At 43.3% G+C, this 137,500-nt stretch overlaps 7 protein-coding genes across 21 annotated transcripts in view; 1 reads left to right on the top strand and 6 right to left on the bottom strand.

Moving 5' to 3' along the window:
• The window catches only part of camk2b2 (calcium/calmodulin-dependent protein kinase (CaM kinase) II beta 2), a gene marked incomplete at both ends in the record, with an annotated part of 59,485 nt that extends 44,752 nt beyond the window's left edge, over nt 1-14,733 (bottom strand). For all 15 annotated transcript variants that reach the window (XM_083983652.1, XM_083983656.1, XM_083983648.1 and 12 more), the window contains one exon: nt 14,672-14,733. In XM_083983652.1, coding sequence (XP_083839778.1) covers nt 14,672-14,733 — 62 coding nt within the window. The remainder of the gene's footprint in view (nt 1-14,671) is intronic.
• Nucleotides 5,077-6,489, bottom strand: LOC310994821 (E3 ubiquitin-protein ligase TRIM39-like; the record flags this gene model as incomplete). The annotated part of the gene is made up of 1 exon (XM_083983678.1): nt 5,077-6,489. The coding sequence occupies exon 1, from the start codon at nt 6,472-6,474 to the stop codon at nt 5,077-5,079; it is 1,398 nt and encodes a 465-aa protein (XP_083839804.1). The 5' UTR covers nt 6,475-6,489.
• An 11,028-nt stretch (nt 14,734-25,761) lies between the features above and the next one.
• LOC310994972 (protein NLRC3-like) lies at nt 25,762-38,349 on the bottom strand (the record flags this gene model as incomplete). Its single annotated transcript, XM_083983903.1, has 7 exons — nt 25,762-25,774; nt 31,328-31,422; nt 33,612-33,692; nt 33,927-33,986; nt 34,029-35,240; nt 35,472-35,583; nt 38,282-38,349. 7 exons carry the CDS (start codon nt 38,347-38,349, stop codon nt 25,762-25,764), a joined length of 1,641 nt encoding a protein of 546 aa, XP_083840029.1.
• A 2,553-nt stretch (nt 38,350-40,902) lies between these two features.
• Nucleotides 40,903-102,220, bottom strand: LOC310994971 (NACHT, LRR and PYD domains-containing protein 12-like). Its single transcript, XM_083983902.1, has 17 exons — nt 102,116-102,220; nt 98,032-98,099; nt 97,539-97,789; nt 95,887-97,418; nt 94,331-94,504; nt 93,471-93,644; nt 92,810-92,983; nt 92,020-92,196; nt 87,505-87,678; nt 86,686-86,872; nt 75,311-75,411; nt 73,785-73,958; nt 72,069-72,245; nt 64,732-64,908; nt 47,110-47,286; nt 42,720-42,893; nt 40,903-42,091 (listed from the first exon to the last, which is right to left on the bottom strand). The coding sequence occupies exons 1-17, from the start codon at nt 102,181-102,183 to the stop codon at nt 41,845-41,847; spliced, it is 4,206 nt and encodes a 1,401-aa protein (XP_083840028.1). The 5' UTR covers nt 102,184-102,220; the 3' UTR covers nt 40,903-41,844.
• A 14,096-nt stretch (nt 102,221-116,316) lies between these two features.
• On the bottom strand, nt 116,317-124,293 carry nudcd3 (NudC domain containing 3). Its single transcript, XM_083983346.1, has 6 exons — nt 123,934-124,293; nt 122,788-123,116; nt 121,487-121,619; nt 120,354-120,500; nt 118,603-118,791; nt 116,317-116,537 (listed from the first exon to the last, which is right to left on the bottom strand). The coding sequence occupies exons 1-6, from the start codon at nt 124,129-124,131 to the stop codon at nt 116,427-116,429; spliced, it is 1,107 nt and encodes a 368-aa protein (XP_083839472.1). The 5' UTR covers nt 124,132-124,293; the 3' UTR covers nt 116,317-116,426.
• Nucleotides 124,294-124,541: 248 nt separating this feature from the next.
• On the top strand, nt 124,542-128,925 carry mrps24 (mitochondrial ribosomal protein S24). The gene is made up of 4 exons (XM_083983154.1): nt 124,542-124,808; nt 126,020-126,085; nt 126,191-126,302; nt 128,580-128,925. The coding sequence occupies exons 1-4, from the start codon at nt 124,767-124,769 to the stop codon at nt 128,861-128,863; spliced, it is 504 nt and encodes a 167-aa protein (XP_083839280.1). The 5' UTR covers nt 124,542-124,766; the 3' UTR covers nt 128,864-128,925.
• Nucleotides 128,926-132,571: 3,646 nt separating this feature from the next.
• Nucleotides 132,572-137,500, bottom strand: part of gnsb (glucosamine (N-acetyl)-6-sulfatase (Sanfilippo disease IIID), b) — a 19,231-nt gene continuing 14,302 nt past the window's right edge. Inside the window, exons 9-13 of the mRNA XM_083983635.1 lie at nt 136,257-136,360; nt 135,618-135,719; nt 135,355-135,465; nt 134,504-134,614; nt 132,572-132,864 (exon numbers count right to left, since the gene is read on the bottom strand). Of these exons, the coding sequence (XP_083839761.1) occupies nt 132,715-132,864; nt 134,504-134,614; nt 135,355-135,465; nt 135,618-135,719; nt 136,257-136,360 (578 nt within the window). The 3' untranslated portion in view covers nt 132,572-132,714. The remainder of the gene's footprint in view (nt 132,865-134,503; nt 134,615-135,354; nt 135,466-135,617; nt 135,720-136,256; nt 136,361-137,500) is intronic.

Raw genomic sequence — 137,500 nt, 5'->3', positions numbered from 1 at the left:
ATTTAATATTAGAAAGTTAAAGCAGAAGTAAGCGATCCGGTGGTTTTGGCTAATGCTGCGTTCCAGGCAGGCTTTTTAAAACCGTAAATTACAGCTTCAAGTCACAACTTACGACTTTGTAGCGTTCCAGGCAACCCACTCGTGTTTTTCCGACCTGTTTTACCGGTGAAAGTCACTATAACGGCCACTCGTAACTTCTGACCCGTGAACTCGTACCAGATCGAACTGGTACGACTTCACAGGTCGGAAAAACACGAGTTTCCTTGAACGCACCATAACAGTCCTCGTCGCTACGTCACCACATTCACGGCGTTCCTTGGCTGCACACACAGCCCTGCATGCCGTTCTCTCTCCTCATTGGATAAAGGTTGTAGGATACAAGGAAAGTTTTCTCCTGGGCTCAGAGCAGAGCAGAGTGACTGACAGACCCGTGTTTCAGACCAAACACTCTATAGAAGTGATTGCTGTCGGAAGATACAACTATTTAAGACTTAGATTAACACAAATATATCACTCACTTCTGCTTTAATTATTCAGCAGCTGCTCGGTGCATTTAATATCAGAAAGTTAACTTCTTTATTTCTTATTTTGCAGTTGCACTATTCACACATCTCCATTCCACTATTTAAGGCTATACACTTTACACAGTTTACAGTTTTTATTTATGTCCAACACTTCCATTTTTGTGCACACCTCACTCCTGTATACACCCCCTCCATCTGTGCAATAGTTTATTTTCTGCCTTACAACTACCAATATATATATATGTATTCTTGTAAATAACTGTATATATTCTTGAAATAATTTGGCACATACTTACTACTGTTATTTAAACTGTTTTCTTTTTTAAATTGGTGCTAAACATGGACAGAAGCTCTGTATTCTCATTAATGTTTTTAGGGCCAATGTTTTACAGCACATTGTATTTCTTTTTAGATGTTTGCAGGTCGATATCTGGGGGCAGTGTCCTGTTTTTTTTAAATATTTATTTCTCTATATTTGTTCTATAACTCTATATTTGCATTTTTTCCTACTATTTAACAGATAAAAACCACAGTAGAGTTTTTTAACACATAAAAATCCAATATTCACCTTTTTAAAAGCTGCTACCAGTAAATTTTTTGGCCATTTCTGCTTTAAATATTTATTAAATGATGATTCAATTATCAAAAAGGCCAGTAATCTTCCTGTCCGTGGCCCTAACATATATTTATTTCTCTGTATCTGTTTTATATTTCTATATTTGCATTTTTTCCTATTTTTTTTTCTACCTTGTATGCTACAATGCTTTTATAACAACCAAATTCCCTATGTGTGGGATAAATAAACAGTCTTATGTCTGACTAACAGATAAAAACCACAGATGTCGAGTTCTTTAACACATAAAAATCCATTATTCACCTTTTTAAAAGCTGCGACCAGTAGATTTTTTGGGCCATTTCTGCTTTAAACATTTGTTAAATGATGATTCACTTGTCAAAAAGGCCAGTAATCTTCCTGTCCGTGGCCGTAACGTCAGATCTTTGACCCAACGCGGTGCCTTTACTCTCCACCCACATTAACCTGCTGCAGCTGTTTCCTGCTGAGCCGTCTAACCTGAGCTCTACCTCGACTTGACTTCCACCTACACAGTCAGTCGTCTCTCTGCTGCAGAGGAGGAGGAGGAGGAGGAGGAGGAGAGGGAACATTACATTATAACCTAAACCCTGCGTGACTCTCAGAGGTTCAAACGGGTTTTGCCAAGAACCGACCGACCGACTGACAGACAGAGAGAGTATCAGAGTGAGTGGCATTCAAAGCCTGTTTCATAATCACACTGTCAAAGTCCTGGAGGAGCCGACAGAAAGCAGCAAAGAATAATTTACCGTCTTCAATGTGAAATAGATGTTAATTTATGAACATATTTCACATTTAGTTTCATTATTTCCTGGCCTATTACTAATAATACAATAAATGCATCATCTACACTGCAAAAACTCAAATATTTTACCAAGAATATTTGTCTTATTTCTAGTCAAAATGTAATTTCTAGTCAAAATAAGAAACATCACATAAAAAGCAACTTGTTTCTAGACAGTTTTTACTTCTTTCAAGCAGATTTTCACTTGAAATAAGTAAAGAAAATCTGATAGTGGGGCAAGTTTTTCTTCCTTATTACAAACACTTCTTTCACTGGCAGATTTTTCTACTTATTTCAATTGAAAATGTGTTTGAAGTGAAAATGATCTAAAAACAAGTTAATTTTTAGGTGATGAGTCTTATTTTAAGTGGAAAGAGATTAGTTTTGACAAGAAGTGAGACATTTTGACAAGAAATAAGACAAATATTCTGGAAAGATTTTGAGTTTTTGCAGTGTATCACAACCTGAAGCACAATAATCAGTAGAATAGGATGGATTCATGGATTGATTGATTGATTGATTGATTGATTGATTGATTGATTGATTGATTGATTGATTGATTGATTGATTGATTGATTGATTGATTGATTGATTGATTGATTGATTGATTGATTTACAGTAACACCGGCTAATTTAATCTACTTTAAGGACAGAGCTCCAGAACTATATAAGCATGAGGAGGTTTTTCCAGCCAGGATCTGCTGCAGTCGGCTGCAAAAATATTTAACGTTATTGCCAAAGGCAGAGTAGAGAAGATATTTATGACCTGTGTTAATCCAATTTAGGACTTTCTAATACCTTTTAAGGCTTTTCTCAGGAAACAAATCAAGACCATGTGAATTATTCAGTTTGTTTCATTCATTAATCCATTCATCCATTTTCAGTTTCTCATCCAGGTCACATTAATCAATCAATCAGTTATATTAATAGGAATTAAACAACAGAAATGTCACAAACTGATATAAACCATCAGCTTCATTTCATAGAAGCTTTAAAAAACACTGCAAAACAAACTGGTTGAGTCTAATTCAGGAGACCAACCACCACGTTTTCCCTCCTCCCACGTTCCTGCCCCCCGTGGTCACACTTTTGTTTCAGTCGCAGTCAAACAGAAACCACTCCACGGGAATCCTTTCATGTGAGCGGCTTCAGAGGGAAGGATTAGGGGAAGAAACGCTGCATTTCAGGGATTAGACCTGCAGCATGGAGGCTTCTAGGGCCACGTTAGCTCATCAAACTCAACAGAGACAAACAGAAATAACCACCTCTGTCATTTCTCACAGCTAATTTTATCTCACCTCAGCATTGTTATGCAATGAAACACTCACACTCACACACACACAGACACACACTTCCCTCAGAGCCCCCGACTCTCAGGAGCTCTCCAACACGCGCTCCTGACGAGGAGACGAGGTGAGTAAGCCTGACACTCAGGTTGTGTGCAGGGCAGGAGGGAGTTGGGAGGAGAGCTGGATAATCTGTCAGAGCTGCACTCTGAGCTCTGAGCAAAACGCCTCCAATAAAACATCCAGGTATAAACCTGTTAGACACAAAACATGTTTTATATATATATACAGTTGTGCTTGAAAGTTGACATATCCTGGCAGAATTTGAGAAATACTGGCTACCTTTCAGAAAATATAATTGATAATGCAATAAAACTTTTTTTATTCAGAGTTAGTGGCTTTGCGAAGCCATTTATTATTATCACACAACTGTGTTTGATCTTTTTTAATCCTAATTAAAAATGCAAACACCAAAATGGCCCTGATCAACAGTTTATACCCTCAAATTTTTATACCCTGATAATAAACACACAGATTGACACAGACTGGTTTAAATGGCGACTCAGGGTAACTGTCCACGCCTGTAACTTGTAATTAGTGTCTGTGTATAAAAAGTCAATGTTCAACTTTATAAAACATAAAAAGGAGATAAAAAGATATTCAAAGACTTGAGAAAGTATTGAGTTTACATAGATGGACAGACTTCTCAGAATGTCAACATTTCTATATTAAAAAAAAGTTTTTTTTTGTAATATTAAAAAATTCTAAAATACTTAGTTAAAGGGATAGTTCAACATTTTGTCAAACTGGCCCATTGCCATAATCCCTATAGTCATAGCAGTAGGTTCGTTAACCTTTAATTGTCGGTGCAAGCTATTTTTAGAACGGCGGAGCAGAGCCGTGAGCTGCTCAGAGCTACACTACGGAGGCTCATTATGGGATTTCTTGGTTTTCCCTCATCAAACTCATCAAATACACAATCCAACAACTCCACAACGCTCTGGTGGACAAGTTGTGACCTGCACATTCACCACGCTATGAGATAATAACACAACGTTACCACACAGAGTTGTTTTAGCGGAAATACAGAGACTGATGATGAAAAACTGTCCCTGAAGGCAACGTGCATCAGTGATTTTGCATGAATTTCCCTCTAAACCAACTCTTATATCTATGGTCAGAGAGTTAGCATTAGCATTAGCCGCTAACACAAGCTTACAAATGTAGAGCTAACTAACTCACCACTCTGGTCGGCACAGATTTAAAAACTCATGACTAACTAATTCCCCAAAAGTTCACGAATCTGAGTCTGACTGAGGTTTAGCAACAGCAACATAGCAACAGTAACCACAGGGGGCGGGGCTTAGCGAAGGGTCTTGCCCCGCCCCCCGTGGTTACTGTTGCTATGTCTGTCAAGCTTTCACTCCCAGCAGCAGCCATGCTCCTAGCATAAGAAATACAGAGTTTTCAGCGATATTGACATCGGTTTCAAAGGAAATATCAGCAAATTTCAGGATAAACGACACGACCTGACTGTACAGAGCAACAACTTTAGATCATTTCAAATGAACAGATACAAACTTTTCACATACGTAATTAAACAAGAATCACTTTTCAACTTTTCATGTTTGACATTTTATCATCTGGATAAGAACTAAAAATACAGATTGATCAATTGATCAAATTTTCAGTTTTTTTTTATTTGCTCACAAAAAACTCCACACAAAGTCATAATAACCAAAGTAGCCTAATATGAAATGACTCATAACGATTCAAAAAAGATTTGAAATATTTTACACATGAGAAGTAGTAAAGTAGAAAAATTACGAGATTTATCGCGCTTAAAAATTTTAATCGCTTGACAGCACTATATGATCGTCCTCTTTATCTCTAACTGCTCTGCTCCACTGTCACTGACACCTTCACTGGTAACAGCTTCACTGAGAGGTTGTCACTAGTGTAAATGAGTGGAAACATCTTCTCAGTGAAAGTGTGTGTGAAGGTGTGTATGTGTGTGTTAGTATCAGGATCAGAGAACGACAGTTTTCCTCTTTTCAAGTCCAGATTCACTCTGATCCTCTGGTGCTTCTTCTGCTCTGGGAGATCAGTGAATGAAGGTGATGGTGACTGTGCTGAGTATTTACCTCCACCGAACCATAATGTCCATGATCCAGACCACATGTTGAATCCCTTCCTCTGCACAGACTCTGTTAACACACCCAGTACCCAGTGTTTACTGTCTCCAACCTGGACATCCCAGCTGTGAGTCCCTGAGTTAAAACCCTCAGAGCTCAGGACAGAGCGGTAAGAATCAAACCTCTCTGGATTGTCAGGAAGCTGCTGTTCGTCTCCTCCTCTCACACTGGTCAGATCTTCAGACAGGATGAGTCTTGGATCAGCAGTGTTTGGGTCCAGAACCACAGGACTGTAGGAGACCATGTCCTTCATCTTGGTCCAGATGTTGAAGGTCAGGTTGCCCAGGTGTTTGGCCTGGTCTATCAGAGCTCCTGAGTCCAGCTGTGGATCCTCCAGCAGGGGGCGCTGCTGGACTCTTTCCACTGCAGCCTTGTAGTTGAGCAGGAATGAGACGTCTTCAGCTCTCAGCTCGTCCTCTGTGGCTCCGACTGTGTGTGAAAGAGCTGCTATCTCTCTGCTCAGAGCCTCCATCTTCTCCTTCATCCTCTGACTCTTCTGCTCCTCTTCCTCCCTCAGTGCAGCCATCCTGGCCTCCTCTTCCTCTTCTAGAAACTGGTGAAGCTTCTTAAACTGCTCCTTAATCTGCCTCTCTGTGTGTCGGGCCTGGACCTTGATGTGTTCTGCTGTTTGATCAAACTTCACTTGAACTTCTTCAAAACCCTTTAACTTCTTCTTTAAGGGCTCCAGAGTTTCCTCAAGTTCCTTCTTGAGTTGTGAAGCAGCTTCATCGATGGATCTTATTCTGTGGTCGGTGTGTTTTTCTGAATCTCTGCAGATGAGACACACTGGCTGCTGATGGTCCAGACAGAAGAGTCTGAGTTTCTCAGAGTGCAGACTACAGAGAGCCTCTGAAGATCTCTGCTCTCTCTGCTGTAAGAAGCTCTCACACAGGTTCTTCAACACCAGGTTACAAGGTGGTTCTAACCTTGAAGATCTTCTCTTACAAACTGGACACAGTGGATCTTGTTTCTCTCTCCACCAGCTCTTCAGACAGTCTTTACAGAAGCTGTGGCTGCAGGACAGAACAACAGGATCTCTGAAGACCGCCATACAGACCGGACAGCAGAGATCCTCCTCTAGTCTGGAAGCCATTTAGTCTGTGGGTGAAGCTGAAAACACAGCAGACAGGAAGTAGAGTCAGTCATGGCTCCCCTCCCTCCTCTACTGACTTGACTGAAGTTTACTGTGACTCTGAGTCCAGGTTTTAGTCAAACTCACCTTCAGTGTGTGGAGTGTCAGCAGGTTGAAGCAGCAGTGTTGTAGCTGGACTCACTCACAGGAAGTTGTTGGTTTGGTCTGAAGCTGAATCTGATCGTCTCTTCTTCAGTCTGCACCTCTGTAACTGAAGAGGAACAAACTTTTTCCTGGTTTATCTCAGGTGAGTCAGGTGAGGGGGCGGAGCTTTGCCAAACATGTAAAACAGGTTGATTTTCATTCCAGGCTTTTTGATGGTGTGGTAAACACAGCAGCTCTGCTCTGATTCCTAATGTAGACAGAATATTGTTTAGTCAGAAACATATCAGAGATGTTGGGTAGAAAATTATAGAGGTGAGAGGGGAAATATTCAAGGAAAGTAAAAAGACATAACATTTTCAGGACTTGGGCTTAACTCTCACCGTGGTTACTTTCCACACTGGTGAAACATTTGTTTCTCTTGTGTTGACATTTGTCTTTTATTTCCTGTTGCAGTTTTTTCAGAATTTAATTGATTTCTTTTTTTTGAACGAAGGTCAATGGTGTCAGTGTCTACAGGTTGAATCAGCTACAGAGGCTGTTAGCTACACAGAGCTGATCTGACCAGAGAGATCTAGAAATCTGGGTTCAGAATCAGACTTTGATTTAAATTTAGATCTTAAAAATCAGTTACATTGTTAAGGTTTCAAGGTTTCAAGGTTTTATTTTACAAATCATTTTAAAATACAAAATACAAATTCAATTCACAATATACCAATAGTTACATGTCTCTTAATACATTTTGAATGAACATAATATAACTGTTGTTACTGTTTGTTGACTACTTAGTGGCTACAGGACTTGACTGAAGTTTACTGTGACTCTGAGTCCAGGTTTTAGTCAAACTCACCTTCAGTGTGTGGAGTGTCAGCAGGTTGAAGCAGCAGTGTTGTAGCTGGACTCACTCACAGGAAGTTGTTGGTTTGGTCTGAAGCTGAATCTGATTGTCTCTTTTTCAGTCTGCGGCTCTGGGACTGACAAAGTCCAATAAAGTTGTTCCTGGGACTTTGTCCTCTGTGCTAATAACTAACCTGGTTTATGAGTCATGTGAGGGGGCGGAGCTTTGTCACACTGAAAGTTGAGCAGGATGATGCAGCAGCTCTGTTTAGTTTCTGTTTGTGGATCATTTAACGTCTAAAGAGTCTTAATTCATTTTTTTAAGTATATATTTTTCGGGGCTTTTTGGCCTCTAATGTACAGGACAGTTGAGAGAGAGACAGGAAATGGGAGGCAGAGAGGGGGGGGCGCGGGATTTGAACCAGGGCTGGACTAGGAATATAGCCTCAACACATGGGGCGGGTGCTCTACCAACTGAGCTAAACACCGGCCCTAAAGCGTCTTAATTCATTAGTGGAGAACTTCAAACACTGGCCTGCAGTGAAGAATGAGTTCAAGTTATGAGTTATCAAACTTTTGCAGGATGTGCTTCAGTTACAACTTTAAGGAACTAAATTTATACTAAATACGAACTTTCATTCCAGCTCAGTTTGGAGGAACTTGTACTGTGATGAACTGACACTGTTAATTTATCTTTTAATATCAACCCACGAAGACATAGGTCATCTCACTGATCATGAAATAAGACACTCTGACAAAGTGCAAGTTCTGGGCGATTGTGATCCGTATACAGCTCTCGCCACTTTTTGTTTTTGTTGTTGTTTTTCTCGCCGCTGAACTGCCACCTTATCGTGGTGGAGGGATTTGAGCACCCGAATGATCCTAAGAGGTATGTTGTCAGGGGCTTAATGCCCCTGGTAGGGTCTCCCAAGGTAAACAGGTCCTAGGTGACGGGTCAGACGAAGGGCCGGATTTACTAAGATCACAGATAACGGGCGCTATATTGTTTGCGCCCGCTAAAATATTGCGTGTTTGGTTAGTGCACGCAAAACAGGTGATCTGCTAAGTAGGTAAGTAAGTAAGTAACCCGCTAAATGAAAACACGTGCAAACCGCAATATGTAAATGAGGGTTTTGCGCGTGGTAATCGTTTCCGCCATGGAGAGAGTGGACAGAGATCTGGATGGACGAAGGGACAGAATGACATTTGATCCGATGCATACAATGACAGCACGTGTGTTCATCTCTATCGCGCTCTGTTTAGATAAATAAACACAAATCGCTAGTCTGGGACCGGGACTGAGAGACGGAGCTGAGCAGCCAGGTGAGAGGAGAGGAGAGGAGAGGAGAGGAGAGGAGAGCACTGCAGGACAGACGTGCCCCGTGCGTAAAGGCACGTAAATGACTTTTAACACGGCTGAAAAACTGTTACAGAATTACCCAGATGTGAGGAAATGCAGAGATGTAAGATCACGGGGCTCTGACAGGTATCAAATCAATAAACGCATACGTTTTCACAAAGTTGTATCAGTTAGTACATGGTTTTCAGACGTGGTAAATAAAGACGCAAAAACAGCCACCGCAATCTCTTCCTGGTTTGGTAAATCACATTGCGCGCGCTAAATAAATCGATTTGCATCTACTCCTCCCAGTATTCTGCACGTTCTGGCATAAACGCCCATATTTACATATTCATCAAGGCAAACACGCTAAATAGATTGCACGTGCTATTTTGCCCGTTTCAGAGACGCAATCCTCGGTGCGTCCGGTTAGTAGATCAGGTTCCACGTGTGTTTGTGCGTGCAATCACGTTTGCACACGTTTTAATACACGCAAACCTTTAGTAAATCAGGCCCTAAGAGCGGTTCCAAAGCCCCTATGAAGAAAGCAATACCAAGGAAGTTCACGTCGCCCGGATCGGCGTCACCGCGGCCCCACCCTGGAGCCAGGCCTGGGGTTGGGTCTGGTGGCCGGGTCTCTGCCCACGGGACCCGGCCGGGCCTTCCAGTCGGCCCACCACCCGCAGGAAGGATCATGAGGGGGCGGTGCGTTGTGTTCTGGGTGGCAGCCGTGGGCGGGGGCCCCGGCGACCCAATCCCCGGACAACGACTCTGGCTTTAGGGACGTGGAATGTCACCTCGCTGGGGGGGAAAGAGCCTGAGCTCGTGCAGGAGGTTGAGAGGTACCGGCTAGAGATAGTCGGGCTCACCTCCACGCACAGCCTGGGCTCTGGAACCAACTCCTTGAGAGAGGCTGGACTCTCTTCCACTCTGGAGTCGCCCGCGGTGAGAGGCGGTGAGCGGTCCAATATGTCTTGGACACTCGGGTGAAGAGAGGGGCTGAGTTGTCAACTGATCACCACCTGGTGGTGAGTTGGATCTGCTGGCAGGGGAGGAAGCTGGTCAGACTTGGCAGACCCAAGCGTATTGTGAGGGTCTGCTGGGAACGTCTGGCAGAATCCCCTGTCAGGGAGGTCTTCAACTCACACCTCTGGGAGAGCTTTGACCGGATTCCGAGGGAGGCCGGAGACATTGAGTCCAAGTCGATCACGTTCCCTTCTTCCATTGTTGACGCAGCTGTCCGGAGCTGTGGCTGTAAGGTCTCCAGTGCCTTTTGCGGCAGCAATCCCTGAACCCGGCGTTGGACACCAGAAGTAAGGTCGAGGGACTCCTGAGACAGCTGACGGGTACCGGCAGGCCAAGCAGACGGCAGCTCGAGCGGTCGCAGAAGCAAAAAGGAGGAGGACTACTGGTCGGCCTCGATTAAATTCTGGCAAACCATCCGGCGCCTCCGGAGGGGGAAGCAGTGCTCCGCCAACACTGTTTACAGTGGAGGAGGGGAGCTGTTGACCTCGACTGGGGACATTGTCGGGCGGTGGAAGGAATACTTCGAGGATCTCCTCAATCCCACTGACACACCTTCCGCAACATACAGTTCATAGTGAATCTATCTACATTAGGACAATAAACAAATATAAAATAAAACACCCCCCACCACCTAAGCCTTACAGTGTTTCAATTCAATTCAATTCAAAAAACGTTATTGTCTGTCACAGGGACAGAAAATTGTCATCAGTTTGGGCTCAGTTAAACATAAACATACAGACACCAGCCCCTACCCCTACCCTACCGTTCTGCTGGCGGGGCGGCCCGCTAATGCTAGCTCCCTACCTAACGCTAATAGTTAACCTGGGTTTCTATCGAGACGGAGGGAGGGATTGGTGCAGTTTGACCACTGCATTAAGAAATGTCTAATGACATCAAACTTCAAGTTGGGCTTAGTGAAGGAGAACATCACCCTCAAAACTTTTGGGATATCGGGAGTCAGACTTGCATGTCTGTACTCAAATGAGTGGGAAAACTATGGCAAACAAAATATTAGTCACAATAGAGCATTTTATTTTATTATAAAGCGTATCTGAAAGGGAACTTTTTCAAATATTGTTATCAATATGATTTTGAATATGCGGTAATATGGCAATAAAGACATACACAAGCAGGTCTTTTCACAATAAGGGTAGGCCTATAAACTCAATTTAATTAGTAAACCAGGTGAGTTTTCCACTGAACAGCCACAAAGGGCAACAATGAGTCCACTCCACACTCAAAAACACATGTTTTCAACCTGAATTTTTGTTCCACAACTGAAAAAACACTAAAAGGTGTTAAACTAAGTGGTTCAGCTGGTGGAGACCAAACACAGAGCAAAAAGAGAACAACAACACAACATGATTCAGGTGCACAAACAACGCTCCACACAACAGACAGCCTAGTTATCTTTCTACCGACCCCGCTCCCGAGTGGCCAAAAGAAAATCTGTTATCAACCACTATGAATTCAGCAATATAAGATTTTTTAATTTTTTTAAATTTTAGGTCAAAAACCCTAAATTTGACCTCAGTCTCTGATGAAAGTATAGGTACAACCACTGGAAAGAAACACAGCAAATCTCTGGAATTGGAAAACAAGTGGCTAAGTGATGCCCTGAACTTTACTTCATTATACAGAGTGGTGCCTTTTAGCATAATGTTATAGTGCTCAAACTTCAATAAAAAAAACTTACTTTAAAGGTAGAGTCTGGAGTTTTGTTCGTTGCAGTTTGTAAACAAAACATTGAAACTGGGTCCTTCCTCTGGGGCTAAGCTGTGTAGCGATAGCCAGCAGCAGTTGTCATGACAACAAAGGAAAGGAAACACAGTCCGAACGAAGCGTTGGAGTCGTGGGCCGATAGCCGACCGTCACCGACACCGGGAGCCTTAATGTAGGTTGTTATGTTGTTATGTTGTTGTAGTGAGCTGGGAAGACGGTGTTAGCGGCGGATGCTAACCGCTACCGCTAGCCGAAGTTAGCATCGAGCTAGCTCACCACAACGGTCCTAATACTTGTTACCAGTGTCTGTGACGGTGGGGAATCGGTCCGTGGCTCCAGTGCTTCACTCAGACTGTATTTCTTTTTCTTTGCGGTCCTGACTGCTGCTGCTGAGAGAGAGAGAGAGACGTGCTAGCACTCGTTAGCATCAGAGACTGAGCCTCCTACTCTGCTGCACCTAGCTTCAACTGAGCTCTGTCATTGGCTGGAGAGAAAACACCTGAGCTCCGTCATTGGCTGGAGAGAAAACACAGACTCTCTCGCTCTCCACCCAGAAACGTCCACGTGCACAACAAAACGGAGCAAAAGACCAAAATACAGGCAGGGGGAGGGGGCGCTGCAGACACAGCCCCCACCACACAGGATTAGAAGCCCATAGGTGACGATTAAGACGGATTTCATTTGTGTAAGTCGAGCCTAACGTTTATTTTTTGGGCAAAAAACTGCAGACCCAACCTTTAAGGTCAAAAACCCTAAGTTTGACCTCAATATGTGACGAAAGTGCAACCACTGGAAAGAAACACAGCAAATCTCTGGAACTGGAAAACATCTGGCGAAGTGATGCCCTGAACTTTACTTCACTGTAGCCTACAGAGTGGTGCCTTTTAGCATAATGTTAATAATAATAAAATAAATGTTATAATATTATATCACTGAACTGCATTAATGTAAATGGTGAAGCTTGAAAATGATATGCTATTGTCCTATAGCTGTTCGTTTCTATAGAACAACTTCAATAAAAACTTACTTTAACATGTGTAAATGAGTTACTTCAATATTTGTATTATACCAATTAAAGCAGAAGTGAGTGATCCGGTCGTTTTCGCTAATGCTGCGTTCCAGGCAGGCTTTTGAAATCGTAAATTACAGCTTCAAGTCACAACTTACGACTTTGTAGCGTTCCAGGCAACCCACTCGTGTTTTTCCGACCTGTTTTACCGGTGAAAGTCACTATAACGGCCACTCGTAACTTCCGACCGGTGAACTCGTACCAGATTGAACTGGTACCACTTCACGGTCGGAAAAATACAAGTTTCCTTGAACGCACCTTAACAGTCCTCGTCGCTACGTCACCACATTCACGGCGTTCCTTGGCTGCACACACAGCCCTGCATGCCGTTCTCTCTCCTCATTGGATAAAAACTGTAGGATACGATAAATGTTTTCTCTTCGGCTCAGAGCAGAGCAGAGTGACTGACAGACCCGTGTTTCAGTCCAAACACTCTATGTAAGTGATTGCTGTCGGAAGATATAACTATTTAAGACTTATATTAACACAAATATATCACTCACTTCTGCTTTAACTTTGTACAGTAATTTTGCTAGAGTTAAAGTATTGATAAGTACAAGTATCCAAGTGTTTTATTCTCAAATCTTACATACGTTCTTTGATGAAGATGATAATCCAATTGTGCAGATTTAATGTAAGTTTTTGTTGACTTGTCTTGTCTTTTTCGTGTTGTGACTGTAGATGTATGTTTTAAATGTATATGGTTCTAAATGTGGACCTCAGGAAGACTTGCTGTGGTGCTCTGGAGCGCAGCTAACGGGGATCCGAGCAAATAATAATCAAAATGTTTGCTGATTACTTTTCTGTCAATCACGAATCATTTAATCACACCCACACACTGACAGTCTGAAGTATTTACACTTGACCTGCTCAGTGCAACATCCTCCAGTCTTCACATCACACACACACCAGAAACTGACAACACAAGCAAAACAGTAATAGTGCTGTGTTATCAGCGAGGGCAGCTGCTGCTACACTTCAGCATGTCTATTGTCTGTAACTTATCACACACTCCCACACACACACAGAGGGCTGTGGAGGATGAGTGTCATCACTAAAGAGCTGGTACTGCAGCAGCCTGTCAGATAAAAAGCCCAACATTACAACGTTACAGCAGTGAACTTGTGTTTTTATTCCCCCGGCGCCGGCGGTGGAATAAACGCTCGGTGTTCCTGTGAGGGAGAGAGAAGCGCTGCAGAGATTCAGTCTCTTCCCACGCACAACCTGACAGAGACATGCAGTCCACTCTGCATCTATCTATCTACACACTGTGGCACCCGGAGTCTCACTCCATTTGTCTGCAACCCATTAGTGTGTCTGTGTGTGTGTGTTTCTCCTTCTTCTCCTGTTGTTTCCATCCCAGCAGCAGCCTCATTAGATTACAGCAGCAGCCTTATTCTCTCACTTCTCTCCAAAGCTGTGATTACTAAAGCCAGAGGAGGAGGATGATGATGATGATGATGAGGGAGCTTAATTCCGACACATCAGCTTTTCCCTGATATTAGGGGCCTGTTTGTCCCTAATTAGCCTCGGGGCAAAGAAGAGGAGGAGGAGGAGGAGGAGGAGAGAGGGGGAGAGGGAGAGAAGGAGAGATGGAGGGATGAAGAGGGGGTGAGCCCAGGGTGATGCTGCGCTCCTTGGGCTCATGCCACCTCGGCAAATCCCCGTGCAAAACCACAAAAACTATGTGACGGCTTGTCAGAGCCCGGCTCTCTGGTTTAGAGAAGTCTGCTGGCACGAAAAGAAAAAGAAAGAAGGAAAGAAGAGGAAGAAGAGGAAAGAGAGGAAAGAGAGGTCTTGCACTGAGCTGAGAGCTGATGAGGGTTTTTTTTACTGTAGAGGCTAATTATAGATGCAGGAGATTCTCCAAAGCAGCGTGCGTTTTGTTTTGGAGGGATCATGGAGCTGCAGATGTGCACAGCTCCATCCCTCCTTCTCTTCATCCCTCCATCCATCCCATCATCCCATCATCCATCCCTCCTGCAGGACGGGGTCAGGCTGCATGCAGGAGCCTCATCACATCTACACCACATCGTTATAGAAGGAGACAGACAGCAGCTTACTTGCCGAGCTCCTCGTACAGCTGGTATTCATCTGTAAAACGTGTGCAAGTAGTCGTTGCCATGATGCCGCTGCCGCCGCTCCTGCCGCTGCTCTTGCCGCTGCTCTTGCCGCTCCTGCCGCTCCTGCTGCCGCCTCCTCCTCTGAGTCCGGACTGCTCGGTTTGTCGCTGTGGACCGGGAGAAGCTCGGTGCTCAGTCAGTCTCCGCCCACCTCAGAAACTCCGGACGGCTGAGTGCTTCAGCTGCAAACCCCCGGCGCACACACACACTCAAACTGACACACACACACACATGCTACACACTTTACGCACACACGCACGCAAGCGCTCCATCCATCCATCCATCCATCCATCCAGGCTCTCCCCACTCCGGCAGCCGAGGAGGACGGACTCTTTAAATACCACACAAAATGGTAACGTGAACTCACCACATGACGTGATAGGCTACTATAAAAAAAAAAATAATAATAATAATAATATTTTTTTAAAAAGTAAAGAAATAAAGCACAAGTGCAGTCAGAGGCTGAAGAGGAGCAGCGGCATCATTATTATAAACCAGTGGGAAGGATTAGACAAGTTTATACTTCCTACTCCTTTTCGCTCATGTAAGCTGAGTTTCTTATGGGATGTTATACTGTTTTGTTTTGTTTATTAATTTTTGCTGTTCACGTATTTCTTTCATTATTGTTATCATTATTATTAGGCCTATTTATATACTGTATATAGGATAGGCTATACAGTATATAAATAGGCCTAATAATAATAATGAAAGAAATACGTGAACAGCAACAAGTTTTTTTTTTTTAGTTTTGTAGTCCTGTGGCTATTATTTTCATTCATATACAGTAGGGGTGTAACGATACACAAAAATCACGGTTCGGTACGTACCTCGGTTTTGAGGTCTCGGTTCAGTTCATTTTCGGTACAGTAAAAGAACCAAATGCAAAACATAAATTTGCTTGTTGTTTATTAGGAATTTTTCTAAACCAAATTTATATGTTTTAGTCAAATGTAATTATTTTACACACCTACTAATGTTATGTTATAGGTACATTCTGTCCCTGATACAAATAAACTTATTAAGCTAAACTAAACCATTATACAAAATATGAAAAAAATATAATAGGCTACTGTATAAAGTGCTGCCTAATAAGTTCAATAAATTACTCTCAAATTAACAAAACATATAAAATAAGCCTTACAATGAATAAAATATTCACAAATAAACAAAACATAAAATATGATTGTAAAAAAACTTCTCAACACAACTTTTTTTTTTTACATGTTAAGTGCAGCACTAACAGTTCAAGCCAGTGACGGACTGACCATAGGGCAATGTGGGCAAATGCCACAACGGCTGCCTGACGATGCAACCGTTCGGCCGCAAATAAATAAATGAATGAATAACGCGGATCATCACGACACGACGGCACAGTGCGTAGTGTCAACACAGCAGCGACGTGCGCCTGCTCTTGGCACATCTGCAGCAGATCCACAGGTGCTGGAGGAGCCCGTGCGCAACACACACAGAGAGAGAAGAGAGAGATAGACGGACGGAGGGACGGACGGACAGAGGGGCAGGCAGACAGACAGGCAGACAAACAGAGAGGAGATAGGAGCCACAGCCCCCACCTCCACTCCTCCTACAAGCAGGAGTCTTCAAGCCTCTGTTTTCTCGCTAGCGGTAGCATTAGCGATAGCATTAGCGATAGCCACGACGTAAACGGGCTGCACGTAGCTGCAGGCGGACTGTAAACACACACAACTTCTGTACCGAAACTCACTCGTTCTCAGCGCTGTGCCGAACCGAACGCCCCGTACCGAATCGGTTCAATACAAATACATGTACCGTTACACCCCTAATATACAGATATTAAAATGTTTGTGTTGGTAGTAAATAATAGGCCTAGTTCATTAAGTGTAATTATGTTTAAAAAATGTTTGATTCTAACATGTTAAAAAAAACAAACAGTCGTTTCATATGGGCTACAGTTAAAAGTCAGAGATAAAAGGGTGGTGTTAGTTTTAAAATCCATTCATATTTGGTTGTTGGCATAAAAGACAGGAGACCACGTTTGTTTGTGGGGTAGTGAAGCATCTTTTTATTCTCTCATCTTTGTATGTATGTAGCATGGATGTATTATATTATGGTATGTAGCCTATGTAGCCTCAGCCAATCCTGTCCTCAGCTGGTTCAGGTGGGCGGGGCTTAGCGTCACCAACGTAGCAACAGCACGTTAGCAACCAGTGTTGCCAACTTGGCGACTTTGTCGCTAAATCTGGCGACTTTCCAACCCCTCTTGGTGACTTTTTTTGTCAAAAGCGACTAGCGACAAATCTAGCGACTTTTTCCCGTGATATTACAAACGTTTCTGGACCTGAAATCACGTTATCACAGCTGTTTTCAACGAGCAGCGGCGCTGCCGCGGGCACTCACAGGTATTCAGCCTACACACAGTAGTGTCACGGAGCTGCCTCCGCTGCATTCAGAGACGCACTGCTCCACGCCACAGACATAAAGAGCGCCGCTGGCCGCTGCCGCCAACAACCGGCAACCCCCCGCTGAGATAATGACGTCATTTAGCGACTTTTAGCGACTTTTACAACAGCCAATAGCGACTTTGCTTACTGAGGAGTTGGCAACACTGTTAGCAACAGCAGAGGCTTGAGCTGGATAGCTGTTAGCTGTAAAAGTAAAACGTGAAAACACTCCTAACTTCCAAGACGGACGGAGAGTCGTCCTGTGGTCGATGTGTGTGAACTCTGAGAAGCTGCCAGAGGTAAAGTCATGTGTTTTGATGTGCTGCTCGGTGCTGTTGTTTATTTATAACGTGTGTAAAACGAGCTGAATCGCTAATCACTGCTAGCCTTTAGCTTAGCCTTCACACTGTTTATTTTGCATTGCCGTTAGCAATAGCTAAGTTGTCTATGGATATTCATTCATTCATTCATCCAGGTCATCGTTCTTTTCTGGGCAAATGGAGTCGTAGGCAACTGGACTTGTGTTTGTCTGGGAAGACGTTTTGCCTCTCCTAGTGCGGACTAGTGAGACTTGTTGCATCCTCCGCACTAGCTAGCCAGAAAAAAAATAAAAAATAAAAAATTGCTAATTTGTGTAGGGGAAAGTGGGGTAAAGTGAGACATTTTTTACATTTGTCCCTCTCTAAGCAAGCTAAAATGATGTATCAGTCAAATTTACACATTTCCCAGGATGTTTCCTAGCAATGGAAATTATCAGAATGTATTTAGAACAAAGGACAGTGGAAATATGATTGTTTAAAAAAAAAAAAAGTGGTCATGTGTCTCACTTTTCACCAGCTCAGGGGTAAACTGAGACAGACTAGAGAAATCAAGGGGGTAAACTGATCCACTTTTTCCACTCTGAAACTACCATAACAACACATGTTGTAACAGTTAGAGTCCTGACAGCTAGCTGGACAACCACACATCCCAAAACTAATGTTGGACTAGTATCAGAATCATGGGGATTGGTCAATTAAAGCAGAAGTAAGTGATATATTTGTGTTAATATGAATCTTAAATAGTTATATCTTCCGACAGCAATCACTTCTATAGAGTGTTTGGACCGAAACACGGGTCTGTCAGTCACTCTGCTCTGCTCTGAGCCGAAGAGAAAACATTTATCGTATCCTACAGTTTTTATCCAATGAGGAGAGAGAACGGCATGAAGGGCTGTGTGTGCAGCCAAGGGACGCCGTGAATGTGGTGACGTAGGGACGAGGACTGTTATGGTGCGTTCAAGGAAACTCGTAACTCGTGTTTTTCCGACCTGTGAAGTCGTACCAGTTTGATCTGGTACGAGTTCACCGGTCGGAAGTTACGAGTGGCCTTTATAGTGACTTTCACAGGTAAAACAGGTCGGAGAAACACGAGTGGGTTGCCTGGAACGCTACAAAGTCGTAAGTCGTGACTTGAAGCTGTAATTTACGGTTTCAAAAGCCTGCCTGGAACGCAGCATTAGCCAAAACGACCGGATCGCTTACTTCTGCTTTAAGCACTTTTTTTTTTCTCAACACAAAGTAACTCAAGACCAAAATCAAATACAAATGTTTTAATTAATATTCAAATGACAGATAGAACCAGTTAGATTAGAACACAGTCTGGGGGTCAGATTGTAGGCCCCGACAATCGTGACCATTTTAATCAAAAGTCCTCTTGTATGTGGGGGGAGCCGACAAAGTGGAATGTGACTAAATTGAGTTAATTAACCAATAAATAAGCGAGCTGACTGAGAGCACATATCATAACAAAGCAGTGTGGCTACAGATCATGTTTGATCACGCGAGATTTCTGGCTTGGGGGACGAGATTCTAGTGTAAATCTTTGTGTGTGGTGTGCTCACAGTCTCACTCATGGATTTATTATAATAAAGCAGCATTTGTCTCACTTTACCCCAACACCCCCATTTTAGAAAAAACAACCTCTCTTAGAAATTCAGGCTCATTTTCAGCCAGCATCATCACATGGTTTTATGTGTTGGTAGTTCATCATCATGTATCATATAAGTTTTTCTACCTGAATCAATTTGCTTTGGCACAACAGTTGATTAAGTTGACAGCAAGAAAATTTACTTTTACATGCAAAAATAATATTTTTGTGAAAAAACACAGCATCATGAGGTCCTCTCCTTCATGACCATGGGAAAATGGAAGGGGCTTGAAAACATGAGGGTCACATGACCAAAAATGTGTTCCGTTTTCTAGATACTCTCACATTGCCCGGTGTCTCACATTACCCGATGTCTCACATTACCCGATGTCTCACATTACCCCACTCTCCCCTACTTTGTGTGATTCAGGACCGGACATTTACCATAAGAGGGAGAGAGTGAGGACCGGGAGAGCCCTGGACCGTGAAAGACAGACTGCAGCTGCTGTACTTGAGCTGGTTCTCTGCAACGTGTTGCCCCACGCTCCATCCCCTTGCCGCTGAAACTACACCTCGCCGTTTGCCCCTTTCCCCCCCATCTTCATCTCTGACTGTGCGGATTTGTGAGTACACTAACACTTTGCACGTGCTTTTTTGTTTGTGCTGGTTAAAGCCAGTGAAGCGGCCATTTGTTTCTGGCCTCCCCGCTCAGTGGCGCCGCCATATTGTGCAATGTGCATTTGTTCGCCTTTTCTTTTTTACATACAGAGGAGTCCAGGTTTTGAAAAAGGGTTTAAGTTCACTTTATAATGTAGTGTGTTAATTTATAGGCTCCTACAGTATTTGTGTACAGATAAATGTTTAAATGTAGCAGTTTATCAGTTTATCTCAGTCTATATCTCATTTTGTCAGAAAGGTTTCAGAAACCTGACTAAAAATCAAGAAAATCTGCAATATTGTCGCAATTCATCACGAGTTCATTGATTATTAAAGGGACAACGAGGAGATTTCTCCGTCGGCAGAATGAAAAAATTCTGCGACAATAAAAATGATATTAATGTGGATGAATCTCCGTTACCACTTGTTAATGGTCCATTTTAGATAAATCTATGGTTTTGTCTCTATGGTTATTTTGTTATTATTAGTGGTGGTGGAAATGCTGGGCGAGCCGACCAGCGTTTCTTTACTTTCGGTTTCGTGGCGAGTCATGAGAATAACGCCGCCGAATCTCCGTTTATGGTGGGAACTACGACGGTATGTGATCGTCTTCCAACCTCTGACTTTAATTCTTGATGAATGAAAACATGAGTTTGTCTTGCACCGGTCAAAGAATTTCACGGTGCGGAGGCTCATAAATGTAGTGAGAAAACACTTTGCTTTTCCAAAACTCCTTGTTGTCCCTTTAAAGCAATCACTGGAAGCCTAACGTAAAATCCAGTGATTGTCGTAACTTACGTCATGTCATCTGTCACTTTTTGATTTCTGTGCTATGTGATGATTGCGCCCGGTCCAGTATAGAAATGTCAAAAAGACAGTTGAGCCTTTTCCAGGCATTTGGAAAAAAAATAGATCCGAACCCACGATCACAAACAAACACGTAGCAGAGCAACGATAATGACGGTGCTACCAGCAGTCAGGTAGGTCGTGAAGACTCTCTCCTCTCGTTAGCTCCATTTCGCATTTCTCCGTGCCGGTCGGCAAGCGCCTCGGCCCAGCAGCAGAGGTGGGTAAGTAACACGCTACATTTACTCCTTACTCTGTCAATGCAGCCTACTTGTTACTTTTACTTGAGTGTATTCCTTCAGAAGAAGCGGTACTTTTACTCCGTTACATTGAGCTTCATTCTGGTCGCTACTCGCTACTTTTTCTTATCGATCCAATGTGCAAATTGTTTGTTTTAAATGTTTTAATGGAGATACTTCCGAGCCTCTGTCACATGACTGCGTTTCACCTATCAGATGTAGCCACTCGCGACGTTTGCCTTCTTTTAACCAATCAGACAGAGCCAGGCAGTCACATGACCGCACACAAAATCTCCGCGGTAAACAGGACGGCCACTCCGCCTCAAATTTAACACACACGGGGTCACAGATATTATGACATTATGGACAGTTCATAGATCTTTCATAGATAGGCCTATGTAAGTTATTGTGGCTGAATTTGTCTTAAGTTTTGTTTCTTTGTAAAAAATGTTATTTAGGCTTTTGTCTTAGTTGTTAAATGTTGTTCTTTGGCAATATTTGAATTTTTTCATTGCTATTATATTTTTGTGTATTTGATTAGGCCAACATTTACGCGCTGATCATTAAACAAGCAAATCAGAGGTTACTCAGCAGTTACTCAGTACTTGAGTAGCTTTTTCACCAAGTACTTTCTACTCTTACTGAAGTAAATATTTGAAAGGCTACTTTTTACTTTTACTTGAGTAACATTATTCTAAAGTCTTCTAGGCTTCGTTCCCTCCTTGCACTGTTTTAAAATTGTGCTAAATAAATAAATCAAATCAAATCAAAGTAACTATACTCTTACTTGAATACAATTTTTGGCTACTCTACCGACCTCTGCCCATCAGCTGTGTGTCTGTGGGTATGTGTATGTGTAGCCCATGTGTGTGTAGCCTGTGTGAATGTGTCTGTTAATCTCTCATGCGCTCTGTTAAGATGAATAAACATAAATCGCTGCAGAGCGCGAGCCTGGCACAGAGGTGCGCGCTCTGGCTCATCGGACGCAATCGGTTAGCGGCGCCGAAGGGAAACTGGCTCTGCTTCACGGCTATTTCACGTCCGACGTCTATGTTAAGCACACGATTTTATTGATATTGTAGCGTCCGAGCGGGATTCTTCTTTTCCCTCACTCAGGACATGTTGAGGATACAAAATCAGTTGAGTTTGCTTCTGTTGCAATTTGTTCAACCTTTTTTCATAAAATGACTGGACTATTTGTTGTATTTGCCGTTTGTGTGTACTTGGAAATTGAATCCTGGCAGCGCCACTGTCCCCGCTTGACTGGGCCTGCAAAGTTTTTATTTACATTTAACACATTACATCTTTGGTGTGAATGAGAATGGGCTATGAATACTTGAGGAGTTTCCCTGGTCATTTCGATTTACTTTACATTTTCTATTAAGGTTCATCAGGGATCATTTGTGTATCAAACCTTCCAGAGCATCATAACCTTGTAATAAATAAAACAGGTTAAAGTGAACTTTTTTTTTAAAGGGGAAGTACCAAAATTTGTGTTTACTTCTTAGAACTTATTGGAGGCACCACCAAGTTATATTATATTGTTATCACAGGTAGCGCCAGACAAACTCAGTCCCCGTCCCACTGTACTACAACACCCCCATTATTTCTGTCAGTATTCACTAGCTACATGGGACTGGTGTAACCCGGGTGAAAAGACCCTTATTAATTTATTCCCTTGTCCTTTTAAAACATAAAATATGACGTGAGGCCGTACGTCATCACGTCACGCCGCTATGCCGTCACGTGACAGAGCGCATCCATCACGTGACAGAGCACATCCGGTAACACCGGTAACACAGTGTGGCTTGTAACGAGAGGCGCACGCTGGGGAAATGTTTGCCGCAGGTACGTCGTATTAAGGCTCGATTAATGTAACATTAAACACGCCGAAACTTACGCAATCACTGTCGAAATATAGGAGCCGACTACCGGAGCCACTGAGCGTCTGAATGCCGAGCCGTGTGCCGATTTAAATCTCGGAATTGGTGAGTAGAGCTAATGCTATCCATGTAGCTTATCCTTGACGCTACCTGTCGAGGTAATGCTATTCATGTAGCTTAGCCTAGCTGCTACCTTGGTGAGTTGAGCTAATGCTATCCATGTAGCTTAGCCTCTGCTACCTTGGTGAGTTGAGCTAATGCTATCCATGTATCTTATCCTTGACGCTACCTGTTGAGGTAATGCTATTCATGTAGCTTAGCCTAGCTGCTACCTTGGTGAGTTGAGCTAATGCTATCCATGTAGCTTATCCTAGCCGCTACCTGTCGAGGTAATGCTAATTATGTAGCTTAGCCTAGCTGCTACCTGTGCATTGTTTGGTGCGGCTTAATAGTGTTTCATATGCCATGTCCTTTGTCCTGCCACAGCTTGTGGTTTGTGATACTGAGATTACTGTGGTGAATATTTTAATATAACAAATATTGTGTTATTTATTCACATTGAATTATGTGTTAAGATTTTGATTATACTGTATAGTATTGGGATATATACATATATTGCTATGTATTTAATACAGTCTGTATTATTTGAGATGTGATGATTGTGTGCACACTAGATGTCTAATTGGTCCTCTTTCTATAGGCCAGGTTTGATGGCGAGCTAGAGCCTAGCCCGAGAACCTACTGAACCTACTGAACCTCCACTGCTCACTGTCGGGCTGGTAGGAGGCTCCATTGTGCAGCCGCTCCTCTTTCTAACTCTTGCCCCTTGCCACACACGCACGGCCCACACACACATCACACACACTCACCCCCCGACACGGACTTTCCCCCCCTTCCCACTGGACATTCAAACATTGGGCCGTTGCACTGAGCGTGTGCCTCGCCAGTACCTACAGGTGAAGTTGAACTCTCCCTTTTTGGGCAATTGTGGAACTGTGCGCTGCAACATCATTCAAATGAGAAATGATGAAATTAACTGTATGGCCATTTGTATTTCTATTTTATTTATCACTGCTAATATTTAATGTCTATGGTTCACAATTACTAACCCTTAGCCCAAATGATAATTGTGTTGTGTTGCTAACTTTAACCTAAACTTAAACAGGGTAGCACGCTTGTTACACTGGGGTTAAAGTTTTTTCCATGATCGAAATCAATCAATCAATCAATCAATCAATCAATCAATCAATCAATCAATCAATCAATCAATCAATCAATCAATCAATCAATCATTTAATCAATCAATCTGGACCAACTCAACGTTCACAGTCAGTAAAAGCTTCAAATCAAAGTTTGGTGCAGAGAGCTGGGTGAAGCCATGTCCGCTCCCAGCAGCAGGTGAATCAGGCTGCTTCTCCCATCGTCACATCAGACTGGGCTCCAATCAAGAAACAAAGGCCCAATGGGAACAGGGCAAAGGACAGCGCCCCCCTCAGGCAGGGAGGGAGAACATAACACAGCAATGGAGCATTGACAGGTGAAGCTCAGAGCAGCTTCATGAGCTTTAAAGCCTTTGGAAACCTGACTTTAAATAGTAAAAATGCTTATATTATATCAAAGTCAAGTGCCTCATTAAGCATCCACAAAAGTCTGAGTGACAATAACTATTCATAACTATTAGAAAACCTGGTTTAAAAACAGCTAATTTTGCTATTGAGGCACTATTGAGGCCACTGGTCAGGACAGTGTGGGCGTGGCAGATCACGCTATGATTGACATCTCTCTGGCCCCGCCCACTTCAAACAATGTCATAGCAACACGTCAATGGCGACCGTTAAAAAAAAAAAAAAAAAAAGTCCTCACTGGAGGACGTGCATCGATTGATTGATGCTATTTAGCCAGCTAACCTGACTACCAGCTTCGTTTTGGAGCGTCATAACCGTCTTTGATCGTAGTCTCACAGAAAAAAAAAGCTTTTAACCGTCACTCATGTCTGTGTGAGCGCCAGGAGGGGCTGACTGACACACACACACACAAGGCAGGTCGCGCTGGAAAGCTAATAAATGCTAAAAGCTAATCACCAATTTACACCCCCCCCCCCCCCCCCCCCCCGCCCAAAAAACGGCTGTATCGGCTGTATGTAGAGAGGAGTTGTGAGGAGCTGTGGTCACAGACAGACAGACACGGCAGGTCGCGCTGGAAAGCTAATAAATTCTAAAGCGGCGTTCACACCGGACGCGATAGACGCGAATGGAGCGGCAACTCTACATTGAAAATCAATGTAAATGGCGCGATGACACGCGATTCAGGCGGAGGCGGCGCGAATGAAGCGTCTGGAGTGAAGCGGCGCGTCTGAAGCGGCGCGAATAAAGTTGAAAATATTGAACTTTTCAGGCGGCATCGCGCCGTGATATCCAATCAGCGACGAGTTCAAGCCGACGACGTCACTTCTCTGTACGGTTGTTTACACTCAGAACAACATGAAGGAGAATCTAATTGTATATGAGCTGTGTGTGGCACCGCTGCCTCTTCTACACAGAGTGAACAAAAAAAACAACAACACACAACACAACGCCTGTTGACATGGCTCTGGTTGTGAGGACTAGAGAGGAGTGGTGGAGCGACCGTTAGCAGAACGGTTTTGTTCGCTGCCACTGGGGGGCTGGATGAGAGAACTGACGTGGCGATTTATGAGTGGTTCGGATTTATTGCGTGATAAATCCCAAGGATAACTCCGCCCAATTCAAACCTACTGCACAAAACCCTAAAAGACAAATATTTTGAATTCGGATGAAAACTTTTTTTCTAATTATTTTTACATGTTTAATAATATGTACATAAGACCCTAAAATACATAGTTAGGAGGCTTTTGTGGATTTGGGTTTCCAGAGGCTTTAAGTCCAGAGACACTGATGATGGTCTGTCAGGTCCAGAGGACACACAGGGACGATGGTGGACTGGACTCTGTGTGTGACAGTGGAGCTGTTCTCAGATCAGTTCAGACTGCAGCGCTGGAGTCTCCTCCACTTCCTCTGGTTCATCTGGCAGGAACTGGTGAAGAAGCTGTGGTCTTAATGCTAGTAACCCCACCTACAGACACAGAAGAGAGGTGATGAATGACAGACTGTTGAGTCAGTGATGCAGCAGCCACTTCAGTCCTGTTCAGACCAGATGTGTCAGTTGTTGTTAGTCAGTAGTTGAGTGAGTGGACATTGGCCTGTAGTGAGAGTGAAGCCGTTTCCTGTAACATTGAGGGGGGGTGGAACCACCTTCTCACCTTTTCACACTATATTGCTGTGTCTTCATCAACAACATGGATTTAATCAATCTGATATGAGTGATAGATGCAACAGGACGTCTGGCTCCTACTTCCTGGTTTCATCCTAACACCTTCACCTGATGCTGGAACATTTAGACCTTCAGCTATGGCATCCTGTCTAGATGTCTATGTCTATATGTCTAAATGTCTTGTTGTGGATCTAAGGTTGCTTTCACACCTAACCAAGCGGAGTCGGTTCGCTTGGGGGGCAGAAAGTTGCAACATGTTGCATTTATCACTTGGTTCTGTTCCGCTTTCACACTGCAATTTCTGAACCACACCAAGCGCACCAAACTTGAGCATCAACAGTCAACATCGCAACGGTTGAAAAGGCAGCTCGCAGATTGGACAAAGTAGGAGAAATCACTCCCTGGCAGACCTGCCGGGTTCACACCGGCCGCCGAAGCGCCGCAGAACGGAGCCCGCTTCCTTTCGGCGCCCTTGTTAACCGATAGTGTAGTTTGGATCAGACCTGAATGAGAGATGTCGGCCGGCTCGCGCCGTGCAGCGATCGTTCCAGGGTCTGGACTATTTTGTGCGCGAGCCGCGAGCGATCGCATCAATTCTGGCAGGAAGTCACACAAGGAAACACGAGACAATCCGGTCAATTTTCAAAATAAAAAACCTCAACAAACCGTACAATAAACTCCTCCTCATAGCGCTAACTATCGCCAAGAAAACTATCCTCATGAACTGGAAATCAAGGAGCACAATTCATCTGGCAATCTTGAAAAATTTACTCACAGACTATTTCTCTCTGGAAACCCCTTCACCCACAATAAATACAACAGAACCCCAGTACTTCAGGTCCGCTTTCATTGATTTTCTGTTTGATTAACTCTGATGATCCAATTTATTCATTTTTTATTTATTTAATTTTTTCTTTTTTCCCTTTCTATTTTTTTTTTTTTTTTTTTTTTTAATTTTAGACCCAGTACCATGTCCTTTCTCTCCTTTTTTTTGTCCGCCGGCCAACCTATGTCACCGTCGTGATTCTTTAATTTCTTCCTGACGGATCGAAACGTTGATCTTTCCACAATAAACAATAGAGGAGCGTGATACAGAGTGCGGACTCCACTTCCTTTTTTTCTCTGAGTTTACTTTGTTGGTCCTGCACCTGTAGTATTTTGGATGTGCGTGCTCCACTCCACTTTTGTCTTTAATTGCTTTCCTTATCCTTGCACTATTACCATCACCACACTACACTGCACTCGAACTACACACGCACATCTTGTGTGTCCATTGCTGTATGTCCGTTATGTTGTTTGTCTTGTGTTTCACAATAAAAAAAATAATTAAAAAAAAGATTTAAAAAAATTAAAATTAAAAAAATAAAATACCGATATTGACAAATACCAGTGTCAAAAGTCTGTATGTTTGTAGCCTATTTGTGTTTATTAATCTAAACAGAGCACGAGAGAGGAACAAACACACACCTACACACTCACACCAGCCGCCGAACCCGCCAGGCAGAGGCATTGCGCTACAACTGCACTGAGGACAGAGAAACGGCACCAGAGGAAAAGACGGAGACTGATGAGAGATGTGGAGTTGATGGTGTTGCTGCTACACAGACGTCATTACGTCATGCACTACGTCATGCACTACGTCATGCACTACGTCATGCACTACGTACATTTGGTTCTGTGGTTAGTCCGGTGAGCTTTCACATGGCATATGAACCGCACCAGGGTTGACTTGCAAACGAACCGAGACCCCCGTTTTCAAGAGGACCAGAGTTCGTTTGCTTGATCTGCACCAGAGTTCGTATGAGCTTTCACACCTGCCCAAACGAAGCGGACTATCTGAGGAAACGAACTCTGGTCCATTTAAAGTGGACCAAACGAGGACAGTGTGAAAGTGCCCTAAGTTACATGATAAAATAAAACACCTCCAGAAACCAATTAAACTGCCCAGAAACACTTTTCCTTCATGAGTTGATTGATCTGGAGGGAAACAGCTACAGAAATCCGTGTATCATTCGTTTTTCAAAATAAAACCAAAAATAAGAAAACGAAAAAACAACTCTTTTTCTCAGTATTCATTTCCAAAACTAAAATGAAAAACGGATAACGACTCGTTTTTTCAGTTTTCGATTTTATGCTCGAATGAATAATGGAAAAAAACGGATAACGAGCGTTTCTCGTTTCATGTTTAATGCAATTTTGATCCGGAAAAGGATATGTATAGTTCGGAACCTGAAGGGGTTTATTTCTCCATAGCAACCTACCAGTATACATTATCCTGCTTATTACACGGTTTACAAGTGAAATTAATATGAAACATATGTTGATCAAAATACATGTCAGCCCGAGTCAAAACGTAACCTGTACTGACGTAATTGACTATATGCATGGAGACCACTGACACCTGTGTGATTGAGTGGCTCACAGAGGTAGACAGGTAGTTTGTGATGTAAGGACTTTTGCTGAAGCGGGATCGAGTCCGGCTCCACGCGAATATGTGAAGATTATTTTTTCCACTTTATTTTTTTTCCCCATGTGGCTGGTACGTTGCTCACTCACAGCAGCATATTCGCGATAAATAAGGTTGTATGGAATTTTGATAATCAATCAGTGGATCGATTGATTACCATACAGTGTTACAATGTGTGTAGTGGTATCTGTCATAAACAAGAGATTTACTGTTTACGGGGTGCGTTTGTGTCGCGGACTCGCGGTGAGCTGACACCGGGTCAGAGCTTTTTATACAGTCTATGGATCAGAGGCTCTGATGCAGGTTTGGTTTCCAGCCACGACGTGGAAGGAGCCTCCACTCTCTCTGTAACAAGTTACAAGTCATTTCATCACACATCTAAAATCACAATTAGTCCAATGCTGTTTAATGACGGTAAAAATGAAACATAAGGTAAATATCCTGCAAATTCTCTTTTCCTTCGCTGATCAGAGCAGCGTCCCTAGCAATGGTCTGTTATACTTGACGACGGTCGCAGCGATGGACCAATCAGAGAGCAGCATCTGGCCGGTGTTATGGTCCAACTGGTTTCTGATTTAACTGGTTACTGTACGCAACAGCTGCTCTGTTTTGCGCTTCCGTCATAACACAACATATTAACAGCGAGTTTCAAGCCACAGTTCACATCTACTGCAGCGAATATGCTGCTGTGAGTACCAGCCACATGAAAAAAAAAAAAGAAAGTGAAGAAAAAATAATCTTCACATATTCGCGTGGAGCCGGACTCAATCCCGCTTCAGCAAAAGTCCATATTTCAAAAACTACCTGTCAACCTCTGTGAGCCACTCAACCACACAGGTGTCAGTGGTCTCCATGCACATAGTTTTACGTCAGTAAAGGTTACGTTTTGACTCGGGCTGACATGTATTTTGATCAACATATGTTTCAAATTAATTTCACTCGTAAACCGTGTAATAAGCAGGATAATGTATAGTTGGTACTGGTAGGTTGTTATGGAGAAATAAACCCCTTCAGGTTCCGAACTATACATCCTTTACTTTGCGGGCTCTAGCAGTAAAGGCAGAGACGGTCACTTCCGGATCACGGTCATTTCCGGATCAAAATTGCATGAAACATGAAACGAGAAACGCTCGTTATCCGTTTTTTTCCATTATTCATTCGAGCATAAAATCGAAAACTGAAAAAACGAGTCGTTATCCGTTTTTCATTTTAGTTTTGGAAACAAATACTGAGAAAAAGAGTTGTTTTTTCGTTTTCTTATTTTTGGTTTTATTTTGAAAAACGAATGAACGAATGATACACGGATTTACAGACTTGACTGACCTCAGAGTCTCCAGTCTGCAGCGTGGACTCTTCTGGAGATCACACAGATCCTTCACGTCTGAATCCTGCAGGCTGTTGAAGCTCAGGTCCAGGTGTTTCAGGTGGGAGGGGTTGGACTTCAGAGCTGAGACCAGATAATAACAGCTGATCTCTGACAACCAGCAGCCCCTCAATCTGAATGAAGAATAAAAGAAGAACAACATTCATTCACCTCTTCATGTCAAAACTGATTGATCGTTGCCGCTGCAGGACAGTCTGTCAATATAGAATCAATATCTGATCAGACTGATCACTGACTAAACACCAGTTATGGGAATAACGCCATTAAAATAAACGGCGTTACTAACGGCGTTATTTTTTTCAGTAACCTGAATCTAACTAATTACTATTTCCATCGTTACAACGCTGTTACCGTTACCGACAATTAAATGAGGCGCGTTACAAACTACTCAGTGAAGCCGTTGTCCTCCGACTTGGCATCTCAGCCACAGAAGCTGCAAAACTGTTTTTTTTTTCTCTCTCCTTTGGTGAGGGGAGGGGGGAGGAGGGAGGGACTAGACAACCGCATAAGTGATGATGATTGGTTAAGGCAGAGTAAGGTTTCATGCTAAGCCAATTAGAGGCAGTGTTCATGTGTGCGACACAGTTTAGCCTCTCACACACAAACTAGAGGGAAGCTGCCAAGCTCGGAGGGAAAGTTGGCGAACATAGGCCCTACATGTGATGTGAGGTGTAGCTACATTATGTACCCTACTGTAGGTATATTAGACTATAGCCTAGAGCTGTGCATCTCTACCAGCCTCACGATTCGATCCGATTCCGATTATCTGCTTAACGATTCGATTTATTCTGCAATGCATCACGATTCTTCTCACTTTTTTTCATTACTGCACATTGTGCACAACATGGCTAATTTTTCATTACTTACTACAAGCAGTCGGATACATATTGTTTTGGACTCCTATTCATTTCAAAACTGCTGTGATATAATCACATAAATCACTCTTCTTAATATATATGTCATATCTCATTTTTGAAATGTCCATCCCTGAAAACCAAAACACAAGTCTTTCCACTGTAGCCTAGTGCATTACAATTTTATAGCCTAATACTTAACTTCATGTAGAGCAGAGAGACGTTGGAACTATGGTGCGGGGGTGCCCCTCCCATCCGCCCCCCTCCCGCACTCCATCAGTCTCCCTGTACCCACAGCATTACGCTTAAAAAAAAAAAAAAAGACTCTGAATTTAAACTATATTTGTCTGACATACATGTATCTCATATAATGCATAGATCTCTGCTTTTGATGTGATATGCAGCCAGCCTGCCTGGCTCCATACAGCAGCCTGGCATCTGGCGTATGGAGTCAGGCTGCATCTGACAGCTCAGTGTGACGCTCATCAATCAGGTTCAGTTGTGGATCAAAGATCTAAAATCTACAACAGAAAGGCTGTCTTTACACTGCAGGCCTTGATGCCCAATTCCGATTTGTTGCCTATATCCAATTTTTGAGAGGCCACTTGAACCGTGCAGTGTAAAGACAGCCGAACAGTCAGTGAACTGACCTCAGAGTCTCCAGTCTACAGTCTGGACTCTTCAGAAAACCACTCAGATGCTTCACTCCTGAATCCTGCAGCTCGTTTCTGCTCAGGTCCAGTTCTCTCAGGTGGGAGGGGTTGGACTTCAGAACTGAGCCCAGATAACAACAGCTGATCTCTGACAAACTGCAGCTCTCCAATCTGGATAACGAATAACAGATGTAGATCAAACCAGTGATAATGGATCAGATGTGTCCTGATCAATGATCAGTGTCTAAATGAGTAGAGGGACTTTGTCCTTCTGTTCTTGTGTTCTTCTGTTATTGGGCCTCAAAGAGCCTGAGCCCTATCGAGCCTTTCAGACACATGTCACATCTACAGTGGAAGGACAATCAGCTCTTTGTGGAACACTGAAGCCTGTAAATCTGTTTGAACAGACACCAAGAATAAAATGATCAACAGTGAAAATGGACACAATAGATTCTGTTTTCAAGAACCAGCTGGAAATCAACTGGAACTTTTGATGTTTCCAGAAATCTCCAATCTGCTGCCGTTCATCATCATCACTGATGTGACTTCAGCTTGGTGAAATATTTGCTGAAGCTTCTGTCATGTTCAAATCAAAGTTTCTGGTTTGAAGATCAAAATCTAGACGATAAAAACCAGAGAACTCTCTTCTCCAGCTCTTTGTTGAAATCCTCATCCAATGAACAAGTGAAGCTTCAAACATTTGACCTGAATACAGACAAAAAACTATGACAGACAAACTGACCTCAGAGTCTCCAGTCTACAGTTTGGACTCTCCAGTCCAGCACACAGAACCATCACTGCTGCATCCTGCAGGGTGTCGTTGTAGCTCAGGTCCAGTTCTCTCAAGTGGGAGGGGTCGGACTTCAGAGCTGAGGCCATGACTTCACAGTGAGTCTCTGAGAGTCCACATTTCCATAGTCTGTGATCAGAGAAAACATCAAATCTGTTCAAATAAAACTCTGATGGCTCGGTCCTGCACCTGATTGGCTGGGCCCTTTTTAAATAGAGTCCATTTCCTCCTGAAGGAGCTCTGAGGCTTCCTCTGCTTTAATTCTATTCAACAACAACATCCAATCCAGGGTTCTTACGGATCCTTAAAAAGTCTTAAAAGGCATTGAATTCATTAATCTAAAAACAAGGCCTTAATTGGCATTAAAATGTCTTAAATACATTTTTCAAAGGTCTGAAGGTAAGTGGTATTTTATGATTATAATTAGTCTCAAATCTCAAAATAATTGGTAACATTCTGACATAGAGAAGTTAGTGGCGGCCGTCACCGCTAAATTTCTTACCGCCACCAGCTCCCAAATCAGTTTTTTTTTTTCCCCCCAATTATTCATGTAGCAGTCACTTTACCTTGGACCACATAGGAAAGTGGGTAAAATTGTCCCTAACCCTATGTAATAGATGTGGTGATGTTTTTTTTGTTCTTTTTGCATTTGTGTTTATTGTGAAGTCGGTCTTAAATTTCATTTCAAGCGGCATTAAAAACGTCTGAACAAGTCTTAATTAAATTTAAGTTGGCTTAAGCTGTAGGAACCCTGCAATCATATCACTAGATGTCAGTCCTGAGCTACAATAATATTCATGATCCTTGTAAAAGCAACAACCTAAACACCTGTTACTGAGTCAGGAGAAGGTCACAGAGACTCAGAGCATCATGGTAACTGCAGAGGGACATTAGCTTGAAGCTAACTCTACTACAGCGCATCACATGGCAACATTTAGCCTATGTGTAATATTGTACATGGGCCCATTAGAAATAAAACAGAAAAATAAAGTATATAAGAACCATAGGAGGTCGTCAACTTCACCTCATCTTCAGACTCCGCCCACACTGACTCAGGTGACATCACCTGAGGACATTGATCTGACTGCACACAACTCCCTCTGGAGACACTACAGCTTTAATACTACACAGTCCTACCAACAGCTGGAAACACTGAGGAGGAAGATCAGTGGAGCTGCTTTCATTTCTTTCATCAGGTTTGAATCAAACCAAAAAGTCAAAATAAACTCAAAAAACACTAAAGACGTGTTTTTATTCACTGAGCAGCAACAACACAACCAACTGAAGAATCTCCATGTTGGAGCTCACAGCTTTGACAACAGCTCCAGAAGAAACACAAATGACCTGTCATTGTTTAAAGCCAAACTAAGAAGAATGAGAATCAATGAAAACTGGGTTTATCTTAACTTGACTAAACTACTGATCTGATCCACTGATCAATAATTATATTGATCATGTCTGGACTCACTCAGCCTTCCTGCAGTTCCTCACAGCTGGGATCAGTCTCTGTCGTCCCTGAGGTGATGTCTTGTAGTTCCTCAGGTCCAACTGGTCCAGAACCTGCTCTGACATCTGCAGCATGTAGGACAGAGCTGAACACTGGATCTCAGAGAGGAACTTCTCTGATCTGTTCTTTGACTTGAGGAACTGTTGGATCTCCTGATGAACTGACTGGTCCTTCATCTCCGTCAGACAGTGGAAGATGTTGATGCTTCTGTCAGGAGAGATGTCATCACTCTTCATCTCCTTCAGGTTGTTGATGGTTCTCTGGATGGTTTCTGGACTGTTGTCTGTTTGACCCAGCAGACCTCCTAACAGCCTCTGGTTGGACTCCAGAGAGAGGCCATGAAGGAAGCGTACAAACAGGTCCAGGTGACCGTTTCTACTTCTGAGGGATTTCTGCATGGCTTCCTGCAGGAACTCATCGAGTGGTGGATGATTGTTATTGTTTGATGGACGACTGTTATTGTTCGATGGAGGACTGATATTGATTGGTGGATGACTGCGTGCCTTGAATCTAAAAAACTTCTCAAAGAAAGTTTTGGGCTTTGGCTTTGATTCTTCCTGTTTGTGATCAACATTTTGTATTTTTAAGAAGTTCTTGAGGACCTGTGTGTTCCTGTTGGTGAAACAGTGGAACATGTAGACTGCAGCCAGAAACTCCTGAACACTCAGATGAACAAAGCAGTAGACTGTTTTCTGGAAGATCACACTCTCTCTTTTGAAGATCTCAGTACAGAGTCCTGAGTTCACCAAGGCCTCTGTGACATCCAGACCACACTGCTCCAGGTCTTCTTGGTAGAACATGATGTTTCCTTCCACCAGCTGTTCAAACGCCAGCCTCCCCAGCTTCAGAAGAACTTCCCTGTCGGCCTCCGTCAGCTCCTGTGGACTCGTCTCATGTCCTTCACCGTACTTGTTGTTCTTCCTCTTTGTCTGGACCAGCAGGAAGTGTGAGAACAGGTCAGTCGTGGTCTTGGGCAGCTCTCCTCTCCGGTCTGTGGTCAACATGTGCTCCAGAACTGTAGCACTGATCCAGCAGAAGACCGGGACTTGACACATGATGTGGAGGGTCCTGGACGTCTTGATGTGTGAGATGATTCTTCTGGACAGATCTTCATCACTGGACCTCCTCCTGAAGTACTCCTCCATCTGGGCGTCAGTGAAGCCTCGGACCTCTGTTACCCTGTCGACACATGTAGGAGGGATCTGATTGGCTGCTGCAGGTCTGGAGGTGATCCAGACCAGAGCCGAGGGAAGCAGATTCCCCTGGATGAGGTTTGTCAGCAGCACGTTGACTGATGACGTCTGTGTGACATCAGACACAACCTCCCTGTTGTTGAAGTCCAGTGACAGTCGGCTTTCATCCAGGCCGTCAAAGATGAAGAGAAGTTTACAGACAGCCAGCTGCTCTGCTGTGACCTTCTGTAATGTTGGATGGAAAACATGGAGCAGCCTGAGAAGACTCAACCGCTGATCTCTGATCAGGTTCAGCTCCCTGAACGAAAGCAGAACCAGCAGACTGACATCTTGGTTCTCCACGCCCTCGGCCCAGTCCAGAGTGAACTTCTGCACCGAGAAGGTTTTTCCAACGCCAGTGATGCCGTTGGTCAGAACCACTCTGATGGGTCTCTGTTGGACAGGTGAGACCATAGAGACTTTGTCTCTCTGCTGAAGATGCAAATATTTAAAGAACCTACGTCTCATTTTGTCAAAAATATTGGAAGAGATGTCCTCTCTCCGTTGGACAGGTAAATCTTTAAAGATGTCGTTGCACTTGATTGGAGTGTCATGGAGGGTCTTCTTCTTGGACGTTGTCTCCAGCTGTCTCACCTCATGTTGGGTATTAACCTCTTCACTCTGTCCCTCTGTGATGTAGAGCTCAGTGTAGATCCTGTTGAGGAGGGTTCCACTTCCTGTTACACTTCCTGTTCCCTCAGTTCCTTCAGTCACTCGTTCACATCTGATCCTCAGACTGATCTTATGTTGATCTAAAACCTCCTGCAGACCACGATCTGCTGAGGGACAAGAGACAGAGTCAGACTGAATCTGATCAGATTGTCAGACAGAGAGTCTGACAATCTGATCAGATTATTTTCATCAGCTACAGAAAAACTACAGACAACAAAGAGAAGGTTTGAATCATCATCTTAAATGTCAGTGCTGTGTGATGGAACATTGAATGACTCTGGAGAAAACAACAAATGATCACATCAGCAGACAGATGTTCCGTCTCACCTTGTCCACAGCTACTCTGATTGGCTGTCTGCAGCTCACCTCTAGTTCTGGGTCTTTGTCCACAGCAGGACAGCTGCTCGTCCACAGAGACACTGCTCCTCTTCTCTCTGTCAAGACATTTCTGTATCACCAACATGTCACAGTCACAGGTCAACATCTCATCTCTGATTGGTTAACCACCTCAAGGGGCGGGGCTTCAGTAACCCGAGGAGCAAGGCTAGAGCACTGGAATAAGAGAGTAATGACACGCATTGGTCCAATGGAAGCGCCCCCTGATGGCGGAATATGGGTATTGCAAAAGAGCCCAAGAACTGACAACTCTGCATTGTTGGTGAATGAGCAAGTGCGGTGCAAGGCAGTTTTATTTGTATAGCCCATTTTTACAAACAGTTTGTCTCAAAGGTCTTTACACTACATCCTCTGCCCTTAGACCAATGGTTCTCAAAGTGGGGTCCCAGGGGTCCTTGAGAGGGTTCAACTTGAAATTTTACTTTTCTTGAATTTCGCTTTTTTCTAGAATTAACTCTTTGACTGCCAGCCATTCTCACAGCAGCTTCCTCCAGCTTGCCAGGCATTTTCCAGCTTTTTGACTGATTTTCGTAGACCCACCATATATTATGTACTGTTACTACATACACATTCAACCCATCAAAGGAAAGATGACGGTCTCTACTTTCCAACAAAAAAAACTGTTTGTTTCTATCTTGTTCCAGTCTTGTGAAATTGGCGGTTGAATATAGGTTACTTTAGCCCAAAATGCCATTTTGGCACCAAAATCTTGAGAAAAAGAGGTTTTTGTGTCGGCTGTCATTTTCAGGTGGACCAGTACAATTGGCTCCTTTATATTTCGCTTTAGTGACACCTCAACATCTGTACAGTTGTTCTCTTGTAAACAACAACAAAATCAACACTCACAAATGACTTTTGATGACAAAAGACAAAACATTTAGCTACTGACACACACTACTGCAGCCTCTTTTCTTTCTTTTCTTTGAGTTACAACTTTTTCTTTCCTTTTTTTTAGTGTGTGTGCGTGCGTGACGTGTGCGTGTGCATGTACGTGTGTGCGTGCGCCGTGCGTGTGTGTGTGTGTGTGTGTTGGTGTGTGTGTGTTCGGATCAGTTCGCTTTAGATCAGGTCCAGCTTCCTCTGGTCAGCAGGCAGCGGTCTCACTCACTCTCTGTCTCACACACACATCTACACACACACAGCCTACAGCTCTGGCTGACGTGCCTCCTGAACTCCCAATCACAGACAGTCTACGTGTATCCATTCACAACCATTATGTATCCATTCACAACCATTATATGGACAAATACTGCTGCACGGACGCCCCCGTAACTCAGAGAAGGCACGGAGGACTCTGAAAATTCTCCCAGCTCTTAGTCGACATGAGGGTGAGAAGATAATGAGTGAAATTTGAATTTTGGGAGAACTATCCCTTTAAAAAATATATAAATCTTTTGCAAAATTTTACCACTTTCCCTAGAATTTAAAAAAAAAAAAACCTTTTTGAGAGGTTTAATCACTTTTTTCTAGAATTGTTTTGGATACATTTTACTACCTTTTTTTCTAGACAATTTTAAACTTTTTTTTAAAAGACATATTTTCACTTTTTTTCTCGAAATGTTTAATTGTTTTTGGAGTTTTTTCCAGAAATTTCTCTACAATATTTCCAAAAATTCACGCCATTGGCCCTAATTTGAACATACGTTGACTAAAAAAGTAACGTTCTTCAGTCTCAGAACAAATATTTGTGTATTTTTGGTGTTTGCTTCAACATTTTGTCCAATGGGGGACCATAGACTAATTTGTGTCAATTTGTACCACTGCCTTGGGCCCTCACATCCACTGAGGAAAAACTCCCAAGAAGATCCTTTTAACAGGGAAAAATTGGAGAAACGTCAGGGTGAGCAACAGAGGAAGGATCCCTCACCCAGGACGGACAGACGTGCAATAGATGTTGTTACAGACAAGAAAACAGTTTTATAGCAGAGGGAAAGAAGAGAGAGAGAGTCCTAATGAGCTCCTGATCCAGACGCTGCTGTGGCTCTAATGAACCTGTGTTGGAGCTCTGGTCCAGTGTGAGGAGACTGAAGCTGCAACAGAAGCTTCAGCAGCTCCACCTGAGCTTCACTACATGTTGTGGAGAAGCTCATCAGTCACAGACAGAAACACTGATTACTCCTCTCTTTAAATTCATCATTGTTCTCTTTCAGCTGTTCGGTTTCTGATTTTTCAAAATAAAAGTCTCTCTGCATCAGCTGCTTTAATGTCTACTGTGACTTCAGTTTAAAGGCTCAGACGTGGGGATCGTACACAGAGTCTGATCGATCTGGTTCCTGGTTTCTCTCTGTTTCCTTCACACGAGTCTAATGACTGAATCATCTTCAGCTCAGTTTACAGTAGAAACCGTCTCTTACCGTGACTCTGAGAGTCCAGGTCCAGGACTGAAGACTGGATTCCATTCTTTGGACCGGTCACTCTTCATAGATGGACAGATGGATCCTGGAGACTCTGAGGGTCCAGGTTCAGGACTGAAGACTGGATTCCATTCTTTGGACCGGTCACTCTGCATAGACGGACAGATGGATCCTGGAGACTCTGCTCTCAGTCGGTGTTTCTGACCTCTGCAAACACAAACATGTTTTTATTCATACCACATCAAGCACCTATCACTTCTCTGATGACAGAGTCATTGTGGGAAGTCTACAGTGACATCAGCGTCCAGCACCACACACTGTAGTGAAGGACTGATTGTTCACTGACTGTAGCTACACACTGAAGTTCAACGGTCAGGCTGTAAAATGATCCTGTTTACTGTCTGGACTTTAGATCCCAACTGCTCCTCCTTCTGTGGCTGACACACAGAAGGGGGAGCAGCTGGTTTTATGTTTTTATGTTTTATATAGCTACCTGTTTTTAACTACGTGTCTTTGTTTTATACTATGTATTTTGCTCTTTTTTGATTTGATTTTATTATGAACCACTTGTGAGCTGCTTCGGTGAAATGTGCTATAGGAATCAAGTTCCTCAAAAGCTCAACTCACTAAACTAACCTCTGTTACAGAGACCGTTTGGAGGTTCACAGGTTTGTAGCAGGTCTCTTACTCTAGGAAGACCTGAACTGATGAAGCCTCTTGGATGAGAGGTGAAACGTCTTCCTAGACAAACAACTAATAGATAACTATGACCTGGACAAATGAGAATTTTCACAGGTTTGTAGCAGGTCTCTTACTGTGGCTCTGAGGGTCCAGGTTCAGGACTGAAGACTGGAGGAGGATCTTTGGACCTGTCACCCTTCACAGGGGGACAGATGGATCCTGGAGACGCTGCTTCGTTCCTCTCTTCCTCCATATTAACACTGGACTGCTCTTCGGTTAGTCTGAGAGGGAAACCAGTAACACTGACTGATTAACACACACACACACTGTGACCTTTGACCACTAAAGTCTTTTCAGTTCATCCTTGAGTTCAAGTCGATGTTTGTGCCAAAGTTGAAGAAGTTGTGTCGAGGTGATACTGAGACAATGTGCTGACGAGACTGAGACAGACAGACGGTGTATGACTCCACAGGGACAAACTGATCCACACACTCTTATAATACACTAATAATGAGAAGAACACTCACCTTCAGTCTCTTCTGCTCTCTCCAGTCTAAAATGCAGTCAGAACCTGTGGCTCCTCCCTCTTCCAAAGGAAAGGAAATCACGTGTGTTGTTCACCAGGTACAAAGGTCGTTAGTGTGAATGCTTTCACACCACACATGAGCATTTCTGACCAGTTTCACACTTTTCTATTAGTAGCAATGTTTTGTGTCGGCCAGAGTGGATGACATCTGGTCCAGAATGCCGCAGCGAGGGTTTTGACAGGAGTTAGGAAGAGAGAGCACATCTCTCCCACTTTAGCTTCTCTCCACTGGCTTCCTGTAGGATTTAGAATAGACTTCAAAATCCTTCTGCTGACTTATAAGGCTCTTAATGATGATAAAGATCCATCCTATCTGAAAGAACTAATCATTCCTTACTGTCCTACCAGAGCACTCCGCTCCCAGAATGCAGGTCTGTTAGTGACTCCCAGTATCTCTAAAAACAGACTGGGAGGTAGAGCCTTCAGTTACCGGGCTCCTTTACTGTGGAACCAGCTCTCTCCATGGGTCAAAGAGGCAGACACTCTAACTACATTTAAGTCGAGACTTAAGACCTTCCTTTATGACAGGGCTTTTAGTTAGGGCTGGTTCAGGTAGCTCTGAACCATTTTATAGCTACGCTGCTATAGGCTTAGACTGCTGGGGACACATCTGGTTACACAGAGCCCTCTCCTTTCTCCTCCTCTCCTCTCTCCTCCTCTCCTCTCCTCTCCTCTCCTCTCCTCTCCTCTCCTCTCCTCTCCTCTCCTCTCCTCTCCCCTCCTCTCCTCTCCTCTCCTCCCCTCCCCTCCCCTCTCCTCTCCTCTCCTCTCCTCCCCTCTCCTCTCCTCTCCTCTCCTTTCCTCTCCTCTCCGTCCTGGGTGAGGGATCCCTCCTCTGTTGCTCACCCTGACGTTTCTCCAATTTTCCCCTGTTAAAAGGGTTTTCTATGGAGTTTTTCCTTAGTGGATGTGAGGGTCTAAGGACAGAGGATGTTGTTATGATGGGATGTAAAGCCCTTTGAGACAAACTGTTGGTAAAACGGGCTATACTAATAAAATTGCCTTGCCTTGTCATCCAGGCTCTCTCCACTCCGGCAGCCGAGGAGGACGGACTCTTTAAATACCCAACCCAACCGGTTACATGAACTCACCACATGACGTGATATTAAAAAAAAAAATCCTCATTTAAAAAAAAGGAAATGAAATAAAGCACAAGTGCAGTCAGAGGCTGAAGAGGAGCAGCGGCATCATTATTATAAACCAGTGGGAAGGATTAGATAAGTTTATACGTCCTACTCATGTAAACTGAGTTGCTTATGAGATGTTACTGTTTTGTTTTGTTTATTATTTTTTGCTGTTCATGTATTTCTTTTATTATCATTATTTACATACTGTATATATGTTGTTGTTTTTTACATAGTCGTTTCTGTAATCAAAATAAAGATATCAATCAATCTGGACAAACTCAACATTCACAGTCAGTAAAAGCTTCAAATCACAGTCTGGTGCAGAGAGCTGGGTGAAGCCATGTCCGCTCCCAGCAGCAGGTGAATCAGGCTGCTTCTCCCATCGTCACATCGTCACATCAGACTGAGCTCCAATCAAGACACAAAGGCCCAATGGGAACAGGGCAAAGGACAGCGCCCCCCTCAGGCAGGGGGGGGAGAACATAACACAGCAATGGAGCATTGACAGGTGAAGCTCAGAGCAGCTTCATGAGCTCTAAGTCCAGAGACACTGATGCTGCTCTGTCAGGTCCAGAGGACACACAGGGACGATGGTGGACTGGACTCTGTGTGTGACAGTGGAGCTGTTCTCAGATCAGTTCAGACTACAGCGCTGGAGTCACCTCCACTTCCTCTGGTTCATCTGGCAGGAACTGGTGAAGAAGCTGTGGACTCAATGCTAATTCCAACAACTACAGACACAGACAGAGGAGAGGAGATGAACGACAGACTGCTGAGTCAGTGATGCAGCAGCGACTTCAGTCCTGTTCAGACCAGATGTGTCAGTTGTTGTTAGTCAGTAGTTGAGTGAGTGGACATTGGCCTGTAGTGAGAGTGAAGCCGTTTCCTGTAACATTGTGTAGAGAGGGGGGGTGGAACCACCTTCACACCTTTTCACACTGTATTGCTGTGTCTTCATCAACAACATGTATTTAGTCAATCTGATATGAGTGATAGATGCAACAGGACGTCTGGCTCCTACTTCCTGGTTTCATCCTAACACCTTCACCTGATGCTCGAACATTTAGACCTTCAGCTATGGCATCCTGTCTATATGTCTATGTCTATATGTCTAAATGTCTGGTTGTGGATCTAAGTTATATGATGAAAAAACAACCTCCAGAAACCAGTTAAACTGCCCAGAAACCCTTTTCCTTCATGCGTTGATTGATGTGGAGGGAAACAGCTACAGACTTGACTGACCACAGAGTCTCCAGTCTACAGTCTGGACTCTTCTGGAGATCATACAGATCCTTCAGGTCTGAATCCTTCAGCTCGTTTCCACTCAGGTCCAGTTCTCTCAGGTGGGAGGGGTTGGACTTAAGAGCTGAGACCAGAGAAGAACAGCTTATCTCTGACAAACTGCAGTCCCCCAATCTGAATAAAGAATAAAAGAAGAACAACATTCATTCACCTCTTCAAAACTGATTGATCATTGCTGCTGACCTCAGGACAGTTTGTCAATATGGGATCAATATCTGATCAGACTGATCACTGACTAAACACTGACTCCAATACTTTGATTCAGGACTGAACTGGATCAAAATCTGAAGGTCCAGTCCTGATCCAGGACTAAGGTCTTTCTTGGTCCTGGTCTCAGGAAACTAAAACTACACACATTCAACTGAACACACACCTGTTGACAACCCCCCCACCCCCCCCCCCCCCCCCCACCCCCCACCCACATCTTATGTGATGGCTTCAGACCAGTCAGTCTTTTTTTAGTCAAACGCTCTGACTTTAAGATCAGATTCAAATCATCTCTGTGAACAAAATGAAGTCAAGTGAACAGACATTATTGATCAGACTGAGTGAAATGATCTGAAAGTGAAGAGTCATTGTCAGTGTGAGAGAAGAACAAGTGGAAACATGAGACAACAACTATTTCAAACGTCCTTCATTCATCACATCAAAGTCAATGATTCAAGTTCTGAGTGAAGATCAATCAGGTTCAGTTGTGGATCAAAGATCTAAGATCTACAACAGTAACAGTCAGTGAACTGACCCCAGAGTCTCCAGTCTACAGTCTGGACTCTCCAGAAAACCACTCAGATCCTTCACTCCTGAATCCTGCAGGTTGTTCCAGCTCAGGTCCAGTTCTCTCAGGTGGGAGGGGTTGGACTTCAGAGCTGAGCCCAGAGAAGAACAGCTGATCTCTGACAAACTGCAGTCCCTCAATCTGAATAAAGAACAAAAGAAGAACAACATTCATTCACCTCTTCATGTCAAAACTGATAGATCATTGCTGCTGACCTCAGGACAGTCTGTCAATATAGAATCAATATCTGATCAGACTGATCACCAGTGTTGGGTAGTAACGCGTTATTAGTAACGCCGCTACATAACGCTGTTACTTCTTTCAGTAACTAATAACGTAACGCGTTGTTTTTTTTAAATCAGTAACTCCGTTTCCGTTACCAAACGCTGCGTTACTCCGTTCCTTTTGGTGAGGTTTTACAGCGGCACACACTTCCTATAACATTTCAGCGATCAATAAAGTTTCATTGAATTGAAAGAAAGACAGAGCACAGACACCAGAGACGTTCAGACACTGTGCGCTTGGTGGCTGCCCTCTAGCGTCCCACACGTAATCAAACAAGCTCCATGAAGACTGAGGACTGGACAGGTCAGGGCAGGGCATGACGGCGAGCTAAGGTAACGTTAGCTAACGCAGCATCCAAGACCGAAGCCGTGTGCCAGTTCAGGCTGCAGCCCCTGAATTGGGACACAGCTCGAGTGTCACAGCGAGACACACAAGCACCCACTCCACCGAGCAGCAGCAGTTGGAGTCCGACAGACGGACTCCAATTATGACACCTGAAACGGTAAACACAGCTGACAAACCCCACCCACCCACATCTCATGTGATGACTTCAGACCAGTCAGTCTTTACAGGGGCGCCGATAGGGATTTTGGGCCCCATGAAAATAATCTTTACCCCCGACTCAGCGGTGAAAATTTTGATGCTATTTTACATACAATTATCCATTTTAATGGTATTTTCTGCTGCACACACCACAGATTTTCTCCTCTGTTCTTACTGCACGTCTTCTATTTAATTTTTTTAAAGGGTTTATGCTTTTTAAACCATTAAAATTGTTCAAAATGATTTTCATTTCATTAATTTTAATTCATCTTTCCCATTACAGATTCACCTTTGTATTGTTTTGAGACTGCAGTAAAACATGTTTTATTTTTATTATTATGATTATTATGATTATTATTATTATTATTATTATTTCAACACACACAGCTGCTCACCTCCTTCCTCATGTGGGGGCACTGGGGCTGGGGATATTTATTCTTTTGTTCAGTTTAACGGCGGTTGACAACCGCTGACGGCTATTTCTTCTTCTGTTCAGTTCATGACACGGATGTATAATAGATCCATGGTTCGGTTCCTGTTGTTGTTTGTTGATGTTTCCCTTTACCAGGCGGACTGTGAATGCTGCAGCAAGGAGGCGGCCAATCAGAGGCTAATCGCAGCAATGCACTTCCGTCAGGCCAGACTACCAGGGCATTGAAAATAAAACATTTGTGATTATATGTTAGTTAATAACTTAGTGTCATTATTTTTTCTGTATTATCATTTCATCATCATTAGGGGCCTCTCTGGGCCCCCCTCAATCATGGGCCCCTAGAATACGTCTCCTTTACCCCCCCTTTTCGGCGCCCCAGAGTCTTTATTTAGTCAAACGCTCTGACTTTAAAGCAGAAGTAAGCGGAATGTTTGTGTTAATATAAGTCTTAAATAGTTCTATCTTCCGACAGCAATCACTTATATAGAGTGTTTGGTCTGAAACACGGGTCTGTCAGTCACTCTGCTCTGCTGTAAGCCGAGGAGAAAACTTTCCTTGTATCCTACAACACTTATCCAATAACTGAAAATGTCTCAAACAATATCAGACTACGGCAGCCCACAACGTCACGTCAACAACGAAGGTGATTTAAACATGTACCCTCTTTAAACCTCTTCTTTCACCACCAAAAAATCGTATACTGTCATATAAACAAAAGCAAAGAACAAAAATGCAGTTTTTATCCCATTAAAGTTTTAAACAAGCCTGATCACTGAACACAAACAAACCCGGAAGTCATTTTTTAGTGCCGAAAAATACGGGCATTCGTCAATCATAGACCCACTAAAACACTGAATAAAATTACAAGCTTACCCTCACTTTAAAGCTGAAGATGTGCTCGACAAAACTGGCCGGTTCAATTGTATCCATCGTGACCAGATAATCCATAGTAGTGTCACGTTTCCCCGCAATTCTAATGCTAAAGTCATTCTCCGTCAGACTGCGCACCCGCTTCGCGCAGGTCTGGTGGCCTGTCAATCAAAGTAACGGGGGTGACATGTTTTTCGTCAAGTAGCAGAGACTCTAAGGTGTCACCTGATATATAATGATCCCTGATTGGGCAAAGCTTAAGCTTACATCCAGCTGGTTCCTGTGGTTGCCTCTCCCCCTAGTGTCACCAAGTAAGCAATACAAGTCTCCACAACAGTCCCTCCAGGAATTCGCGATGTTGCGATCGCAACAATTAACGCAAATTCAGACAATCCCCGCGAATTTTTGCGATCTTGCAATTTTGTACAATCACCGCAACTTTTCCGCAAATTGGACCAATTGTCGGTGCTTTCCGCGAGTTACACAGCAGAGAGTGCGAGTCTGGACGGAGCGGTGGTTGAAAGTGAGTCCACGGAGGAACAGCGTGGCTGGGCTGACGGCAAGAAACTTGATACAACGTGCACAAAGTGATAAGTAAAGGAACACAAGCTGAGTTGAACGTGTTGAGTGTGTGAGTTGTCCTGGTTGACCACCCGAGGCTGTGTCAATCCCGCAGCACTCGCCGAGGGGGAATCCAGTGAGTGCGCCACTGCAGGGCCAGAGCGGAGCAGCCGGCGGCCAGGTGCCCCTTCCCCCATCCTAAGGCCCTGGCCCTGGACTTGAGTAGCCACCCTCCCCTTTTTATTCAAAGACTGGACTGTTTTAATGGCATTTTAAAACAGTTATTTTACCACGATTTTTAAACAGACATTTTAATTAAAAGTAAAACAACTTTCAACTCTATATAATTTTCCTGTGCCTTTCTTAACAAGTGGAAAATTGCTGATAAAATATATTTTGTGACATTTCAAAATTTTTAATTTTCCTTTGATTTTTAATTATTCAGAACAAAACTGCAACTTTTTTTTGCAACTTTCGCTGTCTCCTGCAGTTTAATCGCAACAAAAGCGCTTAAAACATCGCAACATGCACCGCAATTTTTTCAAAATGTGGCCGCAAAATCAGGCATTTTAGGCCGCAACAATCACAAAAAAAGCCCGCGAAATCCTGGAGGGACTGAGTTTTAATGTAATAATGAAAATAATAATAAAAGACAATATATGAACTATTTCAAATGTCCTTGTTAATTTAAGCCATCACTGGTGGTTGTGGGATGTTTACTTCTGGAGTTATAAAGGAAAATAACAATATAATACAGGCGAAAATGGTCAAATTCATGTTTGGATGGGTTTTGGACACTAAATATTCATCCCCCTAAATTAAATTTTCAAATGACATTTTACTTATGTAACTGGTGTTCCTAAAAGGCATCAAGTGTGTGATTGGCCCCAATAGGTTATCTGTTGGAAAAAAAAAAAAATCTCACTAAAATCTTGCAGTGTGCATTTTAGCCAAATTGGACAATTTTGGACAGGTTTGGCACACTGGAGATCGCCAAGGGACACTGTTTGGAAAAACTCTATAGTGCCTCAGTAGTTTTACATATCAACCTAAAATTTGGTACACATGTGGACAGGGAGTGTGCGAACCATATATGTAAAATTCAACCTGTTTTATAATTAGGATTTTGAAATATCACATTTTCACCAAAAATTTCAAACTCTTTTTTTTTTTTTTTTTTTTAATTGTATTTTCAGAAACTCTATTTTTTATGGAATGAATTATATTTATATATTTTATGAATCAATTCAATATTTTATAGATGTAAAGTGACAAAGGTTGTCTTTCATTTAAGCCATAAACCATAGTTGTGGGATTAGTACTTCTGTAGTTATAAAGCTTTAATTGCAGTGATACAAAAACAGGCGGAAATTGCCAAAAATGGCCTCTGCATGAAGAGGTTAAGATCAGATTCAAATCATCTCTGTGAACAAAATGAAGTCAAGTGAACAGACATTATTGATCAGACTGAGTGAAATGATCTGAAAGTGAAGAGTCATTGTCAGTGTGAGAGAAGAACAAGTGGAAACATGAGACAACAACTACTTCAAATGTCCTTCATTCATCACATCAAAGTCAATGATTCAAGTTCTGAGTGAAGATCAATCAGGTTCAGTTGTGGATCAAAGATCTAAGATCTACAACAGTAACAGTCAGTGAACTGACCTCAGAGTCTCCAGTCTACAGTCTGGACTCTCCAGAAAACCACTCAGAACCTTCACTCCTGAATCATGCAGGTCCCGGTTTGTGCTCAGGTCCAGGAATCTCAGGTGGGAGGGGTTGGACTTCAGAGCTGAGCCCAGAAAAGAACAGCTGATCTCTGACAACCTGCAGTTCCTCAATCTGAAAAAAGAACAACAGATGTAGATCAGATCAGTGCTAATGGATCAGATGTGTCCTGATCAATGATCAGTGTCTAAATGAGTAGAGGGACTTTGTCCTTCTGTTCTTGTGTTCTTCTGTTATTGGGCCTCAAAGAGCCTGAGCCCTATCAGAGCCTTTAAAGGGATAGTTCACCCAAAATTGAAATTTCACCCTCATGTGGACTAAGGGCTGGGAGAAGTTTCAGAGTCCTCCGTGGCTTCTCTGAGTTACAGGGGGTCTCGGCGTAGCAGTGCATGTCCATATAACGGTTGCAAATGGATACCAACTGTCTTCGTAACAAAAAGACACACCAAAAAACATCCAAATACCTCCATGCTGCTTGTATGTAATGTCTGTCTTGTATTGAAGCCCCGAAATGCGAAATTGTCCGGAAAAAAATTAAAGCTTGTTTGTAGCGGACGCTTCTCGAAGCTCCTCTTCCCAGTTCGTCCAAATTTGATGAACTGGGAAGAGGAGCTTCGAGAAGCTTCCGTTACAAACAAGCTTGAAATATAGACTTATTTAATTTAACGGATAACTCTGAAACTTCTCCCAGCCCTTAGTCGACATGGGGGTGAGTAGATAATGAATTTCAATTTTCAATTTCCAAATTTCAATTTTGGTGAACTATCCCTATGACACCTGTTACGGTCACTTTCATAGGTGAGAAGGGGGGGGCTGCCATACAGGGTACGAAATTAAGAAAATATTTTGGGGGCAATTTTGGCCCCCACAGTCCAAAAAGTGGGGGCATTTTCAAAATATTTGGGGGCCATTTCATATATATATATGTATATATATATACATATATATATACATACACAAAAACATAAACTAAGCTATATAAACACCTATCATAGTCTATATAAACGTTATAAATAATGGGTTATATAAAGTTATGGTTGGTCAATATTAGATATTAGATATTACCAGTAATATGAGAATATCACTGGTAGGTAGGGCTGGGCGATGCGGGGGGGCTGTTGTGAACTCAACAGTCGTTCTTGGGTGAGCAGCCAGGGCCGTTGTATAGGGGAGAAAGGTGATGATAATTCTAGGGGCCCATGCAGCGCCCAGTAGGGCCCACAAAAATCCCCAGTAGTCTAATCTTTGTATAATTGAATTATTCTGCATAAGACCCTGACTAATACTCATTCAATTCGATTACGATTCAGCAGGTAACGATTCGATTCGATTCTCCGATGCATTGCGATGCATTGCAATGCATCAAAATTCTACTGCACTCAACACAGCAAATTTTTTATCAGTCATGAGATATTGAACAAGAGATTTTATTGGCTTCTATGTGTGTATTATCACTCAACTGTATCTTTGACATAAATGTCATGAAATAAAATTGAATGGTATGTATTGAATATGGCATTTAAATCACTTCTAGGGCTGCCCCCAAAAATTAGCCTTGGTCGATTGGTCGCAGGAAAAAACAATCAAACCTTTGGAGCCGTGTCTCAAAATCAATATGAAAGACTATGGGGCTTTTATTTTGAAGGGCCAGATACAGGAAGTCGTGACACTTTTTGTTGTTTTTTTACACGGCACGGCAGGTCTCTCTCTCTCGCTGCATCAGAGACCCCCTGACAGCCTGAGCTCAGTCACTCACCCTCCTCTACTGTGTTTATCGGTGATAAACGGGCATACTGCCTGTAGTGACGGTAAAACCAGACCGGCTCGTTGAATCTCGGACCCAACACAGCCGGACTCATGAGCGTTAATTAATTCTCAACCCGACCGCGGGTGGAAAAAAAAAAAAGGAAAAAGAAAGCCAGTGGCAACACTGCTACTGCTGGTGCTGCCGCTTAGCAGCTACAGGCTGCGCATGTCGTTGCTCCGGAAATGCCCCCGGAGGTAATTTGGGGGCAATTTTGGCCCCAGGATCATGATTTTTGGGGGCATTCTTGGTCAAATTTGGGGCCAAATGGCCCATGGCCCCCGCTAATTTCCGACGCTGCTGCCATATTGTGTAATGTTTTGATTGGTTGCCTGGTTACCTGACCGCTTAAGTCTGACGTGAGCGGAAGGAGCAGGGGATGCTGGGAAAAAGCCAAAGAGAGAGTGGCGTGCTCTGACGAGGTGGCCCCGCAGAGAAGTGAAGAAAGTTGACAAAGCTGCCTACGGAGAATCCCCTCCACCTTCAAGATTGATTTATCGTTTTAGTTATTGTCTCGTCTAAACACAAATGAATTGACAAAGCCGCGACCGCGTGACAACGGACGGAGGTCGATACACGCAGGACGCCTCGCTGGTGGCCGGCCCGGTGCCACTGGAGCTGCACGCCGGTTTGCCAGGAAAGCCTCGCTGACCAAGCTACAGGTGATGAACGTGAAGCAGCCCGTGAGTCAAACATTGAGCAATATGGCAGCGAATCCCACCAGGCTCCAGGTTTTCAGCAATAGAAATATGTGCACCTGTGTCATCCCTGAAGCCTAGACTGGTTAGAGCCTTAACTGTAAAACTTGAATTACCAGGGTGACGTAGGTCGCGACACACATGTCACATCTACAGTGGAAGGACAATCAGCTCTTTGTGGAACATTGAAGCCTGTAAATCTGTTTGAACAGACACCAAGAATAAAATGATCAACAGTGAAAATGAACACAATAGATTCTGTTTTCAAGAACCAGCTGGAAATCAACTGGAACCTTAGAAAGCTTTGATGTTTCCAGAAATCTCCAATCTGCTGCCGTTCATCATCATCACTGATGTGACTTCAGCTTGGTGAAATATTTGTTGAAGCTTCTGTCATGTTCAAATCAGCAGCAGAACACCTGGGAGTTTGATCCTCATCAAGGTTCTGGGTTGAAGATCAAAATCTAGACGATAAAAACCAGAGAACTTGTCTCCATCACAAACACTGACTGGTCTCACCTTCTTCTTGTAGTAATAAACACTGAGTCTTTTCTCTTCTCCAGCTCTTTGTTGAAATCCTCAACCAATGAACAAGTGAAACTTCAAATATTTGACCTGAATACAGAAAAAAAACTACGACAGACAAACTGACCTCAGAGTCTCCAGTCTACAGTTTGGACTCTCCAGTCCAGCACAGAGATCCTTCACTCCTGAATCCTGCAGGTAGTTGTAGCTCAGGTCCAGGTGTCTCAGGTGGGAGGGGTCGGACTTCAGAGCTGAGGCCACGACTTCACAGTGAGTCACTGAGAGTTCACAGTGACATAGTCTGTGATTAGAGAAAACATCAAATCTGTTCAAATAAAACTCTGATGTAAATAGTGGTGAAAATACAGTTGGTGCGTGTGATGGTGGGACATGATGATGGGATGGTTCAGCTCATCTTCTGTCACTGGGATGATCCTCATGGCTCGTTCCTGCACCTGATTGGCTGGGCCCTTTTTAAATAGAGTATATTGCTCCTGAAGGAGCTCTGAGGCTTCCTCTTCTTTAATTCTATTCAACACCAACATCCAATGATATCACTATATTTCAGTCCTGAGCTACAATAACATTCATGATCTTTGTAAAAGCAACAGCCTAAACACCTGTTACTGAGTCAGGAGAAGGTCACAGAGACTCAGAGCGTCATGGTAACTGCAGATAGACATTAGCTTGAAGCTAACTCTGCTACAATGCATCACATGGCAACATTTAGCCTGTGTGTAATATTGTACATGGGCCCATTAGAAATAAAATAGTAAAATAAAGTATATAACAACCATAGTGAGTCAGTAACACACCTGTGTGTGCAGTGTGTGAGAGGAGCAGCAGAATGAGAGTAAATGACAACAACAGACTGATGGAGATGATGTTTGCTGCTCACATGCTACTGGATTCACTGGAGATGAGAAACACCAGCTCCAGGCCAGTTGAACCTCTGTTATAGGCAGAGTTCAATCTGACCATTACTCTCTCCTCAACACAAGAGGGAGGGGCTCAGTCTGTCAGGTGATGCCCCTCCCAACAGCTGAGTTTAACCTTACATCTTGTTGCCTTGGTAACAAGTTCAGAGCTGTCTGCAGTGACCGAGCCACTTTACTCACACTACGTACACAACGTAGCTTTGACCTATAGGAGTCATTTACAGTGAGGATGGGGGCTGTAAACGACCAACCCCCCCCAACTTCACCTCATCTTCAGACTCCGCCCACACTGACTCAGGTGACATCACCTGAGGACATTGATCAGACACTCAGCTCCCTCTGGAGACACTACAGCTTTAACACTACATAGTCCTACCAACAGCTGGAAACACTGAGGAGGAAGATCAGTGGAGCTGCTTTCATTTGTTTCATCAGGTTTGAATCAAACCAAAGAGTCAAAATAAACTCAACAAAAAACACTAAAGATGTGTTTTTATTCACTGAGCAGCAACAACACAACCAACTGAAGAATCTCCATGTTGGAGCTCACAGCTTTGACAACAGCTCCAGAAGAAACACAACTGACTAGTCATTGTTTAAAGTCAAACGAAGAAGAATGAGAATCAATGAAAACTGGGTTTATCTGAACTTGACTAAACTACTGATCTGATCCACTGATCAATAATTATATTGATAGTGTCTGGACTCACTCAGCCTTCCTGCAGTTCCTCACAGCTGGGATCAGTCTCCGTCGTCCCTCTCCTGATGTGTTGTACTTCTCCAGGTCCAACTCGTCCAGAACCTGCTCTGACATCTGCAGCATGTAGGCCAGAGCTGAACACTGGATCTCAGAGAGTTTCTTCTCTGATCTGTTCTCTGACTTGAGGAACTGTTGGATCTCCTGATGAACTGACTGGTCCTTCATCTCCGTCAGGCAGTGGAAGATGTTGATGCTTCTGTCAGGAGAGATTTCATTACTCTTCATCTTCTTCAGGTTGTCGATGGTTCTCTGGATGGTTCCTGGACTGTTGTCTGTCTGACCCAGCAGACCTCCTAACAGCCTCTGGTTGGACTCCAGAGAGAGGCCATGAAGGAAGCGAACAAACAGGTCTAGGTGACCGTTTCTACTGCTGAGGGTTTTCTGCATGGCTCTCTGCAGGAAATCATCCAGGGTTAAATCAACATCTTGTATTTTTAAGAAGTTCTTGAGGACCTGTGTGTTGCTGTTGGTGAAACAGTGGACCATGTAGACTGCAGCCAGAAACTCCTGAACACTCAGATGAACAAAGCAGTAGACTGTTTTCTGGAAGATCACGCTCTCTCTTTTGAAGATCTCAGTACAGAGTCCTGAGTTCACCAAGGCCTCTGTGACATCCAGACCACACTGCTCCAGGTCTTCTTGGTAGAACATGATGTTTCCTTCCTGCAGCTGTTCAAACGCCAGCCTCCCCAGCTTCAGAAGAACTTCCCTGTCGGCCTCCGTCAGCTCCTGTGGACTCGTCTCATGTCCTTCACCGTACTTGTTCTTCTTCCTCTTTGTCTGGACCAGCAGGAAGTGTGAGAACAGGTCAGTCGTGGTCTTGGGCAGCTCTCCTCTCTGGTCTGTGGTCAACATGTGCTCCAGAACTGTAGCACTGATCCAGCAGAAGACTGGGACTTGACACATGATGTGGAGGGTCCTGGACGTCTTGATGTGTGAGATGATTCTTCTGGACAGCTTTTTCTTACTGGACCTCCTCCTGAAGTACTCCTCCATCTGGGCGTCAGTGAAGCCTCGGACCTCTGTTACCCTGTCGACACATGTAGGAGGGATCTGATTGGCTGCTGCAGGTCTGGAGGTGATCCAGACCAGAGCCGAGGGAAGCAGATTCCCCTGGATGAGGTTTGTCAGCAGCACGTTGACTGATGACGTCTGTGTGACATCAGACACAACCTTCTTCTTCTTCTTGAAGTCCAGTGACAGTCGGCTTTCATCCAGGCCGTCAAAGATGAAGAGAAGTTTACAGACAGCCAGCTGCTCTGCTGTGACCTTCTGTAATGTTGGATGGAAAACATGGAGCAGCCTGAGAAGACTCAACCGCTGATCTCTGATCAGGTTCAGCTCCCTGAACGAAAGCAGAACCAGCAGACTGACATCTTGGTTCTCCAAGCCCTCGGCCCAGTCCAGAGTGAACTTCTGCACCGAGAAAGTTTTTCCAACGCCAGCGACACCGTTGGTCAGAACCACTCTGATGGGTTTCTGTTGGACAGGTGAGACCGTAGAGACGTCCTCTCTCTGTTGGACAGGTGAGACCGTAGAGACGTCCTCTCTCTGTTGGACAGGTGAGACCGTAGAGACGCCCTCTCTCTGTTGGACAGGTGAGACCGTAGAGACTTTGTCTCTCTGTTCAAGATGCAAATATTTAGAGAACCTACGTCTCATTTTGCCAAAAACGTTGGAAGAGACATTGTGTCTCTTTTGGACAGGTGAGACCGTAGAGATGTCCTCTCTCTGTTGGACAGGTGAGACCGTAGAGACTTTCTCTCTCTGTTGGACAGGTGAGTCTTTAAAGATGTCGTTGCACTTGATTGAAGTGTCATGGAGGGTCTTCTTCTTGGACGTTGTCTCCAGCTGTCTCACCTCATGTTGGGTATTAACCTCTTCACTCTGTCCCTCTGTGATGTAGAGCTCAGTGTAGATCCTGTTGAGGAGGGTTCCTCTTCCTGTTCCACTTCCTGTTCTCTCAGTTCCTTCAGTCACTCGTTCACATCTGCTCCTCAGACTGATCTTATGTTGATCTAAAACCTCCTGCAGACCACGATCTGCTGAGAGACAAGAGACAGAGTCAGACTGAAGACAGAGAGTCTGACAATCTGATCAGATTATTTTCATCAGCTACAGAAAAACTACAGACAACAAAGAGAAGGTTTGAATCATCATCTTAAATGTCAGTGCTGTGTGATGGAACAACGACTCTGGAGAAAACAACAAATGACCACATCAGCAGACAGATGTTCAGTCTCACTTTGTCCACAGCTGCTCTGATTGGCTGTCTGCAGCTCACCTCTGGTTCTGGGTCTTTGTCCACTGCAGGACAGCTGCTTGTCCACAGAGACACCGCTCCTCTTCTCTCTGTCAAGACATTTCTGTATCACCAACATGTCACAGTCACAGGTCAACATCTCGGCTCTGACTGGTTAACCACCTCAAAGGGCGGGGCTTCAGTAACCAGAGGAGCAAGGCAAGGCAGTTTTATTTGTAGAGTCCATTTTTACAAACAGTTTGTCTCAAACGTCTTCAAACAACATCCTCTGCCCTTAGACCAATGGTTCTCAAAGTGGGGTCCCAGGGGTCCTTGAGAGGGTTCAACTTGAAATTTTGATTTTCTTGAATTTCGCTTTTTTTCTAGAATTAAAAAAAATATATATTTTTTTTTTTTTCAAAAATTTCAACACTTTTTTCTAGAATTGCTTTTGAGAAATTTTACCACCTTTTTTTCTAGAAAATTTGAAACTTTTTTTTTTAAAGAAATCTTTCCATTTTTTTTCTAGAAACTTTTATATATTTTTGGAGAAATTGTTCCACTTTTTCCTTCAACATTTTGTCCATTGGGGGTCCGTAGACTAATTTGTGTTAACCACTGCCTTGGGCCCTCACATCCACTGAGGAAAAACTCCCAAGAACATCCTTTTAACAGGGAAAAATTGGAGAAACGTGAGGTCGAGCAACAGAGGAGGGATCCCTCACCCAGGGCGGACAGATGTGCAATTGATGTTGTTACAGACAAGAAAACAGTTTTACAGCAGAGGGAAAGAAGAGAGAGAGAGTCCTAATGAGCTCCTGATCCAGATGCTGCTGTGGCTCTAATGAACCTGTGTTGGAGCTCTGGTCCAGTGTGAGGAGACTGAAGCTGACAACAGAAGCTTCAGCAGCTCCACCTGAGCTTCACTACATGTTGTGGAGAAGCTCAGACAGTCACAGACAGGCAACGCTGATTACTCCTCTCTTTAAATTCATCATTGTTCTCTTTCAGCTGTTCTCTTTTTCTGTTTTTTCAAAATAAAAGTCTCTCTGCATCAGCTGCTTTAATGTCTACTGTGACTTCAGTTTAAAGGCTCAGACGTGGGGATCGTACACAGAGTCTGATGGATCTGGTTCCTGGTTTCTCTCTGTTTCCTTCACACAAGTCTAATGACTGAATCATCTTCACATCAGTTTACAGTAGAAACCATCTCTTACCGTGACTCTGAGGGTCCAGGTTCAGAACTGAAGTCTGGAGGATGATCATTGGACCAGTCACTCTGCATAGACGGACAGATGGATCCTGGAGACTGTGAGGGTCCAGGTTCAGCACTGAAGTCTGGAATCCTTCCTTTGGACCGGTCACTCTTCATGGACAGACAGATGGATCCTGGAGACTCTGCTCTCAGTCGGTGTTTCTGACCTCTGCAAACACAAACATGTGTTTATTCATATCACATCAAGCACCTATCAGTTCTCTGATGACAGAGGCATTGTGGGAAGTCTACAGTGACATCAGCGTCCAGCACCACACACTGTACTAGTGAAGGACTGATTGTCACTGACTGTAGCTACACACTGAAGTTCAACGGTCAGGCTGTAAAATGATCCTGTTTACTGTCTGGACTTTAGATCACAACTGCTCCTCCTTCTGTGGCCGACAGACAGAAGGAGGAGCAACCGGTTTTATGTTATGTAGGGGTGAAGTCAGGTAATATGGGATACTTTTTGGTAGAATGACCAAACCACCATCAAAAAAGGTGGTTACTCACTCTATTGATGTTTGTATCATTTATCACAGATCTCTTCAATATTTCTGTGGTGAAATTATGATTTCACTGAGACCCCCTCTCTCCCCCTTCTACAAGTTTCAGGTAATATGGGACAGCTGTTATGGTAATATGGGATATTCATTTTCAGCCAAATCTTATTTTCTTTATTTGAACATGTATGTGCCGATTTTAGTTTTTAAACATAAAAGATAATAATCATTGATAATACAGTGCAAACAATCAATGATCAATCCTCTCAAAAGTTGATATTAGTCGAGAGATTATTATAACTGTGTGAGGCAAAAATGTGTACTAAGGTTTTAAAAAAGTATACAAAAACACCAACAACAGCACTAACAACAGGATTGTTCACCATAACTGCTTAAATCATGATTTTATTGCAACAACTAACAGTTTATAAAGTGTCCCAATATAGCTGAATCTTTTGTCCCATATTACCAAACACACTTTGGTAATATGGGGCACTGCTAAAAATGTTAGTTACGAGAGTAACGACACGCATTGGCCAAATGGAAGCGCCTCCTGGTGGAGGAATATGGGTATTGCAAAAGTGCCCAAGAACTGACATCTCTGCATTGTTGGTGAATGAGCAAGTGTGGTGTTTTCAATAATTTAAGGACATTTATAGATCACCCACGTTAATAGCATCATCGTGGATCCTTTACAGATAAACATTAACACATAGGCAAGTAAAAAAAACACCCCCAAAAACAGTTGTCTACATTAATGTTTCAATCTACATTTTGTGTAACTCCCGTTCAGTCAATCATGACACAAGGTGATCTTCAAGTCACAGGCAAATTCTCTTGCAATCAGCCGACAAATTGTCCACAAAATGTCATAAGAACTAAATAAAAAAAAAACATAAACATACAATTAAATTCACGTAACACGGAGCGAGTTACAAAGCACAATATAAACAATAATAATATAAAATACTGCATTGGCCTTCTTAATTAAATGGAGTTAAGGACACTTTATTCTTCTTCTTTCATACCGGACTTATACTGACCGCTGCTCACCTCAAGCATAGTGAAGGTAAAGTGCGTCAATACAAAACAAAGTGACACCACTGACACCGGCGAACATTGGTTCTGCTATGTAAACAATATACAGTTCCTTTTAGACATAATTACATCCATATGAAATAACCAAAATATTCCCTTATTTAAAACTCAAGTTAGTTTTTAACTACAAAATATTTATTATTAAATAGTATAACTGACTCTGATGGCAGGTACATTTTGTAATAAACAAATTATAAGTATAATTTCATATGACCAAGACACCTAAAAACAAAAACACGGCCGTTTTCATCAATTCACAAGCAAGTGAGCAACACACATACATTGGAGTGAATGGGTTTTCTGGGCACTTTTGCAATACCCATATCCTGCCACTCAGGGCGCATGAGGTTTACCCTTTACCACGGGAGTCAATGGAAGTGTCGCTACTCTCCTAGTCCAGTGCTCTAGCTCCAGCTTGAGCGGCTGTTTTCCGCTTGGTCCTAGTGCTTGACCCGTCTCTGTTTAATAAACGCTTAAAAGCGTAACATCGTTTTTGGACGGTAAAACTGCAGGGGACCAAGACTGCCTTTGGTTTAGGTCCAGAATACATGAATGACATGTTAGTAGAGTCTAAACCCAGTAGAGCTCTGAGATCTACTGACTCAGGTCAGATAGTGGAGCTCAGAGTTCAGACCAGACATGGTGAAGCAGCATTTAGCTGTTATGCTGCAACAACTGGAACAAACTACCAGCAGAACTGAGATCAGCCCCAACTGTGAGCACTTTTAAATCCAGGTTAAAAACATTTCTCTTTTCACGTGCTTATAGCTGAGCTCTTTTAAGAACTTTAAACTTTATCTATTTTATTTTATTTTACTTTTATTTGCTCTTGCTTTAAACTCTGTTTTTATTCTGTTTTATGCTTCTCTCTTTTTTGTTTTTAATGTTTTGTCTTTATGTAAAGCACATTGAGTTGCCTTGGTATGAAATGCGCTATATAAATAAAGATGCCTTGCCTTGGAAAAGTGTCCCCACCCTAAAATTACGTCCGTGCCCACACACACACACACACACACACAGAAAGTTATTTCCTGTTCCAGTGACGGCGACGGCAGCAGCTCAACTCACTAAACTAACCTCTGTTACAGAGACAGTTTGCAGGTTCACAGGTTTGTAGCAGGTCTCTTACTGTGACTCTGAGGGTCCAGGTCCAGCACTGAAGTCTAGAGGACGATCTTTGGACCGGTCACTCTGCATAGAGGGACAGATGGATCCTGGAGACGCTGCTTCGTTCCTCTCTTCCTCCATATTAACACTCGACTGCTCTTCAGTTAGTCTGAGAGGGAAACCAGTAACACTAAGTGTGAAGTGACACACACACAAAGAATCAAGACAAAGAAGTCTGTTCACCCTTCACACCCATGTACAGTGTTGCCAGGTCTGAAGTCAAAACCTGGAAGTTCATCATGGCACTGATCCAGAAAAAGGAAGTGAATGTGGTTTTTGCATTGCATTTTTGATGATGTCAGCTCTGTGGCTAAAACACAAGTTTATGATACTTACAAGTTTTGTTCAGCAAGATAATCTTCACATATGAACACCTTTTATAGCGTATTTGAAGCTCCAATGCGATGGCCAGAAGTAAAAAGCTAACGTTTATTTTAAAAACATTGTGTAATGGGGAAATGGGACTGTTTTTACTTGTTGAAGAGCCATAAATAACATCAAATAACATCCATCAGATGATTAATGACCGGAAGTCTGGCCTGTTTGGGGTTGACGACGTTTCAGTTGGTAACAATAATTCAGTCATATTTGCTGGAACTGTCATTATATTCTGATAGTTGGACATTAAAGCAGAAGTAAGTGGTCCGGTCGTTTTCGCTAATGCTGCGTTCCAGGCAGGCTTTTGAAATCGTAAATTACAGCTTCAAGTCACAACTTACGACTTTGTAGCGTTCCAGGCAACCCACTCGTGTTTCTCCGACCTGTTTTACCTGTGAAAGTCACTATAACGGCCACTCGTAACTTCTGACCGGTGAACTCGTACCAGATCGAACTGGTACCACTTCACGGTCGGAAAAATACGAGTTTCCTTGAACGCACCATAACAGTCCTCGTCGCTACGTCACCACATTCACGGCGTTCCTTGGCTGCACACACAGCCCTGCATGCCGTTCTCTCTCCTCATTGGATAAAAACTGTAGGATACGATAAATGTTTTCTCCTCGACTCAGAGCAGAGCAGAGTGACTGACAGACCCGTGTTTCAGACCAAACACTCTATGTAAGTGATTGCTGTCGGAAGATACAACTATTTAAGACTTATATTAACACAAATATATCACTTACTTCTGCTTTAAATGAGTAATTTAGGACCAAATCCAACTCCTCTGGCTCCACCTACAGCCTAGAATCGTATTTGCCAAAATCCATCTGACCGATGAGTCTCCTCCAGTCAGGTAGAGGCAGCAGGAGGAGCAGCCAATCACAGCTCCTACACGTCGTAGTGAGCTGACTAAAGTTAAAGTCTGTGACTTGGTCGGACATTTCAAGACGATACACCGTAAGCTCCCTCTGTTCACCTCTGTCAACCCCCCTCCCTCCCTCCCTCCACACCCAAGGGGGCAGTTGTGGGTCTGAGAAGTGAAGTCACTTCCACGTTCAACAAACTGCAATCCCCTCTTCTTCCTCTGGGGGCTGGTGTCAGAAAGCAGCATTCCCCATAGACCCCCATGTTAAAATAGCCGACTTTACATCCTCAATAAACATGATCAAAGAATGTTTTTTGGTCTCAATCGATAGTTTCTACCCCTGCACACACTCTGAGGGGGTGATTTTTTTTTTTAACTCTACCGTTTTACTATTATTAGGTTAAAGCTCTGGCCAATTAGGGCACGGAAACGTTGAGTGACAGGTCCGAGCAGCTCCGTGGACAGCTGCTTCGAGGCCAGTGGGCGGGTTCTCGGCTGGCCAATTCAACATGCCGCTGTTCAGGCCGCCATGTTGGAGTCACAAAAACGACTCCCCAAAACCAATGGGTGACGTCACGGACGCTACAGCCATATTTTTTACAGTCTATGCTCCACACACGCAGACACACACAAGAAGAGTGTGTTTCATGGTGAGAGAGACGTGAGATCGTTTTGAAGTCTCCGGTTGCTATGGATACGGTACGTTTTCTGTGGGTGCGTTTATGGCCAGGCCTAGCCTACTTGGTGTGTGTGTGGGGGGCGCTTGGCAGAGGGAATTTCCGACCAAGTTGCGGAGTTTACTTTAATCAACTTACCAACAGGAGCTTTATCCTGGGAGCTCTTTGCTTCCATTTACCCCAGTTCTTTTTTTAGGGCAGAGCAGATGAGGTTCCAGTTCGTAACTTGCTGGAATCACATTATACTTTGTTTAAATTCACATAAAAACAGTGTCACCTCATGCAGAAGTCCTCCACTTCTACCTCCGGCTTCTTTTCTACCATTCTGCTATAGGCCTTCAGCTATCACTGAATCATCTCAGATTAATGACTGTGTAAAACTCTGGTCTAATTGTGTATAGTTGTAGTCCAGTGGTAAGGCACCTGCTTAACCCCAACTCCACCAACTAGAAAAAGTTTATTTTAGTATTTTTTCTTAACCGTTGTTGTTTCTAAAGGTAAAACCAGTTTGAGACATGAACTCCAGCGGTGACAGAGTCAGTCAGTCAGATCTTCCACCTGCTGTGATCTCATCAGAGTTACATAAAAACACCACAAGGATCAAAGTTGGAAAGGTGGAAAACTTTTCACTTAATCTAAATGACTTTTCCCTGTTTGCAGCCAAGTGTGAGTCACCACAGAGATCCGGATGGATCGAGTCTGACCACAGAGGAAACAGCTCATTCATTATATACACACGGTCTGTTTATGTTTTTAAAGTTAATCCTAATTGTGTCAATTTTTTGAATAATATTTGTCAAGGTTTATTGTTAAAATCTGAATACTTAGGTCTACTACCCATGAATATATTAGTATCAGTGTATAATCGCTATAAAATAAAAAACTGTTTGGCCTTTGTAGCCTTATAATTCTTCTTATATAACAAAGGTCTTGCTTTAGAGAGCTGTTTGTACGGCAGCCTGAAGGGAAAATCCAGCCAATCAGAGAGTACGATTCAAGAGTTTCACGTTCATAAATAAACCAACGAAGAAGGCAAGGCAAGGCAAGGCAAGGCAATTTTATTCGTATAGCCCGTTTTTACAAACAGTTTGTCTCAAAGGGCTTTACATCCCATCATAACAACATCCTCTGTCCTTAGACCCTCACATCCACTGAGGAAAAACTCCATGGAAAACCCTTTTAACAGGGAAAACCAGGAGAAAGCTCAGGGTGAGCAACAGAGGAGGGATCCCTCACCCAGGACGGACAGACGTGCAATAGATGTTGTCACAGACAAGAAAACAGTTTACAGTTTGTCACAGAATGTGCGAAATATGGAAATGTTAGCAGGAGTTGATGAAGGCAGTCTCTGCTGAGGGGGGGGGGGGGGGGGGGGGGGGGCTGGTGCAGAGAGATGGAGCTCCGGTGGATCTGCGGAAACACAGAGAGAGTGCGAGACACCAAGGCCAAACTACAAAGTACAACAGATAATGACAGTTCAAAAATATACTGAGGAGAGGAGAGGAGGGGAGGGGAGAGGAGGAGAAAGGAGAGGGCTCTGTGTAACCAGATGTGTCCCCAGCAGTCTAAGCCTATAGCAGCGTAGCTATAAAATGGTTCAGAGCTACCTGAACCAGCCCTAACTAAAGGCCCTGTCATAAAGGAAGGTCTAAATGTAGTTAGAGTGTCTGCCTCTTTGACCCATGGAGAGAGCTGGTTCCACAGTAAAGGAGCCCGGTAACTGAAGGCTCTACCTCCCAGTCTGTTTTTAGAGATACTGGGAGTCACTAACAGACCTGCGTTCTGGGAGCGGAGTGCTCTGGGAGCTAGAGCCTAGCCCGGGCACAAAGCCTGAAGACTGCGCCAGGAAGGAACCTACTGAACCTCCACTGCTCACTGTCGGGCTGGTAGGAGGCTCCATTGTGCAACCGCTCCTCTTTCTAACTCTTGCCCCTTGCCACACACGCACGGCCCACACACACATTACACACACTCACCCCCCAACACGGACTTTCCCCCCTTTCCACTGGACATTCAAACATTGGGCCGTTGCACTGAGCGTGTGCCTCGCCAGTACAGGTGAAGTTGAACTCTCCCTTTTGGGGCAATTGTGGAACTGTGTGCTGCAACGTCATTCAAATGAGAAATGATGAAATGAACTGTATGGCCATTTGTATTTCTATTTTATTTATCACTGCTAATATTTAATGCTTATGGTTCACAATTATAAAATGTTTGTATAAAATGATAATTGTGTTGTGTTGCTAACTGTTAGTACCTAAACTTAAACAGGGTAGCGCGCTTGTTACACTGGGGTTAAAGTTTTTTCCATGATCGAAATAAAGATATCAATCAATCAATCAATCAATCAATCAATCAATCAATCAATCTGGACCAACAGCTGCTCCAGCAGCAGGTGAATCAGGCTGCTTCTCCCATCGTCACATCGTCACATCAGACTGGGCTCCAATCAAGAAACAAAGGCCCAATGGGAACAGGGCAAAGGACAGCGCCCCCCTCAGGCAGGGAGGGAGAACAAAACACAGCAATGGAGCATTGACAGGTGAAGCTCAGAGCAGCTTCATGAGATTTAAGTCCAGAGACACTGATGCTGCTCTGTCAGGTCCAGAGGACACACAGGGACGATGGTGGACTGGACTCTGTGTGTGACAGTGGAGCTGTTCTCAGATCAGTTCAGACTGCAGCGCTGGAGTCTCCTCCACTTCCTCTGGTTCATCTGGCAGGAACTGGTGAAGAAGCTGTGGTCTCAATACCAACTACACCTAGAGACACACAGACAGAGGAGAGGTGATGAATGACAGACTGTTGAGTCAGTGATGCAGCAGCGACTTCAGTCCTGTTCAGACCAGATGTGTCAGTTGTTGTTAGTCAGTAGTTGAGTGAGTGGACATTGGCCTGTAGTGAGAGTGAAGCCGTTCACTGTTACATTGTGTAGACCCCCCTCTCTACACAATGTTACAGGAACCACCTTCACAACTTTTCACACTGTATTGCTGTGTCTTCATCAACAACATGGATTTAGTCAATCTGATATGAGTGATAGATGCAACAGGACGTCTGGCTCCTACTTCCTGGTTTCATCCTAACACCTTTACCTGATGCTGGAACATTTAGACCTTCAGCTATGGCATCCTGTCTATCAGAGTGCGAATTATACAATGACAATTGGGGGGGTCAACAACATTTTACACAGCGCAGGCGCGTGCTTGAGTTAACAGAAGTCTTACAGTATCTTGCTTGTTCATCGTCTGTTGATGATGATAAACCAAATTTTACACAATTTTACAGTTCATGCGGCACATAATGTACCACACAAACAACTTTTGTAGTCACCAAAAAAATCTTCTAGAGTAAGTAAGTATATTAAATAGCTTGGTAGCTACTTACATTCATTTACAGCAGTCCATGACACGGTGTGAAGTCAGTTTTAAATGTACACGCCGACTTGGATGTGAACCAGTCAGTGACATGCACAGATTCAGGCAATGAAATGGTTTAGTCCACTATGGGTGTCTGAAATGTTACTACAAGCATCTTCCTGTCCTGGCATGACTATGGAATACTGTATATTGTAGTATTTATGATTACTAATAAGAAAGATAAATGTTTCAACCCCCCCTATCTGTTATTTGTACCTCTTTTAGGGGGGTCGAAGTCGTAATTAGGGGGGTCAAACCCCCCCAAACCCCCCTGTAATTCGCACTATGCTGTCTATATGTCTATGTCTATATGTCTAAATGTCTGGTTGTGGATCTAATTTACATGATGAAAACCAACTCCATAAACCAGTTAAACTGCCCAGAAGCACTTTTCCTTCATGAGTTGATTGATCTGGAGGGAAACAGCTACAGACTTGACTGACCTTAGAGTCGTCAGTCTACAGTCTGGACTCTTTTGGAGATCGCGCAGATCCTTCACGTCTGAATCCTTCAGGTTCCTGTTGTCACTCAGGTCCAGTTCTCTCAGGTGGGAGGGGTTGGACTTCAGAGCTGAGGCCAGAGAAGTACAGCTGATCCCTGACAAACAGCAGTGCTCCAATCTGAATAAAGAATAAAAGAAGAACAACATTCATTCAACTCTTCATGTCAAAACTGATTGATCATTGCTGCTGACCTCAGGACAGTCTGTCAATATAGAATCAATATCTGATCAGACTGATCACTGACTTAACACTGACTCCAACACTTTGATTCAGGACTGAACTGGATCAAAGTCTAAAGGTCCAGTCCTGATTCAGGACTAAGGTCTTTCTTGGTCTTGGTCTCAGGAAACTAAAACTACACACATTCAGCTGACCCCCCCCCCCCCACACACACACACACACACACACACACATCTTATGTGATGCTTCAGACCAGTCAGTCTTTATTCAGTCAAACGCTCTTGAGATCAGATTCAAATCATCTCTGTGAACAAAATGAAGTCAAGTGAACAGACATTACTGCAACAGACTGAGTGAAATGATCTGAAAGTGAAGAGTCATTGTCAGTGTGAGAGAAGAACAAGTGGAAACATGAGACAACAACTATTTCAAACGTCCTTCATTCATCACATCAAAGTCAATGATTCAAGTTCTGAGTGAAGATCAATCAGGTTCAGTTGTGGAATAAAGATCTAAGATCTACAACAGTCAGTGAACTGACCTCAGAGTCTCCAGTCTACAGTCTGGACTCTCCAGAAAACCACTCAGATCCTTCGGGTCTGAAACCTTCAGGTTCCAGTTGGAGCTCAGGTCCAGGTGTCTCAGGTGGGAGGGGTTGGACTTCAGAGCTGAGACCAGAGAAGAACAGCTGATCTTTGACAAACTGCAGCCCTCCAATCTGGATAAAGAATAAAAGAAGAACAACATTCATTCAGCTCTTCAGGTGAAAACAGATTGATCATTGCTGCTGACCTCAGGACAGCCTGTCAATATACATTCTAAAAATCAACTCAGAGCTTTTACCACCACTTGATTTAATACATGGACGCAATTTAAAAATTCTAATTAGTTGATTTAGAACAACCTTCTAAGTTGCAAACTTTATTTTACAAGTCGTGTTCAAATAATAATGTTGGTAATTACATCAACTTAATTTTGCATGTGATTTAAACTCAAATTTCATTGTTAATGGGTTTAAAACCAAATTCAAGTTGTACTTACTTAACTAAGTTGGCTTGATAACTTAATTTTTCTCGACAATGGAGTTACAATTTCATGTTCCCACCCACATAACATGCGTGGACATGTTCCGATAGCAAGACGGTGTGTTAGCTGAAGAAACTCAATATAAAGGACATTTCATGTTGAGTATTATTCCCTTTACATCTAACAGTTCTACAAAAATAATGAATTTGCACGTCTTTAATTAAGTTTCATCGAGATATATGCTGAGCAAGAGAGTCAATGAGAAAAGCCTTATTCAAGTTTTGCTTGTTTCACCATGTGGCCTTAAGCTATGTAATGTTATCCAATTTCATATCATTTGTTTATTCACATAGATGACGGTATTTTTCCACTGTAGGCAAATTGTGGATATTTCTTTTTTTTTGTAATTTATTTTTTATTGACATTCAGAAACAGACATTTACAGCATATACATCATGTGAACATACTTCTTACATCTGTTGTCTGCCCTAAATGCCGGAATTTATTTTAGTTTATATCCAAGTTATGAGAAGAAAAACTTACAACCATAACAACAATTGAAACAAACAGACAAAAAAACTATGTACTGGTAGGGAGTGATCTTTCTCATACATCATAATTATTGGTTTGTGAAAATAAAATCCGGCCTATGTGGCGTGACATATTTGACCCAGTTTTCCCAATATGATGTAAATTTCTCCAATTTGTGATTAACAAAAGCTGTTATCTTTTCCATTTTATAAATGTCCATTGTGATATCCATCCATATATTTATGGTTGGGCTCTCCGGTGATAACCATTTTCTGGTAATACTCTTTTTACAGGCCACCAGCAAAATATTTACTAAATGTTTATCTCTTTTCGGCCATTCCTGAGGTATGTGTCCAAAAAACATAGTCTTACTCTCAAGGGGTATTTCACATTTGAAGATATCCTGTAGAGCGTTGTGTATTTCTCTCCAGTAGTCCCTCAAGACAGAGCAGTCCCAAAAAATATGGTAGTGGTTGGCACTTTGATTTCCACAGTTCCTCCAGCAGACAGGAGAGTTATTATCATAGTGAGACTTCTGGGAGGGTGTAATAAAGTACCTAATTAGGCTCTTCCAGCCGAATTCCCTCCACTTTTGCGAGCTGGTACACCTCCATTGATACCTCCATATTGCCGTCCATTCTTCCTCAGATATATTTATCCCTCCTTCCTTCTCCCATTTTATTTTAATATATGAAGTTGAATGTGATTTCAAATCCAATAGACCCTTATATAGACATGAAACAGTTCTATCAATAGTTTCTGAATTATAGCTTTTTATAAACAATTCAATCAAACGTGTGCTTGTCTTTGTTACATTTTTCATCTTCGCATCAACATAATGCCGTAATTGCAGATATCGATAGAAGTCTTGTTTTTCTAATAAATGTGTCCTTTTAAGCGTTTCGAAACTGACCAATTTTCCATCTTTCATTATACTACATAGGACTGTTATACCCTTAGCTATCCAGTCCTTGAATCTAGAATCCAGTTTATTAGGTGTAAACTCTGACTCGTAAGCACACCATTTAAGAGCTGTAATATTGTTCTCGAGTTTATATTCCTTTATGATAGTTTTCCATGTTTTAAGGGTCCATTTCACCCATGGGTTATCAATGTTATTTATATGGGTTTGTAAATTGTTATCAGCTAAAGTTGCCTGAATGGGAATGGACAACATTTTTTCCTCAAGGTTTTTCCATTGGGCAGTGTATGACGGGTTACACCAGCATATCACTGCTCTCATCTGCGCTGCAAAATAATAATATCTGAAATAAGGCAAGCCCCATCCTCCCTTTTGCTTAGCCAGCTGTAAAGTTTTAAGGCGAACCCTGGGTCTTTTACCTTGCCATATATACCTAGATAACATCTTGTCCCACTCGTTAAATTGATTTTGGTTAATCTCTATTGGCAGGGTTTGAAATAAATATAAAAATCTTGGCAATATATTCATTTTGATAGAGTCAATTCTGGAGCTAAGGCTAAAGAAGGGAATTAAATTCCATCTTGCTATGTCGTCCTTTATTTTTTTATGTATGGGTAGATAATTCTGTTCAAATAATTTTGTAAGATCTTTTGGTAGGTTGATGCCTAGGTATTTAAAAGACTCTGTTTGCCATGCCAGGGGGTAACTACCTTTTATTTCTTCTGGTGGGCTATAATTATATGTAAGTAGCTGGGTTTTACCTATATTGATTTTGTACCCTGATAATTGGCCGTACTGTTCAAATGATTGCATCAATTTAGGTAAAGAGTATGTTGGGTGTCCAAGGTAGACCAAAATGTCATCCGCATAACAGGCCAATTTATATTCCGTCCCTTTAATAGTGATTCCCTTGATGTCTTCGTTTTGTCTAATGAATTGAGCTAGTGGTTCCAAATATAATGCGAAAAGTAATGGTGACCATGCACAACCCTGTCTGGTGCCCCTTTCTAGGGTAAAACTGTTAGATAAATATCCATTGATTTTAATCCTAGCAGTAGGATTGTTATATAGTGCCTGTATAGTTTTAATAGTCGTATCATGGAAGCCGAATTTATATAATACCCTGTAGAGAAAGTTCCAATTGACGGAATCAAAGGCTTTTTCAGCGTCTACGCTTATCACAATTGCTTTAATTTTATTTTTTTGTATATGGTCCATAATATGTAGTGTCTTTCGTATATTGTCTTGTGTTTGGCGTTGATGTATGAAACCTGTCTGGTCGTTATGTATCAATGTTGGTAGAAACTCTTCCAATCGTTTGGCCATGATAGACGTAAAAAGTTTATAGTCCACATTAAGAACAGAAATTGGCCTAAAAGATCCACACTCCATTTTATCCTTGCCTTCTTTTGGTATGGCTGAAATTATTGCCTCCTTCCAGCTGGGTGGCGTTTGTGCCTTTTTCAAAGCCCAATTCAATGTGGGAAGTAGAACGGGTATTAGTTCTTTTTTAAATTCTTTATACCACTCTGCCGTGTAACCATCAGATCCTGGTGACTTGCTTAATTTAAGCCTACTAATTGCAACTTTTAATTCTTCTTCAGTTATGTCTGCTATCATTGTTTGATTTTGTTCTTCATCTAGAGTGGGTAGGTCTAGGGAATTCAGGAAGCTGTCAATCTGAGTTACAGTCCCACCAGGAACTTCGGAATATAGGGTTTTATAAAATGCTTCGAAAGCTTCCTGAATTTCATTTAATTTATTTTTTATCACTTTTGTTCTTGGGTCCCTAATTTTATGAATTGTATTTTCGGCTATCTTTTTTTTCAGTTTCCACGCCAGTATTTTCGTAGATTTAGAGCCACTTTCATAGTGTCTCTGTTTCAGAAACATTAAATTTTTCTTGATTTCTTGTGTGGCTAGATTATTAATTTCATTCCTAATGTTTTTAATTTCTCCTAGTGTATCCTGTGCCGAATCCATTTTATGTTTTCTTTCTAGTTCCTTTAGTTTGTTTTTTAAGTCTTCTAATTTTTTATTCCTATTTTTTTTCTTGAATGAGGATATTGCTATAATTTTCCCTCTTAGAACAGCTTTCAGAGTATCCCATAATATGGGAGGTGAGACCTCTCCAGTATCATTGAACTCTAAGAAGAGACTAATTTCTGATTTAATTTGTGCCTTAAAGGATGGATCATTTAACAGGCTTGAGTTCAATTTCCATGTATTATTTTTTAACCGTAGGTTAAAATCAATGGATAAGTATATTGGTGCATGGTCACTTAGATCTATCGTCCCAATTCCACAAGTATGTATTTTATCTTTATCCTTGCCAAATGTTATAAAATAATCTATCCTTGTATAGAGAGAGTGAGGAGCGGAATAGTGAGTGTAATCCCTTCTGTTAGGGAAAAGGTCTCGCCATATGTCAATTAAACCTACCTCCTCAAGAAGTGTATTTACTTTCTTATATAGGGATTTCACATCGTGAGTTTTCCTACTAGACGAGTCTAATTTGGGCTGTAAATGTATATTTAAATCCCCTCCACAAATCAGAAGGCCTTCTGTTTCTGTTACCATAATATTAGTGATTCTTTGGAAGAAACTAATATCACTCCCTGGGGGGGCATAAACGTTCAAAAGGGTGATTGGATTCCCATCTATCTTTCCTTTTACTAAAATAAATCTGCCCTCTTTATCACACATTTCGGATACTTTTTCAAAATTTAGTTTGCTTGAAATGAGGATTGCAACTCCTCTCCTATGTCCTGATTTGTATGAAGAAAAGAACAAATTAGTGAAGCCCATTCTCTTTAATTTTACATGCTCCTTATCTGTCAGGTGGGTCTCCTGTAAGTAGACTATATGGGCTTGTTCTGCTCTCACTTTAGATAGGATTTTGCTACGTTTAATTGGGTTTAACAGCCCATTGACATTAAAAGAAATAAATTTTACTTTGTCACTAGCCATGCGTATTCACTGTGTGTCAACAAAATAAATAAAGTAGGACTTAGTAGATCTACTCCCTGAACAAACAAGAACATCGAACATAGGTAACAGGTAAAGAAATAGAACTGTGATTCCAAGGCTGGGGTCTCTAATAGATGACCCTGGGCTGAGCTAGAAAGAACGTCTAGCTGTGAGGGAAAGCCTCTCCCACCTGTGGGCTGAGGGCCCCCACCATGGCACTTGGAGAAAGGAGGAAAAAGGTCTCTGTTCATTACACAGAAAATGTGTCCTTATGCATCCCTCGCTTATATATATAAGTAAAGTAAAGTAAAGTATGCCTTTATTCATCCCACGACGGGGAAATTCACAGGTTACAGCAGCAGTACATACAAACACACTCAGACATGCCATGCACACTATGGTGGACTGATATATATATATTCTCACCCAACTGGGGTAAAAGTATATGCAAATATTCTGAGGTGGGCGTAACACCGCATATTTTAAATTCTGTTTTAGTTTTTACCTCACTTTAGAAGTCAGTCAGTACTTATGACTCCTCTGAGGAGGGTGTGACCTGTCTTCTGAAGCCTCGCAGTCTCTCTCTGATGTTTTTCTCTCGCTCCTCACCTGTCCCTCGCCGGATCGGTCCTCCCGCTGTTTCCCAGGCGGTGCGGGACAGCTGCTCAGCCAGACTCTCCTTCGGTGTAATCACGCTGACTGGTAGCCCTCTGTCCTTCATGTCTGTGGTCGCCTCCTCCGCTGTCTGATACAGACGTGTTCCATCCTCATAAAACACTCGTAGTTTAGCCGGGAACGGAGTGTGGAAGCGGATATTTTTCTGCTTTAACACCCGCTTCGCCTCTGCGTATTCCTTCCTCTTCTGCAGGACTGCTGGAGGGTAATCCTGGTCAAAGTATATTAGCCTCCCGTTCAGGAAAACCTTCTTCTTTTCCCAAGCTCTGCGTAGAATCTCTTCTTTAACCCTATAGCGGAGGAATTTGACTATTATTGACCGCGGTTTGTCTTGCCTGTCTCCGGTGGGTCTTGGTGCCAGCGCCCGGTGCGCCCTCTCGATGTCGAGCTCCGCGGTAGGGTTTATCCCCAGCGTGTCCCGCAGTAGTTTTTCCACAAAGTCCATCATAGACGATCCCTCGGCTCCTTCAGGAACATTATATATCCTTAGATTCTCCCGTCGGGATCTCCCTTCATGGTCGAGTAGCTTGTTTTCTTGCTGGTGCATGACTTTTATCACCTTATTCAGCACCTGCTCCAGGTTTTGAACGCGGTCTTCCACTTTTTCAATTCGCACCTCTGCCTCCGCTATTTTTTGGTTAACGCTGGTAATCTCTGATTTAATATCGTTCAGTTGTTCTTTTGTGTCTTTTCGGAAGTCCCGAATCTCCTCCAAAACTTTTGCCAGACTTGCGGCGGCACTTGAAAGAGCTGGGTTAGCATTAGCTTCGCCATCTTGTCCCTTCGTAGGAGAGCTGTTCTCCGAATTTTCTGCACTTGCAGTTTCTGCGGCGGTGGTTTCTTTGTTTGCACGCGACTTCCCCATTCTTGCCCCTCTTGTCTGTTCAAGTATTATCTGAAGATCTGGTATTTGACGGTCTAAAGGGGCCAAATAACTATTTTCGCGAGGGAGCTGTTACTTTAGGCTGCCATTCAGGATGGTGACGTCACCGGAACTCAAATTGTGGATATTTCAAATATCAAACTGGATATATCTGCGAGGGCTGTGAAACTGTGTACATTTGAATCATCTATAAAGACAGGGTTGCTAATGCATTGGAGGTTGTGCCATGGTCATTGTGGGAAACATCTACCATGTATGGTTGACATTTAAAAATACATGAGTTTGTGACATGAATGGCAATTTAAACACTAATATTTATGGGATATTTGTCTTCCACAGAAGCTGAAAGCATAGGCTACACCAGAAGTCATGCTCAAGAGGTAAGGATCTTGTGTGTGTGTGTGTGTGTGTGTGTGTGTGTGTGTGTGTGTGTGTGTGTGTGTGTGTGTGTGTGTGTGTGTGTGTGTGTGTGTGTGTGTGTGTGTGTGTGTGTGTGTGTGTGTGTGTGTGTGTTCAACTGGATCAAAGTCTAAAGGCCCACTCCCCCCCACATCTTATGGGATGGCTTCAGACCAGTCAGTCTTTATTTAGTCAAACGCTCTGACTTTAAGATCAGATTCAAATCATCTCTGTGAACAAAATGAAGTCAAGTGAACAGACATTATTGATCAGACTGAGTGAAATGAGCTGAAAGTGAAGAGTCATTGTCAGTGTGAGAGAAGAACAAGTGGAAACATGAGACAACAACTATTTCAAACGTCCTTCATTCATCACATCAAAGTCAATGATTCAAGTTCTGAGTGAAGATCAATCAGGTTCAGTTGTGGAATAAAGATCTAAGATCTACAACAGTGACAGTCAGTGAACTGACCTCAGAGTCTCCAGTCTACAGTCTGGACTCTCCAGAAAACCACTCAGATCATTCACTCCTGAATCCTGCAGGCTCCAGTTGTTGCTCAGGTCCAGGTGTCTCAGGTGGGAGGGGTTGGACTTCAGAGCTGAGACCAGAGAAGAACAGCTGATCTCTGACAAACAGCAGTCCTTCAATCTGAATAAAGAATAACAGATGTAGATCAAATCAGTGGTAATGGATCAGATGTGTCCTGATCAATGATCAGTAGGGGTGTGCATTGGCACTGCCCACACGATTCGATTCGAGTACGATTCAGCAGGTAACGATTCGATTCGATTCGATTCGATTCTACGATGCATTGCGATGCATTGCAATGCATCAAAATTCTACTGCACACAACACGGCAAATTTTTCATCAGTCATGAAATATTGAACAACAGATTTTATCGGCTGCTGTGTATTATCACTCTCCTGTATCTTTTACATAAATGTCATAAAATAAAATAAAATTGAATGGTACAGGTATTAATATTGGATATAAAAACAAACAAACCTTTGGAGCCGTGTCTTGTCAATATTAACTCAAAATCAATATGACTTAACTATATGAAAGACTACGGGGCTTTTATTTTGAAGGGCCAGATACAGGAAGTCGTGACACTTTCTGTTGTGGTTGTTTTTACACGGCACGGCAGGTCTCTCTCTCTGCATCAGAGACCCCCCAGCCTGAGCTCAGTCACTCCCCCTCCTCTACTGTGTTTATTGGTGATAACGGGCATACTTCCTGTAGTAACGGTAAAACCAGACCGGCTTGTTGAATCTCGGCCCCAACACGGCCGCACTCACGAGCGTTAATTAATTAATTCTCAACCAGACCGCGGGTGAAAAAAAAAGGAAAAAGAAAGCCAGCGGCAACACTGCTACTGCTGCCGCTTAGCATGTAGCTACAGGCTGTGCATGTCGTTGCTCCGGAAACGCCCCCGGAGGTAATTGAAACTTCACAACTTTATTTGAGGCCAGAAAATAAACAGTGACATAATTGATTATGGCACGTTGCCGCATCGATGCTGAATCGTGCATGTCCCGCATTGCAATGCATCGCCGAATCGATTATTGTTGACACCCCTAATGATCAGTGTCTCAATGAGTAGAGGGACTTTGTCCTTCTGTTCTTGTGTTCTTGGGCCTCAAAGAGCCTGAGCCCTATCAGAGCCTTTCAGACACATGTCACATCCACAGTGGAAGGACAATCAGCTCTTTGTGGAACATTGAGCCTGTAAATCTGTTTGAACAGACACCAAGAATAAAATGATCAACAGTGAAAATGAACACAATAGATTCTGTTTTCAAGAACCAGCTGGAAATCAACTGGAACCATAGAAACCTTTGATGTTTCCAGAAATCTCCAATCTGCTGCCGTTCATCATCATCACTGATGTGACTTCAGCTTGGGGAAATATTTGTTGAAGCTTCTGTCATGTTCAAATCAGCAGCAGAACATCTGTGAGGTTGATCCTCATCAAGTTTCTGGGTTGAAGATCAAAATCTAGATGATAAAAACCAGAGAACTTGTCTCCATCACAAACACTGACTGGTCTCACCTTCTTCTGGTAGTAATAAACACCGAGTCCTTTCTCTTCTCCAGCTCTTTGTTGAAATCCTCAACCAATGAACAAGTGAAACTTCAAACATTTGACCTGAATACAGACAAAAAACTACGACAGACAAACTGACCTCAGAGTCTCCAGTCTACAGTTTGGACTCTCCAGTCCAGCACACAGGACCTTCACTGCTGAATCCTTCAGGTTGTTGTAGCTCAGGTCCAGGTGTCTCATGTGGGAGAGGTCGGACTTCAGAGCTGAGGCCACGACTTCACAGTGAGTCTCTGAGAGTCCACAGGAACCTAGTCTGTGATTAGAGAAAACATCAAATCTGTTCAAATAAAACTCTGATGTAAATGGTGAAATCCAGTTGGTGCATGTGATGGTGGGACATGATGATGGGATGGTTCAGCTCATATTCTCTCACTAGGATGATCCTCATGGCTCGGTCCTGCACCTGATTGGCTGGGCCCTTTTTAAATAGAGTCTATTTCCTCCTGAAGGAGCTCTGAGGCTTCCTCTTCTTTAATTCTATTCAACAACAACATCCAGTGATATCACTAGATTTCAGTCCTGAGCTGCAATAACATTCATGATCTTTGTAAAAGCAACAACCTAAACACCTGTTACTGAGTCAGGAGAAGGTCACAGAGACTCAGATCGTCATGGTAACTGCAGAGGGACTGCAGATGTACATTAGCTTGAAGCTAACTCTGCTACAACGCATCACATGTCAACATTTAGCCTCTGTGTAATATTGTACATGGGCCCATTAGAAATAAAACAGAAAAATAAAGTCTATAACAACCATAGTGAGTCAGTCACACACCTGTGTGTGCAGTGTGTGAGAGGAGCAGCAGAATGAGAATAAATGACAACAACAGACTGATGGAGATGATGTTTGCTGCTCACATGCTACTGGATTCACTGGAGATGAGAAACACCAGCTCCAGGCCAGTCGAACCTCTGTTATAGGCAGAGTTCAATCTGACCGTTCCTCTCTCCTCAACACAAGAGGGAGGGGCTCAGTCTGTCAGGTGACGCCCCTCCGAACAGGTGAGTTTAACCTTAAATCTTGTTGCCTTGGTAACAAGTTCAGAGCTGTCTGCAGTGACCGAGCCACTTTACTCACACTACGTACGCAACGTAGCTTTGACCTATACGAGTCATTTACAATGAGGATGGGGTTCTAAACGACCAGCCCCCCCCCCCCATAACTTCACCTCATCTTCAGACTCCGCCCACACTGACTCAGGTGATATCACCTGAAGACATTGATCAGACTGCACACAGCTCCCTCTGGAGACACTACAGCTTTAACACTACACAGTCCTACCAACAGCTGGAAACAGCTGGAAACACTGAGGAGGAAGATCAGTGGAGCTGCTTTCATTTGTTTCATCAGGTTGGAATCAAACCAAAAAGTCAAAATAAACTCAACAAAAAACACTAAAGACGTGTTTCTATTCACTGAGCAGCAACAACACAACCAACTGAAGAATCTCCATGTTGGAGCTCACAGTTTTGACAACAGCTCCAGAAAAAACACAACTGACCTGTTGAGAATGAGAATCAATGAAAACTGGGTTTATCTGAACTTGACTAAACCTCTGATCTGATCCACTGATCAATAATTGTATTGATCATGTCTGGACTCACCGAGCCTTCCTGCAGTTCCTCACAGCTGGGATCAGTCTCTGTCGTCCCTGATCTGATGTGTTGTACTTCTCCAGGTCCAACTGGTCCAGAACCTGCTCTGACATCTGCAGCATGTAGGCCAGAGCTGAGCACTGGATCTCAGCGAGTTTCTTCTTTGATCTGTTCTTTGACTTGAGGAACTGTTGGATCTCCTGATGAACTGACTGGTCCTTCATCTCCGTCAGACAGTGGAAGATGTTGATGCTTCTGTCAGGAGAGATGTCATCACTGTTCATCTCCTTCAGGTTGTTGATGGTTCTCTGGATGGTTTCTGGACTGTTGTCTGTCTGACCCAGCAGACCTCCTAACAGCCTCTGGTTGGACTCCAGAGAGAGGCCATGAAGGAAGCGAACAAACAGGTCCAGGTGACCGTTTCTACTGCCAAGGGATTTCTGCATGGCTCTCTGCAGGAAGTCATCCAGGGTTAAATCATCATGTTGTTTTCCCAGGAAGTTCTCCAGGACCTGTGTATTCCTGTTGGTGAAACAGTGGAACATGTAGACTGCAGCCAGAAACTCCTGAACACTCAGATGAACAAAGCAGTAGACTGTTTTCTGGAAGATCACACTCTCTCTTTTGAAGATCTCAGTACAGAGTCCTGAGTTCACCAAGGCCTCTGTGACATCCAGACCACACTGCTTCAGGTCTTCTTGGTAGAACATGATGTTTCCTTCCTGCAGCTGTTCAAACGCCAGCCTCCCCAGCTTCAGAAGAACTTCCCTGTCGGCCTCCGTCAGCTCCTGTGGACTCGTCTCATGTCCCTTACTAGAGGTTAATGGACGGTGGGTTTTTAATGATCGAAAGAATGACAATAGTTTGGAGCCTGAAGAAGCTGATGATTGATTAATCACCTGATCCCCTGTGAAAACAAAATGACATTGTTGTAAATGAACAAGTTGATGATACTTTTTTGTTTTGGCAGCTGATCATCACAAAAGAGAGGAATTGTCCGGAGGGGACATAGATGGACATAGTTTTCAGAAGGCCAACATTTCTTTATTAAAAATGCTTTTTTTTTAAATCCTTTGCAATATTTCAATTTTGGAGATACTGATGCAGCTGAATGTGACTGGAGGCTGCACAGCCATCGGCCACTATCAGAGCTGAACTGGAGCAATAACAACAGTTTATGAAATCTCCTCTCCACCTCCACCACTCACCGTACTTGTTCTTCTTCCTCTTTGTCTGGACCAGCAGGAAGTGTGAGAACAGGTCAGTCGTGGTCTTGGGCAGCTCTCCTCTCTGGTCTGTGGTCAACATGTGCTCCAGAACTGTAGCACTGATCCAGCAGAAGACTGGGACTTGACACATGATGTGGAGGGTCCTGGACGTCTTGATGTGTGAGATGATTCTTCTGGACAGATCTTCATCACTGGACCTCCTCCTGAAGTACTTCTCCATCTGGGCGTCAGTGAAGCCTCGGACCTCTGTTACCCTGTCGACACATGTAGGAGGGATCTGATTGGCTGCTGCAGGTCTGGAGGTGATCCAGACCAGAGCCGAGGGAAGCAGATTCCCCTGGATGAGGTTTGTCAGCAGCACGTTGACTGATGACGTCTGTGTGACATCAGACACAACCTCCCTGTTGTTGAAGTCCAGTGACAGTCGGCTTTCATCCAGGCCGTCAAAGATGAAGAGAAGTTTACAGACAGCCAGCTGCTCTGCTGTGACCTTCTGTAATGTTGGATGGAAAACATGGAGCAGCCTGAGAAGACTCAACCACTGATCTCTGATCAGGTTCAGCTCCCTGAACGAAAGCAGAACCAGCAGACTGACATCTTGGTTCTCCAAGCCCTCGGCCCAGTCCAGAGTGAACTTCTGCACTGAGAAGGTTTTTCCAACCCCAGCGACGCCGTTGGTCAGAACCACTCTGATGATTTGTCTCTGTTGGACAGGTGAGACCGTAGAGACGTCCTCTCTCTTTTGGACAGGTGAGACCGTAGAGACGTCCTCTCTCTGTTGGACAGGTGAGACCGTAGAGACGTCCTCTCTCTGTTGGACAGGTGAGACCGTAGAGACGTCCTCTATGTCCTCTCTCTGTTGGACAGGTGAGACTGTAGAGACGTCCTCTCTCTGTTGGACAGGTGAGACCGTAGAGACGTCCTCTATGTCCTCTCTCTGTTGGACAGGTGAGACCGTAGAGACGTCCTCTCTCTGTTGGACAGGTGAGACCGTAGAGACGTCCTCTCTCTGTTGGACAGGTGAGACCGTAGAGACTTTGTCTCTCTGTTCAAGATGCAAATATTTAGAGAACCTACGTCTCATTTTGCCAGAAATGTTGGAAGAGACATTGTGTCTCTTTTGGACAGGTGAGACTGTGGAGACGTCCTCTATGTCCTCTCTCTGTTGGACAGGTGAGACCGTAGAGACGTCCTCTCTCTGTTGGACAGATGAGACTGTAGAGACGTCCTCTCTCTGTTGGACAGGTGAGACCGTAGAGACGTCCTCTCTCTGTTGGACAGGTGAGACCGTAGAGACTTTGTCTCTCTGTTCAAGATGCAAATATTTAGAGAACCTACGTCTCATTTTGCCAGAAATGTTGGAAGAGACATTGTGTCTCTTTTGGACAGGTGAGACTGTGGAGACGTCCTCTATGTCCTCTCTCTGTTGGACAGGTGAGACCGTAGAGACGTCCTCTCTCTGTTGGACAGATGAGACTGTAGAGACGTCCTCTCTCTGTTGGACAGGTGAGACCGTAGAGACGTCCTCTCTCTGTTGGACAGGTGAGACCGTAGAGACTTTGTCTCTCTGTTCAAGATGCAAATATTTAGAGAACCTACGTCTCATTTTGTCAGAAATGTTGGAAGAGACATTGTGTCTCTTTTGGACAGGTGAGACTGTGGAGACGTCCTCTATGTCCTCTCTCTGTTGGACAGGTGAGACCGTAGAGATGTCCTCTCTCTGTTGGACAGGTGAGTCTTTAAAGATGTCGTTGCACTTGATTGGAGTGTCATGGAGGGTCTTCTTCTTCTTGGACGTTGTCTCCAGCTGTCTCACCTCATGTTGGGTATTAACCTCTTCACTCTGTCCCTCTGTGATGTAGAGCTCAGTGTAGATCCTGTTGAGGAGGGTTCCACTTCCTGTTCCACTTCCTGTTGCCTCAGTTCCTTCAGTCACTCGTTCACATCTGCTCCTCAGACTGATCTTATGTTGATCTAAAACCTCCTGCAGACCACCATCTGCTGAGAGAGAAGAGACAGAGTCAGACTGAAGACAGAGAGTCTGACAATCTGATCAGATTATTTTCATCAGCTACAGAAAAACTACAGACAACAAAGAGAAGGTTTGAATCATCATCTTAAATGTCAGTGCTGTGTGATGAAACAACGACTCTGGAGAAAACAACAAATGACCACATCAGCAGACAGATGTTCAGTCTCACTTTGTCCACAGCTGCTCTGATTGGTTGTCTGCAGCTCACCTCTGGTTCTGGGTCTTTGTCCACTGCAGGACAGCTGCTCGTCCACAGAGACACCGCTCCTCTTCTCTCTGTCAAGACATTTCTGTATCAGCAACATGTCACAGTCACAGGTCAACATCTCGGCTCTGATTGGTTAACCACCTCAAGGGGCGGAGCTTCAGTAACCAGAGGAGCAAGGCAAAGCAGTATTTTTTGTAAAGCCCATTTTTACAAACAGTCGTCTTCAAACAACATCCTCTGCCCTTACACCAGTGGTTCTCAAAGTGGGGCCCCAGGGTCCTTGAGAGGGTTCAACAGGGTCCCCAACTTTTTCTTGAAATTTTACTTTTCTTGAATGTCATTTTTATCTAGAATTTAAAAATGATATAATTTTTTTTTTGCAAAATTTTACCACTTTTTCTAGAATTTAAACTCTTTTTGAGAAATTTTACCACTTTTTCTAGAATTATTAACTTTTTTTTTTTGAGAAATCTTTCCATTTTTTTTCTAGAAATTTTTTTATATTTTTGGAGAAATTGTTCCACTTTTTTCCAGAAATGTATCTACAATATTTCCAAAAATTCACGTCATTGGCCCTAATTTGAACATACGTTGACTAAAAAAGTAACGTCCTTCAGTCTCAGAACAAATATTTGTGTATTTCTGGTGTTTGCTTCAACATTTTGTCCAATGGGGGTCCATAGACTAATTTGTGTCAATTTGTACCACTGCCTTGGGCCCTCACATCCACTGAGGAAAAACTCCCAAGAAGATCCTTTTAACAGGGAAAAATTGGAGAAACGTCAGGGTGAGCAACAGAGGAGGGATCCCTCACTCAGGACGGACAGACGTGCAATAGATGTTGTTACAGACAAGAAAACAGTTTTATAGCAGAGGGAAAGAAGAGAGAGAGAGTCCTAATAAGCTCCTGATCCAGACGCTGGTGTGGCTCTAATGAACCTGTGTTGGAGCTCTGGTCCAGTGTGAGGAGACTGAAGCTGCAACAGAAGCTTCAGCAGCTCTACCTGAGCTTCACTACATGTTGTGGAGAAGCTCAGACAGTCACAGACAGGAAACGCTGATTACTCCTCTCTTTAGATTCATTATTGTGCTCTTTCAGCTGTGCGGTTTCTGATTTTTCAAAATAAAAGTCTCTCTGCATCAGCTGCTTTAATGTCTACTGTGACTTCAGTTTAAAGGCTCAGACGTGGGGATCGTACACAGAGTCTGGTGGATCTGGTTCCTGGTTTCTCTCTGTTTCCTTCACACGAGTCTAATGACTGAATCATCTTCAGCTCAGTTTACAGTAGAAACCGTCTCTTACCGTGACTCTGAAGGTCCAGGTCCAGGACTGAAGACTGGATTCCATTCTTTGGACCGGTCACTCTGCATAGACGGACAGATGGATCCTGTAGACTCTGAGGGTCCAGGTTCAGGACTGAAGTTTGGAGGAGGAGTTCTGGACCGGGCACTCTGCATAGACGGACAGATGGATCCTGTAGACTCTGAGGGTCCAGGTTCAGGACCGAAGTTTGGAGGAGGAGTTCTGGACCGGGCACTCTGCATAGACGGACAGATGGATCCTGTAGACTCTGAGGGTCCAGGTTCAGGACCGAAGTTTGGAGGAGGAGTTCTGGACCGGGCACTCTGCATAGACGGACAGATGGATCCTGGAGACTCTGCTCTCTGTCTGTGGTTCTGACCTCTGCAAACACAAACGTGTTTTTATTCATATCACATCAAGCACCTATCAGTTCTCTGATCACTGAGGCATTGTGGGAAGTCTACAGTGACATCAGCGTCCAGCACCACACACTGTAGTGAAGGACTGATTGTGCACTAACTGTACACACTGAAGTTCAAGCTGTAAAATGATCCTGTTTACTGTCTGAACCTTAGATCCCAACTGGGGCAACCGGTTTTATGGTTTTTATGGTTTTATGTACCTGTTTTTAACTACGTGTCTTTGTTTTATACTCTGTAGCTATTTTGCTCTTTTTTGAGTTTACTATGAAGCACTTTGTGAACCGCTTCTGTGAAACGTGCTATAGAAATACATTTTACTTAACTTACTTTACACACACACACACAAATACAAAGTTCTTTCCTGTTCCAGTGACGGCGACTGCAGCAACTCAACTCACTAAACTAACCTCTGTTACAGACACAGTTTGGAGGTTGACAGGTTTGTAGCAGGTCTCTTACTCTAGGAAGACCTAAACTGATGAAGCCTCTTGGATGAGAGGTGAAACGTCTTCCTAGACAAATAACTAATAGATAACTATGACCTGGACAAATGAGAATATTCACAGGTTTGTAGCAGGTCTCTTACTGTGACTCTGAGGGTCCAGGTCCAGGACTGAAGTCTGGAGGACGATCTTTGGACCAGTCACCCTTCACAGGGGGACAGATGGATCCTGGAGACGCTGCTTCGTTCCCCTCTTCCTCCATATTAACACTGGACTGCTCTTCAGTTAGTCTGAGAGGGAAACCAGTAACACTGACTGATTAACACACACACACACTGTGACCTTTGACCACTAAAGTCTTATCAGTTCATCCCTGAGTTCAAGTCGATGTTTGTGCCAAAGTTGAAGAAGTTGTGTCGAGGTGATACTGAGACAATGTGCTGACGAGACTGAGACAGACAGACTATGTATGACTACTCAGGGACAAACTGATCCACACACTCTAATAATACACTAATAATAATACTAAGATTAATACAAATAATGAGAAGAACACTCACCTTCAGTCTCTTCTGCTCTCTCCAGTCTAAAATGGCGTCAGAACCTGTGGCTCCTCCCTCTTCCAAAGGAAAGGAAATCATATGTGTTGTTCACCAGGTGCAACCCGTTAGTGTGAATGCTGTCACACCACACATGAGCATTTCTGACCAATTTCACACTTTTGAATTAGTATGTATTGTGTCTGCCAGAGTGGATGATATCTGGTCCAGAACGCTGCAGCGAGGGTTTTGACAGGAGTTAGGAAGAGAGAGCACATCTCTCCCACCTTAGCTTCTCTCCACTGGCTTCCTGTAGGATTTAGAATAGACTTCAAAATCCTTCTGCTGACTTATAAGGCTCTTAATGATAAAGCTCCAACCTATCTGAAAGAACTAATCATTCCTTACTGTCCTACCAGAGCACTCCGCTCCCAGAACGCAGGTCTGTTAGTGACTCCCAGTATCTCTAAAAACAGACTGGGAGGTAGAGCCTTCAGTTACCGGGCTCCTTTACTGTGGAACCAGCTCTCTCCATGGGTCAAAGAGGCAGACACTCTAACTACATTTAAGTCTAGACTTAAGACCTTCCTTTATGACAGGGCTTTTAGTTAGGGCTGGTTCAGGTAGCTCTGAACCATTTTATAGCTACGCTGCTATAGGCTTAGACTGCTGGGGGACACATCTGGTTACACAGAGCCCTCTCCTCCTCTCATCTCATCTCATCTCATCTCATCTCATCTCCTCTCCTCTCCTCTCCTCTCCTCTCCTCTCCTCTCCTCTCCTCTTTTTCTCCTCTCCTCTCCTCTCCTCTCCTCTCCTCTCCTCTCCTCTCCTCTCCTCTCCTCTCCTCTTTTTCTCCTCTCCTCTCCTCTCCTCTCCTGTCCATCCTGGGTGAGGGATCCCTCCTCTGTTGCTCACCCTGACGTTTCTCCAATTTTTCCCTGTTAAAAGGGTTTTCCATGGAGTTTTTCCTCAGTGGATGTGAGGGTCTAAGGGCAGAGGATGTTGTTATGATGGGATGTAAAGCCCTTTGAGACAAACTGTTGGTAAAAATGGGCTATACTAATAAAATTGCCTTGCCTTGCCATCCAGGCTCCTCCCACTCCGGCAGCCGAGGAGGACGGACTCTTTAAATACCACACAAAATGGTAACGTGAACTCACTACATGACGTGATGTTATCTTTTTTTTTTTTTTTTTAAATCATCATTTAAAGGTAGAGTATGTAAGAAATCTAAAGCAACTGGCTGTAAAATCGTCCTAATATGTAACAGAGACTCAGAAATAATGTTCATATAACATACTGAACTCACCAACAACAATCCTACAGCCAAGATATTCGCATTAAAAAATGTTTTTTGCGGACCGCAAATCATGTTTATGTTTTGAATTTCTATGGTTGGCTTGTGTCGCCACCCAGCGCTCTCTCCCTGTCACAGCGTCTGTGGCGTTTCAGCCTCCGGGTTGCCAGTTAGCTTCCACTGAGCTGCAAATACGGCTGGGAGATAAAACGAGATCATGAAAAAAAAGATTGTGTTCTATTATCGGTTATTGGTCATATTTGCTTGATATCACACGGTAGAAGCGGCTTGTCGCTCTGTCGTTTAATAGGCTACACAGCTTGCTGTTGTGAGCATGTAGGCTAGTTAGTTTGAGCTGCTGCTAACGCTAAAGCTAAAGGGAAGAATTACAAAGTGAAAGTTAGAGAAGAGGGAGGAAATGTGGCGAAATGGAGCCGATGGTAAATGAAGTGATTGTGAACGTGTGGAGCGGTTCATGAGAGGAGTCTGTCCCGGTCAGGGCGCCTGTCTCCGGTCCTCATGTTTTATGATCCGACGTCAGAAAGTGGAGGAGAACCGGAGCGGCTCGCGTCGTTTATTCTGCGGTAAGACGTCTCATATGTTGGCTCATCTACGGCGTGATTAACACGCACTACGGCTCCGGTAGATGCGGGGTTACAGTGTGTGTGTCTGTGTGTGCGTGTCTGTGTGTGTGTGTGTGTGTGCGTGTGTGTGTGTGTGTGTGTGTGTGTCAGCGCTGCAGACACAGCGTCGGAGCGGTGAATGTAACAATAACTTGCAGATCACCTGAGTGACGTGAACTCCGCTCGTAGTTACTGTGAGTCAGAGCAATAAAACAGTGAGGTTGTTGATGAATATTTAGCTTTTTACTCTGCTTTGAGACTGACTGAGTGAGCAGAGCGGAGGTTAGCGCGTCGCTGTCTGGCAACCTGGAGTCTGGTGGGTAGGGGAGGGGGGACAACGCGTGTGTTCGTGTTTGTGTTTTGAATTTGACTGCAGCAACAATTTTGGCCACATTCTTACATATCGTACCTTTAAAAAAAAGGAAAAGAAATAAAGTACAGTGCAGTCAGAGGCTAAAGAGGAGCAGCGGCATCATTATTATAAACCAGTGGGAAGGATTAGATACGTTTATACTTTCTAATCATGTAAACTGAGTTGCTTATGAGATGTGACTGTTTTCTTTTGTTTATTATTTTTTGCTGTTCATGTATTTCTTTTATTATCATTATTTACATACTGTATATATGTTGTTGTTTTTTACATAGTCGTTTCCATGATCAAAATAAAGATATCAGTCAATCAATCAATCTGGACCAACTCAACGTTCACAGTCAGTAAAAGCTTCAAATCAAAGTCTGGTGCAGAGAGCTGGGTGAAGCCATGTCCGCTCCCAGCAGCAGGTGAATCAGGCTGCTTCTCCCATCGTCACATCGTCACATCAGACTGGGCTTGAATCAAGAAACAAAGGCCCAATGGGAACAGGGCAAAGGACAGCGCCCCCCTCAGGCAGGGAGGGAGAACATAACACAGCAATGGAGCATTGACAGGTGAAGCTCAGAGCAGCTTCATGAGCTTTAAGTCCAGAGACACTGATGCTGCTCTGTCAGGTCCAGAGGACACACAGGGACGATGGTGGACTGGACTCTGTGTGTGACAGTGGAGCTGCTCTCAGATCAGTTCAGACTGCAGCGCTGGAGTCTCCTCCACTTCCTCTGGTTCATCTGGCAGGAACTGGTGAAGAAGCTGTGGTCTTAATGATCATCCTTCCACCTACAGACACACACAGACAGAGGAGAGGTGGTGAATGACAGACTGCTGAGTCAGTGATGCAGCAGCCACTTCAGTCCTGTTCAGACCAGATGTGTCAGTTGTTGTTAGTCAGTAGTTGAGTGAGTGAACATGGCCTGTAGTGAGAGTGAAGCCGTTTACTGTAACATTGTGTAGAGAGGGTGGGTGGAACCACCTTCACACCTTTTCACACTGTATTGCTGTGTCTTCATCAACAACATGGATTTAGTCAATCTGATATGAGTGATAGCAGGGGAATTGTATTTTTTTTTTTTTTTTTTTTTTTTTTTTTCTGGCTGTGCAGTGAACTGCTTATTTCTTGTGTACTTTGGTTCTTGTCTATTTGACTAAAACATATAAAATGTACATGTACAGATGTGCATGCAACTGACATACTGGCTATGTGTGCGGTCATGAAATTTCTGGGTTAGGGTAGAATGAGTGAGTGAATGAATGATGTATGAGTGAGTGCTTTGAGATATTATTGGTCTTTTTTGTTGTTATTGTTGTTGTTGTTGTTTTGTTTTTTAATATTATTGTTTGTTTGGTTTTGATTGATTGAATAACTCTGTTAATTCAATATGCCAATCGGGAGGAGGGTGGGGGGAAGGGGATTAATGGGGTAAAACGAAGATAATAAGGCAGTATTTCATTATGCTACCCCACCGATTGTGTTTCCTTTCATGCCCTATCAGTTGTCTGTAAAAAATAAATAAATAAATAAATAAATAATTGATCAAAAGAGTGATAGCAGGGTTTCCGTTGTCCGGTAATTAACGGACTTTGACCGGTAAAATCTGCCGAAGTCCGGAATTTTCTAACCCCGCCGGTCAAAATGTCCAGTGAAATAGAATTTACATGGTCAATTGACGGCGGCATTAACAGTAAATTACGTCCGCCATGAATAGATTTTTCGACCAGCGCAACATCGTTCCGTTCAGTCATCTCCGCATAGCGCTCTTTCTCTGCCGTCGCCACACACAGAGCAGCGTGCATGCATGACAGTACTAGTAGTGCCCAGTAAAAACTAAACTCATACGGTCCACCGCCGTGACACGTGACAATATGTTGTCATAGCGATGTCATATTGTTGACCTGACCCATGTTTTACCGGCTTTCTCTGGACTTGACGTGACTAAAATGACATCTGGTTTGTTACCGCCGGCCGTTTTTCCGACTGCACCTGAATGCAGCATTCACATGCAGTCCTCGCTGCACCGCGGTGACTTTTCACAGACGCCACCTCGACCTGAGCCGACAGCTTCGGAGTCTCTGGTGAGTTTCCGTGGTTTCCTACCGTCAGCTGCCACTGAACGTAAAAACATGGCGAAACGACATGGCAGCTACCAACCGAGCTTGCCCGCTCGATGTATATATGAATGATATGAACGGCAAATTCAGAGCTAACCAGAACACTTCAGTTTGTTGATGGGAGTGATTATTGATGAATGAAAAACTTACTTTTGAACGAAATAATTGATTTTCGTGAATCTCCTGACAGAGATGGTGTTGATTTGAGGGGGCGTAGAGCCGGCTTCCTCTGCATTCACTCACCAGTACATGACAACTTGAATTGAAAAAGATGCCTCTTCCTTTTTGGCATCTCTGCCTCCTTCTTCTTTCTCGTCATTTCTCAATATTGTTCACTTTCAGTCACCGATGAGTGACAGAAGCTCCGATTGGCACGTAACCAAAGTCCGTCTCTGTGACTTCAAATTTCGCGGACAACGGCCTGTTCAATGCCCGTTCAATTCGACCACTGCCTTTTCATAAGGGGCTGAGGCTGAGGTGCGCTCCATTTTTGTATGCTGGTGCACAGCGAGGGGTGGGCACACAGGTTTACCTTTGGAAAATGTGGGGGGGATGAAATTATTTTGCTATAAAAGTGGGAGTGTCGAAACACCCCCATCCCCCACGGGTGCGACGCCCATGCTAACACCTTTACCTGATGCTGGAACATTTAGACCTTCAGCTATGGCATCCTGTCTATATGTCTATGTTTAAATGTCTTGTTGTGGATCTAAGTTACATGATGAAAAACAACCTCCAGAAACCAGTTAAACTGCCCAGAAACACTTTTCCTTTATGAGTTGATTGATCTGGAGGGAAACAGCTACAGACTTGACTGACCTCAGAGTCTCCAGTCTACAGTCTGGACTCTTCTGGAGATCACGCAGATACTTCACTCCTGAATCCTTCAGGTCGTTGAACCTCAGGTCCAGTTCTCTCAGGTAGGAGGGGTTGGACTTCAGAGCTGAGATGAGAGAAGAACAGCTGATCTTTGACAACCTGCAGCTCATCAATCTGAATAAAGAATAAAAGAAGAACAACATTCACCTCTTCATGTCAAAACTGATTGATCATTGCTGCTGACCTCAGGACAGTCTGTCAGTATAGAATCAATATCTGATCAGACTGATCACTGAGTAAACACCAACTGCAATACTTTGATTCAGGACTGAACTGGATCAAAGTCTAAAGGTCCAGTCCTGATCCAGGACTAAGGTCTTTCTTGGTCCTGGTCTCAGGAAACTAAAACTACACACATTCAACTGAACACACACCTGTTGACAACCCCCCCCCCACACACACACACACACACACACACACACCCACATCTTATGTGATGGCTTCAGACCAGTCAGTCTTTATTCAGTCAAACGCTCTGACTTTAAGATCAGATTCAAATCATCTCTGTGAACAAAATGAAGTCAAGTGAACAGACATTATTGATCAGACTGAGTGAAATGAGCTGAAAGTGAAGAGTCATTGTCAGTGTGAGAGAAGAACAAGTGGAAACATGAAACAACAACTATTTCAAACGTCCTTCATTCATCACATCAAAGTCAGTGATTCAAGTTCTGAGTGAAGATCAATCAGGTTCAGTTGTGGATCAAAGATCTAAGATCTACAAGAGTAACAGTCAGTGAACTGACCTCAGAGTCTCCAGTCTACAGTCTGGACTCTCCAGAAAACCACTCAGATACTTCACTCTTGAATCCTGCAGGTTGTTGTAGCTCAGGTCCAGTTCTCTCAGGTGGGAGGGGTTGGACTTCAGAGCTGAGCCCAGAGAAGAACAGCTGATCTCTGACAAATTGCAGCTCCGCAATCTGAATAAAGAATTAAAGAAGAACAACATTCATTCTCCTCTTCAGGTGAAAACTGGTTGATCATTGCTGCTGACCTCAGGACAGTCTGCACTCTAAAAATTAACTCAGAGGAGCTTTTACCACCACTTGATTTCATACATGGATGCAAATTAAAAATTCTAATTAGTTGATTTAGAACAACCTTCTAAGTTGCAAACTTTATTTTATAAGTTGTGTTCAAATAATAATGTTGGTAATTACATCAACGTAATTTTGCATGTCATTTAAACTTAAATTTCATTGTTAATGGGTTTAAAACCAAATTCAAGTTGTACTTACTTAACTAAGTTGGCTTGATAACTTTTTCTCGACAATGGAGTTACAATTTCAAGTTCCCACCCACATAACATGCGTGGACAAGTTCCGATAGCAAGGCGGTGTGTTAGCTGAAGAAACTCAATATAAAGGACATTTCATGTTGAGTATTATTCCCTTTACATCTACACAACAGTTCTACGAAAATAATGAATTTGCACGTCTTTCATTAACTCATTGAGTGCCGCGCTCCTTTCCAAAGTTTTAGTCAAGTGTACCGGCAATTTAGACCATTTTTGACTTTTTATTTAGAGCCATAGTGTATTCTATATTATTGCCACCAACACATACTGTAGCTCAATTGAAAGGTTTACCTTAATGCTTCAAGTGGCCACAAACCGTTTGTTTCTACGTGCCTCCGTTCCTGAGAAAAGTCAAGCTAAACATGGCTGGGTTTCACCAAAATCCCTCCTTTTTTTCTAGAAAAGGAGATAGAGCGTCTTTTATGAAAGGTGCGCTGTTTGTGTCTGTCGCTCTTCTCACACTCGCATTTCTGGATCAAAGGGCTCGTATAAGATAAATATATACAACAATGGTTGTTCTATTCACAAAACCACCAGCGGGGGCGGGGGGGGCGCCACTAAACAACAATAACACAGACGCACCGTGCCGTGTCACAGCTTCTCGCCGCGGAGCGTGAGGGTCAGTCGGCCACCGCGGCTCGGGAAGACCGGTCCCGCCGGTGGTCGCGGTCCTTCTGTGGTTCGGGTCGGTGATGCCGGTCTGCTTTGGTCCAGAGACCATCAGATTTTACCGCGGGAGGACTTTGGGGAGGACACGGTGTTGCTCGAGGTGAAGACCGGGCGGGACTGTCGGCTGAGAGCTTCCTGGTTCAGCTCCCAGCTGCTGCAGCAGCGCGGGTGAGAGCAGAGCAGCTGCGGAGCAGCTGCGCTGCATCTGCATGCAGAACTCGTTTGCAGAAGCCGAGTTATGATAAAAACTTCCAGATCATGAGCTGTCATGTGACTTTGATCGTCATCTATTTCAGTTCTCCTCGTCGTAGAGTCCCCAAATTTACATATAATGTGTATTAAAGTGTCTATTTTCATAATATAAAAAAAAAGCAAAAAACGAAAAATGTCGTTTTCGGCACTCAACGCATGGGAACGAAAAACGAGAAATTACGTGGTTGGCACTCAATGAGTTAACTCATTGAGTGCCAACCATGTAATTTCTCGTTTTTCGTTCCCATGCGTTGAGTGCCAAAAACGAGATTTTACGTTTTTTGCTTTTTTTTAAATTATGAAAATAGACACTTTAATACACATTATATGTAAATTTGGGGACTCTACGACGAGCAGAACTGAAATAGATGACGATCAAAGTCTCATGACAGCTCATGATCTGGAAGTTTTTATCGTAACTCGGCTTCTGCAAACGGAGTTCTGCATGTGGATGCAGCGCAGCTGCTCCGCTTTCACTGGCGAGGCTCCAGCAGCTCGGAGCCGAAACAGGAAGCTCTCAGCCGACAGTCCCGCCCGGTCTTCATCTGGAGCAACACCGTATCCTCTCCAAGGTCCTCCCGCGGTAAAATCTGATGGTCTCTGGGCCAAAGCAGGCCGCTGGCACCGACCCGTACCACAGAAGGACCGCGACCACCGGTGGGACCGCTCCGTAACCCGTAATATTTTGTTTATGACGGTTAAGACTACATCATGTTATGTAACGTTATCCACCGCTCCATTTATTGATTTTTCACCGGCTTCATTGTCAACAAATGCACATGGGCGAGAGGAGTGGAACCAAAACAGAGGAAAAGCGAGCGGACTTGCACAGTTCCCTACTGTCTTTCTGTGTAAATATCTCATGTTACAACATGAAAACCTGCGGCTTATATTCAAGTGTGGTTTATAAATGTATTTTCTTTTAAAATTTAGCTGGTGCAGCTTATACTCAGGTGCGTCTATAGTCCGGAAAGTAGTAAATTGTCCATGATGTTGAGTGTCAGCTGAGTGTCAACTGTTGTCATGGATACATTCACGCTCTCTTATGACGTAATCTCATGGCGCACTCCTCCTCCTCTCCCAATAATCACAAAACAATAACGAATGGAAACGGGCATAAATTTGCATTTGCTTTTTGCGCATTTTCACAAAATCCGCTCTTAAATTCGATACATTTGGATGGAAACCCAGTTATTGAGATATGTGCTGAGCAAGAGAGTCGATGAGAAAAGCCTTATTCAAGTTTTGCTTGTTTCACCATTTGGCCATATTAAGCTATGTAATGTTATCTAATTTCATATCATTTGTTTATTCACATAGATGGCTGTATTTTTCCACTGTAGGCAAATTGTGGATATTTCAAATATCAAACTGGATATTTCTGTGAGGGCTGTGAAACTGTGTACATTTGAATCCTCTACAAAGACAGGGTTTGTGACATGAATGGCAATTTAAACACTAATATTTATGGAATATTTGTCTTCCACAGAAGCTGAAAGAAAGCATAGGCTACACCTTACTCCCTGCTAAAGGTCATGCTAAAGAGGTAAGGATCTTACCATTATGATTTATCATACCTTGAGTGTGTGTATGTGTGTGTGTGTGCATGCGTGCGTGCGTAGGGGTGTGTGTGTGTGTCTTAATTCATTGAGTGCCGCGCTCCTTTCCAAAGTTTTAGTCAAGTGTACCGGCAATTTAGACCATTTTTGACGATTTTTGTAGAGCCACAGTGTATTCTATATTATTGCCACCAACACATACTGTGGCTCATTTGAAAGGTGAAACTTTATGCTTCAAATGACCACAAACCGTTTGTTTCTACGTGCCTCCGTTCCTGAGAAAACTCAAGCTAAACATGGCTGGGTTTCACCAAAATCCCTCCTTTTTTTCTAGAAAAGGAGGGATTTTGTGAAAGCTGCTCTGTTTGTGCCTGTCGCTCTTCTGAAACTCGCATTTCTGGATCAAAGGGCTCGTGTAAGATAAATATACAACAATTGTTGTTCTATTCACAAATCCACCATCGGGGGGGGGGGGGTGCCACAAAACAACAATAACACAGACGCACCGTGCCGTGTCACAGCCTCTCGCCGCGGAATGTGATGGTCTCTGGGCCACAGCGGCTCGCGAACACCGGTCCCACCGGTGGTCGCAATCCTTCTGTGGTACGGGTCGGTGCCAGCGGCCTGCTTTGGCCCAGAGACCATCAGATTTTACCGCGGGAGGACACGGTGTTGCTCGAGATGAAGACCGGGCGGGACTGTCGGCTGAGAGCTTCCTGTTTCGGCTCCGAGCTGCTGGAGCCTCGCCAGTGAAAGCGGAGCAGCTGCGCTGCATCCACATGCAGAACTCCGTTTGCAGAAGCCGAGTTACGATAAAAACTTCCAGATCATGAGCTGTCATGACTTTTTGATCGTCATCTATTTTAGTTCTGCTCGTCGTAGAGTCCCCAAATTTACACATAAGGTGTGTTAAAGTGTCTAGTTTCATAATTTAATAAAAAAGCAAAAAACGAGAAATCTCGTTTTTGGCACTTAACGCATGGGAACGAAAAACGAGAAATTACGTGGTTGGCACTCAATGAGTTAACTGGATCAAAGTCTAAAGGTCCAGTTCTGATCCAGGACTAAGGTCTTTCTTGGTCCTGGTCTCAGAAAAACACACATTCAACTGAACACACGCCTGTTGACAACCCCCCCCCCCCCCCCCCCCCCCCTTCCCCCTACATCTCATGTGATGGCTTCAGACCAGTCAATCTTTATTTAGTCAAACGCTCTGACTTTAAGATCAGATTCAAATCATCTCTGTGAACACAATGAAGTCAAGTGAATAGACATTATTGATCAGACTGAGTGAAATGAGCTGAAAGTGAAGAGTCATTGTCAGTGTGAGAGAAGAACAAGTGGAAACATGAGACAACAACTATTTCAAACGTCCTTCATTCATCACATCAAAGTCAATGATTCAAGTTCTGAGTGAAGATCAATCAGGTTCAGTTGTGGATCAAAGATCTAAGATCTACAACAGTAACAGTCAGTGAACTGACCTCAGAGTCTCCAGTCTACAGTCTGGACTCTCCAGAAAACCACTCAAATCCTTCACTCCTGAATCCTGCAGGCTCCAGTTGTTGCTCAGGTCCAGTTCCCTCAGGTGGGAGGGGTTGGACTTCAGAGCTGAGCCCAGAGAAGAACAGCTGATCTCTGACAAACTGCAGTTCCTCAATCTGAATAAAGAATTAAAGAAGAACAACATTCATTCTCCTCTTCAGGTGAAAACTGATTGAACATTGCTGCTGATCTCAGGACAGCCTGTCAATATAGAATCAATATCTGATCAGACAGATCACTGACTAAACACTGACTCCAATACTTTGATTCAGGACTGAACTGGATCAAAGTCTAAAGCTCCAGTCCTGATCCAGGACTAAGGTCTTTCTTGGTCCTGGTCTCAGGAAACTAAAACTACACACATTCAACTGCACACATACCTGTTGACAACCCCCACCCACCCACCCACATCTTATGTGATGGCTTCAGACCAGTCAGTCTTTATTTAGTCAAACGCTCTGACTTTAAGATCAGATTCAAATCATCTCTGTGAACAAAATGAAGTCAAGTGAACAGACATTATTGATCAGACTGAGTGAAATGAGCTGAAAGTGAAGAGTCATTGTCAGTGTGAGAGAAGAACAAGTGGAAACATGAGACAACAACTATTTCAAACGTCCTTCATTCATCACATCAAAGTCAGTGATTCAAGTTCTGAGTGAAGATCAATCAGGTTCAGTTGTGGATCAAAGATCTAAGATCTACAACAGTACCAGTCAGTGAACTGACCTCAGAGTCTCCAGTCTACAGTCTGGACTCTCCAGAAAACCACTCAGATACTTCACTCTTGAATCCTGCAGGTCGTTTCTGCTCAGGTCCAGTTCTCTCAGGTGGGAGGGGTTGGACTTCAGAGCTGAGCCCAGAGAAGAACAGCTGATCTCTGACAAACTGCAGCCCTCCAATCTGAATAAAGAATAACAGAACAACATTCATCCACCTCTTCATGTCAAAACTGATTGATCGTTGCTGCTGACCTCAAGACAGTCTGTCAGTATAGAATCAATATCTGATCAGACAGATCACTGAGTAAACACCGACTCCAATACTTTGATTCAGGACTGAACTGGATCAAAGTCTAAAGGTCCAGTCCTGATCCAGGACTAAGGTCTTTCTTGGTCCTGGTTTCAGGAAACTAAAACTACACACATTCAACTGAACACACACCTGTTGACCCCCCCTCCCCATCTTATGTGATGGCTTCAGACCAGTCAGTCTCTATTTAGTCAAATGCTCTGACTTTAAGATCAGATTCAAATCATCTCTGTGAACAAAATGAAGTCCTTCATTCATCACATCAAAGTCAATGATTCAAGTTCTGAGTGAAGATCAATCAGGTTCAGTTGTGGATCAAAGATCTAAGATCTACAACAGTAACAGTCAGTGAACTGACCTCAGAGTCTCCAGTCTACAGTCTGGACTCTCCAGAAAACCACTCAGAACCTTCACTCCTGAATCCTGCAGCTCGTTTCCACTCAGGTTCAGTTCTCTCAGGTGGGAGGGGTTGGACTTCAGAGCTGAGCCCAGAGAAGAACAGCTGATCTCTGACAAACTGCAGTGCTCCAATCTGAATAAAGAAGAAAAGATGTAGATCAGATCAGTGGTAATGGATCAGATGTGTCCTGATCAATGATCAGTGTCTAAATGAGTAGAGGGACTTTGTCCTTCTCTTCTTGTGTTCTTCTGTTATTGGGCCTCAAAGAGCCTGAGCCCTATCAGAGCCTTTTAGACACATGTCACATCTACAGTGGAAGGACAATCAGCTCTTTGTGGAACATTGAAGCCTGTAAATCTGTTTGAACAGACACCAAGAATAAAATAATCAACAGTGAAAATGGACACAATAGATTCTGTTTTCAAGAACCAGCTGGAAATCAACTGGAACCTTAGAAACCTTTGATGTTTCCAGAAATCTCCAATCTGCTGCTGTTCATCATCATCATCATCATCACTGATGTGACTTCAGCTTGGTGAAATATTTGTTGAAGCTTCTGTCATGTTTAAATCAGCAGCAGAACATCTGTGAGTTTGATCCTCATCAAGTTTCTGGTTTGAAGATCAAAATCTAGATGACAAAAACCAGAGAACTTCTCTCCATCACAAACACTGACTGGCCTCACCTTCTTCTGGTAGTAATAAACACTGAGTCCTTTTTCTTCTCCAGCTCTTTGTTGAGATCCTCAACCAATAATCAAGTGAAACTTCAAACATTTGACCTGAATACAGACAAAAAACTACAACAGACAAACTGACCTCAGAGTCTCCAGTCTACAGTTTGGACTCTCCAGTCCAGCACAGAGATCCTTCACTCCTGAATCCTGCAGGTCGTTCTTACTCAGGTCCAGGTGTCTCAGGTGGGAGGGGTCGGACTTCAGAGCTGAGGCCACAACTTCACAGTGAGTCTCTGAGAGTCCACAGTCACGTAGTCTGTGATTAGAGAAAACGTCAAATCTGTTCAAATCAAAATATGATAAAAAAAATAAATAGTGAAAACACAGTTGGTGCATGTGATGGTGGGACATGATGATGGGATGGTTCAGCTCATCTTCTGTCACTGGGAGGATCCTCATTGCTCGGCCCTGCACCTGATTGGCTGGGCCCTTTCTAAATAGAGTCTATTTCCTCCTGAAGGAGCTCTGAGGCTTCCTCTTCTTTAATTATATTCAACAACAACGTCCAATGATATCTCTAGATTTCAGTCCTGAGCTACAATAACATTCATGATCTTTGTAAAAGCAACAACCTAAACACCTGTTACTGAGTCAGGAGAAGGTCACAGAGACTCAGAGCGTCATGGTAACTGCAGAGGGACATTAGCTTGAAGCCAACTCTGCTACAACACATCACATGGCAACATGTAGCCTATGTGTAATATTGTACATGGGCCCATTAGAAATAAAACAGAAAAATAAACCATAGGAGGTCGTCAACTTCACCTCCAATACTACACAGTCCTACCAACAGCTGGAAACACTGAGGTAGAAGATCAGTGGAGCTGATTTCATTTGTTTCATCAGGTTGGAATCAAACCAAAAAGTCAAAATAAACTCAACAAAAAACACTAAAGACATGTTTTTATTCCCTGAGCAGCAACAATCACAACCAACTGAAGAATCTCCATGTTGGAGCTCACAGCTTTGACAACAGCTCCAGAAAAAAACACAAATGACCTGTCGTTGTTTTAAAGCAGAAGTAAGTGATATATTTGTGTTAATATAACTCTTAAATAGTTATATCTTCCGACAGCAATCACTTACATAGAGTGTTTGGACCGAAACACGGGTCTGTCAGTCACTCTGCTCTGCTCTGAGCCGAGGAGAAAACATTTATCGTATCCTACAGTTTTTATCCAATGAGGAGAGAGAACGGCATGCAGGGCTGTGTGTGCAGCCAAGGGACGCCGTGAATGTGGTGACGTAGGGACGAGGACTGTTATGGTGCGTTCAAGGCAACTCGTAATTCGTGTTTTTCCGACCTGTGAAGTCGTACCAGTTTGATCTGGTACGAGTTCACGGGTCAGAAGTTACGAGTGGCCGTTATAGTGACTTTCACAGGTAAAACAGGTCGGAAAAACACGAGTGGGTTGCCTGGAACGCTACAAAGTCGTAAGTTGTGACTTGAAGCTGTAATTTACGGTTTCAAAAGCCTGCCTGGAACGCAGCATTAGCGAAAACGACCGGACCACTTACTTCTGCTTTAAGTCAAACTAAGAAGAATGAGAATCAATGAAAACTGGGTTTATCTGAATTTGACTAAACCACTGATCTGATCCACTGATCAATAATTATATTGATCATGTCTGGACTCACTCAGCCTTCCTGCAGTTCCTCACAGCTGGGATCAGTCTCCATTGTCCCTGAGCTGATGTCTTGTACTTCTTCAGGTCCAACTCGTCCAGAACCTGCTCTGACATCTGCAGCATGTAGGCCAGAGCTGAACACTGGATCTCAGAGAGGAACTTCTCTGATCTGTTCTCTGACTCCAGGAACTGTTGGATCTCCTGATGAACTGACTGGTCCTTCATCTCCATCAGACAGTGGAAGATGTTGATGCTTCTGTCAGGAGAGTCACTCTTCGTCTTCTTCAGGTTGTTGATGGTTCTCTGGATGGTTAATAGTCTGTTCTTTCTCTGACCCAGCAGACCTCCTAACAGCCTCTGGTTGGACTCCAGAGAGAGGCCATGAAGGAAGCGAACAAACAGGTCCAGGTGACCGTTTCTACTTCTGAGGGATTTCTCCATGGCTCTCTGCAGGAAGACATCCAGGGTTGAAGTATTACCTTGTTTTCCCAGGAAGTTCTCGAGGACCTGTGTGTTCCTGTTGGTGAAACAGTGAAACATGTAGACTGCAGCCAGAAACTCCTGAACACTCAGATGAACAAAGCAGTAGACTGTTTTCTGGAAGATCACACTCTCTCTTTTGAAGATCTCAGTACAGAGTCCTGAGTTCACCAAGGCCTCTGTGACATCCAGACCACACTGCTCCAGGTCTTCTTGGTAGAACATGATGTTTCCTTTCTCCAGCTGTTCAAACGCCAGCCTCCCCAGCTTCAGAAGAACTTCCCTGTCGGCCTCCGTCAGCTCCTGTGGACTCGTCTCATGTCCTTCACCGTACTTGTTGTTCTTCCTCTTTGTCTGGACCAGCAGGAAGTGTGAGAACAGGTCAGTCGTGGTCTTGGGCAGCTCTCCTCTCTGGTCTGTGGTCAACATGTGCTCCAGAACTGTAGCACTGATCCAGCAGAAGACTGGGACTTGACACATGATGTGGAGGGTCCTGGCCGTCTTGATGTGTGAGATGATTCTTCTGGACAGATCTTCATCACTGGACCTCCTCCTGAAATACTCCTCCATCTGGGCGTCAGTGAAGCCTCGGACCTCTGTTACCCTGTCGACACATGTAGGAGGGATCTGATTGGCTGCTGCAGGTCTGGAGGTGATCCAGACCAGAGCCGAGGGAAGCAGATTCCCCTGGATGAGGTTTGTCAGCAGCACGTTGACTGATGACGTCTGTGTGACATCAGACACAACCTCCCTGTTGTTGAAGTCCAGTGACAGTCGGCTTTCATCCAGGCCGTCAAAGATGAAGAGAAGTTTACAGACAGCCAGCTGCTCTGCTGTGACCTTCTGTAATGTTGGATGGAAAACATGGAGCAGCCTGAGAAGACTCAACCGCTGATCTCTGATCAGGTTCAGCTCCCTGAACGAAAGCAGAACCAGCAGACTGACATCTTGGTTCTCCAAGCCCTCGGCCCAGTCCAGAGTGAACTTCTGCACCGAGAAGGTTTTTCCAACGCCAGCGACGCCGTTGGTCAGAACCACTCTGATGGGTCTCTGTTGGACAGGTGAGACCGTAGAGACGTCCTCTCTCTGTTGGACAGGTGAGACCGTAGAGACGTCCTCTCTCTGTTGGACAGGTGAGACCGTAGAGACGTCCTCTCTCTGTTGGACAGGTGAGTCTTTAAAGATGTCGTTGCACTTGATTGGAGTGTCATGGAGGGTCTTCTTCTTGGACATTGTCTCCAGCTGTCTCACCTCATGTTGGGTGTTAACCTCTTCACTCTGTCCCTCTGTGATGTAGAGCTCAGTGTAGACGCTGTTGAGGAGGGTTCCACTTCCTGTTCCACTTCCTGTTCCCTCAGTTCCTTCAGTCACTCGTTCACATCTGCTCCTCAGACTGATCTTTTGTTGATCTAAAACCTCCTGCAGACCACGATCTGCTGAGAGAGAAGAGACAGAGTCAGAATGAAGACAGAGAGTCTGACAATCTGATCAGATTATTTTCATCAGCTACAGAAAAACTACAGACAACAAAGAGAAGGTTTGAATCATCATCTTAAATGTCAATGCTGTGTGATGGAACAACGACTCTGGAGAAAACAACAAATGACCACATCAGCAGACAGATGTTCAGTCTCACTTTGTCCACAGCTGCTCTGATTGGCTGTCTGCAGCTCACCTCTGGTTCTGGGTCTTTGTCCACTGCAGGACAGCTGCTCGTCCACAGAGACACCGCTCCTCTTCTCTCTGTCAAGACATTTCTGTATCAATAACATGTCACAGTCACAGGTCAACATCTCGGCTCTGATTGGTTAACCACCTCAAGGGGCGGGGCTTCAGTAACCAGAGGAGCAAGGCAAGGCAGTTTTATTTGTAGAGCCCATTTTTACAAACAGTTTGTCTCAAACGTCTTTACACAACATCTGACCTTAGACCAAGTTCTCAAAGTGGGGTCCCAGGGTCCTTGAGTGGGTTCAACTTGAAATTTTACTTTTCTTGAAATTCACTTTTTTCTAGAATTTCAAAAAACTTTTTTTTTTTGCAAAATTTTACCACTTTTTCTAGAATTTTTAAAAAACTTTTGTGAGAGATTTTATCACTTTTTTCTAGAATTGTTTTTAGAAATTTTGCCACGTTCTTTTCGAGAAAATTTAAAACTTTTTCTTTTAAAGAAATCTTTCCACTTTTTATCCAGAAATGTTCAAATGTTTTTGGATAAATTGCACCAATTTTTTCCCAGAAATTTCTCTACAATGTTTCCAAAAATTCACACTATTGGCTCTAATTTGAACGTACATTGACTAAAAAGGTAACGTTATTCAGTCTCAGAACAAAAATCTGTGTATTTCTGGTGTCAATTTCTGGGGTCAAAATTTTGTCCGATGGGGGTCCATATGTTTTGTCCAATGTAGGCCCACCACCTGCGGGAGGGTTCAGAAGGGGCCGGTGCCGTGTGATTTAGGTGGCGGTCTTGGGCGGGGGCCCCGATGACCCAATCCCCGGACAACAACTCTGGCTATGGGGACATGGAATGTCACCTTGCTGGGGGGGAAAGAGCCTGAGCTCGTGCTGGAGGTTGAGAGGTACTGGCTAGAGATAGTCGGGCTCACCTCCACACACAGTTTGGGCTCTGGTACCCAACTCCTTGAGAGAGGCTGGACTCTCTTCCACGTTGCCCACGGTGAGAGGCGGCGAGCTGGTGTGGACTTGCTCATAGCTCCCCAGCTCAGCCGGCAGCCTGGGTGGCCACGGAAACAATAACTCGGGTCTGGGAAAAGTTCGGGGAGGCCATGGAGGAGGACTACCGGTCGGCCTCGAGGAAATTCTGACAAACCATCTGACGCCTCAGGAGGGGGAAGCAGTGCTCCGCCAACACTGTTTACAGTGGAGGGGGGGAGCTGTTGACCTCGACTGGGGATATCGTCGGGCGGTGGAAGGAATATTTCGAGGACCTTCTCAATCCCACTGACACGCCTTCCGTCGAGGAAGCAGAGGCTGAGGACTCAGAGGTTGATTCATTCATCACCCAAGCTGAAGTCACTGAGGTAGTCCAGAAGCTTCTCAGTGGCAAGGCACCGGGGGTGGATGAAATCCGCCCTGAGTACCTCAAGTCTCTGGATGTTGTGGGGCTGTCGTGGCTGACACGCCACTGCAGCATCGCGTGGCAGTCGGGGACAGTGCCTCTGGACTGGCAGACCGGGGTGGTGGTCCCTCTCTTCAAAAAGGGGGACCGGAGGGTGTGTTCCAACTACCGGGGAATCACACTCCTCAGCCTCCCGGGGAAAGTCTATTCCAGTGTGCTGGAGAGGAGAATTCGGCCGATAGTCGAACCTCGGATTCAGGAGGAACAATGCGGTTTTCGTCCTGGCCGTGGAACACTGGACCAGCTCTACACCCTCCGCAGGGTGCTCGAGGGTGCATGGGAGTTTGCCCAACCAGTCCACATGTGTTTTGTGGACTTGGAGAAGGCTTTCGACCGTGTCCCACGTGGCATCCTGTGGATGGTGCTCCGAGAGTATGGGGTCGGAGGCCCTCTGCTGAGGGCTGTACGGTCCCTGTATGATCGGAGCAGGAGCTTGGTTCACATCGCCGGCAATAAGTCAGACCTGTTCCCAGTGTGTGTTGGACTCTCGCAGGGCTGCCCTTTGTCACCGGTTCTGTTCATTATTTTTATGGACAGAATTTCTAGGTGCAGCCAAGGGCCGGAGGGGGTACGGTTCGGGAGCCACTTGATTTCATCTCTGCTTTTTGCGAATGATGTTGTCTTGTTGGCTCCCTCAAGCCAGGACCTTCAGCATGCACTGGGGCGGTTTGCAGCCGAGTGTGAAGCAGCTGGGATGAGAATCAGCACCTCTAAGTCCGAGGCCATGGTTCTCGACCGGAAAAAGGTGGTTTGCACCCTCCAGGTCGGGGGAGAGTTCCTGCCTCAGGTGGAGTTTAAGTATCTTGGGGTCTTGTTCACGAGTGAGGGGAGAATGGAGCACAAGATTGACAGGCGGATCCATGCAGCGGCCGCAGTAATGCGGTCGTTGTATCGGTCCGTCGTGGTGAAGAAGGTCTTGATTTACCGGTCGATCTACGTTCCCACCCTCACTTATGGTCATGAACTCTGGGTCATGACCGAAAGAACGGGATCCCGGATACAAGCGGCCGAAATGAGTTTCCTCCGCAGGGTGGAGGGGCGCTCCCTTAGAGATAGGGTGAGGAGCTCTGTCACCAGGGTGGCGGGGCGCTCCCTTACCCCTTGGACGCACTGCACGCGGAAGCTGGGCGCGCGCACTGCGCGCGGCTTCTCGGGCGCTTGGGTGGTCGCACTGGGAGCATACTTCTCCTCCTCTCTCCGCGCCGGTCAGACATCGACTGCAGTCGTTCATACTCATATTCACTCGGTTTTTCACACACACGTCATTTTAAACATGTGTCTGTGTGCCCCATGTGCAGACGCAACGGTCAAATATGTATAGATGGACAAGCAACAACTTAATTAATCATCATTTAATTATTTTATTTTGAAAATTGACCGGATTCTCTCGCCTTTTCTGTGCCCGACTTCCTGTCTGGTACGACCACGTCTGTCCAGCTTGACAGACGGCGCTCTAGGCGCGCGCGGCTCGCGCGAAAAATAGAAATGAACCGAACTGAAGCGCTCCAAGCGCGCGCACTGCGCTCCACAGCGCGAGATGTGCGGCCAGGCAGACCTGTTAACATGTGCGCCGAACTGAAACTCCCTCCGCTCCAGGGCGCTGCGCTTCGGTTCCGCGTCTAGTGCGTCCAAGCTGTTAGAGATAGGGTGAGGAGCTCTGTCACCAGGGTGGCAGGGCGCTCCCTTAGAGATAGGGTGAGGAGCTCTGTCACCCGGGAGGAGCTCGGAGTAGAGTCGCTGCTCCTCCACATCCAGAGGAGCCAGCTGAGGTGGCTCGGGCACCTGTATCGGATGCCCCCTGGACGCCTCCCTCGGGAGGTGTTCATGTCCCACCGGGAGGAGACCAGAGGAAGACCCAGGACACGCTGGAGTGACTACGTCACTCGGCTGGCCTGGGAACACCTTGTGCTCTGTGATATGTCTGTCTGTTTTTTTTATGTGAGGACTGCGGATGGAAATTAGCTCTGAGCTAAATCCGGCACACTTACAGGATGCCACGGCGTTAACTGTTCATGAATGTGCACTGTCCTCAAACAAATAAACAATAAATGAAATGAAATGAAATGGAAGAGCTGGAGGAAGTGTCCGGGCAGAGGGAAGTCTGGGGATCCCTGCTCCGACTGCTGCCCCCGCGACCCGACTCTGGATAAAGCGGTGGACAATGGATGGGGGTCCATAGACTAATTTGTGTCAATTTGAACCACTGCCTTGGGCCCTCACATCCACTGAGGAAAAACTCCCAAGGAGATCCTTTTAACAGGTAAAGATTGGAGAAACGTGAGGGTGAGCAACAGAGGAGGGATCCCTCACCCAGGACGGACATGAGCTTCACTACATGTTGTGGAGAAGCTCAGACAGTCACAGACAGGAAACGCTGATTACTCCTCTCTTTAAATTCATCATTGTTCTCTTTCAGCTGTTCAGTTTCTGTTTTTTCAAAATAAAAGTCTCTCTGCATCAGCTGCTTTAATGTCTACTGTGACTTCAGTTTAAAGGCTCAGACGTGGGGATCGTACACAGAGTCTGATCGATCTGGTTCCTGGTTTCTCTCTGTTTCCTTCACACGAGTCTAATGACTGAATCATCTTCAGCTCAGTTTACAGTAGAAACCATCTCTTACCGTGACTCTGAGGGTCCAGGTTCAGGACTGAAGTCTGGAGGATGATCATTGGACCAGTCACTCTGCATAGACGGACAGATGGATCCTGGAGACTCTGAGGGTCCAGGTTCAGCACTGAAGTCTGGATTCCTTCCTTTGGACCGGTCACTCTTCATGGACAGACAGATGGATCCTGGAGACTCTGCTCTCAGTCGGTGTTTCTGACCTCTGCAAACACAAACTCATCACTCATCACTCTATTCATATCACATCAAGCACCTCTCAGTTCTCTGATGACAGAGGCATTGTGGGAAGTCTACAGTGACATCAGCATCCAGCACCACACACTGTAGTGAAGGACTGATTGTGCACTGACTGTAGCTACACACTGAAGTTCAACGGTCAGGCTGTAAAATGATCCTGTTTACTGTCTGAACTTTAGATCACAACTGCTCCTCCTTCTGTGGCTGACACACAGAAGGAGGAGCAACCGGTTTTATGTTATGTTTTTATGTAGGGGTGAAGTCAGGTAATATGGGATACTTTTTGGTAGAATGACCAAACCACCATGTAACGCCGCATTATGTAATAATGACGCATTATGTAATAATGTAATAAATCTTCACGTCATTATGTAATAACGCCGCATTTTGTAATAATCTGCCGCATTTTGTAATAAAAATCTTGAACGCAATATGTAATAAACTTTGCCGCATTTTGTAATAAGTTGTTACATTTTACATCACTTATTACATATTGCGGGTGTTACACTTTTTTATGAAAAAAATGTAATAATTTGGTGCATTATGTAATAAACCACCAAAATGGATGTCTTAATTAGAAAAAAAAGACATTAGGACCATCAGAATAACATTGACTTTAAGCATACCAGCATGCATGAATCATATGAATTAATTTCTAGTAGGACGGTCAAATCTAACTATCTATCTATCTATCCCACTGACCAGCACCCAGGGTGCTCAACCTGGGTGCTCCCTGAGGGGCACGCCACCAGATGCGCTTTTCTCCGTGCCGCTCGGCAGGCGCCTCGGCCCCTCAGATGTGTGTGTGTGTGGGTATGTGTATCATGTGTAGCCCGTATGTGTGTGTCGCCTGTGTGAATGTGTGTGTTAAATCTCGCTCGCGCTCTGTTAAGATGAATAAACAAATCGCTGCAGAGCACGAGCCTGGCACAGAGGTGCGCGCTCTGGCGCAACTGGCACAATCGGCACAGAAATGAAATTGGCTCCGCTCCGCAGTAGCGTCCCAACCGACGTAACTACAACATAACACAAACTTATCTGACAGCTCTCACTTCTTCTGCTCCTCCCCACTCACACACCTACAGGCACACACAGACAGACAGGACTCTGTCTTCCTCACCCTCAACCCAGCCCATTATAAAATGCGTTATATTATTATTTTATTATTATATTTTTCTACTTGTGGAGAAGACAGTGTTGAGTTCTCTTTCTGCCTTATGGACAGTGCCATGGATGTATTTGCCACAGAGTGAACTACTGATATCTTTTGTCTAGTGCTGAACTGTGACCAAGTCACGCTGTCCGCTGTCTCGGTGCTGAAATGAATGACAGCGCGTCACTGAGAGAGAGAGAGAGACGGAGATCGCGGCGGATGCATCTTTATCCACAGGATGCGCTGCGCTCTGACTCTTTCTTTTCTTTCTTCCTACCAGCTCTCCTGTTCGTCTACACATTTGTTTTTCAGTTTATGACTCCTGCCCTCCCTGCAGATTAACAGCTGATTTGAGAACCTAATGCATATGATTTACTATTGCACATTTCCTTTTGCTGCTATAATAAACATTTTCTCAGGATTTATTGTGATACAAATATGATGGAAACTGGTAACAAACGTGCAGTAAAATGACAGAAAGAAGTGGCAGGAAAGAAGTTTTGCTCAAGACAAAGTTTCTTCATCTTAAAGAATGAAAATGTCAATTTGTTAGGCTTTCAAATCACCAAATGATTTGCTTGGAATAATTTCGTTTGTTGTAATGGTTGTGAGCATAGACAACGGACATCTTGGCTGAGCCAAATGTCATTTTACGTGTAGGTGGAGCTGAACAGGCAGACGCACAGAGGCATGCGTAAAACACACATTTTAACTACTTCGTGCTGTTGCTTTTTTTGTTTGTTTGTTTGTTTTTTCTTTACCTTTCGTTTCCTTTGGATCTTTGTGCATATTATAAAGCTGTCCTGGTCCCTGTTTGTAAGCCTTTTTTATCCGGAGGAAATTCCCCAAAGTTGCAACAACTTGTAGTGATCCACTGGGTTTTGCCTATAGTCTGTTGGAGCTATGGGCTCGTTGATTTGCAGCTTTGCTCCCCAGGTTTTTTTCATGATCAATTATCCTTGGCGTTTGCGCACGGGGATGTGCGGACCTGTAATGAATGAATGAATGAATGTTTTGTTTTTTTTGCCGTAAGTTGTGTGCGTAATGCGCACAGGTGCATTATTGGGACCGTGGCAGTCGGCGTTTGGACGGCTGGTGTGGGGGCGATTTCATCATAGTGGATTATTTATGGTGTGTTGTTACCCTGTAAAGGCCCGTCTGGACGCAGCATGGCCGGGTCCGTCTGCAGCCAAGCGGGACGAGGGAGAGGATTGGCGTGGTCACCTCGGCGTCTCTCTCCCTCACTCGCCCTCACCACGCGCCAACACACACACACACACACACACACACACACACACACACACACACACACACACACCTGCACACGGGGGGGAGACTTTGTGTTTATTTATTAAGCTTCCACTGACTGTATCACATCTGTACGCATGTCTTAAAACGTGCGTGTGTGTCAACCAGCAACAGCGGGGAACATAGGACCCTTATTTAAAAAGAAGGTCCTATGTTCCCCGGCAACAGCGGGGAACATAGGACCTTCTTATTAAATGAAGGGTCCTATGTTCCCCGGTTCCATACAAACCGGGGAACATAGGAGCTTTTTTGGAAAAAACGGGGAACATAGGACCTTTTTTAAAACAAAAGGGGGAACATAGAACCCGGGGAACATAGGTACGCTCCCCTCAAACTCACCTTTCAGTTGTGCAGTATTATTAATAATGAGTATGAATATTAAAATCTGGTGAAAATCAGAGGCAAAATCACTTCCAGCATCATCAGCCCGATGAAATCCCACAGCTCGATCCCCCCCAGCTCGCCCCAGCTGCGGCTCCGGGGGCGGTGATCCCAGCCGCCCCTGCCGCTGCTGGAGCAGAGCTGGACCCGGCCTGGAGCTCCAGTCGGACCGTGGTCCATGTCATCCCTCCACAGACGAACATGACCCGGGCGTATTATTGTCGGTGGGCAAGGGGGGAGGGAGAGACGCGGAGCGGTTACCATCCCCGTGGGACCCGCTGTCGGAGGAGACCGCTCTGCTCAGCGGGGAGGAGGAGCAGCGTGTATTATTGTTAATGTTTTTTTCTAATTAAGACATCCATTTTGGTGGTTTATTACATAATGCACCAAATTATTACATTTTTTTCATAAAAAAGTGTAACACCCGCAATATGTAATAAGTGATGCAAAATGTAACAACTTATTACAAAATGCGGCAAAGTTTATTACATATTGCGTTCAAGATTTTTATTACAAAATGCGGCAGATTATTACAAAATGCGGCGTTATTACATAATGACGTGAAGATTTATTACATTATTACATAATGCGTCATTATTACATAATGCAGCGTTACACACCATCAAAAAAGGTGGTTACTCACTCTATTGATGTTTGTATCATTTATCACAGATCTCTTCAATATTTCAGTGGTGAAATTATGATTGTTTAGAAGCTACAGACCTATAAACTCCCTGAGACCCCCTCTCTCCCCCTTCTGCAAGTTTCAGGTAATATGGGACAGCTGTTATGGTAATATGGGACATTCACTTTCAGCCAGATTTTATTTTCTTTATTTGAACATATATGTGCCGATTTTAGTTTTTAAACATAGAAGATAATAATCATTGATAATACAGTGCAAACAATCAATGATCAATCCTCTCAAAAGTTGATTTTGGAACATTCCTGGCAATGAACCTCTGCCTAGGTTTCTGACGTTCTGCAAATACCCTATTCACATTGTTAACCTTGGCTAGCTTATATTAGCCGAGAGATTATTGTAACTGTGTGAGTGTGTGTGTGTGTAGTAAGGTTTAAAAGAAGTATACCAAAATACCAACAACAGCACTAACAACAGGATTGTTCACCATAACTGCTTAAATCATGATTTTATTGCAACAACTAACAGTTTATAAAGTGTCCCAATATAGCTGAATCTTTTGTCCCATATTACCAAACACGCTTTGGTAATATGGCATTTATATATATATGGCATATTAATAGCTTCATCGCAGTTATAGCATATAGCATATAGCATATATAGCAGTCAATAGCATAATAGCATCATAGTGGATCCTTTACAGATTCATTAACACATAGGCTGGTAAAAAAACAAAATGTAGATTGAAACATTAATGTAGACAACTGTTTTTTTGTGTAACTCCCGTTCAGTCAATCATGACACAAGGTGTTCTTCAAGTCACAGGCAAATTCTCTTGCTATCAGCCGACAAATTGTCCACAAAATGTCATAAGAACTAAATAAAAAACAAACATAAACATAACAATTAAATTCACGTAACACGGAGCGAGTTATAAAGCACAATATAAACAATAATAATATAACATACTTCATTGGCCTTCTTAATTAAACGGAGTTAAGGACACTTTATTCTTCTTCTTTCATACCGGACTTATACTGACCGCTGCTCACCTCAAGCATAGTGAAGGTAAAGTGCATCAATACAAAACAAAGTGACACCACTGACACCGGCGAACATTGGTTCTGCTATGTAAACAATACACAGTTACTACAAACTACAAAATATTTATTATTAAATAGTATAACTGACTCTGATGGCAGGTACATTTTGTAATAAACAAATCATAAGTATAATTTCATATGACCAAGACACCTAAAAACAAAAACACGGCCGTTTTCATCAATTTACAAGCCAGTAAGCAACACACATACATTGGAGTGAATGGGTTTTCTGGGCACTTTTGCAATACCCATATCCTGCCACTCGGGGCGCATGAGGTTTACCCTTTACCACAGGACTCAATGGAAGTGTCGTTACTCTCCTAGTCCAGTGCTCTAGCTCCAGCTTGAGCGGCTGTTTTCCACTTGGTCCTAGTGCTTCACCCGTCTCTGTTTAATATTTATATTAAACGCTTATAAGCGTAACATCGTTTTTGGACGGTAAAACTGCAGGGGACCAAGACTGCCTTTGGAAAAGTGTCCCCACCCTAAAATTACATCCGTGCCCACACACACACACACACAGAGAAAGTTATTTCCTGTTCCAGTGACGGCGACGGCAGCAGCTCAACTCACTAAACTAACCTCTGTTACAGAGACAGTTTGGAGGTTCACAGGTTTGTAGCAGGTCTCTTACTGTGGCTCTGAGGGTCCAGGTCCAGGACTGAAGTTTAGAGGAGGATCATTGGACCGGTCACTCTGCATAGAGGGACAGATGGATCCTGAAGACGCTGCTTCATTCCTCTCTTCCTCCATATTAACACTGGACTGCTCTTCAGGACTTCAGTTAGTCTGAGAGGGAAACCAGTAACACTGAGTGTGAAGTGACACACACACAAAGACACAAATCAAGACAAAGAAGTCTGTTCACCCTTCACACCCATGTGCAGTGTTGCCAGGTCTGAAGTCAAAACCTGGAAGTTCATCATGGCACTGATCCAGAAAAAGGAAGTGAATGTGGTTTTTGCATTGCATTTTTGATGATGTCAGCTCTGTGGCCTTTTATAGCGTATTTGAAGCTCCAATGCGATGGCCAGAAGTAAAAAGCTAACGTTCATTTTAAAAACATTGTATAATGGGGAAATGGGACTGTTTTTACTTGTTGAAGAGCCATAAATAACATCAAATACCATCCATCAGATGATTAAAGCAGCAGTAAGCGATCCGGTGGTTTTGTCTAACTTCCTGCCAGCCGATGGAGTTAGCAGCCCCCGCCCTCGTCATGGATCTATTGGCCCTCGTCCCTACGTCACCACATTCACGCGCATCCCTTGGCTGCACACACAGAGAGGACCGCCCCTTTATGCCGTTCTCTCTCCTCATTGGTTGAAGGTTGTAGGATACAAGGAAAGTTTTCTCCTGGGCTCAGAGCAGAGCAGAGTGACTGACAGACCCGTGTTTCAGACCAAACACTCTATAGAAGTGATTGCTGTCGGAAGATATAACTATTTAAGACTTATAGTAACATAAACATATCACTTACTTCTGCTTTAACACAAATATTCCGCTTACTTCTGCTTTAAAGGAATAGTTCACTCAAAATTGAATTTCACTCATTATCTCCTCCCCCTCATGTGGACTAAGGGCTGGGAGAAGTTTCAGAGTCCTCCGTGGCTTCTCTGAGTTACAGGGGGTCTCGGCGTAGCAGTGCATGTCCATATAACGGTTGCAAATGGATACCAACTGTCTTCGTAACAAAAAGACACACCAAAAAACATCCAAATACCTCCATGCTGCTCGTATGTAATGTCTGTCTTGTATTGAAGCCCCGACATGAGAAATTGTTCCGAAAAAAATTAAATAAGTCTATATTTCAAGCTTGTTTGTAACGGAAGCTCCTCTTCCTGGTTCGTCCAAATCTCGCGAGATTACGCCGGCGTCAGTGCGATTACTGACGTGAGTTAATCAACTTACCAACAGGAGCTTTAAGTGCATGATCCTGGGAGCTCTTTGCTTCCATTTACCCCAGTTCATTTTTTAGGGCAGAGCAGTTGAGGTTCCAGTTCGTAACTTGCTGGAATCACATTATACTTTGTTTAAATTCACATAAAAACAGTGTCACCTCATGCAGAAGTCCTCCACTTCTACGTCCGGCTTCTTTTCTACCATTCTGCTAGACTTTCAGCTATCACTGAATCATCTCAGATTCCTGACAGTGTAAAACTCTGGTCAAATTGTGTATAGTTGTAGTCCAGTGGTAAGGCACCTGCTTGGCCTAACTCCAACTCCACCAACTAGAAAAAGTTTATTTTAGTATTTTTTCTTAACCGTTGTTGTTTCTAAAGGTAAAACCAGTTTGAGACATGAACTCCAGCGGTGACAGTCAGTCAGTCAGATCTTCCACCTGCTGTGATCTCATCAGAGTTACATAAAAACACCACAAGGATCAAAGTTGGAAAGGTGGAAAACTTTTCACTTAATCTAATACCCCTTTCCCACTGGCCAAAAAACCCGTTTAAACCCGCTAACAATCGGCTTTTGGTGGCAGTGGGAAAGGCGCACCGAGCCTTGTCGACCCGCGTCGACGCGGTCAAACGACTTGGCAAGCGACGCGGGTTAAAATCGCCTTTAATCGGCTCGCGTCAACCCGCTAATTTACGTGATGACACTGAACGTTACGTGACGCTACGTCATCGCGCCGGTCGCGTCTCATATCACGTACCAAAACAAAGCTCTGCTCCGCTCTGCTCTCATCCGAGACTGGGATCAAAAGATCAGAGAACACTGACCAAAAACGATAGAAAAAAAGAAAAGAAGCGACAGTCTGTTTAACTGACGTGTTGTGTTGTCATGGCGACAGTCTGTTTAACTGACGTGTTGTGCCGCGGACGTCCGTCATCCGGCCGCAGCAGACTCTCTGTCCTCCGCGGTCCTGGTGCTCCAGGTCAGCCAGCCAGAGAGTCTGCCTCGGCGGACGGACACTCCGCGGCGGGCGGCTGTGGCATGACTGTGTGTGTCTCTTGCACCGCGGATGAGAGCGGGGCGACTGGTTTATGCTCTGTCTGATCCCTCAGCGGGGGGTCAGACTCGGCTCATTTTGGTCAATGGGAAAGGGGCCAAATGCCGATTGTTAGCGGGTCGACCCGCGTTTAAAAAACCTGCGTCGACCCGCTAATTTTAGTGGGAAAACGGCTTTAATGACTTTTCCCTGTTTGCAGCCAAGTATGAGTCACCACAGTGATCCGGATGGATCAAGTCTGACCAGAGGAAACAGCTCATTCATTATATACACTGTCTGTTTATGTTTTTAAAGTTATCAATCAATCAATCAATTTGTTTATTTCGGGCATGTCAATTTAAATCATCGTCAGCACACTTCATCTTAGTTCAAATAATACAATACACATGGCCGAAAGGGAAAGCGGGAGAAGCAAAAGCTGATCTAGTCCCGCCCCCATTACCCACAGAATAAAAAAATGCTTTTTTGCTTTTTTTCCCCTTTTTGCATTTTGATATAACATTCTTTTACTTATGACATTTTGACATAACATGTTAACAGCAGTAGGTAATATACAGATCATATCATAATCTTTTCCTTTGTTTTTGCTTTTTTTTTTACATTTTGATATAACATACTTTTACTTATGACATTTGACATAACATGTTGGCAACAGGTAGTAAACAGAGCTGAAGTTTAGCTCTAGACAATACAGATTACGTGTGTGTTTGCACATGTGTCCATATTTGTCCGTCATGAGTGAACAACAGTCTCATCTTGTAGCTTGGCATGTCACAAAAGCCGTGTTTCCACTGCAGGAGTTCCTGGTAAAGGGAGGGGGTAGGAACTTCTACAGGAACCGTCCTCTCACTCGGCCCTCTCGGTGGTCGTGTTTCCACTGCAGAGTCGGACCCCGCGGTAACGTCATGAGTTTCGATCGCCGCTTAATCGCTGTGCAACAGTTTCGACCGTGACGTCACCCAGGCAGGTCACAAACAAAAATCATAACAACAACGGAGAAGGATGGAAGGAGCTGAGGCGGTAGCCGCGTTTCTGGTATGTGTGTTTGTGCACATGGCGGTTGATTGTAATCCTGCTAGAGTTCTTTTTTTTTTTACTTTTCACGGCATTGTTTTGTGGCGTGATGGATCCCCAGTGTGTCGAGGTGCGCTGATATTTTCATTTCGCCGCGATGACTCAAACCCCCTCTGAATCTCCTCGGTGCTGTAGACTGCAATCAATGTCTGCACCTCACCGTCGGCCCATTTGTGTACATCTTCCTGCTGTTTTCTTGTTGTTTACAGCGGTGTCTGCTAGGCTAATGCTCCCCTTCTGCTCCCCCTTTTAAAAATGCTGTTGTTTTGGTGCTTTCTGGTAGCGTCAGAGCCTGCTCTAGCTTTAGCCAATCAGCGCCGGGTTAACCTCGAGCCCCACCCAGGAGCTTTTCAGGGCCGAACGGAGTACCTACCTACCCTGGAGTAGGTACTCCGTTGGCCCCTGTAAAAGTTCCTGTAAATGGCCCTGTGGGGGAGGTTCCTGCAGTGGAAACACGCACCAACGGGGCTGGCCCCATAAAATTACCCCGAAGTTCCTGCAGTGGAAACGCGCCTAAAGTCACAGAATGGTCCAATCGACAGAGAGCAAAGTCCAGTGTACTGATTATTTGTTGTGATGGTGTGAGAGTCCTTTTTTTGCCTTTTTCTTTTATTCATCCATCTCCTCTGCAGCCTTCGCCGCGTTTAACTTGGCCATATCCTCCCGAGTTTTGGCCATGTCAGCTTGCATTATTGACAGGAATTCACGAACTGCTGAGATGTCGGAGCGCATCCCGACCACAGCACTTCGAGTGGTGGCGTTGTCCGCCCTCGCATTGCTCTGCTCAGGGGCGATCTTCCTCATTTTCCGATATTGCATGAAAATTCCGCATCCCAGGGTGAACATCCCAATTGTCATGAACGTGAATATGTACACGTCCTCGACATCCTCCACATCCAGTGCGGCAAGGCAGAGGACTCTCCACTTTTCCCATCCATCCAGGATGTAGCCTGAGATGAAGGTCCCGTCCGGGCATTTGGGTTCACCAGAACCTGCACACCTTGTTGAGAACACTCTGTCAATGCCATTCAGTGACCAGCTCAGCAAATCCATCGTGGACCAGTTGATTGAACTCAGCTTGTCGATTTACAGGACTCAGTTGAATTCTTCACTACTCTGATCTCTCACAGTAATGTCATAGCATGCAGTAGTAGGGGAGAGTGGGGTAAAGTGAGACACTTTTTACATTTGCTCCCCTCTAAGCGAGCTAAAATGATTTATCAGTAAAATTTACACATTTCCCATTAATTCAGGATGTTGCCTAGCAATGGAAATTATCAGAATGTATTTAGGACGAAGGGCAGTGAAAATATGATTGTTTTTAAAAAAGTGGTCTTGTGTCTCACTTTACCCCAGCTCAGGGGTAAACTGAGACAAACCAGAAAAATAAATGGGGTAAACTGATCCACTTACTTTTTCCACTCTGAAACTACCATAACAACACATGTTGTAACAGTTAGAGTCCTGACAGCTAGCTTGACAACCACACATCCCAAAACTAATGTTGGACTAGTAACAGAATCATGGGGATTGGTCAATTAAGCACTTTTGTTTTCTCAACACAAAGTGACTCAAGAACAAAATCAAATACAACACAAAATGTTTTAATTAACATTCAAATGACAGATAGAACCAGTTAGATAGTCTGGGGGTCAGATTGTAGGACCCGACAATGGTGACCATTTTGATCAAAAGTCCTCTTGTGTGTGGGGGGAACCGACAAAATGAGTCAAATTGAGTTAATTAACCAATAAATAAGCGAGCTGACTGAGAGCACATAGCATAACAAAGCAGTGTGGCTACAGATCATTGATCACGCAAGATTTCTGGCTTGGGGGACGAGATTCTAGTGTAAATCTTTGTGTGTGGTGCTCACAGTGTCTCACTCATGGATTTATTATAATACATCCATGGTCTCACTTTACCCCAACACGCCCATTTTAGAAAAAACTACCTCTCTTAGAAATTCAGGCTAATTTTCAGCCAGCATCATCACATGGTTTTATGTGTTGGTAGTTCATCATCATGTATCATATAAGTTTTTCTACCTGAATCAATTTGCTTTGGCGCAACAGTTGATTAAATTGACACCAAGAAAATTTACTTTTACATGCAAAAATAACATTTTTGTGAAAAACAAAACATGCTTTACACAGCATCATGAGGTCCTCTTCTTCATGACCATGGGGAAATGGAAGGGGCTTGTAAACATAATGGTCAGGTGACCAAAAATGTGTTCCGTTTTCTAGATACAGGGGTTGTCTCACATTACCCCACTCTCCCCTACCCTAATTTATCTCCACCTTGATACACTTTATAACAACATCCTGCTATACACAGCCTGACTTAGACCTTTGACATACAAGTTTCTTCTGGTTGAACGTATTGTTTGAGTTCAGAATGTTATTGTTGTGACAGTTGAGGGTCCTGTCACTATGCCTCCAATTGATCATGTGCCCTGGCTACTTGGCCAAGGGGATGTCCCTTTGGGTGACTGGCAAGTGCGCGTGACTCTTACCCGGGAGGTGTGGGTTCAATCCCAGCCTGGGCCCTCTTCACCTTGCCACATTATGTTCCCATGCCGTCTCAACACAGTGTCTGCTAATTCGTGTCTCTGACCTTTATCAGCCCCCCTGTGTTATTCTGTACCGGTCAATAGTTGAGTTTACATACTTTCTCTTGAACATTGTGTCAATTGTGTCAAATCTTTAAAGGTCCAGTGAATAATATTTGTCGAGGTTTATTGTTAAAATCTGAATACTTAGGTCTACTGCCCATGAATATATGAGTATCAGTGTATAATTGCTATAAAATCAAATCTGTTCGTAGCCTTATAATTCTTCTTATATAACAAAGGTCTTGCTTTAGAGAGCTGTTTGTACGGCAGCCTGAAGGGAAAATCCAGCCAACCAGAGAGCACGATTCAAGAGTTTTACGTTCATAAATAAACAGAAGGAGGAGGAGGAAACAGCAGACATGTGGTAAAATGGTTTAGATCTTCATCTCATCGCTCCTGAAATACTCCCAGTCGTCTCAGTCCTGGTGAAATAAGGTGTTTGGTCCTCGGAGGCCACCGTCACTTTGCCCACGGGAGGGGGGTGAATGCTGCAAACTAGAAGATGAACGCTGGATGCCACGGCTATACCTACATTTTACAGACTGGGCCTTTAAGTCTCAGTAATAATCAATAATGATATAGGAGCCTAAATGCTATTTTTAGTTGATTAGTATTTGGATAATAATTTAAGTTGACACTTAAAAAGAGGTTGTTGTTAATTATGATAAAAATGGGTTTTTACATTATTTACAAGGGAACAGTTAATATTAATAAGTTACTACTTAATTCATTTCACTTAAAAATGTGTGGATGTTTACAGGTTAAAAAATCACACATGTAACCTTAAATGCGGATTGAGATGTGTGTGCGTGATTCACGTGAAGCAGTCAGTCAGGCCAGTCGTCATAGTTTTTTGACCTCTGCCTTTACTCTGCCTTTGTTCAGCATTTTCTAAATCTTTTGCTCTGGCCTTTTATATTTTTGTCATGCTGGATTATTGTAAATTGCTTTATTTTTCTTGGAGTAAACTATGAAAAGGAACAAAAGAATCGTGTGGAGTTTTTTTTTTGCCTTTGACGTGGATGTTACGAGGAAGGAGAACGTCAAGCTCATGGCTTCATTGATTAGGAATCTACAAATGGTATTTGATATTTATGAACAATTCTCTACTACAGTGGTTCTCAAACAACAAATTAGACCACGGACCTACCCTAGGTATTCCTAACCGTGTCACCAGGCTCTTCAGAGAGAAGAGCCTGGTTTCTGTTAACTCTGAATTCTGTCTGCATTCTGGTTCCCGTCTTCTGGCGGAGACGGAAATCACCAAATTCACCAAAGTGAAAGTGTTCACCAACATAAAACTTATAAAATAGACATTAACTTGTAATACAATAAAAGTAAAATGTTAATTAACTTAATGGCTCTGGAATTTTCTGATAAATTATATTCCTTAGATTAAAATGTTTCACCGCATTTTATTAGCTTGGTGCTTTTATTTTGACAGAAAGGCCTGTGTCTCTCGCCCTGCATCCGGTTGCTACAGTTTCCATCATTGTGTGGTCGTTGAGCAGCGTTTTTTTTTTTAATGCTCTTGTTGTTGTTTTTCATTGTTCATTTTTCATTGTCATAGAGCTTTCTGTAAAAAAAAGATGCCGTCTCGATCGTCACGTAATCCCGCGATCGCCTATTTTTTTTTACCAGGCCTACTGCTGCTACTCTCGTCTTTTACTGAGTTATTCTCTCTTTTTTCCGGCCGTTTTTCCGGTTTTTTTTAGTAACGTTGGGTTATAAAAATGCCGCTTATTTCGGGGCTTCCTCTTAGCGTCACATGATCCTGCTTTGAGTCTGACCAATCAGCACAGAGTAAATCTCAAGCCCCACCGGGACTTCTTCAGGGCCGATCCGAGTACCAGCCCCCAGGCAGGGACTCCGTTCGGCCCCGTAAAGGTTCCTGTAAACGGCCCTGTGGGGGAGGTTCCTGCAGTGGAGACACGCCTATAGATTACTGGTGGACTAGAGTAATAGATTACTAGAGTAATAGAGTTCAGCCCTGTGGGGGAGGTTCCTGCAGTGGAGACCTGCACCAAAATCAACCCCGAAGTTCCTGCAGTGGAAACGCGCCTCATGTTCCTGGCAACCATGGACCCATTTTCCCCCCATAGCGAGGGAGCCAATCACAGAAGGGGGGAGGGGGGGGGGGGCACCAAGACGATAACGTCGCTCCGGAGTGGGTATAAGCTACATACAGACGCATTGGATAGACATTCGTAGCGCCCAGTAAACAGCTCTGGGCTTTTGTAAACCACGTCTCAAATCTGAAAAAATGAACACTAAAGGGTTTTCATGGAGTTTTTTCTCAGTCCAGGTGAGGGTCTAAAGGCAGAGGATGTTGTTATGATGCCATGTGAAGCCCTTTGAGACAAACTGCTGGTAAAATGGGCTATACAAATTAAATTGCCTTGCCTACCTATTATTATTATTATTATTATTATTATTATTATTATTATTATTATTATTATTATTATTATTATTATCATCATTGGTATTTTCTGAATCCTGCTCAAACACTGAGGAAGATGAAAGTGAAGCCGACAGAGAGACGACAGTTTGGACTCTGGTCTGAGAGTGAAGATGAAATAAGAGCAGGTTGAGACAGGAAGGCACAGCTGCTCCTCCTGCTCCTCCTCCTCCTCCTCCTCCTCCTGCTCCTCCTCCTCCTCCTGCTCCTCCTCCTCCTCCTCAGCTCTAAACACAAACCTCCGACACAACAGAGCAGCAGGTCAACGTGACTTTATTTCAACCGTTCCTGTGAGGAAGCGGCTTCAGTTCATATTTGGCTGAGTTGAGTTGAGTTGAGTCTCTGTTTCTGTTCCTGTCTCTGCTCCTCTTGAGGCTCAGAACTGGACGGCGCTGGGCGGGATGTCGAACATGGACGGGTCGAACTGCTGCCCTCTGAACGGAGAGCCCTCGGCGTCCCAGCCCTTCTTCAGCATATCGTGCACTTTCTGCAAACACACACACAGACACACACACACAGGAAGACAGCAGGTGAGTTAAACATGAAGCGTTCCCTCTGATACAGACACAGCGCCACCTAGAGGGGAGGCAGAAACTCCTTCAGACTCAAACCTCCTCATGTTCACGAGACACAGATCAACACGTCAGTTTGGATCAAGCTCAGGAGACGATTTGCTGCTGTCAGGAGTTGTTTTTTTTTACAGAGATGGAGATTAAAAGCTTCTCTCAGGGTCTTTAGGCTTTGAACTTTATTATCCAGGTTCTTTATTCATCTGTCTCTTTATTTGTGCAGCAGGTTCGTGGAGGCGGAGCTCCTACTGATGACTACACCTCCACCTGTTAGTTGTATTTACCGTAAAATTCGGAATAGAAGTCGCAGTTTATTTTTGGGGGGTCTCAAACTGGGAAAACAAGGTTTTCTATGCCTATTTTTAAATAAAAACGCTATACAAGTTATTCCACAAGTCTCCAATGTGAAGTTTCTGTGCTGCATTGTAGAGCTTGTTATTTTAAATTAAAAAAAGAAAAAGAAAAAAGAGATTGCGGGGTAATTTGAATAGGCTACTGTAGCCTGCATTTAGTGCAATATAGCGCACGCGTGTGTGTGTGTCTGTTAAGAGAGAGAGTGAGTCCAGCAGGAGGAGGGGCTGACTGACAGAGATGAGTGACGGTGAAACAGTGTTAAAAAACATAACAATAACATTATTTTCTGTGAGAGACTATGGCGGACCCAAATAAGTCTTGTTAATTAATCAGAAAAAAAACAAAAGACACCCGCGGCACGTTGTTGTATGCGGGTACAGAACACATCACAACTCACTGTTTGAAGTTTACCTTGGTCTACAGGTTGCACCGGTGTAACCTGCACCCAACTTTTTAGATGAAAAAAAAAGGAAAAAAAGTGCGACTTATACACCGAATTTTACAGTAATTCCCTCGACCTCCGTTTCCCTCACTTTGAACACGGCCTTGGAGCCATGCAGCGACACTTCATAATTATGAAAATTAACTCTTTACCTACTGAGGCTAAACATGGCCATTTGGACATACACTATTCACAAAAAGTTAGGGATATTCAGCTTTCAGATGAAATTTCAGAATGCACCTATTGAGACTTTGACATTTTTTGTTGTGACACACCCACCACAGTTGTTTGTTAGCTTTTGTTTTAATATATGATACAATATCACTGAAACATTAACTCTTTACTTTTTCCATAAATTTCACCCGAAAGTCGAATATCCCTAACTTTTTGTGAGTAGTGTATTTTTGTTATTGAAAATGCCCTGTGTCTGAATGCTTTGGAGTACTTTAACTTGAATTTTTCACATCTGGTAAATGATGATTGCACATAGTATGGAAGTATTAGCAGTTTAAATAGTTTGAATGTTTTGCACGTGAAGGTTTGATTTGACATTTGAAATGGGAACATGCATGTTGAGAATCAATCTTAGTTTGTTTTTTTTAGTCTAGGACTCGGGGTTTACAAAGAAAAAGTCCAAAAGTGAACAATATTCACAGGTGGAGAAATGCAAAACCAAACTACTGTATATACAATACAACACACAACAGGATCAAACTATATATCTTCTGCTCTATGTCTTTCACTTCTCCACTGTAGCTCTGTCCGTTCTCCCTCCTTCCAAAATGAAACTACGCACATTACGGTAATATATAATATAATATAATATAATATAATATAATATAATATAATATAATATAATATAATATAATATAGACAGAAAGCACAACTTCTCTGCTCTCTGTCAGAGTTGGAATTCTTCTGATTGGCACATAGTAAACCTAGCACTGTCTCTATCTAAAGGGTTAAACTTTGTGTTAATAAATAAATAATTTTGGTTTTTTTTAGTTTTTTTTTATACTTTTATTTTTCTGTCCGCGTGTTGTTTAACCTATTTTATTTCCCCCATTTCTGTAGTTTGTTATATGAGCGTCTTATGTGGGATAAAATAAAATAAAAATATATTTAAAAAAAAAAAATAAATAAATAAAACGCTGTAGTGACGTCAGAGCGCTGACTGGGCTCCTCACCATTTCATGACTCTGCGGTTTCCCCTGCAGCTTCTGGTGGTAGTCGAAGGTGAGTCTGTCCAGGACGGCGTGCTCCTCCTCGTCCACCGTCGCCATGGAGCGCTCGCGGTTGATCTGGTTGACGTCGATCTCCTTCTCTCCTTTCAGCACGGCGTTCCACCAAACCTCAGAGGTTTTGTTGAGCGACAGCTGCAGGAGCCAATCAGAGGGGAGAGTTAAAGTGAAGAGTTGTAGTCGTTTCTCCTGTGGTTGTGTTGAGGTTTAAGCCAGGAACACACCGCCACGACGACTGCCGAGTCCCGACCAGAGCGATTAGTAGCGAGGACTCCCCCATAGAAATACAGACCAATTCTAGGTCATAAAGTGGTAATAATCTTTGCCATGTACAGTAACCATGTTGACTTAACAAAATAAAATGTATTAGACTGATCGGTTCATTGTAAAACATTTATTTATTTAGGTAAATGTGGTGATTTCAGTCCGTAGTCCAGAGGCAGCTCTGCTCACTTTTCATTCAAACAAACTAATGCGGCAGTTGTTACTAACAGTTGTTAAATTTCATCAATGAGACCAACATTAATCTCCTAAAAACAATTTAACCAGCCACGTGTTAACAGCGCTGAAGCCAAAATTAAAACAGTTTTTAGCAGCTTTACTGCTGTGGCTCGGTTGCCGCGAAATGGCGATAGCCGATGCTAATTTCTGTTAGCCCGTCTATGGTGTTTTACATTATACGTTAGCATTAAGCTAGCGGACTTTATATGCTTAGTTGTGGCACTGGCTTTGTGTGTTTTGAACGTTGTTTCAAACTATCTGGGTTTGATTGAACATCTTTGATGCTTAAATATATATATATATAGCCGCTTAATATATTGCTTTACTCCTCTTTTTATTTTATGTGCCATTTTTACGGTAGGACAGACTAGGACACCGTTTGTTTACTGTGGTGCCAGAATCCATCAGCGCCTCCACTTTCTCAGGCGACTCGGCCTGTTCGCCGTTAGCTCTAACATCATGAACATCTTCTATTGTGCTGCCATCGAGTCCATCCTGAGATACGGCATTACGTCCTGCTTCGGTAATCTCACAGTAAAAGCCAAATCTCAAATACTTCATCTGGTCAAGACGGCTATAGCAAAATCTTGGGTTCCCCTGTCCCACGCACACCTCAAGATCTGTTTGAACAGGCCACCATTAGGTTGACAAACTCTATTCTAGCAGATCCTATGCACGCACTTCTCCCTGAATATGAGCTCTTCAATTCAGCTAGAAGATACCAAGTCCCTCTGTGCAGGCACAAGCGCCTCAAAAACTCCTTCATCCCTCTGTCCATTAAACTTATGAATGAGCAGCTTGTGTGATGATGTGTATGAATGTTTGTGTGTCTGTACATCTGCCACTCTCTACTCTCTGAGGCATACTGCACTTTAATGATTTTACTGTATGTTTTTAGTACTTTCCTGCAGCTGTTTTTGTCTTGTTATGAAGCAGCACTGCTCTCTGTCCCAGAGAAATTTCTCCCACGGGTTAGACTATTAAATGATTTTGACTTTGACTTTTGGTCACTTCCGTCCCTCCCACACACACACACACACACCGCGCTGATTTGCTTAGGGCATCGCCAATCAGAATCGCCATAGCTAGCACACAGCCAATCAGAGTACCCGACGAGTCTACTCTCCCGACAGCCGACGGTCGGGCCGGTGTGTCCCTGGCTTTAGTGGGTTTGGTGTCGTGGTGCGTTCACTGACCACCACGCAGCTGCCCGGCTCTAGGCTCCATAGTGAGTCCTCCGTGTTGATCTTGTGCGTGAACTCTCCCTCCATCAGCGTCGTCTCCGCGGCGACGCCGTCCTTCACGCTCACCCGCATGCTGCTGGTCTGCAGACTGACGCTGACCTGGGATCAGCCGCCACAGCAGCAGGAAGGAAACACACAAGGAGACAAGACTTTTTAGCTTTTCTCTCCATTGATCATATAGGATAGGCTACACCTCTCTCAGGTGTGTTGCACAACTCTGGTCTCTTTAGATGTGGAAACTGTTGGGTTTTTTTGTGTTGTCTATGTGTTGTCTACTGTCTATTTGTGTATCACTCTTGTATAGTAGTTTGTGGTCTGCGTTTCTTGTCTGTTTGTTGTATGTTACATGTTGGGACTGCAGATGGAAATTAGCTGTGAGCTAAATCTGGTGCAACCATCTTCTCATTTTCTGTAAATGATTAATGTCATTGCACAATGTCCCCTAAATAAACTAATAACAATAAAAAAAATTTTAAAAGACGGTGATCAGTGAACCGAGTCCAGGAGTCAGGAGGTTCAACTAGTGATGTCATGATTATAAATTTTCTTGGTACGATTATTGTCAGAGAAATAATCACGGTGTTACGATTATCACGATTATTTTGCATTAATTCATTTCACAACACTATGAATGTGTAAAATCAAATATAGTCAAAATATAACTACATTACTCACTGTTTACACAAAATATTTCAAGTATCTATTAATATATGACCAATTCTTAACCCCCAGGGGAAGTGTTTGAAATATTCAGGTCATGAATTGTCATCTATACCAAATGTTTGCGTTTATTTTAATCGTTTTTTGTTTTGTTTTGCTTGTTTTTTTTAATTAAAAATGACACGCTAACATTTAAATTCCTACCAATTCAATGTTACGTTAGTTAAATGGACCAGTATCTGAGCATTTACCTTTATTTTTGCACCACATCTGCAAATAAGGTTCCAACATCAAATTTTTGTGAAAGTGACGGTATTTAGGAATCTTTACGATTAAATAATTGTGGAGTTTAATACCACGGTTAATTGCTAAAAGCAGTAACGGTGACATCCCTGGGTGAGTCAGGTGTTATGCAGCTGTTTTACCTGTCGGCCCTTCACCACCGTGGGGGGGACCAGCACCCGGACCTCCACGTCCGTGTAGTCCTGAGACCAGCTGTAGTTTTCTCTCACCGCCCCGTTGTAGCTGTCGGCCTCGGCCCGGACGTTCCCATGGTCCCTGAACACAACACACAGGAGTTGGACCAACAATAAACTTAAAGGGACATTCCACTGTACGTTTAACCCATGGTCTAACAAAGTGTGGTCCTTGAGAGAGAGTTCAAGGGGGTCCTTTTTCTTGAAATGTATAACTTTTTCCCAGATTTTTTAAATGTTTTTTTTGTTCTTTACAACTTTTTCTAGAATTTTAAAAAAACTTTTCCACTTTTTTCTAGAATTGTAAAACCTTTTTTGATATTTTATTAATAGGCTGTATAAACTTTCCCACTTTTTCTAGATTTTTTTTTTTTTTACTTTTTTTGAGAAATTTAAAACCTTTTTTTCTTTTTTGAAATCTTACCACTTTTTTTTCAGAAATGAGCCTATAATATTTCCAAAAATTAACGCCAATGGCCCTAATTTCGTACATTCACCAAAAAAATATTTGTGTATTTCTGGTGTTTACTTCAAAATGTTGTCCAATGGGGGTCCATGGTCTAATTTGTGTCAGTTTAGTTCAAATATAGAAAGTCTCTGGTTAAAGGGATAGTTCAACATTTTGTCAAACTGGCCCATTGCCATACTCCCTATAGTCATAGCAGTAGGTTCGTTACCTTTAATTGTCGGTGCAAGCTGTTTTTAGAACGGCGGAGCAGAGCCGTGAGCTGCTCAGAGCTACGCTACGGAGGCTCATGAGATTTCTTGGTTTCCCTCATCAAATTCACCACACTATGAGATAATAACACAACGTTACCACACAGAGTTGTTTTAGAGGGAAATTCATGCAAAACCACTGATGCACGTTGCCTTCAGGGACAGTTTTTCATCAACAGTCTCTGTATTTCCCTCTAAAACAACTCTGTGTGGTAACGTTGTGTTATTATCTCATAGCGTGGTGAATGTGCAGCTCACAACTTGTCCACCAGAGCGTTGTGGAGTTGTTGGATTGTGTATTTGATGAGTTTGATGATGAGGGAAACCAAGAAATCCCATAATGAGCCTCCGTAGTGTAGCTCTGAGCAGCTCACGGCTCTGCTCCGCCGTTCTAAAAACAGCTTGCACCGACAATTAAAGGTAACGAACCTACTGCTATGACTATAGGGATTATGGCAATGGGCCAGTTTGACAAAATGTTGAACTATCCCTTTAAATTTACAGAGGAACTTCTCTTTACAGCTGTTACTCACGGTCCTGGTGGTTTGGAGCTGGATGCTGCAGCAGCTTCCTGGTCTCCATCCGCTGCTGGTCCTCGACCCCCAACACCACCGCTGCTGTCGGACTGCGAGCTGACGGCGGGAGCTGCTGATGCTGCAGGAGCTGAGAGCGCTGCAGCCTCCTCCTCCTCCTTCTTCTCCTCCTTCTCCTCCTTCTCCCTCGTCTCCTCCTCCTGAGCATCAGAGGAAACTTCCAGCTCTTGAACAACCGGAGGAACGCTCCGACTCTCCTCTCTCTTCTGCATCTCGCTCAGCCGCCGCTCTCGGTCCTGATCCGCCACCTTCTCAAACAGCCTGAAGGTCTGAGGACGGAACGGGACATTTATTTCATTAAAAGGGATAGTTAAGTTCACCACTCATTATCTCCTCCCCCTCATGTGGACTAAGGGCTGGGAGAAGTTTCAGAGTCCTCAGTGTCTTCTCTGAGTTACAGGGGGTCTCGGCGTAGCAGTGCATGTCCATATGACGGTTGCAAATGGATACCAACTGTCTTTGTAACAAAAAGACACACCAGAAAACATCCAAATACCTCCATGCTGCTCGTATGTAATGTCCCTCTTGTGTTGAAGCCCTGACATGAGAAATTGGAAAAGAGGAGTTGATTTCTGAACTCTTCCTAAGTTAAAAATCCAGTGTTGTGTTGTATTAAAAAAAATGAAAATGCCCTTGTTTTCTTTGCATTATTATTATTATTCAAGGTCTGAAAACACTGGAACTTTTGTTATTTTCTAATCTGCTAATAAATGCTCTAAGTGACATTATTTTATTTCAAATTTGGGAGAAATGCTGTCAGTGGTTTATAGGATAAAACAGAAGTGTTTTATTTTAGTCAAACACAAACTTATAAATGGTAAAAACCAGAGAAACTGATCAGTTTGAAGTGGTTCTCTTCAGTTGTATACAAAGACTTTATGCTCACATGCATGTAAATACAGACACACCTCTACTTCCTGTGTTCATGCTAACACTGCAAATCAATGCACAGTGGCACAAATATCCCTGTTAACACGTGTAATTTTAGTTTCTGTGTAACTTTATCCGCTCTTCTCCACCACAGCTGCAGCGACAGTCAATATTACACTACTAAATTATCATTATTACTGTGTTAACGGACTTCACCTTTAACACCATCTTCTCCGCCACGCCGGGGGGGAAGCCCATCTTATCGTTGGGACTCGACAGGTGTCGGTAAAAGTCGGTTTTCCGGTACAAAAAGCCGAAGTAAATGTTGAGAAAGTCCTGGATGTTTCCTACATGCTGCAGGATGCCCAGCAGCGCGTTGTCGTACATCTCTGTCATCTCCAGCGGCGACGCCATTACGGCTCTAACCGGCTCTAACCGGCTGCACACCGACCGGTTACCGTGTTTTTTAACTGTCGGTGTAACGGAGAAAGTGTTTTAAAAAACCCTGCGTCAAGACATAAAAGTTAAAAATAAGCAGCTCTAAGCAACGTTTCCTCACGTCTCTGTGTCGCTTTCCAGAACAATAACAACACTTCCGGTCCCGGGTTTTCAAAATAAAGTGCACAGCCGTTGGAAATATGAGAAATCGACTAAATTATTGATGCATAAGTATTAATAACTACGTGTAACGATATGTTATTTTATTAAAATCACACTAATAGTATTTTTATGCCAGGTATTAATCACAAATCTTTCAAAAAGTTAGTTTTATAGTTTTATTTTTCTCTTTCCGGTCGGTACGTTTCAACAGTCGTCCGGTGGAAACACAGATCCAGTTACCGAATAAACAGTTCCAGTTTGCTGGAGCTGTTTTCACGAAATAAACAAAGAATTGTCATTTTGACGGAAATTTAAATAATCGTGATGACTAAAGAAGGTTAATTCAGTTTAAAAACCGCGACTTCACAGTAAAACAACCCCATTAGAGACCAGTGTTAGCTCTGTTAGCTCTGTTAGCACGGCGCGCTAACCAACAACATTCAGAAAACATGGCGGTGTCCTTGAGCAGCAGCGGCGTGGCGAGGCTACTGGTGAGGAAAACTACTTTAATGTTTAATATTCATCACATTACTGTCACATCGTGTTGATATATGACATATAACGTTGTTAATTTAAAGGCAGAAGTTAATTTAAACGCAGCTAGTTAGCTTCAGTTAGCTCTTCTCTTCACCTGTCAACAGCTCTGTCATTTAATCTTTATGAAACCTGTTTGTCTTTTTAAACTGAGCAACTTGTGCATGAAACATTATGTGTAAAAATAACTCTGTTCGTTGTTGGTTTGATGTTTTCTCTCTTTAAATCGTCTCTGTATATGGAGAATTAGCATTAGCTGTAGGCTAGATTCTGTGTGCAACACATGAGTTTCATATCCTGTTGTCAAACTATGTTAAATCACATGTTGCCCAATAAACAATAGAGTGATTCAATAAAACAGGTAAAATAATAAATACATTTAAATAATCCCTACTTGTCGTTTAATCGTCATCCTAATTGTGACATAATAATCAAACTGCCACAGTCTAATTCAGTAGAAGCTCCATGTCACAACTGTCCATATCACAGTAGATAGATAGATAGATAGATAGATAGATAGATAGAGGGAAATTACAGTGCAGCAGCAGCATTACACACACAGTGACGATAACAACATATAGGATAAGAATATAAAGATCAAATTATACATAATAAAATAGCAAAATAGCAAATAAAATGTAATGTACAAAAGTATATACAACAAATTGGCAGTGTTGATTTTAGTGCAAAGTAAAACATGTGCGATGTGTGTAACTGTGACTGTAAGTTATGACCAGAGTTTTTTTAGCTGTTATTATCCATGTACCTAATCAATACTTTTATGATGCCCACAAAGTTCAACATTTGTTAATCCTCATGTAAACAGTTAAAAAAAAAAAAAAAATGACATGGGTTTCTTACCCTGTTGTGAAAAACAATGTTAAATCAAATATTTCCTGTCCAACAGAAAAACATATAAATGAGTGATTCAATAAAACAGGGAATAAATAAATACATTAAAACCATCCACATATGTGTTTGATATGATAATTTTGATTATTAATCAAACTGCCATAGTCTTGTACTGTTGGAGCTTAATGTGATCCAAAACAACCTTTCTAGTTTTACTGAGTCTACTTTTATGATGCCTGTAAATTTCAACATTTATTTATCCTCGTGTCATCTTTCTGAGTGTTTTTTAACTCTCATGCTGTTTCCTCGTCCCCAGAGTTTCCTCCCCAGAGCTGCGTCCCTGAGCACCAGAGGTCTCCACGTCACTGCAGCGTGCTGTAAGGTAAAGGCTGAGTTCACCCCGTTTCCTCTCGTCTCAGCGTCGTCACGTCTTTTTTTGTAAAGTCTGAAGATGTTTTGTTTCATGTTTTTCTCCTGTCGTCGTCAGAATCGAGCGGCTCGTGTCCGCGTGGGGAAAGGAGACCGACCTCTGACCTACGAGCAGGCGCTTCACCCTCATCACATCGGCCACCGCAAAGGATGGTTGTCCCAGCACAGCAGTGAGTGTCTGTTTACATAAACACCATACCACCAGGCAGCGATCATCACATAATGAAGGAATTAATTTATTTCAAACGTGTCTAAAATAAATAAATAAAAGTATCATCAAATCAAAGTAAACACACAAGCTCAAAAAAAGAATAATTTAGTTTAGTTTAGTTTTTACGATAGCATCAAGACAAGGTCTAAGAAAAAGTGACAAAACAAAAAATATGTAAATCAAAGTTAACAATAGGTAAATAAAGAAAGTGTAGAATAGACATTTAGACCAAGAAGGTGTAGGCTGAAACTTAAAGAGACAACGAGGAGTTTTGTTAAAGTGAAGTGTTTCCACACTACATTTATGAGCCTCCGCACCGTGAAATTCTTTGACCGGTGCAAGACAGACTCATGTTTTCATTCATCAAGAATTAAAGTCAGAGGTTGGAAGACGATCACATACCGTCGTAGTTCCCACCATAAACGGAGATTCATACGGCGGCGTTATTCTCATGACTCGCCACGAAACCGAAAGTAAAGAAACGCTGGTCGGCTCGCCCAGCATTTCCACCACCACTAATAATAACAAAATAACCATAGAGACAAAACCATAGATTTATCTAAAATGGACCATTAACAAGTGGTAACGTAGATTCATCCACATTAATATCAGACTTTTTTATAACCAAATAGAAACTCCTCGTTGTCCCTTTAACTTATTTTTTCCTCAACCTTATTACAAATCAGGTTATATTAAAAACTATACACTTTTAAAAATAATCCTAACCCTTTATTGCTAATAATATGAATGCACAGATATTCATATAAATATATCATATACATACATTACATTAACATCCATATAAATATACATATACACTACATAAATATCCATATCTCTCTCTATATATATATACATGTATAAAAATATATAAAACATATACATATACTCATAGACGGATTATCATGACCACGGGCCCTGGACACAAACTCGCCACGGGCCCCTGCCTACACATGCAAACAGTGTGCGCGCAAAGGCGCTCTTCCCATTACGCACATAACAACACCGGGCAACACACAAAACACAACACAAAATTACTGTCATTTTAGGTCTTTTTTGCGAGGGGGTTGGGGGGGTTGTGCTCCCCTGAACCGGGCTCTACAAACACTGGTGCGCATCATGCCACGTAGCAATGGGATTGGATTATTAATAAGAGCCTATTGCACAACTGAAAAACTGTAAATATTGTAGCGACCCCGCAGTAACGTTCTTGTTATGTTTAAGTTCTGTGATTTCTGACTGACTGTCAATGTGTACGGTACAGTACGGGCAGGTAGGGTATGGTTGGATGAGGGGCCGGGGTGAGGGAGACAGAGTCCTGTGTGTGTGTAGGTGAGTTAGTGAGGAGGAGCAGATGACGAAGTGAGAGCTGTCAGATAAATGTGTGTTATGTTGTTATAGTTACGTCGGATCGGACACGACAATGTCAATAAAAACGTGAGTTTACCATAGACGTCGGACGTGAAATAGCGGCGCAGTGGAGCCAGTTTCCTTTCTGCGCCGTTAACAGATTGTGCCAGATGCGCCAGAGCACGCACCTCTGTGCCAGGCTCGCGCTCTGCAGCGGTTTCTCTGTTTATTAATTTAACAGAGCGCGAGAGAGATTACACACACATAACCAGGGGGTCGGACTGCACTCGGATGCCGAGTAACCTACTCGAGTATCGGCTACAGCCTATAGACTCACCAAAACCACCGGCTTTTTCCTGGTCTTCTTCGAGGAAAAGTCCTTAAGGTAGTCCAACACTCAGATCAGTCTGTCCTCTACGGCCACTTAGCCTACATAGCGCAGTTTCAGCCGTTTCAACCGTTTCAGCTTTTTCTTTCCTTTGTTTTCGTCTAGCAGCAACAGCTGATCCACTGAGCGCCCGCGTCTCCATTTTAAAAACGCACTCTATATTTGACCCCAGCGCACGTAGGCTACGTCATTGTGTCATCACACATTACTGATTTATCATTTCTAAAGCATTCAATTGATTTTATAATCATACTACATTTTCAAAACCACATTCATTCCAATATTTTTTTTTTATTGTACAAAAAAAAACAAAAAAAAACACTTAAGGCCAAGGGCCCCTATTGGATCTGGGGCCCTGGGCACACGCCCACTTTGCCCATGCGGTAATCCGTCTATGCATATACTAGATAAATATCTAACGTGTTAATCTATGTATTTATTTCCCTCGTGCCCTGACTCTCCTGTGTGAGTTGTATTCATGTATTTATGTGTTTGTAGGTAACCTGAAGGGCGAGGACGGAGCGTCGGAGCGCACGGTGGAGGACGTTTTCCTCCGCAGGTTCATGTTCGGGACTTTCCACGGTTGCCTTGCCAACGAGATCGTGATCAAGCGGCGAGGGAACCTGCTGGTCGTCTGCGCTCTGATGCTGCAGAAGCTGCAGCCCATGAAGTTTTACTTCCTGATCGGCTACGCAGAGACGCTGCTGTCGCACTTCTACAAGTGTCCCGTCAGGCTGGAGGTCCAGACGCTGCAGGACAAGGCTGTGTACAAGTACCTCTGATCTGTACAAGTACCTCTGATCTGTACAAGTACCTCTGATCTGTACAAGTACCTCTGATGGGTACAAGTACCTCTGATGTACAAGTACCTCTGATGGGAACTAACCTCCATTCCTGCTCGCTCTCTAAATGACGCCACTTCCTGTTTTCAACTTCCCTAAAAATGTCTTTTTTGTCACACAAACTCTCAGAATGAAAGAAAATAAAACCGTTCACGTGTCTTTAAAGTGTCAAACCTGAAACTGTTAATAAACTCTATTTATGTGAACAGAACTGGTCCAGCTCGCTTTGATTTGATTTGATTTGATTTGATCAACTTTATTAATCCCAGAGGGCAGTTCTGTTGGGCAGTCCACCAAGAACAATAATACAAGCTCATCCACAACAACACATCAATACAAACTCAACAATACAGACTCATCCACATTCGTACATATGCACAGGTGCCAGTTTGTATTTACAATGTCAGTGGAAGCAAAAGATGACCACCTTTGTCTCCCGTTTGGCCTTCCAGCGTGTAGAAAAAAGTAAGTCAAAAATCAAAAAATGAATAGATCAATAAATAAATAATCAAAAATAAAGATAAAAATTATTAAGTTTGTTTAAACCTGCTGTCGTCTGAGCTGAAGCTGTTGATGAAGCAAGATTATCTTTATTACCAGTGTTGATATAAGTATTGACCAATTAAAAAGGAAACTCATCAATTTTATTCATAAACTTCACTTCAAGGAGGACGACTCAGCCTGAAACATGATGAATAATAATACAACTTCCTCTGTAGATGTTGGTGAATGTTTGTGGTAAATTTGTAGAAATTCCCTCGAGGAGTTCTAGAGATAAACTTTATGAGCTTGAGCTTTAACCTTTAGCGACCACAACCTCATCAGTTCATCCTGGGAAAATCAAGTCTAGATAAATTCTCAGGACATAAATGATGTTGTGTTGATGGATTCTGAGCAACAGCCTGAAGGGAAATGAAACTTAAAAAGGGACCTGAAGAAGGGAACTTTAGTTAAAGAGTAACAAACCTAACTGAACATTTGAAGGAAACCTTAATTTGAAACTCTTAAATGGTTAAAGGGATAGTTAAACATTTAGTCAAATTGGCCCATCACCATAATCCCTATAGTCATAGCAGTAGGTTCGTTACCTTTAATTGTCGGTGCAAGCTATTTTAAGAACGGTGGAGCAGAGCCGTGAGCTGCTCAGAGCTACGCTACGGAGGCTCATTATGGGATTTCTTTCTTGGTTTCCCTCATCAAACTCATCAAATACACAATCCAACAACTCCACAACGCTCTGGTGGACAAGTTGTGAGCTGCACATTCACCACGCTATGAGATAATAACACAACGTTACCACACAGAGTTGTTTTAGAGGGAAATTCATGCAAAACCGCTGATGCGCGTTGCCTTCAGGGACAGTTTTTCAGCTCGCGGCTCTGCTCCGCCGTTCTAAAAACAGCTTGCACCGACAATTAAAGGTAATGAACCTACTGCTATGACTATAGCGATTATTATGGCAATGGGCCAATTTGACAAAATGTTGAACTATCCCTTTAAAGAGTAACAGAAATGTGTTTTTTTGTTTTGTGTTGAAATATCAAAGAGTCGACTTCCATCCGAATGCTTCTGATTCATCTTTAATCAGTTTCATCACAGTGCAAAAATACATTCACATTAAGGCACGTGCACCTCGTCAGTGCAGAGAACAAGGCACAACAGGATTAAAGCTCCAACGTCACCGTCACACATTTCCCTTAATAAAAATAAAAAACACACACACACACACATCGTTTTCCCTCCTGTTATCATGAAAAATACTCAGTGTAAAATATTCTCACAACCACACGTCAGGATTAAAAGAATAAAACGCTGAGAAAACTAAATGAGTCCCGTTAAATACAGTATATATATTTTTTTAAACGGGCTCGACGGACTGGACTCAGAGCTGCAGGAATAAAAACACCGGTTCAAAACTCCTGAAGGGAAAAGCTGTCGGACGGTTTAGGAAAGTTAAACGTGTGTAGACAGAGCCAGCAGCTGCTTAGCTTAGCTTAGCTTAGCTTAGCTTAGCTTAGCTTAGCATAAAGAACAGGAAACACTGGCTCTGTCAAAACAAACTAAATCTAAATCTCAACGACTAATTCATTTAATCTTTGTTTTTTGTGTGTTAAAGAATCAGACACGTTGCAGTTTTACAGGTTTGTACAAGTTTGTATACAGATGAAAAACAGAAAACATGACATTAAACCAGTCGCAGGCAGGAAACTAATGTGAATTAATGTAAAATGTGTAATTATTAGCACATTTCCTGCAGCGCCGGACTGGATCACACGGAGCTGCAGAGAATCTTTGGTCGTGTGAGAAAATAAAACTTTATAAATCTATAAATCTCCACGTGTGACAAACGACTGGCGACGTTTTCTTCTCCTGTGGTGCGTTCAATGTCCAGGAAACAGTGAACGAAACACATCCAGGACCGACCGGAGCTGGATCAGCACTTTGATGATTTAAAAAGGGATAGTTCAACATTTTTTTTGTCAAATTGGCCCATTGCCATAATCCCTATGGTCATAGCAGTAGGTTTGTTACCTTTAATTGTCGGTGCAAGCTGTTTTTTAGAACTCAAACTCATCAAATACACAATCCAACAACTCCACAACGCTCTGGTGGACAAGTTATGAGCTGCACATTCACCACGCTATGAGATAATAACACAACGTTACCACACAGAGTTGTTTTAGAGGGAAATTCATGCAAAACCGCTGATGCACGTTGCCTTCAGGGACAGTTTTTCATCAACAGTCTCTGTATTTCCCTCTAAAACAACTCTGTGTGGTAACGTGTTATTATCTCATAGCGTGGTGAATGTGCAGCTCACAACTTGTCCACCAGAGCGTTGTGGAGTTGTTGGATTGTGTATTTGATGAGTTTGATGAGTTTGAAACCAAGAAATCCCATAATGAGCCTCCGTAGCGTAGCTCTGAGCAGCTCACGGCTCTGCTCCGCCGTTCTAAAAACAGCTTGCACCGACAATTAAAGGTAACGGACCTACTGCTATGACTATAGGGATTATGGTGATGGGCCAGTTTGGGCCAAAATGTTGAACTATCCCTTTAACAGCTGGTGAAAAGTTAAAAAAAAAAAATAGAAATCACAGCACGTTGAGCTGTCGGAGGAAAAAGCTCCAGAGTTTAAAGATTAAAGGGAGAGTGACTGAGTCTCTGGTGGGGGGACAGGGAACCAGCCTGACTCCACCGGGACCTGAAGCAGCTTCGTGGACTTGAACTCTTCTAAACTTTTTCCTCCTCAGACGTGTCGACATGCAGCAGCAGCTCCTCCTTCTCCTTCCTCTGTGGCTCTGCTGTGTGTGCACTGCAGAAACTCTAAATCTTACCAAGAATATTTGTCTTATTTCTAGTCAAAACTAATCTCATTGTACTTAAAATAAGACTTGTTTGTTTTTAGACACTTTTTACTTCTTTCAAGCTGATTTTCACTTGAAATAAGTAGAAAAATCTGATAGTGGAGCAAGTTTCTTATTACAAACACAAAAAACTTGCTTTCACTGGCAGATTTTTCTACTTATTTCAAGTGAAAATGTGTTTGAAACAAGTGAAAATGATCTAAAAACAAGTTAATTTTTAGGTGATGAGTCTTATTTTAGGTGTAAAGAGATTAGTTTTGACTAGAAATGAGACATTTTGACAAGAAATAAGACAAATATTCTCGGACAGATTTTGAGTTTTGCAGTGTTGCGTGTGTGTGTGTGTGTGTGTGTGTGTGTGTGTGTGTGTGTGTGTGTGTGTGTGTGTGTCCGCTGCATGTGAAACTTGCTGCTTCCTCTTCCCTTATTTGGTGTCACGGCAGCTGTCGCGGACACACGACTGCAGCTTGATGAGTCTCTGGTTCATGGCCTGCAGCACGGCCGGGTCCACCTTCTTCACGATGTTCTCCAGCTGGTGGGGGTCCGAGGTCAGGTTGTACACCTCCACGAACGACTGGGGACGGACGCACACAACACACAAGGGTCACGTCGCTTTGCTTTCAGATGCACACTGTATCTCTGTATCGTACAGTCTAGTTATATTATAAACTATATCATATCTGAACAGCTGCAGACGATATGCAACATGCAGTAAGGACAGTAAGGAGATGCAGGATATCATCAACACACCAACACTGCAAAAACTCTAAATCTTTCCAAGAATATTTGTCTCATTTCTTGTCAAAATGTCTCATTTCTAGTCAAAACTAATCTCTTTCCACTTAAAATAAGACTCATCACCTAAAAATGAACTTGTTTTTAGATCATTTTCACTTGTTTCAAACTCATTTTCACTTGAAATAAGTAGAAAAATCTGCCAGTGAAAGGAGGTTTTTTGTGCTTATAATAAGAAAGAAAAACTTGCTCCACTATCAGATTTTTCTACTTATTTTAAGTGAAAATCTGCTTGAAAGATGTAAAAAGTGTCTAAAAACAAGCTACGTTTTATATGACGAGTATTATTTTAAGTAGAATGAGATTGTTTTTGACTAGAAATAAGACAAATATTCTTGGTAAGATATTGAGTTTTTGCAGTGAATGCACTGTTTATAAAATAACAGACACTGAAACTTAGGGATTTAGTTTTAGTCCAAAACCTACATGACTTCCTGGAAATATAAAAATGTTTAGCAATAGAGAAGGAGAATACGATCTGAGAGGGAGACGGGATTTCAAACTACTGTTAAAAGCATGTGTGTGTAGAATAAATTACCTGACGAGATAAAATAAAGTAAAAATATAGTGCTATTAAAAAATAAAATGTTTAAAAACATCATTTTGGAGAGGTATAAACATGATAGTATGTGTGTGTGTGACATTGTGTGACCATGTTTCCATCCACTAGTCGATCAAATCATCTCAAGATCAATAAATATTATTAATGTGAATAAACCGGTTCAAGAACGTTTCCATCTCAGAGCTTTAAGTCCAATAAAAAGCTGTGCCTAATCATACTGATGCATCTAGTTGTTTTACATTCATTTTGTACTAAATCATAAAACAGAAGGACGTCGAATTTAAAGGGATACTTCACCCAAAATCATCCTTGTTGTAGCAGCAGCTCCCAGTGGCTGGAAGAGATTTGCTGTGAAATGTTCTTCAGTGTTTACATCAAACATCCAATGGTTTACAACGACCAACCAACATCTGGCAGCAAATCTCCTGCAGCCACTAGGAGCTGCTGCTACAACAAGACTAAAAACAGAGATCAACTTTTCCATGTGGCGGCTTCAGGACACTTGGGTCAGTAGGACGAGCAGTATGGAGCTATCTGGATGTTTCATAGTGTGTGTTTTGGACCAATCAGAAGTGAACTCTATCCACCGCCATTATATGTCGGACCCCCCCTCGAACTCCTACAGAGTTTTGATGACTCTGAAAGTTCTCCAGACCCTTCCTTGGCATGACGGTGAGGAGATGATTGGTGAATTATCGATTTTGGGTGAAGTATCCCTTTAATGCGAATAAAAACGCATGGATGGAAACATGGTTTTTGTGTGTGTGTGTGTGTGTGTGTGTGTGTGTGTGTGTGTGTGTGTGTGTGTGTGTGTGTGTGTGTGTGTGTGTGTGTGTGTGTGTGTGTGTTGCGTTACCTCGCTGTCAGCGAACTCACAGTACTGCATGTTGTGGTCAGCGTCCAGCGTCCTGACGCAGGCGTACGTGTTGTTGAAGGCGTCTTCACACACACAGTCTGGGAAACATTGCTGCAGCAAACACAACGGCTTCATTAAAACAAGAGTTTGTTGTCTATACACTAGTTACCCCACATTGTTATTGTTCTATTGTTTTTATATGGTTTTTATGTTTAATATCTTACGTTCAGTTCTTACTTATGTGCAGCACTTAGTTATTGTTATCTGTTATTAAAGTGTTTTATAAATAAAGTTGGGTTGAGTAACTCCTCCCCCTTCTGTAGGAGATGCACAACAACATACCTGCTTTTAAATGATGCTCCGGGTCTTTTGCACTGTTATTATATTGTATTTCAATTATGTATTGTATTAAATTATGTAGAATGTCTATATTAGACATCTATTAGTGTTTATTTGATTGTTTTAGACATTGTAGGATTTATTTTATGTATTTTTTTTTATTTCCTTTGCACATTTCCTTTTGGAGCAACCTGGCAGAAGGACTTCCTTTGGGATGAATAAAGTTCCATCCATCCATCCATCCATCCATCCATCCATCCATCCATCCATCCATCTATCTGTCTATCTAAAAATATTAGCTTTTAACAGTTGTGCATTTACTTTTGGTTTTTATTTTAATGCACTTTAATCAACTTTGTGCAGTTTTTCTGTGAATTTTCTCCTGGACGTCTCAATTATCCATCCATCTATCTATCTATCTATCCATCCATCTATCCATCTATCCATCTATCCATCTATCTATCCATCCATCCATCCATCCATCCATCCCTCCATCTTGGTGCTGTACTCACAGAGAGTCCCGGTCCCAGTCTGGGACAGGACGGGGGTGGGGTGGGGTTTCCCTCTCCGGTGTACTCGATGAGGAAGAACGGCCGAGTGGAGCTGTTCCTCAGAGAGGGAGCCTGAGGAGGAGGAGGAGGAGGAGGAGGAGGAGAAAAGAGGAGGAGGAGGAGGAGGAGGAGGAGGAGGAGAAAAGAGAAACTCTGAGTCAGTTTGGAAGCAGAGGAAACAACTAAGACTTGAGGAGCCGTGTAGAGAAGAAGCAGCAGCTGACCATCTGGCCCAGGAAGGACTGTCCGTCCACGTTGACGTTCGACACGTTGAGACCAGAGATGTCCAGCAGGGTGGGGGCCAGGTCGATGTTCAGGACGGGAGCCTGGAGGGGACAAACACAAACACAACACATCTATCAATTTATTTTATATCATTTATCATTTATCCTCTGCAGAACAAGGTCCATCCTGAATGTAAGGATGTAAAAGTAAAAGTAGCTCAGTCGACATGTTACTGCAGTAAGAGTAAAAAAGTACTTGCTTTTAAAGGTACTTAAGTATCCAAAAGTACATGTTTTTAAATTTACTTTAAGTAAAAGGAAGCTCCCAGTGTTGCTCTGCCAGAATCTCGCTCGATTTACGGAGCCGTGAACTGGGTGTCAATACAAATCCCGCGAGATTTGGACGGACCAGGAAGAGCAGTGCTGGGAGCTTCCGCTACAAAACAAGCTTAAAATATAGACTTATTTAATTTTTTGGGGAACAATTTCTCATGTGACGTTCTCAACCGTCATATGGACATGCAGTGCATTTCAATTTTGAGTGAACTATCCCTTTAAGTTTGATTTGAAACTTTTCTTTGCACAAACGGCCACTACAACATGAAATAAAATAAAAAGTGAGAGTAAATGAAAGGAGACCTTCAGCGTCTGGTTGGGTTTGATGCCGGGCCCTCGCACCATCAGAGGAACCCTGATGTCGAACTCGTAGAGCTGCCGCTTGTCGATGGGCAGAGAGAACTGACCTGGGGACAGCGGGGAATCGAACAGGCGTCAGAAAAGGGTTCCTACAGCGTAAGCCAAGTTAAATTTAAGACTTTTTAAGACGTTTTTAAAGCCACTTGAAATGAAATTTAAGACCAACTTCACAATAAACACAAATGCAAACGTCACCACGTATATTACATAGACTTAGGGACAATTGTACCCACTTTCCTATGGTCCAAGGTAAAGTGACTGCTACATGAATGATTGGGGGGGGGGGGGCTATGAGTGAGTGAGTGACATCATTTAACAGCTGTGTAGTTGTGGAGAGGAGATGATAAACTAAAAAGGACACGTTTGCTCGTCGGTACTGTTTGTTTCCATCCAAAGTGATTCAAATAACTGGGAAATGGTGCGCATTAAAAGAAATCTGAGTTCTGTGTGTTTCCATTAAAAGTAGCCTACGGACTTTGGTGAAAACTACAAACTTGAACGAGTTTTCTGCAGCTGTCCTTTCAAAATAAATGCATAAAAAGTCCGAAAAAGGCAAAACACTGACTCGGGAGCTGGTGGCGGTGAGAAATTTAGCGTTGACGGCCGCCACTAACTTCTCTATGTCTGAATGTTACCAATTATTTTGAGATTTGAGACTAATTATAATCATAAAATACCATTTACCATGTGTTAACATTTTTAAGACGTTTGAAAAATTGATTTAAAGGATCATAGGGCAGGATTAATGAGAACGGCCAGTGACGCGACGGCCGCTGCGCGTAACTACAGCAACCAGCGAAGCCACCGGCACGGGAGCGCGCACAGACTCTTCACTGTTTACTTTACTCTTTACAGTCTTTCCTATCTGGGGAGGGAGGGGGGTATTTTACTGTAGGTTCTCGCTCTCTCACAGACAGACAGACAGACAGACAGACAGACAGACACACACACACACACACACACACACACACACACACACACACCTGCCTCTTCACTGTGCTGCAGCAGGGGGCTGCTGTCCGTTCCTCTGAGCTCCTCTGCATGGATCTGTATGGGCTCCTACATGTAGGCCTACGGGCCGGTACCGAGACTTAACGCGCCAGGTCCGGGTGTCGGAGCGCATCTGTCAGGGTCCGCGGTCCCATGAAAACCAATCAACACCAGACATATTCATGATTTCATTTTTT

Source organism: Trachurus trachurus (genome assembly GCF_905171665.1).
Source record: "Trachurus trachurus genome assembly, chromosome: 12".
Lineage (NCBI taxonomy): Eukaryota > Metazoa > Chordata > Actinopteri > Carangiformes > Carangidae > Trachurus > Trachurus trachurus.
Note: the sequence above shows the minus strand (reverse complement) of the source record. Positions and strands in the feature narration are given on the sequence as shown.

Bases quoted from the DNA above. Each gene is read 5' to 3' on its own strand.
- LOC310994971 (XM_083983902.1), bottom strand. From the start codon at position 102,183: ATGCAGAGTGACTGGTCCAATGATCATCCTCCAGACTTCAGTCCTGAA. The intron at 86,873-87,504 runs GTCAGTTCACTG...TTCTTTATTCAG, and splicing joins TGTAGACTGGAGACTCTGAG to ATTGATGAGCTGCAGGTTGT. The intron at 42,894-47,109 runs GTCAGTTCACTG...TTCTTTATTCAG, and splicing joins TGTAGACTGGAGACTCTGAG to ATTGAGGGACTGCAGTTTGT.
- nudcd3 (XM_083983346.1), bottom strand. From the start codon at position 124,131: ATGGCGTCGCCGCTGGAGATGACAGAGATGTACGACAACGCGCTGCTG. The intron at 120,501-121,486 runs GTAAAACAGCTG...GGCTGATCCCAG, and splicing joins CGGTGGTGAAGGGCCGACAG to GTCAGCGTCAGTCTGCAGAC. The intron at 116,538-118,602 runs GTGAGGAGCCCA...GTGTGTTTGCAG, and splicing joins AACCGCAGAGTCATGAAATG to AAAGTGCACGATATGCTGAA.
- mrps24 (XM_083983154.1), top strand. From the start codon at position 124,767: ATGGCGGTGTCCTTGAGCAGCAGCGGCGTGGCGAGGCTACTG. The intron at 124,809-126,019 runs GTGAGGAAAACT...CCTCGTCCCCAG, and splicing joins GCGGCGTGGCGAGGCTACTG to AGTTTCCTCCCCAGAGCTGC. The intron at 126,086-126,190 runs GTAAAGGCTGAG...TGTCGTCGTCAG, and splicing joins TCACTGCAGCGTGCTGTAAG to AATCGAGCGGCTCGTGTCCG.